The sequence below is a fragment of the Gavia stellata genome, chromosome 36 (genome assembly GCF_030936135.1).
Source record: "Gavia stellata isolate bGavSte3 chromosome 36, bGavSte3.hap2, whole genome shotgun sequence".
Lineage (NCBI taxonomy): Eukaryota > Metazoa > Chordata > Aves > Gaviiformes > Gaviidae > Gavia > Gavia stellata.
In genome coordinates, this window is record NC_082629.1 from 41986 (window position 1) to 151568 (window position 109583).

At 59.6% G+C, this 109583-nt stretch overlaps 6 protein-coding genes across 10 annotated transcripts in view; 4 read left to right on the forward strand and 2 right to left on the reverse strand.

Moving 5' to 3' along the window:
- The window catches only part of PFDN5 (prefoldin subunit 5), a 2695-nt gene extending 908 nt beyond the window's left edge, over nt 1-1787 (forward strand). The window contains 6 exon segments of the mRNA XM_059832827.1: nt 293-395; nt 900-935; nt 1120-1193; nt 1315-1348; nt 1351-1419; nt 1511-1787. Of these exon segments, the coding sequence (XP_059688810.1) occupies nt 293-395; nt 900-935; nt 1120-1193; nt 1315-1348; nt 1351-1419; nt 1511-1590 (396 nt within the window). The 3' untranslated portion in view covers nt 1591-1787.
- An 18333-nt stretch (nt 1788-20120) lies between these two features.
- Nucleotides 20121-22794, forward strand: ASB8 (ankyrin repeat and SOCS box containing 8). The gene is made up of 3 exons (XM_059832823.1): nt 20121-20237; nt 21188-21292; nt 21782-22794. The coding sequence occupies exons 1-3, from the start codon at nt 20121-20123 to the stop codon at nt 22412-22414; spliced, it is 855 nt and encodes a 284-aa protein (XP_059688806.1). The 3' UTR covers nt 22415-22794.
- A 1278-nt stretch (nt 22795-24072) lies between these two features.
- PFKM (phosphofructokinase, muscle) lies at nt 24073-30547 on the reverse strand. Of its 5 annotated transcripts, none has more exons than XM_059832918.1 (22): nt 30387-30547; nt 29623-29696; nt 29448-29525; nt 29069-29258; nt 28716-28881; nt 28573-28617; nt 28375-28483; nt 28205-28300; nt 28021-28113; nt 27815-27940; nt 27191-27255; nt 27039-27104; nt 26814-26967; nt 26488-26558; nt 26306-26393; nt 26067-26219; nt 25810-25974; nt 25633-25694; nt 25430-25541; nt 25211-25310; nt 24893-24998; nt 24073-24736 (listed from the first exon to the last, which is right to left on the reverse strand). In XM_059832918.1, the coding sequence occupies exons 1-22, from the start codon at nt 30475-30477 to the stop codon at nt 24589-24591; spliced, it is 2358 nt and encodes a 785-aa protein (XP_059688901.1). In that variant the 5' UTR covers nt 30478-30547; the 3' UTR covers nt 24073-24588. The 5 variants fall into 5 exon arrangements, with proteins under 5 accessions (XP_059688901.1, XP_059688900.1, XP_059688902.1 ...); XM_059832917.1 differs by having other exon boundaries at nt 26814-26960; nt 27041-27104; nt 30387-30481; XM_059832919.1 differs by lacking the exon at nt 28021-28113 and having other exon boundaries at nt 26814-26960; nt 27041-27104.
- Nucleotides 30548-34363: 3816 nt separating this feature from the next.
- SENP1 (SUMO specific peptidase 1) lies at nt 34364-48680 on the forward strand. Its single transcript, XM_059832742.1, has 17 exons — nt 34364-34527; nt 34910-35102; nt 35838-35910; nt 36026-36185; nt 37190-37349; nt 37670-37773; nt 37851-38098; nt 38284-38338; nt 38681-38719; nt 38815-38899; nt 39187-39339; nt 39575-39706; nt 40164-40367; nt 41271-41350; nt 46890-46974; nt 47392-47487; nt 48103-48680. Exons 1-17 carry the CDS (start codon nt 34364-34366, stop codon nt 48163-48165), a joined length of 2094 nt encoding a protein of 697 aa, XP_059688725.1. The 3' UTR covers nt 48166-48680.
- A 12208-nt stretch (nt 48681-60888) lies between these two features.
- COL2A1 (collagen type II alpha 1 chain) lies at nt 60889-80621 on the forward strand. The gene is given in 55 exon segments (XM_059832781.1): nt 60889-60973; nt 63762-63911; nt 63914-63961; nt 64721-64737; nt 65027-65059; nt 65200-65232; nt 65345-65398; nt 65524-65625; nt 65710-65787; nt 66007-66051; nt 66138-66191; nt 66299-66352; nt 66478-66531; nt 66622-66675; nt 66770-66823; nt 67324-67368; nt 67482-67535; nt 67666-67710; nt 67836-67889; nt 67978-68076; nt 68259-68303; nt 69181-69279; nt 70418-70471; nt 70906-71013; nt 71101-71154; nt 71252-71350; nt 72600-72653; nt 72739-72837; nt 72921-72974; nt 73158-73211; nt 73475-73528; nt 73656-73709; nt 73820-73864; nt 74172-74270; nt 74389-74496; nt 74576-74629; nt 74714-74767; nt 74854-74907; nt 75007-75060; nt 75138-75245; nt 75344-75397; nt 75486-75539; nt 76351-76512; nt 76611-76718; nt 77157-77264; nt 77522-77575; nt 77677-77784; nt 78322-78375; nt 78489-78596; nt 78785-78838; nt 79015-79122; nt 79209-79497; nt 79641-79828; nt 80105-80347; nt 80475-80621. Coding segments are annotated over 55 exon segments (4455 nt in total).
- Nucleotides 80622-84268: 3647 nt separating this feature from the next.
- TMEM106C (transmembrane protein 106C) lies at nt 84269-86820 on the reverse strand. The gene is made up of 7 exons (XM_009819363.2): nt 86628-86820; nt 86458-86521; nt 85754-85913; nt 85513-85653; nt 85210-85259; nt 84858-84911; nt 84269-84422 (listed from the first exon to the last, which is right to left on the reverse strand). Exons 1-7 carry the CDS (start codon nt 86818-86820, stop codon nt 84269-84271), a joined length of 816 nt encoding a protein of 271 aa, XP_009817665.2.
- Nucleotides 86821-109583: the final 22763 nt, after the last annotated feature.

The following is a 109583-nucleotide window of genomic DNA, read 5'->3' on the forward strand; positions in this document are numbered from 1 at the left end:
CTGGGAGTGACGTACTGGTCAGACTGGGCCCTGGGAACCCCAGGAGTAGGAACTGGGTGCTCGAGGTGGGAGGGTGACAAGGCCTGGAGCCCGACCGGGCGAGGTGCCCCAGGCCCCCGTGTCACCCCCGTGTGCCACTGCCTTGGGGACACCTCTGGGCTCCGGGTGTGGGGCTGCGGTACTCGCTCTTCGGGGCTGTTCCTGGCTCCCCGCTGCTCCCCCCACCCCAGGGACCCCCTCCCCGCTGACGGGACCCCCCCCTCCCCGCTGACGGGGCCGTGCTCTCTGCCAGGAGGTGGAGTTCCTCTCGTCCTCCATCGCCCAGCTCAAGGTGGTGCAGACCAAGTACGTGGAAGCCAAGGACTGTCTCAACGTCCTCAACAAGAGCAACGAAGGCGAGTGGATCCCCCTGCCCCATCCCAGCTGGGCCTGGGGGGGCCACGCCAAGCCCCCAGAGACCGGTACCCTCCTCCCCTGGCATCGCCGGCGCTCCCGTCCTCCCCGAAAGGCGCTCCCGTCCTCCCCGAAAGGCGCTCCCGTCCTCCCCGAAAGGCGCTCCCGTCCTCCCGAAAGGCGCTCCCGTCCTCACCCGAAAGGCGCTCCCGTCCTCCCCGAAAGGCGCTCCCGTCCTCTCCCGAAAGGCGCTCCCGTCCTCCCCGAAAGGCGCTCCCGTCCTCCCCAGGGTGAGAAGGTACCGAGCCCCGCTCTGAGCGAACCACCCAGCCTCCCCCCATCAGCTCTTTCGCTCCAGGCTCTGGCGCCTGGCAGGGAAGGTTGGGGGGGCACGGGGGGCTGCTGGAGGGGGCCCAGATGTTACGTCACCCCGCCCAGATGTTGAGCTGTGGCCCTGTGGGCTCCCTTACCCGTCTCCGCTTAATTTTATTTTTATTTTTCCACAGGGAAGGACCTGCTGGTGCCACTCACCAGCTCCGTATCCTTTCCTGCTCCTTGCAGCCCCCCCAATTCACTCCCCTTGGGGCTGTTTGTGCCAAACCGGCTCGCCGCCGGCACCATGCGGTGGTGCCGGTACCCGGCACGTCCGGGCTCCATCCCTGGCTTTCCTGCCAGAGCCACGTCACTCTCCCGCTTCCCCGCTTTCCCTGACCCCCCCTCTCCCAGATGTACGTCCCGGGAAGCTCTCGGATGTCGAGCGCGTCCTGATCGATGTCGGAACCGGCTACTACGTGGAGAAGGTGAGGAGCGCACCTGGGGACGCTGTCTGGTCTGGGGGGGCGGCTCGGTGCCTTCCCTGGGAACTGCTCCCCGTGTTTGTGCCGCAGAGGCCCCCCCATATCCCCGCTTCCCTCCCCTCAGACGGCAGACGACGCTCGAGACTTTTTCAAGCGGAAATCGACTTCCTGACCAAACAGATGGAGAAGATCCAGCCGGCGCTGCAGGAGAAACACGCCATGAAGCAGGGTGAGCGCCCGGCTCCCTCCCCGCTCTTTGGGGGGCCCCCCCCAGCACCCCCACCCCACTCACTCCCCAGCCCCCTTCTCTCCCCCCGCAGCCGTGGTGGAAATGATGAGCCAGAAGATCCAGCAGCTCACGGCCCTGGGAGCCGCCCAGGGTGCGACCACCAAGGCGTAGCCTTCGGCCTCACCATCGCCGCTGGGACGGGAGCGGAGGCCGGAGGGAGCCGTGGGGTGCGGTGCAGCCCCCCCACTCCCGCCTCTCCATCCCGGTTCTCCGGTGGCTCTTCCCCCCCTGTCCGGTGGTGCCCGGCAGCGCCAGCCCCCCCCTTTTTGTAGGCAGCACCTCGCTGTCGCAGCGCGGGAATAAACGAGAGACTTTGTGGAAGCGGGGTGCTCTTGGGGTGCTCTGCCAGGTCTGTGGCCACGCCATTCGGAGCAGCCGTATCCCGGGAATCCCGCTGCTCCTGGGAATCTCGCTCCCTTCCTCTCCAACTTTGTGGGGACTCAGCTGGGTGCTCCCCCAAGACAAAATAATCCATGTTCCCCCAAAGAGAAGAACTTTATTCTACAGCCGAGGCCCCATCCAGCCGCGCTCCGCTCCCCGGCACAGGGGCTGCCTGGCGGCGCCCCGGGGCTCTACCCTATACATTGTTCCCCCCCTATATATACATCTATAGGGTCCAGACCCCTATGAGGGGTCACCGAGGTCCAGCCTGTGGCTGCTGGGGGCCACACAAAGCGCAAGGGTGTCCAGTGTGGCCTGGTGTCACCCTGTCCCCCTGCCCCCATCGCAGTCCGTGTGTCCCCTGGCGTCGTGTCACCCCATTCCTGTGTCTACAGCACAGTCCGTGTGTCCCCTGGCGTGGTGTCACCCCATTCCTGTGTCTACAGCACAGTCCGTGTGTCCCTGGCGTGGTGTCACCCCATTCCTGTGTCTACAGCACAGTCTGTGTGTCCCTGGCGTCGTGTCACCCCATTCCTGTGTCTACAGCACAGTCTGTGTGTCCCCTGGCGTGGTGTCACCTCGTCCCTGTGCCCACAGTACAGTCCGTGTCCCCCCAGCTCTATGTCACCCTGTCCCCCTGCCCCCAGCGCAGTCCATGTGTCCCCTGGCGTGGTGTCACCTCATTCCCATGCCTGCAGCGCAGTCCATATGTCCCCTGGTGTGGTGTCACCCTGTCCCCCTGCCCGCAGCACAGTCTGTGTGTCCCCTGGCATGGTGTCACCTCGTCCCCCTGCCCACAGCGCAGTCTGTGCGTCCCCCAGCTCGCCGTCACCTTGTTCCTCTGCCCGCAGCACAGTCCCTGTGTCCCCCCGCTCTGTCACCTTGTCCCTGGCCCATAGCACAGTCTGTGTGTCCCCCAGCTCTCTGTCACATCCCCCTGCCTGCAGCGCAGTCCGTGTGTCCCCTGGCGTGGTGTCACCCTGTCCCCCAGCCCAGTCTGTGTGTCCCCTGGCGTGGTGTCACCTTGTCCCTGTGCCTGCAGTACAGTCTGTGTGTCCCCTGGTTTGGTGTCACCTTTGTTCCTGTGCCCACAGTACAGTCCGTGTACCCCCCAGCTCTATGTCACCCTGTCCCCCTGCCCGCAGCGCAGGTCCATGTGTCCCCTGGAGTGGTGTCCACCTCATTCCCATGCCTGCAGTGCAGTCTGTGTGTCCCCTGGTGTGGTGTCACCCTGTCCCCCTGCCCCCAGCCCAGTCTGTGTGTCCCCTGACGTGGTGTCACTTTGTCCCCCCTGCCTGCAGCACAGTCCGTGTGTCCCCCAGCTCCGTGTCACCTCCTTCCCCTGCCCACAGCGCAGTCTGTGTGTCCCCCAGCTCGCCGTCACCTCGTTCCTCTGCCCACAGCGCAGTCCGTTGTGTCCCCTAGCTCTGTGTCACCTTGTCCCCTTGCCCGCAGCGCAGTCCGTGCGTCCCCCCCCGGCTCTCAGCGGACGAAGAGGGGCTTGTGGACGCGCTTGTGGCGGTTGAGCGTGGCGCTCTTGGCGAAGCTCTCCCCGCACTCCACGCAGATGTAGGGCTCGTGGCCGTGCGCCTGCGCCCGGTGACGCTCCAGCTCGGCCCCGTCGCGGCAGCTCTGCCCGCACTCGGGGCAGGGCGAGGGTTGGCCGCGGGGCGGCGTGAACCCGCTGATGCTTCAGCAGGTTGGTGCTCTGGGCGAAGCCGCGGCCGCACTGCCCGCCAGCGATGGGGCCGGGCGCCCGAGTGGGTGCGTTGGTGCTTGATGAGGTTCTTGCTCTGGGTGAAGCTCTTGCCGCACTGCCCGCAGGTGTAGGGCTTCTCCCCGGTGTGGATGCGCTGGTGTTGGATGAGGTTGGAGCTCCAGCTGAAGCTCTTGCCGCAGTCCCCGCAGCGATTACGGCTTCTCCCCGGTGTGCGTCCGCCGGTGCTGAACCAGGTGCGAGTTTTGGCTGAAGCTCTTGCCGCACTCCCCGCAGGTGCTGGGCCGTTCCCCGGTGTGAGTCCGCTGGTGCCGCAGCAGCTTCGACCAGTGGCTGAAGCTCTTCCCGCACTCGTTGCAGATAAAGGGGCGCTGACGGCCCCCCCGGTGCCGTCCCCCCACCGCCTTCCCCTTCCTCCTCCTCCTCGCCGTAGCCCCCCGCCGATGTCGCGGCGCCGGAGCTGGGCTGCCCGCCTCGTTTCTTGGTTTTGGGGGCCAGGGGGCTGTGGGGGATGACGGTCTGGATGATCTCGTGGGGCAGGACCTCGTCCTCGCAGTCGCTCACGATGCCATCGTCGGCTGCGGCGGGGGGAGAGAGAGGCTGGGGACGGGACGGGCACCCCCCTTGGGGACAGGCACCCCCCTGGGGACAGGGCCCCCCCTCCCCAGCGCCACCTTCGCCCCCTCCTCACCGATGTAGACCCTCCGGACCATGTCCCCCTCATCCGAGTCGTGCAGCTCCACCACGCAGGGCTCCTCCTGCTCCATGGGGGCGGCCGGCGGACGGACCCCGGGGTCCTGTGGGGCAGTGGGGAGCCCTGAGCTCCCCCAACCTGAGACGGGGACCCCTCCCCGCCCCGCAGCTCCCCCAAACCCATCCTGAATTCCTCCCGCCAGCTCCACAGTTTGCCAATTTGCATCTCGTTTCCTGTTGCGCCATAGCCCATTCCTGCATGCCGGGAGCGCTGTGGGTATCTGTGGGCGCTGCTGGGGGGGCCGGGTCCCTTTGTGCCCCCCAGGTCCTTCGTGCTGCCCCAAAATCCCCTTATGTCACCCCAAAATCCCTTTGTGCAACCCCCAAATCCCCTTGTGACACCCCAAATCCCTCTGTGCCGCCCCAAACCTCCTTGTGCTGCCCCAAAACACCTTTGTGCCACCCAAAAATCCCTCTGTGCCACCCCAAATCCCTCTGTGCTGCCCCAAAATCCCTCTGTGACACCCCAAATCCCTCTGTGCCACCCCAAACCTCCTTGTGCTGCCCCAAAACCCCTTTGTGCCACCCAAAATCCCTCTGTGACACCCCAAATCCCTCTGTGCCCGCCCCAAAATCCCTCTGTGCCACCCCAACCTCCTTGTGCCGCCCCAAAACCCCCTTGTGCTGCCCAAATCCCCTTGTGCCACCCCAAAATACCTCTGTATTGCCCAAACCCCTCTTGTGCAGCCCCAAAATCCCTCTGTGCCCCCCCAAATCCCCTTGTACCACCCCTAAATCCCTCTGTGCCCCCCCAAATCCCCTTGTGCCACCCTAAATCCCTCTGTGCCCCCCCAAATCCCCTTGTGCCACCCCAAAATCCCTCTGTGCCCCCCCCAAATCCCCTTGTACACCCCTAAATCCCCTTGTGCCCCCCCAAATCACTCAGTGCCCCCCCAAATCCCTTGTGCCACCCCTAAATCCCTCTGTGCCCCCCCAAATCCCCTTGTGCCACCCCTAAATCTCTCTGTGCCCCCCCAATCCCCTTGTGCCACCCCCAAATCCCTCTGCGCCCCCCCAAATCCCCTTGTGCCACCCCCCAAAGTCCCTCTGTGCCCCCCCAAATCCTCTGCGCCCCCCAGTCCCTCTGCGCCCCTGTCCCCCCACATTACCTGGGGTGTCGGGGGGTCCCGCTGCTGCTCCGCACTCGGCCCCACGGCTCTGCCCCGGCGTCGGCCCCCCGAGATCTGGGGGGGGCACACGGACACGGGTGGTTACAGCCCCGCAGCTTGGGGGGGGGGGGGGGGGGGGGGCCACTTGTCCCATAGATCTGCCCCCCCCCAGGACTGGGGGGGCTGCAAACCCCCCCCGGGGCGCCCTCCCGGCTGACCCCCCCCCGGCCCCCCTCGGGGGTCCTGCAGCACCGGTGGGGCGGGGGGGGGGGATGGATCCGTCCCGGGGGGGTCCCTAAACCTCCCGGTGGGCCCGGGGGGGGGGTTGGGGGGGGGACACGTCCCGGCGGTGGGGGGGGGGTTGGGGGGGGGGCGCAGGGTCCCCCGAGCATCCCCGGGAGCGGGAGGGGCGGCCCGGTGTCGTGTCCCGTCCCCCCCCCCGCGCTCACCGGCCCCGGCGCGGCGGTGCCTCCGCCGCTTCCGCCGCCCGCCCGAACAGAGGGGGCGGCTCCGCGCGGGCCCGGCCCCGGGGGGGGGGGGAGAGCGGGGGGGGCCGGGCCGAGGGGACCCCCGCGGCATTGGCGGAGCCGCCCCCCGGCTGCGGTGCCCGGAGCCCCCCCCAGGGTGCCTGTACCCCCCCCCCCGGGGGTGCCCGGTGCACCCCAAAAATGCCTGCACCCCCCCCCAAGGTGCCTCTACCCCCCCCGGGGTGCCCGCTGCACCCCAAAAATGCCCGCACACCCCCCCCAAGGTGCGTGTACCCCCCCCCGGGGTGCCCGGTGCACCCCAAAAATGCCTGCACCCCCCCCAAGGTGCCTGTACCCCCCCCCCTGTACCCCCCCCTCCTGGGGTGCCCGGTGCACCCCAAAAATGCCCGCACCCCCCTCAGGGTGCCCGCTGCGCCCCAAGGTGCCTGTACCCCCCCTGGGGTGTCTTGTGGGGCACCCCAAAAATGCCCACATCCCCCATCAGGGTGTGTGTACCCCCCCCCGGGTGCCCGGTGCACCCCAAAATGCTCGCACCCCCCCCCAGGTGCCCAGTGCACCCCTAAGGTGCCTGTACCCCCCCCCCGGGGTGCCCGCTGCACCCCAAAAATGCCCGCACTCCCCCCAAGGTGCGTGTACCCCCCCCCGGGGTGCTCGCTGCACCCCAAAAATGCCCGCACCCCCCCCCCCAGGGTGCCCGCTGCGCCCCAAGGTGCCGCTACCACCCCCCCCGGGGTGTCTTGTGGGGCACCCCAAAATTACCTGCATCCCCCCCCAGGTGACCAGTGCACCCCTAAGGTGCCTGTACCCCCCACTCCTGGGGTGCCTGGTGCACCCCAAAAATGTCTGCATCCCCCAGGGTGCTCGCTACGCCCCAAGGTGCCTGTACCCCCCCACTCCTGGGGCGCCTGGTGCACCCCAAAAATGCCCACATCCCCCCCAGGGTGCCCGTTGCACCCCAAGCTGCTGCTACCACCCCCCCGGGGTGCCCGGTGCACCCCAAAAATACCTGCATCCCTCCCAGGATGCCCGCTGCACCCCAAGGTGCCTGTACCCCCCTCCTGGGGTGTCTTATGTAGCACCCCAAAAATGCCTGCATCCCCCTCCCAGCGTGCCACCTGCACCCCAAAAATGTCTGCAACCCCCCTCAGGGTGCCCATTGCACCCCAAGGTGGCTGTACCCCCCTCCTGGGGTGTCTTGTGCACCCCAAAAGTGACTGCATCCTCCTCCCCAGGGTACCTTGTGCACCCCAAAAGTATCTTCACCCCCCCCCAGATGCCCACTGCACCCCAATGGTGCCTGTACCCCCCCTCCCGGGGGGCCTCGTGCACCCCAGAAGTGCCTGAATCCCCATCCAGGGTTCCTGCTGCACCCCAAATGTGGTTGTACCCCTCTCCTGGAGTGCCCAGTGCACCCCAAAAGTGTCTTCATCCCCCCCCGGATGCCCACTGCACCCCAAAAGTGCCTATACTCCCCTCCCGAGGTGCCCCATTGGTGCCTGTACCCCTCCAAAGATGCCCGGTGCACCCCGAAAGAACCTGCACCCCTCCCCAGGATGCCCAGTGCACCCCAGAGGTGCCTGTACCCCCCTCTCGGGGTCCCCCAGCAGTGCCTGTACCACCCCAAAGATGCTTAGTGCACCCCAAAGTTGCCTACATCCCCCCCAGGGTGTCCTGTGCACCCCAAAGTTGCCCACAGTCCCCTCTTGGGGTGCCTACTGCATCTGAAAATGCCCACACCCCTGCAGGAAGCCCGGTGCACCCCAAAAATACCTACACCCCCACCCAGCATGCCCAGTGCACCCCAAAGGTGCCCACAGTCCCCCTCCCTGGGTGCCCCATTGGTGCCCGGTGCACCCCAAAGCCACCTGCACCCTCCTGCCACGGAGAGCAGTGCACCCCAAAGGTGCCCATGAGCCCCTCAAATGCCTGGTGCACCCCAAAGGGCCACACCACACCCCCCCAAAAGCTGTCCAGTGCACCCCCCCAGTTTCTCAGTGCCCCCCCAAAGGTACCCAGTGCATCCCCCAGAGCTGTCCAGTGCACCCCCCAGGTTGCCCAGTGCACCCCAAAGCCACCCAGTGCACCCCCCAGGTTGCCCAGTGCACCCTAAATGTGCCCAGTGCACCCCAAAGCTGCCCAGTGCACCCCCCAGGTTGCCCAGTGCACCCCAAAGCCACCCAGTGCACCCCCCAGGTTGCCCAGTGCACCCTAAAGGTGACCAGTGCACCCCAAAGCCGCCCAGTGCACCCCCCAGGTTGCCCAGTGCACCCCAAAGCCACACAGTGCACCCCAAAGCCGCCCAGTGCACCCCCCAGGTTGCCCAGTGCACCCTAAATGTGCCCAGTGCACCCCAAAGCTGCCCAGTGCACCCCCCAGGTTGCCCAGTGCACCCCAAAGCCACCCAGTGCACCCCCCAGGTTGCCCAGTGCACCCTAAAGGTGACCAGTGCACCCCAAAGCCACCCAGTGCACCCCCCAGGTTGCCCAGTGTACCCTAAATGTGCCCAGTGCACCCCAAAGCCGCCCAGTGCACCCCCCAGGTTGCCCAGTGCACCCTAAATGTGCCCAGTGCACCCCAAAGCCGCCCAGTGCACCCCCCAGGTTGCCCAGTGCACCCCAAAGCCACCCAGTGCACCCCAAAGCCGCCCAGTGCACCCCCCAGGTTGCCCAGTGCACCCCAAATCTGCCCAGTGAACCCCCCCATTGCCTGGGCCCCCCCAAAGGTGCTCAATGCACCCCCAAAGCTGCCCAGTGCCCCCCCAGTGACCCTGCCTCACCCCCCCACCCCAGGAGCTCGGGGCACGCAGAGCCCAAATGCCCCCCCCGGGGTGTCGGGGGGTGCCGGGTCCTCTCCCGGGGACCCCCACACACACTCGAGACCCCCACCTCTGCCTGCCAGGACTTGGGGCCCTGCTCAGGGGTTTTTGGGGGGCCCTGGGGCCCTTTGGGGTCTCAATGGGCTGAAAACGCTGAATTTCCAGCCCTGTGCCACCCCCGCACCCCATGGGGGGGGGAAACTGAGGCACAGCACAGCGATTCCCCCAGCCACCCCCCGGGTCCTTTGACCCTAAACTGGACCCCCCCAAAAAACTGGGGGGGGGGCACACAAGAAAGAGGGGCCGGAGCCGCTTCCAACACAAACTGCCTCGTGTCGGGGGACAAACGCGGCCGGGGGGGGCCGAGCCGAGCCCCCCACCCGCGTCTTCGGGGGGGAAAGGGGTCTCGCAGCATCGCCCCGGCGGGGGGGCATGGGTGTTGCAAGGCCCCAACCCCCCCACCTTTGCCCCCCCACACCCCATCCCCTCTCCCTGCCTCAGTTTCCCCCCCCACACCCCATTTATTTTCGGGGGGGGGACACACGACTGCGGCGCTGGGGCCGCGAGGCACAAAGAAAAGCCGAAACACCGGGACCCCCCCCCATCCACCGCCGCTCCCCGGGCCCCCCGCCAACGGCTCCCCCCGACCCAAGACTGGGGGGTATCCCATTATTTTTAGGGGGGTCCCCCCCACTCTCCTGCCCCCCCCCAGCCAACCCCAAGGACAGCAGCTCATCCATGCCCCCCCCCTCTCGCCCCAACGCCGCCGGCCTGCGGACTCACCTCTCCGAGGCCGAAGGATGGGGTCTGGGAAAGGGATGGCGAAGGGTTTTGGGGGGGTCCCTGGTGAGGGGTTTGGGGGTGCAAGGGCTGGAGCTGGACCCCAGGCGCGAGGCTGGCGTTCGGGGGGAGGCCGGGAACAGGAAGGTCCCAGCGTCATCCCATTCCCCCGGCCCTGCTGCCGCCTCGCCGCGAGCCGGATGCTTTTTTCCGCTCGGCGAACAAAAATGGGGGCGAAACCTTGGAAGGAAGGAAGAGGGGGGTCCCCAACTATGACACCCCCAAATCCCACAGCCAAGCGATGGGTCCCAGTGGGGAGGATGGGGCGGAGGTGGGGGGGCTCAGTCCCTCCGGTGACGCGGAATCGTGGATTCGTGGTGTTGGGTTTTTTTTCCCCGCTCCGCTTGGACAATGTTCCCGGGCAGGAGGATTTTGGGAGGGGGGGGTGTCACTAGGTTGTTTTTTTGGGGGACAGGGGGGGAACCGAGCAGCCAGAGCCCCCCTAACCCCCCCCACCCGCTTTGTGTAACCGCTCCGGCTCCAACCCGGCGCTTTTCCCCCCCTCCCGGCAAAAAAAAATGGTTGGAAATTATGCAACGAGGCCGGCGCCTTCGTTCGCGGGATCACACCCAGCTCGGCCCCGGGCGTCGTGTTTTGGGGTGCCTTCAGCACCCCCTTCTGCACCCCCCCCCCCGCCCCACTCCACCGAGCCCCCGCAGCCCCCCGGGAGGGTCTGGGGGTGCGAAGGTGGGGAGCGATGGGTCCCCATCCCCGTCCCCACCCCGGGGAGGTTGGGTGGCGCGTGCGGGCGCGTGGCGGCAGCCGGCGTGGGAGCCGTCCCCGCGGGGCACCTGGCGCTGCGGCACCCGGCTCCGCTCCAGCCCCGACCGGGAGGATGGGAAAAACCTTTCCATGGCGGCGTTGGCGTCACCGGGATTGTGCCACCATCACCACCGCCATCACCGTCGTCTTGTCCCCTGGGGGTGACGCCACCGGGGGTGTCCCCGAAAACAGGCGGTGGGGACGATGCTCAGCAAGCGCCGCTGCTCGGGGATCTTTTATTGATCTCGGCCGCAGACCCGCGCGCCCCCACCCTGCACCCCACGCCCCTGCCCTCCCTGGCTTTTGGGGTGCTCGGGGTGCAGATGCCGAACCCCGGCTCCGCTGCGGGAGCATCCAGCCCCGTTCCCGGTCGCCGCAGTCCCCGGCCCTCACCGGGGTGATGCCGGTCCCCCTTGGTGGGGATGCACCCCGAAAGTCACCCCCATCCCCTGCATCCCCGTCCCCATCCCCGCGTCCCCGTCACGCGGCGTGAAGCTTCTGATGCCGACGGAGCTGGGACTTGTGGCGAAAGCCGTCCCCGCACTCCCCGCAGATGTAGGGCTTCTCGTCGGTGTGGGTGCGGCGGTGGCGGATGAGGTTGGAGCTGACGCTGAAGCGTTTCCCGCACTCGCCGCAGCTGTAGGGTTTCTCGCCGGTGTGGGTCCGCTGGTGCTGGATGAGGGCCGAGCTCTCGCTGAAACGTTTGCCGCAAGCGCCGCAGGCGTAGGGCTTCTCGCCGGTATGGATCCGTTGGTGGGTGACCAGGTTGGAGTTTTGGCTGAAGCCTTTGCCGCAGGCGCCGCAGGTGTAGGGCTTCTCCCCGGTGTGGGTGATCTGGTGACGCGCCAGGTCCGAGCTGCGGCTGAAACCCTTCCCGCACTCGCTGCAGATAGTGGGGCGCAGGCGACCCCCCCGCAGCCCCAGCAGCTCCTTCAGTGGTCCCAGGCCCCCCGGGCGTCCCGATGTTTTGGCCGGTCGACGTGCCGGCGCTTTCCGTCGCGGCCTCGTCGGGCGGCCGGGCGGCTCGCTGCCGGAGGCCGGCGGGCTGGGGTGGGCTGCGGGGAGAGGAGAGCTGGGCACCGGCGGGACGGCGTGGGGACGGGTGGCACCGAGGGCGTGGGATGGGCGCAGGGCTGCGTCCCCTCCGTGCCTTCCCTGTCCCATCGGCACCTTCTCCATCCCCTCTGGCCCTTCGCCAGCCCTTTTCCACCTTCTCCATCCCTCTTCCAGCTTCTCCATCGTCTCTTCCCCTTCCCAGCCCCTCTTCCCCTTCTCCATCCCTTTTCCACCTTCTCCATCCCCTCTGGCCTTCCCCAGCCCTTTTCCACCTTCTCCAGCCCTCTTCCAGCTTCTCCATCGTCTCTTCCCCTTCCCAGCCCCTCTTCCCTTCTCCATCCCTTTTCCACCTTCTCCATCGTCTCTGGCCCTTCCCAGCCCTTTTCCACCTTCTCCATCCCTTTTCCACCTTCTCCATCCCCTCTGGCCCTTCACCAGCCCTTTTCCACCTTCTCCATCCCTCTTCCAGCTTCTCCATCGTCTCTTCCCTTCCCAGCCCCTCTTCCCCTTCTCCATCCCTTTTCCACCTTCTCCATCCCCTCTGGCCCTTCCCCAGCCCTTTTCCACCTTCTCCAGCCCTTTTCCACCTTCTCCACTGTCTCTTCCCCTTCCCCAGCCCCTCTTCTCCTTCTCCATCCCTCTTCCACCTTCTCCATCATCTCTTCCCCTTCCCAGCCCCTCTTCCCCTTCTCCATCCCTTTTCCACCTTCTCCATCCCCTCTGGCCCTTTGCCAGCCCTTTTCCACCTTCTCCATCCCTCTTCCAGCTTCTCCATCGTCTCTTCCCCTTCCCAGCCCCTCTCCCCTTCTCCATCCCTTTTCCACCTTCTCCATCCTCATTGTCCCCTCTGCCCCCTCTCCCTCCCCGCCGCCCCTTCTCCATCCCTTTTCCAACTTCTCCATCCTCTCTGTCCCTTCCCTATCCCCGCTCCCCCCTCTCCATCCCTTTTCCACCTTTTCCCCGTCCCCTCTCCGGTTTGGGGACACCAGTGACACCCCTGTCCCCGCTCCCAAGCCCGGGTTTAACTCCCGGCTCAGTCCCTTCCGTGTGTCCCCACCAACCCGCCCTGTCCCACCCCGAGGACAAGTGTCCGGGCTCGGGGTGCAGGAGGAGGGTCACGCACCGGGCAGGGACAGGCGGACGGATGGCACCACCGAGGGGGACTCGGAACCCCAATTCCCTCTGCAAACCATGGCTGGAGTTGGGGTGCCAGGAAACCCCACGGCGCGGGAGCGGGGCACCCCCGCACCCTGGGATCGGGGCACCCCCATGGTGTGGGATCAGAGCATCTCCATGCCATGGGATCGGGATATCCCTGCACCCCAGAACTGGGGCATCCCTGCACCCCGAGATCAGAGCATCTCCATGCCATGGGATCGGGATATCCCTGCGCCCCAGAACTGGGACATCCCTGCACCCCGAGATCAGAGCATCTCCATGCCATGGGATTGGGATATCCCTCCACCCCAGAATTGGGCATCCCTGCACCCCGAGATCAGAGCATCTCCATGCATGGGATCGGGATATCCCTCCACCCCAGAACTGGGGCATCCCTGCACCCCGAGATCAGAGCATCTCCATGCCATGGGATCGGGATATCCCTGCGCCCCAGAATTGGGGCATCCCTGCACCCCGAGATCAGAGCATCTCCATGCCATGGGATCGGGATATCCCTGCGCCCCAGAACTGGGGCATCCCTGCACCCCGAGATCAGAGCATCTCCATGCCATGGGACCGGGATATCCCTGCGCCCCAGAATTGGGGCATCCCTGCACCCCGAGATCAGAGCATCTCCATGCCATGGGATCGGGATGTCCCTGCGCCCCAGAATTGGGGCATCCCTGCACCCCGAGATCAGAGCATCTCCATGCCATGGGATCGGGATATCCCTCCACCCCAGAATTGGGGCATCCCTGCACCCCGAGATCAGAGCATCTCCATGCCATGGGACCGGGATATCCCTCCACCCCAGAACTGGGGCATCCCTGCACCCCGAGATCAGAGCATCTCCATGCCATGGGATCGGGATATCCCTCCACCCCAGAAATGGGGCATCCCTGCACCCCGAGATCAGAGCATCTCCATGCCATGGGACCGGGATATCCCTGCGCCCCAGAACTGGGGCATCCCTGCACCCCGAGATCAGAGCATCTCCATGCCATGGGATCGGGATATCCCTCCACCCCAGAATTGGGGCATCCCTGCACCCCGAGATCAGAGCATCTCCATGCCATGGGATCGGGATATCCCTGCACCCCGAGATCAGAGCATCTCCATGCCATGGGATCGGGATGTCCCTGCGCCCCAGAATTGGGGCATCCCTGCACCCCAAGATCAGAGCATCTCCATGCCATGGGATCGGGATATCCCTGCACCCCCGAGATCAGAGCATCTCCATGCCATGGGATTGGGATATCCCTGCACCCCCAAATCAGGGCATTCCCGTGCCATGGGATCGGGACATCCCTGCACCCCCAAATCAGGGCATTCCCATGTTGTGTGACCAGGATGTCCCTGCACCCCCACATCGGGGTATCCCAATGGCCCAGGAATGGGATTGGGATATACCTGTGCCACAGACGTGGGACATTCCCGAACCCCCAGACTGGGGCATCCCCACACTGTGCAATTGGGACATCCCTGCACCCCAGGATCAGGGCACCCCCATACCCTGGGATCGGAGTACCCCCATGCCATGGGAACGGGACACCCCTACACCCCAGGACTGGAGTACCCCTGTGCTGTGGGACTGTGGTACCCCCACACCCTGGGATTGGGGTACCCCTGTGCCATGGGAACGGGACATCCCTACACCCCAGGACTGGGGTACCCCTGTGCTGTGGGACTGTGGTACCCCCACACCCTAGGATTGGGGTACCCCCGTGCCATGACATCAAGACATCCCTACACCCCAGGATCGGGGTACCCCCATACCCTGGGATCGGGGTACCCCTGTGCCATGGCAACAAGACATCCCTACATCCCAGGACTGGGGTACCCCTGTGCTGTGGGACTGTGGTACCCCCACACCCTGGGATCGGGGTACCCCCGTGCCATGGGAACGGGACATCCCTACACTCCAGGACTGGGGTACCCCCACACCCTGGGATTGGGGTATCCCCGTGCCATGGGAACGGGACACCCCCACATCCCTGGAGCACCCCCACACCCTGGGATCGGGGTACCCCCATACCATGGGAATGGGGCACCCACACCCTCCGGGATCAGGGTCCCACCACCCCCCAGGACTGGGGGATCCCCATGCCGTGGGGTCGGGACAGATCCACGGGGGACCCCCAAAAAGGACTCACCACCCCTCTCCCCGTGACGTCGCGGGGACACCCCGCGTTGGGGACACCCCAGGTTGCGGGGACACCCCGCGTTGGGGACACCCCGCACTGGGGACACCCCGGGTCGTGGGGACACCCCGCGTTGGGGACACCCCGCGTTGGGGACACCCTGGGTTGCGGGGACACCCCGCATTGGGGACACCCCGGGTCGCGGGGACACCCCGCGTTGGGGACACCCCGCGTTGGGGACACCCCGGGTCGCGGGGACACCCCGCGTTGGGGACACCCCGCGTTGGGGACACCCCGGGTCGCGGGGACACCCCGCGTTGGGGACACCCCGCGTTGGGGACACCCCGGGTCGCGGGGACACCCCGCGTTGGGGACACCCCGCGTTGGGGACACCCCGGGTCGCGGGGACACCCCGCGTTGGGGACACCCCGCGTTGGGGACACGCCGGCCGAGCCAGGTGCCGTTTTGGGGGGGCTCACCTGCGGAGGTCCCCTCCGGCAGCGCGGTGTCCCGGGGGTCCCGGGGGTCCCCGGCGGACGCTTCCCCCTCTGTGTCCATCGCTGCCGTCCCAGCACACTCAGACGGGGGGACCCTGCCCGGGGCGGGGGGGGGGAGAGCAGTTAGAGTTGGGGTGACACGGGTGCACCCCAAAAGCGGTCCCGGCTGCACCCCAAGGGGGGGGTCCCGCACCCCTCCGTGCCTCAGTTTCCCCTCCTGATGCTGGGGGAGGCACCAAGGCCATGGGGTGGGGGGGGGCTGAAGCATCCCCATCCCGACAGCACCCCCCATCACGGAGGGCCCCCCCCCCATCACGGAGGGCCCCCCCCCCCCCACGGAGGGCCCCCCCCGAAGGTTGTGGGGGGACTACGCTCCCCCCGCCCCCGCCCCGAGCACCGCCGCCATCTCGGGGGGCACCGGGAGGGGGAAAAGGGCGGGGGGGGGCCCTGTCCGCCCTCCTTTTTTTTGTTTTTTTTGGGGGGGGGGCCCGGCACGACTCACCGCTGCGGCCGAGCGGGCCGGGGGGGGCCCGGGGGGCGGTGTGGGGCGGTGTGGGGCGGTGTGGGGCGGGCCGGGGCGGGGAGGCCGCGAGCGGAAGGGCCCACCCGCATGGCGGCCCCGGGCGGCTGCCGGATGGCGCAGCGCTGTGCTGGGGGGGGGCTTCGGGGGACCCCCCCCCGGGCCCAGCCGGGCCCCCCCACCCCACCCCGCCACGGGGACCCCCCCACGGGGGGGTACGGCCACGGGGGGGCGGGGGGGGGGGGGCGCCATCACGGGCCTGGGCCCGGCGGAGGGATGGGGGGGTTGGGGTGTCCCCCCCACCGGTTTTGGGGGGTACTGGGGGGGCCCTCGGGGTTTGCAGTTGGGGGGGGTGTCTTTTGCCCCCCCCACCCACCCGGTGCCAGATGTTGGCAGCTGGGGGGGGGAAAGGGGGGGATGTGGCTCCCCCCGCGCCCCCCAAAACACCCAGCTGGGTGCTTGGAGGTGGGGGGGGGCAGGACAGAATGGGGGGGGGGCGTCAGTGCCCCCCCCCAGCACCCCAATTCAACCAGATGTTGGCAGCTGGGGGGGACAAGGGGGGGACGTGGCTCCCCCCGCGCCCCCCAAAAACACCCAGCTGGGTGCTCACAGCTGAGGGGGGGGGACAGGACAGAATGGGGGGGGCGTCAGTGCCCCCCCCCAGCACCCCAATTCAACCAGATGTTGGCAGCTGGGGGGGACAAGAGGGGGGATGCAGCTCCCCCCGTCCCCCAAAACACCCAGCTGGGTGCTTGGAGCTGGGGGGGGGCAGGACAGAATGGGGGGGCTGTCAGTGCCCCCCCCAGTACCCCAATTCAACCAGATGTTGGCAGCTGGGGGGGGACAAGGGGGGGGATGCAGCTCCCCCCGCGCCCCCCAAAACACCCAGGTGGGTGCTCGGAGCTGGGGGGGGGACACAGAACAGAATGGGGGGGGTGTCAGTGCCCCCCCCAGCACCCCAATTCAACTAGATGTTGGCAGCTGGGGGGGACAAGGGGGGGACGTGGCTCCCCCCGCGCCCCCCAAAACACCCAGCTGGGTGCTCGGAGGTGGGGGGGGACAGGACAGAAGGGGGGGGGCGTCAGTGCCCCCCCCCAGCTCCCCAATTCAACCAGATGTTGGCAGCTGGGGGGGAGCGTTGGGCTGAGAGCCGGGGTCCTCCAGCCCCCTCAAAGCTTCCCCCCAGATGTTTGCAGCTGGATGGAGCCACCGGGGGGGGGGGCAGGAGGAAGGTGGGGGCACCCAGCACCCCCCACACTCTATCGGGGACCCCCCCCCGGGCAGGGGGGACCCCAGCTCCCACCCGCTCCCCGCTCGGCTCCGGGGATTTAATCCTTCCCGGCCCGAGCGAGGGGCAGCTGTTGGAAGCGGGTGGCTGTACTGGGAGTCACTGGTTTGAACTGGGAGGGGGGTGAGCCGAGCGAGGGGCAGCTGTTGGAAGCGGGTGGCTGTACTGGGAGTCACTGGTTTGAACTGGGAGGGGGGTGAGCCGAGCGAGGGGCAGCTGTTGGAAGCGGGTGGCTGTACTGGGAGTCACTGGTTTGAACTGGGAGGGGGGTGAGCCGAGCGAGGGGCAGCTGTCGGAAGTGGGTGGCTGTACTGGGAGTCACTGGTTTGACTGGTGTGTCCCCCCCGCCGGGGGCAGGTTTGGGGGTACAAGTCTCCGTGTCACCTGGCTGGGCTGTCACCATGTCAGGGTGCTGGGTCACACCCCTCCGAGCTCGGCTGTCACCCGTCGGGCTGTCGGGTCACCCTCAGGCTGGGCTGCCACCGTGTTGGGGCGTTGGGTCACCCCCTGAGCTTGGCTGTCACCGTGTCGGGTGCTGGGTCACCCCCAAGCCTGGCTGTCACCCGCCTGGCTGCTGGGTCACCCCTGGGCTGGACTGTCACCCTTTCAGGGTGTTGGGTCACCCTCAAGCCTGGCTGTCACCATGTCGGGTGCTGGGTCACCCCCTGAGCTTGGCTGTCACCCGCCAGGCTGATGGGTCACCCCCATGCTGGGCTGTCACCCTTTCAGGGTGTTGGGTCACCCCCAAGCCTGGCTGTCACCCGCCTGGCTGCTGGGTCACCCATGGGCTGGACTGTCACCCTTTCAGGGTGTTGGGTCACCCTTCAAGCCTGGCTGTCACCGTGTTGGGGTGTTGGGTCACCCCTGGACTGGGCTGTCACCATGTCTGGGTGCTGGGTCACCCCCCGAGCTTGGCTGTCACCATGTCTGGGTGCTGGGTCACCCCCCGAGCTTGGCTGTCACCGTGTCGGGTGCTGGGTCACCCCCTGAGCTTGGCTGTCACCCACCAGGCTGCTGGGTCACCCCTGGGCTGGACTGTCACCCTTTCAGGGTGTTGGGTCACCCTCAAGCCTGGCTGTCACCGTGTTGGGGTGTTGGGTCACCCCCCGAGCTTGGCTGTCACCATGTCTGGGTGCTGGGTCACCCCCCGAGCTTGGCTGTCACCATGTCAGGGTGCTGGGTCACCCCCGGGCTGGGTTGTCACCCATCAGGCTGCCGAGCCAGCCCGTGTGACAGGTGACAGCCTGTTCGGGTGACTGAGGCAGGAGTCGTCACACCCGGGCACAGACCTGTCCCCAGCTCAGCCACTGTCCGACTGTCCCCAACAGGCGGACAAACACCCCAGCACTGTCCCCGTGGAGATGCCCCGGTGTGACACAGCACAGGGACAGCCCAGTGTCACCTGCACAGGGACAGCTCAGTGTCACCCTGTGTAGGTACGCCCTGGTGTCACCCAGTGACACCCCAGTGTCACCCTCCCAGCGACACCCCAGTGTCACCCAGTGTAGGGACACCCCAGTGTCACCCTCACAGGGGCACCCCAGCGTCACCCAGTGTAGGGACACCTGAGTGTCACCCTCCCAGCGACACCCCAGTGTCACCCAGTGTAGGGACACCCCAGTGTCACCCTCTCAGTGACACCCCAGCATCACCCAGTGTAGGGACACCCCAGTGTCACCCTGTGTAGGTACGCCCTGGTGTCACCCAGTGACACCCCAGTGTCACCCTCACAGGGACACCCCAGTGTCACCCAGTGTAGGGACACTTGAGTGTCACCCTCCCAGTGACACCTCAGTGTCACCCAGTGTAGGGACACCCCAGTGTCACCCAGTGTAGGGACACCTGAGTGTCACCCTCCCAGCGACACCCCAGTGTCACCCAGTGTAGAGACACCCCAGCGTCACCCTCACAGGGACACCCCAGCGTCAGCCAGTGTAGGGACACTTGAGTGTCACCCTCCCAGTGACACCTCAGTGTCACCCAGTGTAGGGACACCCCAGTGTCACCCTCCCAGTGACACCCCAGCGTCACCCAGTGTAGGGACACCCCAGTGTCACCCTCCCAGTGACACCCCAGCATCACCCAGTGTAGGGACACCCCAGTGTCACCCAGGGACACCCCAGTGTCACGACACCCCAGCGTCACCCAGTGTAGGGACACCCCAGTGTCACCCAGCACCAGCTGTCACCCTCACAGGGACACCCCAGTGTCACCCAGTAACACCCCAGTGTCGGGACACCCCAGTGTCACCCAGTGACACCCCAGCGTCACCCTCACAGGGACACCCCAGTGTCACCCAGTGTAGGGACACCCCAGTGTCACCCAGGGACACCCCAGTGTCACGACACCCCAGCGTCACCCAGTGTAGGGACACCCCAGTGTCACCCAGCACCAGCTGTCACCCTCACAGGGACACCCCAGTGTCACCCAGTAACACCCCAGCGTCACCCAGTGTAGGGACACCCCAGTGTCACCCAGCACCAGCTGTCACCCTGGGGTGGCACTTGCGGGCCTGGGCCCAGGGCGCTCTGGCGGTGCACCAGGCCCCGTTGCCATGGCGACGCCGCAGCCGGGGGTTCCCACGGTCGCCCCAGCGCTGCCAGTTGGGGCCACCGGAACCCAGCGTGTGCGCAGGGAGAGGGCAGATTGGTGGAGAGCCGGGAGAGGGGCGGGGCTTTCGGGTGGGAGCGGCTGGCGATTGGAGGAGAGCAAAGACGGGGGGCGGAAGAGCAGGGAGGAGGCGGGGCCTCGAGGGACGCAGGGAGTCGGATTGGCGGAGAGGTGGGAGGGGAAGTGGGCGTGGCCACTCACTGCGCATGCGCCGCTGCGTCTACCAGCCACTTCCGGGTCGCTGCCGTTTCCGCCTCCCGCTGGGCCTGGAGCGGCCGCGCTGGGACCGCGCGGACCCCCGGGACCCCTCGGGATCCCCCCCCCCCCCCGCCCCGGGACTCACCCCGGGATCCCCGGCTCCTCCCCGCGGCGCTCGGTGCGGCCCGGGCAGCTCTTCCCGCCCCCGCCCCTCCCCGCCGCAGCGGGGGGGCCCGGCGGGGCCTGGCGCCGGGGGCTCGGCGGGGCCGCCCGGGGCATGCGGAGGCGGCGGCCGGCCGGCCCGCACTATGTGGTACATCATGCAGAGCATCCAGAGCAAGTACTCGCTGTCGGAGCGGCTCATCCGCACCATCGCCGCCATCCGCTCCTTCCCGCGGGACAACGTGGAGGATCTCATCGGCAGGGTGAGCCGCCCCCCGGGGCCCCGCCGGGCCCGGCCCGGCCCTGGGGCGCTGCGGAGCCCTCGTGAAGGAAACGGAGGGTTTGTAGGGGAGGGGGCCGAGGTGGGGCACCCCTTCCGTGAGGTAACGGGGTGCCCCGGTGCTGCGGGAGGGTTTTCGCCCCCGTTTCGCAGCCGGAGAGGCGGGCCGGGCTGTGGGCTTCGCTCCCCGTTGCTTTAACGCCCGTTGGGGTGAGGTTCACGCGGCTGGGCCCGTCCTTGGCCCCGCGCAGGGCGGGTCTGGGGGCTTCGCCTCAGCCCGGGTCACTCCTACGGGCAGCGGAGAGGCCTGGCTAAGCCTGGCTGATCCGGGCAGCTGCTGGGCTATCTCGGGTGGCGAGGGCTCCGCCGAGCGCCTTCAGCCTCCTCGGAGACGCTCTCCCGGTTCATCCCGGGGCTGTGTCCCACCAGAGGATGCTCCCAGGGCAGCTCGGGCCGTGCCGGTGGCTTTTGAACGGCTGCCGGTTTATTTACTGGAGGCAGAGCGCCCCGCTTGCCTTTCCAAATCTCCACACCCTGTGCGCTGCCAGCCTCGCTCCAGCCATTCCTCGTGATCCTGCCGGAGCAGAGAGCCGGTGTGCGGGCAGCGAACCTCTGCACGGGTTGTGCCAGACCCCTGCGGCACCCAGGTTTCTTCAGGCATCGTTTAGTGACGATGAATTAATTAAAATCAAGGTTGGGAGCAGGGACACAGACTGGTGAGCACTTCTGCCCGGCGGGAAGCTCTGTGCAACCGCGGCGCTCGGCTTGAAAACAAACCCCAGGGCTTGCGCGGGAGCGTTAGGGCGGATATCTATTAATAAACCTTTTCTAACGATGTAAATCAAGGCGCATCAGCTGCTTGCTTGGGGGTGGAAAAGGGCCAAGAACGGGTGGGTTTGCTAATCCCGGCTGTGGTTTCCTGTCTTCTCGCAGGGTGCGGATGTGAACTGCATGCACGGCACCCTGAAACCGCTGCACTGCGCCTGTATGGTGGCTGACGCCGACTGCGTCGAGCTGCTGCTGCAGAAGGGAGCGGAGGTAAAGGCTTTTAAAGAAAAAAAACCACGTTAAAAATGCAAAGGTCCCTTTGAAAAAGGGCCGGGAAGTCAGGAGGCGGCAGCGGGTGCTGGTCAACAGCTGAGATTTGAGCTGATGGTTTTAAGTGGTGCTGGTTTTGTGCCCCCTCTTAGGGCAAATTGGGCCCAGGTGAAGGTTTATCGTCCCAGTAGGGAGGGAAATGTTGGTGCCCAAGACGTCGGGGGTGCCCGCTCATCCGGGGCGGGAGGATCATTTTGCGGTGGAAGCCTGAAGGGAGAATTGAAACCTATATATTGCCTGATTTTTGGCACTTCCTTCTGGCCGCTGGCGGGTGGTACCCTCCACTCCCTGCCTCCTTTTCCCATCCGCTAAATTTGGGATGTGGGAACGGTTTCGTGCAGCGCCAGTGGAGCTTACCCTGACGCCAGCAGGAGCTGGGGTACCTCGGTGGCCCCCAAATCCTTTCTCTTCCCTCCCCTTCTCCTGCAGGTCAACGCCCTGGATGGCTACAACCGAACAGCCCTTCACTACGCAGCGGAAAAGGACGAAACCTGCGTGGAAATCCTCCTGGAGTACGGGGCCAACCCCAACGCGCTGGACGGCAACAAGGACACCCCGCTCCACTGGGCCGCCTTCAAGAACAACGCCGAGTGCGTGCGGTCGCTGCTGGAGAACGGGGCCCTGGTGAACGCCCGCGACTACAACAACGACACGCCGCTCAGCTGGGCAGCCATGAAGGGTAATCTGGAGAGCGTCAGCATCCTGCTCGACTTCGGGGCAGAGGTCCGGGTGGTTAATTTGAAAGGCCAAACCCCTATCTCGCGGTTGGTGGCGTTGCTGGTTCGGGGATTGGGTACAGAGCGCGAGGATTCTTGCTTCGATCTTCTCCATCGAGCTATCGGACATTTTGAGCTGAGAAAAAACGGCAGCATGCCCTGGGAGGTGACCAGGGATCAGCAGCTCTGTGAAAAGCTTACCCTGCTCTGCTCGGCCCCCGGTACCCTACAGACGCTGTCACGTTACGCCGTACGCCGCAGCCTGGGCGTGCGGTTCCTGCCGGAGGCGGTGAAGCAGCTGCCGTTGCCCACCTGCCTGAAGGAGTACGTGTTGCTCCTCAGCTAAGCAAAAGACGAGGCGCCGGGGCTCTTCCGCACCGGTGTTCGGCTCCCTTCGTCACTGCTTCCTCACAGCAGCGCCGGGGATGAGGTTTGGGACTCGCCGGGTGCCGGATTCCCCTCCCCGGTTGCCGTCCCGGTTTTCATCCTGCTCCGCTCTTCCGCCTGAGCCGGCGTAGGGCAGCGGGGATTCACCGGTGCCGTTCGCAGACGGCTCCATCTTGTCTCTCTGCCCACAGCGCCTGCTCGGTGGCTCCTCCCACGCGCTCTCCCCTTGATTTCAGCCTCGTGAGATGAACGATCCCCCTTTAATGGCAAATTATACCCCAGCTGTTGGATTAACCTGGGTTTTTCTCTTTTTTTTGCATTGGGGCAGACCTTGGGGAAAGGAAGGCTTTCTGGGTGTGGGCAGAACAGGGAAACCCTCCTTCTTTGAAGGACTTAAGGCAGGAAATCGAAAGAAGGTGTTGTCGGACCCGGAGAAGTCCTGTGGGACGCGTCGGCTGGATGTCTGGTGGAAAAACCCACCCTAAGCACGCGTAGTGAGGCTGTGCGTTGTGTAACGGTGTGGGCTGGCACTCTCGCTCAGCGCTAACACCCTCATGCAGCCTCGGCTGCCCCAGCACAACACACCGCAGACGGCGCAGAGCTTGTGTGTCCGCAGCTCCCGGTGCTTCGGGCAGACGTGGGGCATCCCTTCAACACGTGGAATTGTATTTTTCCCTTCTATCTATATTTTATAAGATGTGTCAGCGCTGTAGAGAGGAAGAGGGTGGGAGCACCTCAAAAGCCAACAATTTGTGGGGCTGCAATTCCTGCGAGCGGAGGAAACATTTCCCTCCCTCTCCGGAGTAGGTCCGCTCAGAGGGCGGGATGCTCCGTGCCCCAGAGCAGAGGGTTTCCCTCCCATCTGCCATGCGATAACCCACCCGAGCTCTTCCTTTGCTTTGGTTTTGCACCGTCAACTCACCGTTTTGTCGCTGATTTTATTTATGTGTGTGTATATACAGATTTTAGGAGGCGGCGTGAGGACATCTTGGCAGTGGGGCACCGGGTAGGACCCCAGTGGGCAGCACCCACTCTCTGTTCGGCACGGCTCGCTCCCGGCAGCGTCCCTGCACGCACCGTCGTGTATTCACGGAAATAAACGGCTCGCCGTGCGCTGGAAGGTGCGTGTGTGTTGCACGCTTGCAGCTGGGGTCAGCAAGGGAGCGCAGGGGGTCGGCCCCGCTCTTTTGGGGTCCTCCCTGAACAGGGAAGGTGCGTCAGGGTGGGGTTTGGGGGTGCTGCTGATGGTGGTTTCGTTCCCGTGCTTGTTTTTGGCACCGCGTACGGTGTCTGTCACACCTCAGAACCGTAACGTCACCCCATCTGCGGTGGCACCTCGTTAAACCCCCACGCTGATGAGTTCTGCGTGGGTTTTGCCTCCGACCGCAGCCTGCCCCCGCTGATCCCCCTCGCTGCTCCCAGCCCACCCTTCACACCCGCTCCTCCGCGCTTGTCTGGGGGTTTTTTGGGATCTTGACGATGCACCGAGCTGCATCATCCTCCGTGTGCGTATTCCTGACCCGGGGATCCCGGGAGAGCTGCCCCGTGCTCTCCAAGGTGAAGTCAGGCGGGTAAACTTTGATAATTGCTTTATGGGAGAAACTTGGGGGAGAAAAATCAGATTATCTGTTTTATTCTTCCCTGTTGTGCTGGGAAACGAAGCTGTCGGGTCTGGGGGTGCGTGCGGGGCTGTGAGAGCCGCGTTCGCCTTCCCCAGGGGGTGAGCGCCGGAGGGCTGGAGAACAATTCGTGTTTGCCACCACGAGTGAGTGATGAGTTTATTGAAGCATCTTAATTCTGAATTTTTAACGCTAAAGTGGTGCCCTAGGGACTCTACCCGGACCGCTTGCTCTCAGCTCGTCGCAACGTCCTGCTGCAACACCTGGGGAACAGCTTTTCTGTTTAAAAAGCCCATAAAATACCTAAACCAACACAAAATTTACCCCGAGAAAACCTGCTGCTTCGGGAAAAACGCTCTTTTGCTGAGGCAGTGGATGCCCTCGGGGCGTGGAGGTGCTGCCTGGCTTCCCTGGAGGGGTGTGAGCTACAACGGGGAGCGCTTCTCTCGGAGGTTCCCTGGAGCGACACAGGGACACGCTCCGGGGCGGAGGAAGCCACGCCGGCGCTCGCCTCTTAGATGTTGGACTCGAGTGAGATCCTCTTGCGTGTGATGTGCTCCAGGTGGGCTTTCTCTGAGGTGTCCAGCTCGATGTTGTACTTGGCCAGGATTTTTAGGATGGGGCGAAGCTTCAGCCACCACTGCTCCTTGGGGATGCGGTGCCTGGGTGAGAGAGAGAGAGAGAGAGGGAAGGCGTGATGGTCCCGGATGGAAACAACGCTGCATCGCCTGGGGAAGCATTCCCAGCCTGTTGTATTTATCCTTCCTGTGGCTGGGGCACGGTCTCAGGGGTGGGGTGGAGGAAAAGGGGGCACCTACTCGAAGTCCGTCTGCTCCTTGAGCTCGGTGATGGGCTGGAAGACGAGGCTGCGCTTGCGCATGCCCAGCAGACAAGCCGAGTCGGCCGTGTTGGCAAAGATACGACCTGTCAGGGGAGGCGGGGAGCGGGCTCAGGGTTTTGGACTCTCCCAGAGGAGCACGCACCCCTGAGCACCCCCCAAAATCTGCAGGGGAGCCCTTTGCACTGAGATACCGGAGCACAGGTGCACATTGGGAAAGAGCCAGGGGTTTGCTTTTGGCAATCCCCCTGTCACAGCTGTGGGGACTTTGGAAACAAGGCAGAGAACCGGCACCCACCGTGTCGGGAGCACTCCTTGATCTTCCCGGTGATCCACGCCACTGCCTTGGCCCCCATTTTGGTGCCGAAGTTCCTGTCGAAGGGGGTCGGGGTGCCGCCCTGTGCCAGAAAAGCCGCCAGATGAATGGAGGCGGGGGTAAAGCCCCGGGCGAGGGGCTCCCAACCCGCAGCCCCTTCCCTGGGGGGGGCACCTTCCCGCTGCCCGGGGGGGTCTGTACCTGCTGCATGTGCCCCAGCACGTTTTTCCGGCAGTCGAAGATGCCCTTCCCCTCCTCCGAGTAGAGGTTGTAGATGAAGTCGGTGGTGTAGTTCTCGTTGCACCGCTCGTTCCTGCGCCAGGGGAGGGAGATGGGCTCGTGGGGGGCGGCACGAGTGCGGCAGGTCTCAGTCGCGTCCCCCCCATCCCACCCTGGGGACAGACCTGAGCACCAGCCCCCTCTTCACCGTCGTCTTCATCTTCTCAGTTAAATGCTCCACGTTGACCTATGTGGAGCGCGAAACGGGTGTTGGGGGGCTTGGAAGTGGGAATAAACACAGCCCCGGGGCTGCGGCGATGCCCCGAGTGGGGGGACACGGGGTATGGGAGGGTGTCCCCAACCTGCAGGTCGTGGATGTTGAAGTGTTCCTCATAGATGTAGGCGGCATCGGCGCCGCCCGCCAGCCCCGCCATGGTGGCCAAGTAGCCGCAGAAGCCTCCCATGGTCTCGATGATGAAGACGCGGCGCTTGGTCCCGGCCGCCGACTGCTTGATGCGGTCGCAGGTCTGCGGAGGTGGAAGAATTGGGGTGGAAAAAAAGGGATTTAGGTTAAGGGGTGGTGTTGTCGTTAAACGGGGAGGGGGGTGCGGGGCCGCACCGTGGTGATGGTGTTGAGCGCGGTGTCGGCGCCGATGCTGAAATCGGAGCCGGGGACGTTGTTGGAGACGGTGGCGGGGATGATGCAGAGCGGGATGCAGAGCTCCTCGTACTTGGCCCTCCCCTCCATCAGCTCCAGGCTGCCCGTGAAAGCCTGCGGGCAGCGAGGCAGGGGGTGTCGGCGCGGGCACGGCGCCGGCAGCTGCCCCCCCTCCCCGCCACCACCACTTCCCCGCTCACCTCGAAGCCACCGATGATGATCAGCCCGTGGATGCCGAAGTTGCTGATGTTGGCGCTGATCTCCTCAAAGTATTTCTTGGGCAAGGTCCTGGGGAGGGTGAAACCTCCCTGGCTGAGCCCGCCCGGGGTGGGGGGCTCGACCTGGGAACCCCCCCTGGGGATGCCGCCGGGAGGAGCGTTACCTCTTTGTCCCCAGTTTGGATCCTCCCAGCCCTGTCCAGCCGCCGACCCTGTCCCAGCTGATCTCTTCCACCTGGGGGGAAACAGCAGGTTAGGGGGGGACAGGAGAAGGATTTTGGGGGGCACCGGCCTCACTGTGACCATATTGGATCTATATTGGGGTAACCCGCTGCCCCCCGGGCTGGGGGATGACAACAGGATGAACTGGGGTGAGGAAGGGGGTCGAGCATCCCCATCCCAGGGGCTCCCCCTTCCCCACGGGGTCGTGGCTGCCGCTTTTCGGGGCCGTACCCCACCCTGTGCACCCCCTTTTCCCCAGGGATCGCACCTTCCCGTAGGCGAGCCCTTCGAAGCCATCGTGCACCGCCAACATCTGGTGCCCGTGGATGAGGCCGATCCGCACGGTCGACCTGACAGCCGCGTTCATGCCGGCGGCCGGGGCACCGACGTTGAGCACGGCCAGCGTGTAGCCGCTCTGTGGGGACGAAGGAGCCGGCGTTGGGGTGGTTGTGGGGTTCGGGGGGGGTCCCCGTCACCCCCTCCCTGCTGCCATACCTTGGTGGAGGGGGGACGGATGTGTGCCAGCAGCTTGTACACGTTCCAGTTGTTTTGGAAACTCCTGCAAAGGGGGGGAAGGCGAATGTGGGAGCCCCGGGGGTGCCCGGAGCCCCGGGTCCCCACCGGCGACGGGGTGCGGACGCTCACCGGCCCCGTAGCTTCAGGGCGTCATCGAAGCGCCCCTCGTTCATTGCCGTCGTCACGTCTTTGGTCTGCGGGGAGCAAAGACGGGTGCATTGCAAAGACGGATGGGTTTACACCACGCCGACCGGCTTTGCACCGCGCCTGCGTGGCTTTGCACCGTGCCGGCCGGGTTTGCATCACACGCAGCCGGGCTTGCATCACGCCGCGTGACTTTGCATCGCACTGGATGGGTTTGCATCGCACCGGATGGGGTTGCAACCGCGCTGGCCGGGTTTGCGCGGCACCGCGTGGGTTTGCACAGTGCCGACCTGGTTTGCATGGCACCGTGTGGGTTTGCACCGCACCCGGCTGGGTTTGCATTGCACTGGGTGCGTTTGCACCGCGCTGGCTGGGTTTGCTCCGCATGGGATGTGTTTGCGCTGCACCGGCTGGGCTTGCATCGCGCCGTATGAGTTTGCATCGCACCCAGCCGGGCTTGCATCACGCCGCGTGACTTTGCATCGCAGTGGATGGGTTTGCATCGTGCCGCACGCACGGCTTCGCGCCGTACCGGCCGGGTTTCCATCACACCCCTCGGCGGGGAGCCTGGGGGGTGCTTCTGGGGGTCCTGTCCCCCCCTCTACTCACCACCTGGACGCACTCCATAAGGGGCAGGCGCACGGCTTGGTTGCCCGAGAGGCTGACAACGCAGGCGGGGGTGTCGGGGGTCCCCTCCAGCAGAGCCATGACGGCTTCAACACCCATCCGGCTGCCCTGCGGGGACAGGGACGGGGACGTTACCCCCACCCCGGACCCCCTCTCTCCCGGAGCCGGCGCGGGAGGGAGCTGCCTACCAGGACACGGTCGAAGGCGGAGGGTGTCCCGCCACGCTGGACGTGGCCCAGGATGGTGACCCGAGTGTCGTATCCCAAACGCTTCACCACCAGCTGCAAGACAGGGATGCGCCTGGATCCGGCCCCACAGCGGGGCCGGGAAAGGGCTGGGGAAAAAAAAAAGGGGGTCCCCCTCCCCGCTCACGGTTTTGATGTCGTCGGAGGTGATGGCCTTGCCGTGCTTGTCGATGGCGCCCTCGGCCACGATGATGATGTTCAGCCTTGAGCCGCCCAGGCGGGTCTGGTGTGGGGGGGAGCCGAGGGGTGACGACGGGGACGGGATGGGGACGAGGCGCCCGCCGGAGCCCGTCCTACCTCCGTCAGCCTCCGGCACAAGTGATCTTCCCAGTCGTCCTCGGGAGGGGACTCGGGGATGAAGACCCAGTCGGCGCCGCAGGCCAGGGCGGTGATGAGCGCCAGGTAGCTGGAATCGGGTGAAAAAGGGGCCGTTTAGGGTTTTTTCCGAACGTTCTTTATTGGGAGCCAGACCCAGGTGGCAGCTTGGGGACGTACCCGCAGTGGCGACCCATCACTTCCAGCACGAAGGTCCGCTGGTGGCTGCGGGAGACACGAGTTTCACCCCACGACAAACCCGAGTGGAGCCCGGACACCTGGGTCCCCCCCGGCGTGGGGGACACGGGGGGCGTCCCCGTCACCTCTGGGCCGTGGTGGCGATGGCGTCCACGATCTCCATGATACGGTGCAGCGCCGAGTCGGTGCCGATGGTCATGTCGGTGCCGCAGAAGTCGTTGTCGATGGAGCCCACCATGCCCACGATGTTCAGGTGACTCGACTTCTTCGCCTCCTCCACCGTGATCCCCCCTGCCGCAGGGTGGGACACCCCCTTTTTCCCTCTGTGTCCTCCCCAAAACATCCCCACGGGGCCAAACACCGGCACAAACCCCCTCGATTTTGGTGCAGACCCCCTGATTTTGGTAAAAACCCCCTTTTTTCTTTTCATCCCGCAGATGAAATTTGGGGGGGTCCCTTGCGGGGGACACACACGTACCCACTTTCACCAGCTCGGCCAAGAGGCTGCTCCACTCGGCCCGGAAGGTGTCGGCGCCGGTGAGGCTGCCGTCGCCACCGATGACGCAGAGGTTGGTGATGCCGCGTTTCACCAGGTTACGGGCGGCTTTCAGGCGTCCCTCGCGCGTCCGAAAATCCTGGCAGCGGGCGCTGCCGATGACCGTGCCCCCCTGCGGGACCCCCACGTGGGTGTTGGGTCCCCCCCCAGCACCCCCATGTCCGTCTGTCCGTCTCCCCACCCCATCCCGGCTCCGGTTTCGGGTTATTTTCAGGTTTGACCCCGGCGCTGCGGCGTAGGGTTACACCATATCCCCCCCGCCATCGATGCACCGAGCTGGCCGGGCTCAGCCGCTGCTCACCAGCTGCAGCATCATGGAGACGCTCTCCCACGTGGCCTCCTTGATGTTGTCCCCACCGTCCACCAGCCCCTGGTAGCCCTGGAAGGGGGGGGACACACACAATCTGGTATTGAAACGACCCCCCCAAGGTTTTGGGGAGCAGGGAATATTGGGGGGGGGGGGTGTCAGCACCGACCTCATGCACGAAGTAGACCTTGGCGCCGGTGTAGATGCCCACCCGCACCACGGCACGGACGGCCGCGTTCATGCCTGGGGGAGGAGGAAAGTGTCACCCTGGGGACCCCCCCAGGGACCCCCTAAAGCCATCGTTTCCCCCCACCTTGCACAGCGCCGGGGTTGACCCCCCCAGACACACCCCCCCCCCCCCCGCCTCTCCGGCACGGATCCGGCCCCGCAGCTGCCCGGGTTATTTTTGCCCCGTTGACATTTAGCGGCGGTGCGTCCCGCCGCGTGACACCGGGTGACAAGCGCGGTGGCGGCCGGGGGGGAAGCCGGGCAGAGACCATAATGGGCTGGATAAGCCCCCCCCCCCCAAACTGGGGTACCCCCCATCCCTGGGGCCACCTGGCTGGAGGACAAGCTTTGGGCTGAATCCCTGCGGTTTTGGGCAACCTCAGTGCTTCGCCGGTGTTGGCTTCGTGCTGGAGCGCTGCTGTCATCCCTTTAAGCCCCCCCCCCAAATTTTGGCATGGGGTACATGCACCCAGAGCCCCCCTTCTCCGCACCCCAAAACTCCCCTTAACTCTGCCCCACGGCTTCCTCACCCCACCGCCCGCCCAAGGTCACCCCCAAAACCGCCACCCGGAGAAAACCACTCGAGCAACTCAACCGCCTGCAGGATCCGGCCACCAAAGTCCCATTTTCACCCCATTTCTCCCCAAAACGGGGCTCGACCCTCAGGCAGCCACCGGCTTTCGGGGTCACCGGGGTGTCCCTTACCCTGGGCGTCCCCCCCGGAGGTGAGGACGGCGATGGCTTTGCCGGCGCCCAGGCTCTCGCTGTGCCTGTGTCCCAGCGGCGTCTGCGCCATCTTCTTGGCTGGAAAAAGAGGAAAATTGGGCAAAAAAGGGTGGGAAGGGCGGCGAGGTCCCCCCCGTCCCGCTGGCACCCGCAGACTGGCACCCGCCGCCCCGCCAGCCCCTAAATGGGGCCCCCGGAGGGAGGGACGGCCCCGCTGGCAGCGGGGGGGTGTCCCCTCCCTGGCACGGTGGGGACATGGGGGGGCACAGTCCTGCGGGTACTGGTCTGCCCTCCTTACTGGTGCCACTCTGTCCTCCTTACTGGTGCCAGTCTGTCTTCCTTACTGGTGCCACTCTGTCCTCCTTACTGGTGCCAGTCTGCCCTCCTTACTGGTGCCGGTCTGTCTTCCTTACTGGTACTAGTCTGCCCTCCTTACTGGTGCCGGTCTGTCTTCCTTACTGGTACTAGTCTGCCCTCCTTACTGGTGCCAGTCTGTCCTCCTTACTGGTGCCGGTCTGTCTTCCTTACTGGTACTAGTCTGCCCTCCTTACTGGTGCCAGTCTGCCCTCCTTACTGGTGCCGGTCTGTCTTCCTTACTGGTACTAGTCTGCCCTCCTTACTGGTGCCAGTCTGTCCTCCTTACTGGTACTAGTCTGCCCTCCTTACTGGTGCCGGTCTGTCCTCCTTACTGGTGCCAGTCTGTCCTCCTTACTGGTGCCGGTCTGTCTTCCTTACTGGTACTAGTCTGCCCTCCTTACTGGTGCCAGTCTGCCCTCCTTACTGGTGCCAGTCTGCCCTCCTTACTGGTGCCGGTCTGTCTTCCTTACTGGTACTAGTCTGCCCTCCTTACTGGTGCCGGTCTGTCCTCCTTACTGGTGCCAGTCTGTCCTCCTTACTGGTGCCGGTCTGTCCTCCTTACTGGTGCCGGTCTGTCTTCCTTACTGGTACTAGTCTGCCCTCCTTACTGGTGCCAGTCTGTCCTCCTTACTGGTACTAGTCTGCCCTCCTTACTGGTGCCGGTCTGTCCTCCTTACTGGTGCCAGTCTGTCCTCCTTACTGGTGCCGGTCTGTCTTCCTTACTGGTACTAGTCTGCCCTCCTTACTGGTGCCAGTCTGCCCTCCTTACTGGTGCCAGTCTGTCCTCCTTACTGGTGCCGGTCTGTCTTCCTTACTGGTACTAGTCTGTCCTCCTTACTGGTGCCAGTCTGCCCTCCTTACTGGTGCCAGTCTGTTCTTACTGGTGCCAGTCTGTCTTCCTTACTGGTACTAGTCTGTCTTCCTTACTGGTGCCAGTCTGTTCTCCTTACTGGTTCTAGTCTGCCCTCCTTACTGGTGCCAGTCTGCCCTCCTTACTGGTGCCGGTCTGTCTTCCTTACTGGTACTAGTCTGTCCTCCTTACTGGTGCCAGTCTGCCCTCCTTACTGGTACTAGTCTGTCCTCCTTACTGGTGCCAGTCTGTTCTTACTGGTGCCAGTCTGTCTTCCTTACTGGTTCTCGTCTGTCTTCCTTACTGGTGCCAGTCTGTTCTCCTTACTGGTTCTAGTCTGCCCTCCTTACTGGTGCCAGTCTGTCCTCCTTACTGGTGCCGGTCTGTTCTCCTTACTGGTTCTCGTCTGTCTTCCTTACTGGTTCCAGTCTGTCCTCCTTACTGGTTCTAGTCTGCCCTCTTACTGGTGCTGGTCTGTATTCCTTACTGGTACTAGTCTGCTCTCCTTACTGGTGCCAGTCTGTCCTTCTTACTGGTTCCAGTTTGTCCTTCTTACTGGTTCCAGTCTATATTCCCTGCTGGTAACAGTTGTTATTCCCTGCCGTTACTGGTCTACCCTCCTTACTGGTGCCAGTCTGCCCTCCTTACTGGTACCAGTCTGTATTCCCTGCTGATGCCAGTGTGTCTTTTGTACTGGTACCAGTCTGCCCTCCTTACTGGCTCCAGTCTACCCTCCTTGCTGGCACCAGTCTGTATTCCTTACTGGTACCAGTTTGTCCTTCTTACTGGTGCCAGTCTGCCCTCCTTACTGGTTCCAGTCTGCATTCCCTGCTGATGCCAGTGTGTCTTCTTTACTGGTACCAGTCTGCCCTCCTTACTGGTACCAGTCTGCCCTCCCTGCTGGTGCCAGCGGGCACTGACCTGGCGGGTGCCCCCCCCTCGGGGCGGGGGGGAGGAAGGTGAGGAAGAGGAGGATGGCGGCGAGGGAGAGCGCGGCCGAGACGAGGAGCCGGGAGGCCTCGGGGGAGAGCTCGGGGACGGCCACCATCGCCCGCCCGCCGCTGTCACCGGAGCTGCTGTCACCCGAGCGGCTGCAAAGGGATCGGCCGTAACGGGATCGGCTGTAATGGGATCGGCTGTAACAGGATCAGCTGTAACGGGATCGGTTGTAGGGATCGGCTGTAATGGGATCAGCTGCAACAGGATCGGCTGCAAAGGGATCGGCTGTAACGGGATCAGCTGTAACGGGATCCACTGTAACAGGATCAGCTGTAACGGGATCGGTTGTAGGGATCGTCTGCAAAGGGATCGGCTGCAACAGGATCAGCTGTAATGGGATCGGCTGTAATGGGATCGGCTGTAACGGGATCGGCTGCAGAGGGATCGGCTGTAATGGGATCCGCTGTAACGGGATCCGCTGTAATGGGATCGGCTGTAACGGGATCGGCTGCAAAGGGATCGGCTGCAAAGGGATCGGCTGTAATGGGATCAGCTGCAAAGGGATCGGCTGTAACGGGATTGGCTGTAACGGGATCAGCTGCAACGGGATCGGCTGCGATGGGATTGGCTGCGATGGGATTGGCTGTAGAAATCGGCTGTAGGGATCAGCTGCAACGCGATCGGCTGTAGGGATCAGCTGTAACGGGATCAGCTGTAACGGGATCGGCTGCAATGGGATCGGCTGTAGGAATCGGCTGTAGGGATCAACTGTAACAGGATTGGCTGCAACAGGATCGGCTGTAATGGGATCGGCCATAGGAATTGGCTATAGGGATCAGCTGTAATGGGATCGGCTGTAGGGATCAGCTATAACGAGATCGACTGCCCCATGGGGAGACACTGCCCCATAGGGGAACACCACATAGTGTGACACAGCCCCACAGCATGAGCCCCCCATAGGGTGACACACTAGAGGTGATACTACCCCGTAGGGTGCCCCCCTCCTCGTAAGGTGGCACCCTATAGGGTGACAGTGACCCACAGCGTCCCCCCACTATAGGGTGACACCCCCCCCATGGGGTGATCCCCTCCCCATAGGGTGACACCCTATAGGGTGACACCCCCCATAGGGCGATCCCCTCCCCACAGGGTGACACCCTATAGGGTGACACCCCCCATAGGGGTCGTCCTCCCCCCGGGGTGACACCTTATAGGGTGACCCCCCCCAAAGGGTGATCCCCTCTCCACAGGGGGATCCCCTATAGGGTGACCCCCCCCAAAGGTTGATCCTCTCCCCACAGGGGGACCCCTATAGGGTGGCACCCCCATAGGGCGATCCCCTCCCCACAGCATCCCCCCACTATAGGGTGACCCCCCCCCAAAGGGTGATCCCCTCTCCACAGGGGGACCCCCTATAGGGTGACACCCCCATAGGGCGATCCCCTCCCCACAGCGTCCCCCCACTATAGGGTGACACCCCCATAGGGTGATCCCCTCCCCACAGCGTCCCCCCACTATAGGGTGACACCCCCATAGGGTGACACCCCCCCCAAAGGGTGATCCTCTCCCCACAGGGGGACCCCTATAGGGTGACCCCCCCCCAAAGGGTGATCCTCTCCCCCCAGGAGGACCCCCTATAGGGTGACACCCCCATAGGGCGATCCCCTCCCCCCAGGGGGACCCCTATAGGGTGACACCCCCATAGGGCGATCCCCTCCCCACAGGCCACCCCCCCCCCCCAGGCTGACACCCACGGGGCCGCCGCGCCGCCAGGCGGCTCCCTCCGCCCCCCTCCACCCGCACACAGCGCATGCGCCTCTCCCGCCTCCCCCGGCCCCCGCCGCCGCCTGTCTCTGGCGTCACTTCCGCCGGCGCCGCGCCCGGCGTCGAGTTCCGCTTCCGTCCGCCTCGTTGCCGGCAGTCGCCACCGAGCCCGGGAAAGGCGCGCGCGCCCTCGCGACGCTTCCGCTTCCGGTAGGGCAGCCGGGCCGGTAGGGCCGGGCCGGGGGGCAGCGGCGGCGGCGGCGGCGGGAGCGGCGGCGGTAGGCCTCAGCCTCGGCCTTGCCCCGGCCGGCGGCTCCGGGGCGGTGTAGCCGGTCCCCGGCGGGGCGCAGCGTGTGCGCGGCAGCGGTACCGCCTCGGGGGTAAACGCTGGGAGCCTCGGCCGGTACCGCCAGCCTCGCCCTCCGCCCGGCGGGAGCCCCCGCGCCGCCGCCAGCGCGTCTCGGGCGCTGACCGGTGGGGTCCTGCCCTTCCCTGACGGTTTTTTTTCTCCTTATCTTCGTTTTTAGAAGGAAAACCGGAGCTGCCCTCTCCCGCCCACTGCTCCCCGAGCCGGTCCGGCCCCTCGGGATAGAGAAGACTGCTCCGCCGCTTCCCCTCTGCGGGAGGGGGCTGACGGGGGCTCTTCTTCCTCAGATGCGGCCGCGGAGCCCATGAGGATGGAGGCCCGGGACGCGGCGCGGGCCAACCACGGCTCCGTCTTCAAGGCCTTTCCGCTGCCCTCGCGAGCCGGCCTGCGGGATCCGCTCTCCCAGCCCGACAGCAAGGTGCGGAGGCCGGCTGATCCTCGCCGGCGGTCCCCGGCGTGGCTGCAGCGGGCGAGCGAGCTCCCCCGCCCCGGTCGCTGTCTGGTTTTTGGGGCTGGTGGTTTCTTTTGGTCCCTTTTCCCCTTCCTGTGCGTATCCCCGTGGGTCGGAGGCGCCCGTGGGCAGGGTCTCTCTGCGCAGCATCCCCCAAGCCTTGAATTCCAAACCTACCGGGTGCTTTTGACAGCCCCATCTCAGTAACACCCAACGCTTCTGCAATGCGAGAGCCCCGCTTGCGCTGGTGGTTACCGACGAGCTTGTAAAAGCGAAATCACGCGTGGAGTCTGATGGTAAACCCACGCGCGGGCGCGCTCGGCGTACGGCCTCGGAAAGCGCGGGTGCGTATCTTGACGCTGCAGTCGTGTCTCGAGGAGTCGGCAGCGCAGCAGTGAAGCTGATGTTTTGCCCTGTAATAAGATGAAAGCAGCGTTTGTTTATTTCTTTCCTCGTTAAAGCTGCCGTCGCACCCGGCAGCGCGGATTTTAGGAGGGGACGGGAGAGCCAGTGACACTGGCTGCGTTGTCAGACCCGTACTGGCGTGTTATTGCTCCAGTCTGCTTCAGTAATTGCTAATTTATAACGATGTGACTGGGGAGGAGCTGTAACTTTTCACGTACCCCCATAGTTTTATCGCTTCTGGGGTTTAAGATTGAGCTGCGTGTTCTTCTAATAAAAAGCTGTGATCTTCTCACACAGTTTTTACCCAACAAGATCAGCGGTTTCGCTTGCCCCGCTGGAAACGCATCCTGCGCTCTCAATTACAGCCCAGGTAAGATGTGGTTTTCTGCCCTGGAATGTCATTTTTTTGGCTCTTCCCTTCCCCCACCAGCTTGGAGAGGAAGATGTGGCTTTTTATTGACCGCTGCCATGTTTCTTCCCCGCAGAAGTCCCCTGCCCTGACAGCTACCGGGCGGTGGGGGAGCCTCGAGCCTTTGGATGCAGCGCCAACGGGCAGTGGAGGGGCTTGGTTCCCCCTCTGGGCTCCGTGCCGCAGAAGCCGAGGGTGAGCCGAGGCTCTTACCTCGAAGCACGCAAAAACCCCAGGTGCGTAAAGCTCCCCTCCACATTTAACCTTCCCCGCAGAGTCCTGTGGGAGCTTTGTGTGGGGATTTTACCCACACAAACCATCCGTATCAATACAGAGCAAATTCAGGGTGAAAATCATTGCGTGGGTTGAGGTTGGCCGGGGTCCATAGGCGCCTTTCGGTGTTTCTAAACCTCCCTGTGGCAAAGATGCTTTGTAAAGGGGGTGAGCGTTGGTTTTGAGAGGGCACAGCGTGGCGTAACCTGCCTCTTACAAAAGCTAGTGGTTAACAGATCGGTTTTGAGTGTATCGGGAGTGCTGCGATGAGAACGGGAGCATCCTTACCCCACTGGAAAATTGGGGGAGAAAGAGTACGTCGTCGTTTTGTGATGAAAATGTGCTGGTTGGTGCATGTCGTGCTGGGTGCAGGGGCTATTTTTGCAGCTGGTATAAACTTGTGTTGCTTCAGACCTTTCCAGACCGGGTAAAGTCTTTATTGCTCCTGAAAATCCCCGCAGTGGCCAACGTTTGTTTGCAAATAGGGAAAATTAATTTCAACGGGAGAAACGCCACATCGACCCGTGTATTTTTTTCGTGGGCTGTTAGGTGAGCCTGAGCGTGAGAGTGGGGAGTAGCAAGGCGAGGGAGGGCGTCTGCTGTTACGGAGAAATAAAAATGCCGAGAGCGGTGTCTCCGGGCGAGGTTCAGCCATTTTGTGGTGCATGGATGGAAGCGGGAGCTGGTGGATCTGGCGGGAAGGTCTGGCCAGGGCTTTCCAGGCCGTGGCTCCTCGGCCTCGCAGTGCCACCTGGTGGCATCTGTTTTGGCCGCACAGGCCTCAGGAACGGTTTCAGAGCCAGCCTTCAGCTTTGAGATGGTTCTTAAAACGCAAATAAAATACGAATTTCTCATCGCAATTGGGTAGTCTCGTTCTTGGCTGGGTTTGGAGATGGGGGAGAACGAAGTTACGGACTAAAACGAGCACAGAATCAAATAGAAGTGGGTTTTTTTTCTCTCTTTGCAGTGGGACATCCAATAGTTTTGTAGGGAAATCAAACCACCATTGCCATGCATCAGCTTTTCCCATCAAACCCGCTCAGAGTCCTTCCTGGAGCGGTCCCTGTCGCCGCAGCCTGCTTAGCCCAAAGAAAACGCCCCGGCGGTTCATCAGCACGGCGGAAGAGGTAAAGGAAAGGCTGGGAGACTGTTTAGCGGGTGGATTTTTCTGAGGAGATCTTTCCTGGGCGCCGTGAGGCGCTTGAGATGGCTCTAACCGACTGTCTCGTGCTGGATTCGCTCCTTCTGCTGGGCAGAAGCTGGCTTCAGCTCTGCTCGCGTTCACTCTTCAACTGCGGTTGGTCTGATCAAGGCTGATGGTTGAACTCGAGACCCCTTGGATGTGCTTGCACCCATAAAATCTCTATTTCTGTGTGTATCTGCTCACTATTTGTGGTGTCTTTGTTGAAATCACGTTAGCTAGACGTATCTGGTTGTTTCCCTGCAGACTGTTCGAGAGGAAGAGCGAGAGATCTACAGGCAGTTGCTTCAGATGGTCACAGGAAAGCAATTTTCCACGTCCAAGCCCTCTTCGCTATTCCCCTTCCATCTGTGAGTATGTAAAATGCTCTTCCCCAACCGAGAGCGCCACATGTATCCACTGGGAACTTACTTTCTGTCGTTCCTAGGTCCAGGTGTTCAAATTCCAGCAAAACCCTAGTGAAAGAAACTCCCAGCAAGAACTCAAAGCTGTTTGAAGCTCACAGCGTTGCACCAGCCAGTTCAGCAACCAGCGTCCTCAGAGCACAGGAGCAGCCGTCACACAAACCGTCGCTCTACTCTGCCCCCAGCTATCCCTCCAATATCTTTGAGTCCAGTAACTCCACAGCCCACCATCAGCAAGAAAACCTACCAGCATCTAATACGCAGTCTGAAGGTAAAAAAACCCCAACCGAATGAAAAACAAACCCAAACCAAAACCCCAAAACCTGGCAGTCGACTTAAATGTGTGTGGCAAACGTGCTTTTTCACTCCCTGTCTGTATTTGGATTCTTGTAGCAGTTGTGGAAGCGGGTAGTAATTGTGAGGATAACAACATTCCGTAAACTGTGTTCTATCTAGGGTCGGACTCTGTCATTTTGCTCAAGGTAAAGGATTCCAGAACCCCAGCACCAAGGTAAGAGGCTGTAAAATGGTATCTGGAGAGAGGGGTGGCTTGCAATAGCTTTTTTCTTTTTCATTCCACGAAGAGGTGAGAATGCAGAGTAAAAGGTGACCGGTGGCTTTCTGAATGTCTCGTGAAGAGAGAGCGGTTTGCTGTAGTTACAGGAACTTGAGTGTGATGCATTAAACCTCTTGAGACCTGGCTGCAAATCGCTGGCAGATCTGTCTGTAGCTCTTACTATCGCTCTAGCGGTAGGGCTGTTCTCAGATAATACTTACAAATCGCTTTTCAGGCAATTACTTACTCTCCATGTAAAGACCACCACTTACACCTCTCCTTTCTCCCCCTTTCTAGCCTCCCGTTCTTCCAGGCAGAACTCTGGATCAAAGAACTGTAAGTACCTGGGTTTTTTGCTCTTTTTTTCCTATCGTGAGTGTTCACGTGTAGAAATAAACACTGATTTGTTCACGTAAACTGTTGCTTTTCAGAACCAGCGTCTACGATTCACGAGCTCGGGAGAGGTGGCGGCAAATTGAAGAGCAGAAAGCACTGGCCTTACAGCTGCAAAGCCAGGTAACAGAGAGCAGTTACTGAAAGAACAGTCTCTGCAAGTCCAAATGTTAAACCATAGAATAGAAAGCAAATTGGAAACGGAAAAACGACAAAAATAGACTCCTTTGGGGTCTGGTGTCTTCCCTTTCCCGTGGCAGGGCTCTTGGTAGCATCACGGCCAGGATAAATGCTCCCCCTCCATGCCCCTTTCTGCATCTCCTGGAACAACTGGCCCCACGTAGCTCCCTCGCAAGCCCCGGAGAGGTGACACCCTTGGACGCTACCTAATCCGAAGGTCTCTCCTTCAGCGGTTGCAGGAACAGGAACACTCGGTGCAGGATCTGGTGGATTTAAATCTTCGAGTACCCCTTGAGAAGGAGATCCCTGTCACGGTGGGCCCGGAAGAGAAAGAGGATGCTAAGTCAGCTGACGGCGAAGAGGAGTTCCCTGAAATCACCGAGGTAAATCTGCTTGGATCTAGTGTACGCAGATGCTGGCGTGCGTAAAAGATCTAAATATGAATGTGATTTCCTGAAATCTATGCGTAGGGACAGATGGCTGTTACCTTTTGCCGTGTCCATTTTGTAGCGAGTTTATCCTTTGAGGAGCAAAGAATAAACCTGGGTTTGAATCCAGCCTTTGTGACGGGAGTAGCAGGAACTCTCCCTTCCAATGCTGTCTGTGTCCTCCCTGTAGGAAATGGAAAAGGAAATAAAGAACGTTTTCCGAGGTGGGAACCAGGACGAGGTCCTCAGTGAAGCTTTTCGGTTAACGATCACTCGGAAAGACATTCAGACCCTCAATAATCTGAACTGGCTGAACGATGAGGTGAGGAGTCTACCTTGGGCTGTTAAGGCATTTTTCTTTAGCAATTTAAAGTAGGTTGAAGTGAACAAACGTGTCTGCTTTCTTGCTGAAAGAAATCAGAGTGAGAATAGTAGTTTTGGGCTGTGCTTCACACTCTGGAACAGTTAATCTGTGGAGAAACCCCTGTGTAGAGCAGGCACTTGAAGAAAGAATAATACTGGGAGGAGTGGGACTGACCGTGGACATGATCAGGGGGAAAAAAGAAGTAAGTCTGAAATATAGAAGGCTGCATTCCTAAAGCTTTCTGGATTTTTGAAGGTTTTAAGGCTGTTGAGCTGTTGCGAATCCCCCGGGGACAGGTCTTCAGAGGGACAGGTGGAGGCAAAACCAATTTATCACCTATTTTTGCAGAGGGGCAGAGCACTTTATGCAGAAGTGTCAACACTCTAACGTGTCCTGGATGCTTTTTCTTCCCCAGATAATTAATTTCTACATGAATTTGCTGATGGAGCGGAGCAAAGAGAAGGGTTTGCCGGCAGTTCATGCGTTCAATACTTTCTTCTTTACCAAATTAAAAACGGCGGGGTACCAAGCCGTGAAACGGTGGACTAAAAAAGTGGATATCTTTTCTGTGGATCTCCTCTTGGTGCCTATTCATCTGGGAGTGCATTGGTGCCTAGCAGTGAGTGCTTTAGTTATTCGCAGTAGAGCATAGCTGGAGCAGGTCGTCCTATAAACCCACCTGGCTAAGGCTAAAATGTCATGGCTTTTGAGTGATGCAGTTGTCAGGTGTTTGCGTGAGGGGGAAATTTTGTGTTTGTGGCTCAAATCGAAGCCTGGAGTGAGTAAAAAGATAGCTGCAACTTTTTGGTGTGTTTCTAGTCTTTAAAGAAAAAAGGCAGACAGCTGTGAAGGTCACGGTAGGCTAGTTTATTCTCCGGAGAAAGATCTCGTTTCCCCGTTCCCACAAACTCACCTTTAGAGACATTGCCATGGGATCGCTTTAGAGAGATTTAGACGACAGATACCGCACAGCTTTCTCTACCTCCTGCCCCCAATTTGTTCCATCCCTTCTCTTGGCTGCTGGCACCCGTGCAGTAAGAGATCGCACGTGGCTTTTAAGCCTACGTCAACCTCCTTCGTTCAAACCCCCTCGGAGGGTTCTTAAGCTGCCCGGAAAGGCGGTGCTCGCACGGGTGGGCGGTGGTGTGGAAACAGGGCATGGGGCCCCGAAAAAACACCTGGGGGACTTGTTTCATGAACTGCACAGTATGTACACGTCAAGTGGAGCAAAGCCTCTGTAAACCTATCTGTCTGCGGCTTTAACAATAAGGATAACAGAGTGCTCTTGTGTTTTAGTGGGGTGCTCTGAGGAGAGCCTGTTTTAGAGATTGAAGTGGTTAAATAACACAGCAGCAAGGGGGGATTTTGGGGAGGGCTGTGCCGAGGATGGTAGAGGTCCTCTGAAATTCTTCTCTGCTGTGAAACGGTCTAAATTTACTTCTTTCTAGCGGCAGAGCCCGTGTCCTGGCAAAGAGATGAGCGACTTGCGTTGTGCGTTATTAATGAATCTCTCTTTGTGTAGGTTGTAGACTTCAGGAAAAAAACCATCACCTATTACGACTCCATGGGTGGAATAAACAGCGAAGCCTGCAGGATACTGTTGTGAGTAACACTTATTTGAGTTGTGCCTGTTTGAAAATCAGACGGCTTCTTGTCTCGCTCTGGAAGCGACAACCTTTCCGTGGGGACAGTCCCTTTCTGGGTCCTGAAAGGAAGATTTAGAGGAACGTCCTGGTTTTCACGCTTCGTGTTTCACCACGCATTGCTGACGCGGTCAGCAGTTACAAAGCTGGTCTGCGAGAGAGTCCTGTGCCGATGCCCTGCCTTCTTCACCTCTTCCCAAAAGATCTGCCAGTGAGGCTGGTGTTACCTTTGTGGGTATAGACAGGTTTCAGACCCGTTCTGTTAAGGACGTCAGGCTTTACCAGTCTTGCAGAGTCTTCTTGGGCATCATCTTTAAGAGGAAAATGGCTTCTCGGACCCTGAGGGGTAGGGTCCTTCCCTTGTCCTGCAGCTGCTTGAAGGAATGGCATCTCCTTCCTCCAGGTGGGAGCTTTTCCTGCCTGTGGCCAAGATCAGCTCAGTAGCTCGGCCCTTTATTTCGAGGAGATTCTGGAGAGCCCAATGGTAGATGTAGGGTGCGGGAGCGTCTCTTGGATCAGGCTGTGGATAAAGGTTTGCATGGCTCTCGTCCGTACTGAGTTCCACAGGGTGTTACACGCTGTGCCATGCCTCCAAACTGGGGCTGGGTGAGAGTTGTTCTTCCTTGGGTTCAAACCGCAGAGGAGGTCTTGGGTTTCGCATCCTGAGCGATGCTCCAGGAGGGAGCGGAGCTGGCTGCCTGCTCTCCGAGCTCTTGTAGAAGAGAGGTGCTTACATGTCAAATCCAGGGCTCTTTTCCCATATTTGGAAGCTGCTCCTGAATGGAGTGCGATTAAAAAATGAGCTACTGTCTGGGTGGGGGTGAAAAACCCCCTCTTTTCGAAGGTCCCTAGTCACGTAGGGCCGTCAGGCTTGATACAAATCAGATTGCAAAGTGATTTACGAAACACAGTCGCCAACTCCTCTGTCGCTCCGACGTTGACCCTGGGTCGGCCGTCGGTTCTGTTTCTCGTCTCAGCTTCGCTCCGACGCTGACTTGGGAACCTGATCCTGAGTCTTCTGGCATGAGGTTGAGTATGTCGGCGGAGGTGTCACTCATTCAGTCAAGGAATGTGAATAATGATAAAGAGAGACAGCAGGCAAATGCCATTTCCAGTCCGTTTAGCACTTTCCTTTTCCAGTTCAGGTGCTTTGCAGTCTGCACGCACCGGGTTCGTTTAAATAACCGTAAAAATAGCTGTTTCCCTTTTCCACGCTGTTCTGTACTGTTGGTCTAAAGGGAGGAGAGGGAAAGGAGAAGTATAAAATCTTTGGGTATGGCTCAGGGCAGCATCTCTTAGCTTCGCAGTGTGACTTCTGCCTCTGCCTTCAGGAAGGGTGCAAGCAGAGCTGGCCTGCCTCGGGGCAGGGATGGTCTGGGTGAAATCAGTTCCTTTCAGCCTGAATTTCTTTGATTCCAAGGAAAAAGGCACAGACATCTGGTGAAATGAAGCACCTGGGAGGTGAGAGGGGGACCCAGGAGTCCTGCCCAAGCTTCGTTTAGGGGTCTGGGATGAGGAAGCAGGTCCCCAAACAGGTAGGAGAGAGTACCAGAGGATACAAGATGTTTCGGCCACTCAGGGTGAGTGGTAGAGAGCCGGGATTTCAGGTCACTGTTGCCCTGGACGTAATTGTTTTCCCTCTGTTTCCTTTTAGGAGGCTTTTATTGGTTGAATGCAGTGGGAGGATCACACCGGGAAGAAGGGACGGAGGTCCTATTCATGGTTAGTGACCCTTTCATGCTTTCAATCTTTAGAGCTTCCTAAAGGTGGTGAGTGTCGTACCATTAGCCAGACTTTACAGAGGAGGGAAACTGAGGCACAGGGAAGGTAACTGATTAAATACAGGGGCACTGGCCAGGCTAAGAGTGAGTAGGGACCACAGACGTTCGTGGTTTGGTGGCTGCCATTGCTTTGTTTCAGCATCTGGGCTTTCACACAACTTGGGTGTGAGACCTGGAGAGGGTTTTAAGGAAGCTGCCTCTGTTTTTTTGGGGGGTTTCTCCTTGGGAAACACGGTGCTCGCTATCTCAGCTCTGCTGGAAGGGTCTGTGTTTTGGAGCTGACATAAACCAACCTGCTAAAATTACTTAAAAACTTGATTCTAGTGTACCAAGGCTGGAGGAAGGCTTAGGGGATAGCTAGGGCGCACAAAACGACTCATGCCTGTGAAATCTTCTTATCTCCTGCTAGCAGCGGCGCTTGAAATGCTTACCTTTACGTGCCCTTTACTTCAGGGCTTTCAGACATTTAGCAGTATGCTGTGGAGTTGATTTCAACAATTCCCTGAGGCACCTGGTCAGGTTTCTGTGTGTGTATAAGCACTGTAGAGGGCAAAAATCCGCTTCCAGATTGAGGAAAATGAGGTTAAAGGCCTGCAATATTTGATGGGGCATTTCAGGCATGTTGGGTTTTGATTTGGCGTGTAATTACGCTTAAAAATTCTGTGTCAAGCTTTTTCTCCTTGAGGTCCTGACAAAGTTCATCAATTAAGTTCTACCTCCTAAAGTTGTCTTACGATTTGAAGTCAGGCATTTTCTTCCAGTCTCCTCCTAAAAGGTGGTTCGGGCTGTTATCAAGGCAGGACCGGTGCTGTATTTCTTACACAACGTGTCTGATGTTCGCTGATCTCCGTGTGCAGGCTAGATTGCTGGAGGCTGCTTTTAGGAAACCGCACAGGTGATGGCCACAGTTAACGCGAACTGCGCGTAGTGGGTTATTTCCTCGCTCTTCTAGGAAACAACTCAAAATTTCCTGGCTGCTGTGTGTGTGTCGGCATTGGAGCTGTGGCTTGCGGTCGTTGCAGATAAAACTGGACGTGCAGAAGCCACCTGATCGCTTTATTCGCTGAGGCTCTAGCGCTGTTTAAACTTCACCGGTTTCTTCCTTGTCTGCCAGACGAGTCTCGCGCTCGCATCCTCTTTCCGCCCCCGCTCCGTATGTGCAGGCCTGGTCCACGTGGAGACGTTGCTTGGAGGCTCGTCCCGGTTCCTCGTGTGATGCGTCCTTTTATTTATCAGCTTCACTCCCCGTCTCTAACGTGCAGAACACAGCGGGCCACGTGCTGCTGCTCTTTTTTTAGCTGAGGATTCAAGTGGGTTCTGTAGTAGGCAGTAATTGCCAGGATATATATATATATTTTTTTTGCAGTTGAAATGAGGCCGTTTAATTAATGTTTTCACCATGTTTGTATTGTGGTGCAGATAGTCTGCTCCCTTCCTCCAGCCACTGTGCTGGAGGCTCAGCTCACCCTCATTTTGAACTCGTTGCAAGGCGTTTCTTCTCCATCCATTAGGTTTTTATTTGGAGATGAGATACGGAGACTTCTCATGCTCAGCGAAAGGGGTTTTTTTTCTGAGATTTACCCCCTGCTGATCTTGTCTTGTCCAAACTGCAGCTGAGTCAAAGCAGCCAAGCAGAGAGCTTCCCAAGAGCAATTACAGCAGTCGCTGGCAGCCGGCAGACCCTGTGCTGGGGAACTGGGCTGGGAGCGTGCGTCCAGCTAATGAAGGCTGATAGAAAATGCTTGTCTGGACCTGATCTGGTCTCGGGGGACTGCCAGGAGGGAGACTCTCCTCCTTGACACTCTTGCATCCAGCAAAACCTATTTCTGGCTATTTTCTAAAGACACAATCACTAGGAAGGGGCTGGCTTCGTGTTCAGAGGCTGCTGGGTGGTTCTGCTGCCACTTTGAGTACTTTGTTCAGTGGTCCCTTGGTGTTTCAGGGACTCTTCAGTCCAGGAGAGTTTTTCTTTGAGTAGTTCTTTGGAGTTATGATAGGGAAAATTCCCCGACTGGCACCAAAGCAGCAAGTTCGACCCTACATCTTTCGGGCTTGTCTGTGGGTTGCATCACCCGCTTCTCCCACCGTGTTTCGGCGTTTACTAACAGCAAGATGCGATTTAGCCAAGTCTTTGCGGATCAGATTTCCAAAAGATGGCACATCTCCCCGTGTTGGCGGCCAAACCCGCCTCCCTCTCCGTGCCAGATGCTCTCTTGACCCTTCCATTTGAGCCAGCGGCATCTAATCCCTTGTTTTTTCCTTTCCAAACTTTCTGATCGCAGCCGCGACAGTAAGAAGGCTCCTCGGGCTGTTTTGAGGAGATGTCAAACATGAAGGAGATGGTTTCTGTAGATCTTCCCAGTCCTTTTAGTAACCAAGATGAACAGAGGGTGTCTGCAAAGCTGAATGTCACTTACTGATGCTGGCAGCCAACAGAGAGGGGCTTCTTTAGGGCTGTTAAGAATGTCTTGGGCCCATTGCCTCGTCTCCTTGGGCTCCCTCTAGTCCATCTTTATGTCTGCGTCCTTCCTGAGCTCCCCTTTCCGTACTTCCCAGTGAAGGGAATGGTTCAAGGTGTTCATGTCCGCAAAGGAAAACGCGTGGCATTTGCTTGGGCGTGCTTTGGGCATGGTCTTGGTAGAGTTTCTAAACTTTTTCAAGGAGGCAGGGGGAAAAAAAAACCGCCACTTTTCTGTTCTTCCAGTGATACAATTTAGGCCAAACTGGTGGAAGCCTTTTTGGGCAGAGGAGACGGGCCAGTACCCGTGAGCTTTCCTTGCTCTCCAGTTCTAGGAACTGGAATGGGACTGGCTCTGCGGCTCTTCTCCCTCTGCGGAAGGCTTGTGAAAGGTATTTGACATCCCACCCCTGCCACGGCTGGCTCCTTCTCCCACTTGGGCTCCCCATTTTGACTCCATCCCTGTAAAAGCATCGTGGAGAGGACAGCGGTGTGGCTTTTCCCAGGGCTGCCTCCCATCCATCCCCAAGCCTTGGACCTTATTTGAGAAAATCAGGGTCATCTCCTCTAGTTTGCCTCTTGCTATCTGTCTTCTGCTGTGGTAAGAAGAAATCAAATCAAGACTGGAAGGGAAACCTGGGAGAAGAGCTCCAGGAGAACATCTGCCAGTGACCTGAACCCACCACCAGCCCAGAGAGGAGCTTTGTGGTGTTTGGTTTTTTTTTGACGCTTTACACACAGGGTGATTGTTCCGGAGCTGCTGGGATGCTGTTAAGGTTGTGGGAAATTTGCTCCTGTCTGTCTTTACGCTAAGTAAGATCCTCACACGATAAGAGGCACCAGTTCACAGCACGCCGTCAGAGCGCAGCTCTCCGCTCTCCCCTCGAGTATAACGCTCCGCTTGCAGGAGCCGGTTGAGGCAGCCCCGTGGCTGCTGAGCTTTTCTCTGCCGTGATTCACTCTCCGATGAATTAGATGTGTTCTCGCTGGTTTATTTGTGGTTTTGACTCTCTGCTTGGCAGGTACTTTTTTTGGATGAGTTTGTAAGTTCTGCTTGGTCCTTCTTTTGACTGCCTCAAAGCCCGGGTCTATAGAGCCCTTTTTAAAATGGCCAATACTGAGACGAAAATATTGGACTTCCATTTTGCATTAATTCTGCAAACACGGCAGAGGACATCTTAGGTAAACTGACATACAGTGTACTGGCTGGTTTCCCCCGTTCCTCTAAGTAAGCTTTCTTTGTTCTCTTATTCCTACAGGCAATACTTAAAACAGGAAAGTCTTGACAAGAAAAGGAAAGAGTTCGACACTAATGGCTGGTCGTTGCTGAGTAAGAAGAGTCAGGTAGGTTTGGGCAATCAGAGGTTTGGAGAAGGGGTCTCTCTTGGTCCTTGCTCTCGGTCTTGACCCAAAAGCACCTTTCCTGGCTGCTTTTCCCGACGGATGCGTTCTTGTGGTAACTGTAGGGGGTGAAGAAATCCCAGAGCTTCAGTGGCAGGCTGCTTTGCTGCAGATTCCCATCCAGCCCTACGTGGAAGTACGGGGGCTTTCCTGAGCCAGGGCTGCCCCAGTGCCACCTCGATTCCCACTGCCCACCCTCTTGTCTTCACCTCCCCTTACTCGCGCTGGTGTTCGCCTATCCGTGCAGACCTACCTCGTTTGAGAGAGGTCCTTCGCTTGGAGCTCCTCATCCTTGGAAGCGAGCGCGTGGGGACTGGCTCCTCTGGAAATGACACTTGTGTTTGTGTCCTTCCGTTAAAGGAGATCCCGCAGCAGATGAACGGCAGCGACTGCGGGATGTTTGCCTGCAAATACGCCGACTGCATTACCAAAGACAAGCCCATCAACTTCACTCAGGTAAACCCCACCCTGGCGTGCTCCTCGTGCTCGGGGAGAGACGGGCACATGGCACTTCTTCGTGCACGTTCTGATTTTTTCCAAATGCCCTTTGCCTCTTTCTCTGTGGGTTTAAAGTGCCCCCAGCCCGCGTGGGGATTGTACTGCTGCTCCTTGCAGTAGAGCTGACACAAGGCACTGCGGCAGTTCTTTACGCCGTGCAAAATTGTTCCTCTAAAGCCATCCTCCGGTCTTCTGTTGTACTCAAATCCGTGGGGCACGTCACAGATACAGCTGCGGAAAGCTCACAAACCTGTAACGGGACCCGGTTACAGTGGTCACAAAAGTGGGGCGTTGTAGCCCAAATCCCAGGGAGTTTCAGTGTTACTTAACGTTGTCAGCCTCCACGGAATATCCCACGCGTGAATATTTAACTTCTAATTATTAGAGGATATCATCAGAGCTACGTTATTACCTGTCCTGTTTTCAATAATGGCAAAGTAGATTTTCCCCCAAGAAAGGCACCGCTTAAAAAGCCGCACCCAGGAGAGCGGCTGCTCGATAAACGAGCAGACAAGTGAAAGACACGCTGATGTACATTTTCTTTCTCTTCTCTCTCTTTCCCCCCACCCAAAGCAACACATGCCCTATTTCCGAAAGCGGATGGCCTGGGAAATCCTTCATCGCAAGCTGTTATGATGACGTTGTGCCGAAAGCCGCTTCCTTGCGAGATTGTATCAGAAGTGCCCAGATTTGCCCTGCTCAGCAGCCTGAGCCGCGGCAGGCGCGGACCTGCCCGGGGCTTCAGTCAAAGACACAGCAAACGGACTCTGTATCATATTTTTGATAAAACACCATTCACGGACCAATGCGCAATAGAAATGTTCAGAAGCACACTTGCCTTTTTTTTTCTGTTGTTCTTTCTTTTTTTTTGTATTTCAAGACCTATTTTTACAAGCGATTTTCAGGTGCTGAGACTTGAGGGGGCAGCTTCGGACGTTCAAGGAACTTTTTATTTTTCTGCTTGTTGCAGCTCTCGCTGCCGGCTTTGCTGAGCTGATGGCCTGACTCTGGCGGGGGGAGGCTGGATTTCGGAGGAGGGGAAAGCACTTCGATGGCTCTGGATGCTCTGCGCGCTGGGAGAGCTCTAAGTCGGGTGGGCAAAAACCTATTTGGGGGTGGATGTAGGGAGGTTTGCTCGTAGAGGAACATTTTTTGATGTGTCCTCTACTCCTGCATTATCTCCCCTCTGTCCTCAAAGTCAGCATTTTCTCACCCATCACAAACTCTGCCCCTTATCACCTATCCTAAGATGATAACCTGGCACCCGCGGCTCTCGGGACAGCCTGGCTGTGGGCTTCGGAGAGCCGGGCAGGGGGCTGGAGGCACGTCGGGTGTCCCTTGAGGGTGACAGGCAGGAGGTTGGGGATCTCCGAAAGTAACTTGTTTGTTGAATGCCGCTTTTGCAGAGTCGTTTTTCTGCCCGAGGAATTGGTCTCTCAGTTCTTTAGCATCAACTGTTTACGGAAATTCAGGTACAAAACTGTAGAGTAAAGCCGATGCGCCGTTGAATTGTTTTGTATATATTTCCAAACGTTTTTCCGGAGTGACAATGAACAAAGTCTGCGTGTGCGTTGGGTTTGGGTTTTTGTTTCCCCCCCCTTGCCCTGGCTTTGCCTCCTCGCAGGAGCTGAGGCCGCGGCTTCTTGCCACCTTTGTCCTTGCGCGGAGGGCCCCAGCTGAGCGGAATGAATCGCTCCTCTCTCTCCGTGATATTTTGCACATGTTTTGCCTGGGGATAAAGGCTGACGCAAGGTCAAAGGTTGCGTTGAAGGCAAGGCGCCGTCGTCAAGTCGAGAAGTGCTTCCAAAGGTATCTCCGAGTACATTCAGCGTGCGACTCCCGGGAGCCTTCAGGACGAGCTGCGTCCCCATCAGTCACGGGGGGAGCAGTAAAATATTCAGAAGCACTTAAACTGTTCCAAAAATGGGAGTTTTGGGGGATGCCCCGATGCTTCTGAACACTTTACCCCGAGCGCCTCGCTCCTCTGGGCTCCCTGCTCGGTCCTGGACGGGGCTGTGCTGATGCTTTCAGCTGTTTTAATTTATTCTCAAGTGCGATGTGGGAGGAAGCGGCGAGTGTTTGACAAGCTTCCCAAGCCGCTGAACCTGCTTCTTTTCTCTCGTGTACATAAGCTTTTTAAGTATAAGTAAAGAATGAAATAATGTCCACTTTTGTATTTTTGTCTCCAGATAGGGAGGGATATTTTATACATTTTTCTCTACCTGTAAGCAGTAGTTTTGTACAAAATTTCTCCCTTTCACCCCTTGCTCCCGCCAGGTTGTGTTCTTTGTAGGCTGGTTTGTACCCCTTCCCTCTCCCCTCCGTGTGTTTTATACCAAGTTCATTTACTACCTTTTTCTATCTTTTACTGCAAGTAAAAACCTGAGGAAAAAAAAAAAAGTAACGTATCTTTTCTCTTTTTGTGCGCCTGTCGTGATTCCCGGTTAAATAAAAGGAGCTGTGAGCTGCATCCCTGCACCAGGAGCCGGAGCGTCGCTGTCAGGGAGCAGCCCTTGCTCGGGGAAGGTTATTCTGCGTAATTCACCCTCTCGTTAAAATAAATCGCTCTCGGCAGGCTCGGGCGCTCGCCATACGGAGGTCTTTTAGCCCAATTTGATGGAGGAAGGAGCCAGAGCTGCTGCGAGCTGGAGTTAAAAGGCCTTTGCAGTCGCGCCCTGGGTGTTATCGCCTTTGATTTTGCTGCTTTCTGGAGCTGGAGGTGGTGAGTTGGGAATAGGGATCCTGTCCCAGTAACCTGCTTCAGGGCTTCGTCCCTTCCCACCCCTGGGAAGGAGCTTCCAGCCCCCGCCGCCCCGCTCGGAACAGTACTTCGGGGCTGAAAGAGCCCCTTACAATGTCCCAGGAACAAAATCAACAAGTCCCTTGTTTTCCTTGGCTCCCTGCTCCTAAAAAAGCCAGGGAGAAAATGGCCCCGTCAAAGGCGGCTTGTGCCTCGCCGCTGCCGGTACCCCGAAGAGACTCACACCCCCTCCCCGGCCGCGCGGCTCCCAGCCCTCTGCGGCCACCAAAAATGCATTCAGCATTTATTCCTGCCCTTCTTTCTGGCTTATTAATAGAATAAATCACATTGCCCAGCCTGCCTGGCCGTCCCAGTCTGGGGATTTTCAGGTCATATTGACTTTTTCCTCCTTCCTGTATCCTTATTCCTAGACATGAGCAAGGTTTTTGCCCGAGATTTCCAAAGAGCCAGTTATTAGCGTCTCTGACATTCCTCACAAACACACACGTGGCTTCTGTAAATACCCACGTCGCTGTCTCCCACCCCAGGGCTCAATGCTCCATTCATCTGCTCCCGAAAGCTGTGCCTAGAAGTCAGGAATTACCTGCCCTGCTCTATGTGCTAACGAGCTTTTATAGCTCGGATGCCTCCAGAAGCCCTTATGGTGTGATTTGCATCTTCCCCGGGTCTCCTTCTCCCCCCCGAGGAGGGGGTTTGCTGGGGGCTTCTCGCAAAATCTTGCGGGTATCGGGGTGGATGCGAGGAGCAGCGCTGCGGGACGGAGAGCCGGTGCTTCTCCGGATGCCGCTGCTCGCTGCCGGGGTGTTGGGGAGCGATGCTCCCTGATCCGCCTCCGTGCGAGAGAGCGTGGTCGCGCCTCTGCGAACGCACCGGCCAAAAAACTTCGCAGGTTATTGCCGAGAAGAACGGGGTTTGTTTCTTCTTTGGAGAAGGCCCCGGTGACCCTTCTCCATCCTTCCACCCTAAGCATCCTTCTGGGTTCCCAAAAAGAGGAAAACAGAGTTGCACCTGCTGAAAATTCACGGTTGTCCCTTTTTCCCAGCTCCCCTCCGCAGCCGGGCTTGGCGGGACGGCCCCGGCCCCCGCGCCGGCCCCGCTGGTTTCCGCAGCAGGTTCCAGCGTTGCCAGTGCCGAGCGGCTCCAATATTGACCCGGACCGGGTGGATTCAAAGAGGGAATGAGCCCGTTGCCAAGAGATGGTTGGGGTCATCTCCATACGATGCCTCGATGGAGAACTTCTGCCTTCCTGCTCCATTTGGTGCATGAATAGATGATCTCCGGCTCTCGGTGTAGAGCGAAGATGGGCCAGGACCTTCTCTTGGGCCATTGGGCCACCTCTCTCTGGGCTTCCTAGCCTAATCCTGGGCTTCCTAGCCCAATCCTTGCCTTCCTGGGTGGAGGAGCTTCTCTCCGTGGAGGATGGCTCCCCGAGCCGTGGGGTTCCACCCAACCGCTGGTGGGGATGGAGGAGGTCCGGCTTTTAGAGCCGAAGCGGAGCTGGTCTTGTTTCTGTTGTGTTTTTCACCGTGGGTGAAGCATCCAGGCAAAGGCTGAGCTCCGGCTGCGGCGCTCTTGGGGTCGGCCGAGCCCCAAATCCCTTGGGCAAAGGGCAGGACCCAGACCGGAGGTCCTGGCACCAGGAGGTCCCTCGCGGGGACGGTTGGGTGACACCATCCAAAGGCCGTGCCGGGAGCAGCTCGGTGTCCGTATCCATGCCTGAGGGACCGGGGAGGAGGCACGGCCGGAGTCTTGATGCCCAAGCGTGGACGGTGCGTGCCGTGCATCCCAGCGGTCATCCCATCCCCAGGAGCAGCAAGCCACCCCAGTCATCCCACCACAACCCATCGCCCCGAATCCCATCGGCAAAGCGCATCCCCCGGCACCGAGCCCACCCGGGCGCAGAAGGTGACACGGTGACAAGCGTCGGTCCATCTCCCACCCCCTCGACGCCGAATCCATCACGGCTGCTATGAAAAAAAAAAAAAAGGAAGGGGGAAAAAAAAAAAAAAAGCCCTTTGGGGACAAAAATGCCCTTTGTGGGCTGCAGCGAGCGGCCGCGTGTTGCGATTGGCATCCGCATTGTTGGGTAAACTTTGTCCAGCCCGGCCGCCTCGCTGCCGGCGCTCCGGCGAAATAATTAGGCGAGCGCCTATAAAGCCGAGTCCCAGATTTACGGCCGTACGCAGACACAGACGCCCTTGTGCCGAGGTGGATTGAGGGGGGGGGGTGTCTCTGCGCCGTGGCCCTTTGTACCCCGAAACTGGGGGTAGGTGCCCCAAAATGTGGGGCAGACGCCCCAGGGGTGCATCAGAGCAGAACCCCGAAAGTGGCTGGGGAGGAGTTTCCATCTGAGCTGTGGGTGTTTTTGGGGTCTCCCCCCCCCCCGCCTCCACCCCAATTTGGGGTGCTCAAGGTTTTTTTTTTTGGGGGGGCTCCGCTTTGGGTCCAATTCTTGGCATTTAGGAACCTGGCGGGGGGTGAATCCCGACATTCCTCTTGTCCCCCCATCTTTTATTTCTTGGGGCACTGGGTTTGCTTCAGGGGAAGATTTGGGATACCCCCCCTCATCCCCAGCAGCCTGGCACCCCCAAATCCCCCCCCCCCACCGCAGCTGGGGACCACACAGCTCAGAGCCGGGTGGGATGCAGGATTCGGTCCGGCCAACGACGCCGGCTCAGCCCGGGGGACCCCCACCCCGCTGCGAGTGGGGCCGAGGCGTGACTCAGTTTCCCCTCTTGCCCCCCAGCTGCCAACAGCTGGGGAGGGGGTGACTTTTTAGATGTCACTGTGTGTGTCCCCCCCCAAATACCACCGCTGTGCAATTTTTCGTCCCCAAACCGGACATGTTGGGGGGGGGGGGAGGCTGCACACTCCACGACACTCCTGATTGTAATTTCTCCTAACGACGGGCCCTGCCCAGCCCCGGCCCCCCGCCGCCCCGCCAGGGTCCCCCCACAAATCCCCCCCACACCCCGCTAATCTCTCCGTCCCCGGCGCCTCATTAGGCCTCGCGACCCCGCTGCTTTTTTTCCGCTCCCTTTCCAAAAAAAAAAAAAACACCCCAAAAACACCCCCAAAACCCCCCAAACCCCCCCTCTGCGGCCCCATCCCGCCCCGAGCCCGGTCTCCGTTCAAGCCGCGGGACCCTCGAGCCGGCCCCCGTAAGAGACGTCGCTTTTAGGGATTTTTTTTTTTTTCTCTCTCTTTTTTTTCTGATTTATTTAATTTATTTTTTTTTGCCCTTTTTTTTTTTTCCGGTATCCTCCGGCCGGGGACACAGAGGGCGGCTTTGTGCCGGCTGGAGGACGCCGCGGGGCAGCGCTTGGGGCCCTGGCTCCCTGCCACCCCAAATAGGTGGCTTTTTTTTTTGGGGGGGGGACACGACACCCCCAGAATCAAAGGAAGCTGCACCCCTCACTATTCCCCCCCATCCCTTGCTCCGGCGGGGAAAAAAAGGGGGCGAAACCCCCTCCTGTGCGTTGCGGTTAGGAGCTGGAGTGGTTTTGGGGGGTCCCCGATTCCGGAGGTGGGGGCTGTACCCCGACAGCGCTCAGCCCTGCCTGGATTTGGGGTGTCTTTTGGGGTCACCTTTTTGGGTTTGGGATGGATGCTTTGGGGTTTGGGGTGGATAAAGTGGGGGGGGGGGCGTTGCAGCAGGGCTTTGGGGTGCTCTGAGCAGCCCTGGGGGGTCCCCAGGAGATGGAGGTTGAGGACACGTCACCCGCCCCAGCCGGTGACCCCATATCTCAGCCAGCCCCCCCAAACCAGCCCCCTCACTGCCTGTAGGGATACAGCATCACCCACCGACACGGGGAGGGGTTCGGGTGGGCAATTCGGGGGGGGCGATGGGCTCAACGAGGGGTTGGACCCCCCAGGGCCGGATCCGGCGGCGCGGGAGATAACCGGGGCCGGAATCGGGGTTTCTATTTCTGGCGGTTTATTTAACCTCAAGCGGGTGGCGGCGGCGGCCGGGAGGTATTTATAGCTCCCGAAACACCCACCGTTCCCCTCCGGGGCCGGATTCTGCCCCCATGGCCGCCACCGCTGTTGGGTTCTGCCTTCGGTGACCCTGAACCCCCAAAATTTGGGGGGTCGCCTTCATTCTGCCTTTTTTAGGGCGCTTGGCCCCGGGGTCGGGGAACAGGGTCGGGGACAGGTAGGGACGGCGGTGGCAGAGCATCCCCAGCATGATGTGATGGGGCAGTTGGTGATATCCCCAAAAAAACACCCCCCCCCCCTTTTTATTTGCACCCCAGTAACGGCGCATCGAGGCCGCATCCATCATTAGACTAATAAAAAAATAGCACTTTTTGCATCACCTGTCCCAAACTTTGGGGGTTTGGCCCCAAAACCGAGGGGCAGCGGCCGTTCCCGTGCCGGGACGGTTTTATCCGGCCCCGCCGACCCCCCGCCACACCTCGAAACCTCCCCCCCGGCCCCGCAAACGTCGCCGGCCTCTTTCCAGCCCTCATTAATTTGGGATAATCGCGGCTCTCATTAGCGGGGGCGCGCGCCTGCCAGTGCCCCCCGCGCCCCCCCCCTTGCCCTGGCACTGGCACCCGCAGCTTTGTGCCCTCTTTTTTTTTTTGGGGGGGGGGAGAAACCACCCCTACCCCCCCCCAGCCCAGGAAGTGTTCTGGGGGCTCTCGGTACCCCAATATTGGGGTTTTTCCAAGCCCCGAAGCTGATTTTGCTGCGGGGATTCTCTGATGTCTTGTATAAGGGTTGTGCCTGGGGGGGGCGGATTGCTTCTACCCCCCTTTTTTGGGGGGGGCTTCTCCAAACATTTTTTTTTTTGGCGGGGGGGGCTGTTGCCTTTTGAAAGGGAGAGCTGAATGGCTGCGTTTGGGGCAAAACCCCCGTGTTTGGGGCAAAACTCCCCATTTTGAGGGTGCAGCTTCCCCCTAGGCGGAACACGCCGGACCCCCCCCCAGCCCTGCCCCAGATGTGGGGCACAACAAAAACCCCCAAATCCCCACCATCGCCCTCCAAACCCCCCGCCCTTATGAGGCAGCTCCGAGCCGGAGGCTCAAAGGGGCCCTTTGTGCGGCTCTACCTTCCCCAAAGAGTCGCCTTTTCATCCCAACCTCCGCGAGGAGGAGGAGGAGGAGGAGGAGGAGGAGGAAGAGGCCGGGTTCGGGGGGCCTGAACGAGGGTGAATTATTTGACATCATCTCACAAAAATGCCGGCGTCTTCCTCCCCCAGGGCCCCCTGCCCACCTTTCCATGGGGGGCCGGGGGCAGAAGAACCCCTTGGGGGGTGGGGGGGGGGGTTCAGTGGACAAAGGGGACTGTGTGTGATACCCCCCCCAAAAAAAAATGGGGGGAAAAAGGGTTTTTTATTGGAGCGTCGAGTGAATCCGGATCAGCTGGGGTGGATTCGCAGCCGGAGAAGGGATTTGGGGGGGGGGGAAAGGGGGTGAATTGGGGATCGCAGAGGGGGTTTGGGGGGTGTTTATGGCGTCCAAAGGTGGCTGAGAGCTTGAGGGGGGTGGGGGTGTCACACCATCCAGTCCTGGGTGTCCCCAAACCCTTTTTGGGGCAAATTCATCCAAAATAGGGCCGCTGGTGGGATGCTGGGTGGTGTTGTGTCCCCCCCACCCGACACCCACCGGGAGCTCAAACCCCATTTTGAGGGAACTGAGCACACCCAACCCCCCACCCCCACCCCCTCATGATATTAAAAATATAAAATTAAATAGAAACAAGTGAGGAGGAGGAAAAAAATTGTCCTTTTTCTGGTCACGCAGCCGCAGCCGGGGGACAAAGCTCCTTTCTGCTCCCCGTTCCCATGCCGGCCAGGGGAAATATTTGGGGGAAGATCTGAGGTTAATGGGAGGTGCCAGCATCGAAAAATGGCATTTTTTTATCCCCCCCCCCCCCGTCTTTACTGAAAAACGCTCTTTTTAAAGAAAAAAATAAGGGGGGGGTGTCATCTCTGCCTGCCCCGTAAAGCAAACAGCCGAGCGGGTGTCAGGGTCGGCGGGCGAGGAAGTCCCTCTGTTTTGAGGCTATTTTTATGGGATTGAGGGTATTTTGGGAGTTCTCCAAAAAGTGGGGAGAAATGGGGTTGAAATGGGGCTGAAATGGGGTAAAACGGGGGCGAAATGGGGCAAAACGGACCCCGGCGGCTGAATTTCCCCGTCCGCGCCCCGGGGTGGTTTTGAGCCCCAAGTTCTTGTTGGAAAATTAAAAGCAAAATTGGGTTCTGTTTTTTTTTTTTTGGGGGGGGGGGGAAGCAGCTCTTTGGGGGGTTCCAAGTGGGGTGGGGGGTTTTTGGGGTGGGTTTGGGGGTTTTTGGGTAAAATGCTTCGTGTGGGGTGGGGGAGAGGAGAATGAGGCTTCGTTCACCTGGGAAGAGTTTGGTCCCAAATCCAAGGGACGCCGGTGGATTGGGGACGGATGGTGCTCCTGGGGGGTGGCATCAGGGTGGGGACACTCACCCAGGTTGGTGGCATCAGGGTAGGGACAGTGCCCATGGCTGGTGGCATCATGGTGGGGACACTTGTCCTGGATGGTGGCATCAGGTAGGGACAGTCCCCTTAGCTGGTGGCATCAAGGTGGGGACAATCCCCCTGGATAGGGAGAGTGGATGGGGACAATGTCCTGGCTGGTGGCATCAGGGAAGGGACAGTCCCCATGGCTGGTGGCATCATGGTGGGGACACTTGTCCTGGATGGTGGCATCAGGTACGGACAGTCCCCTTAGCTGGTGACATCAAGGTGGGGACATTTGCCCTTGCTGGTGGCATCAAGGTGGGGACAATCCCCCTGGATAGAGAGAGTGGATGGGGACAATGTCCTGGCTGGTGGCATCAGGGTAGGGACAGTCCCCATGGCTGGTGGCATCAAGGCAGGGTGGTGGCATCAGGCTGGGAAGAACGTCCTGGCTGGTGGTGACAGTGTCCCCAGCACCCACCGTCAAGGTGGGGACGTTCACCCAGGCGCGTGGCATCAGGGTGGGGACAAACCCCAGGGTGGGGACATCCCTTTTGGGTACCAGCATCAGGGCAGGGACATCCCCACCTGACGGCATCCCGGGCCTTGCGGTGGCGATGCCGGTGGCGATGCCGGTGGCGATGGTGACGACGGTGACGACGGTGACGGTGGTGACGGTGGTGACGGTGGCGCAGGGCTCCCGGGGCGGGCAGAGTTAAGGTCGGGCGCTCTCATTCCTTCCACTCCCGCCACGACGAATTCCTGAGCTGACTTGGATGTTTCCTGCGATTCCCTGATCTGATCGCCTTTCCAGAGCCCGAAACTGGGGAAAACCGGGAAAGCGCCCGGGGACGGCATTCGGAAAAGTGGGGGACAAAACGCAAAAGGATATGGGGTGGTGGGGTTTTTTTTTTTGGGGGGGTGTCAGGGCGATGCGATGCCATTTGGGTTAAAAAAGTCCCAATTTTGGGCCACCTGCCCCGGCTGGGCGATGCCTCGACGCCCGCCCGTGCCGGGAGATCCGGCGGCTGCCGTGACGGTGGGAACCACGCGGAGCCCCGGCCCCTTTGGGCACTTTTTTTTGGTGGGGGGTGTGTGTGAAGGAGACCCCTGAGGAATGTGTCATGTCCCCCCTGTGCCCCTCACACGGAGTCGGGGTGCGGGGAGGGGCTGATCCATCCATCGCCCTCCTCCGCCGGCTCTGCCGCGCCGGGAGTTGCCGGTGACGGTGGTGGCTCCCCAAAAAGCGGGGAGGGGGCCGGGGGGGGACACACAGCCATCGCGTTATTTACTCCCAGCCCCATTTTCCAGTGGAAAGCGTTGGCCGGAGCCAGGTCCTGGCCCCGCTCCCGGGTGTGATCCCCAGCCAGAGCCGCCCGCCGCCAAGGGCCGAGAACGGGCTCCTCCACCTGCTCGGCGGTGGGACCCCCCCAATGTCCCCCCCGGACCCCCCCCCCCAACATGCAGCTTGCTCCCCTTTACCAACTGGGGAAACTGAGGCACGCGGAGGGGGTCTCACGGAGCAGAGCAGGAGCACACCCCGCAGATAACGGGGGGGTCACCCATCGCCTGCGGCGCATTTTGGGGTGCAGAGGTGGAAGTGGGGTGCAGAGCAGGTTTGGGGGGGGGTCTGGTTTGCTCACTGCCGGAGGGGGGGTTCAGCCGGAGCTGTCGCCGTCCCAGCGAGAGCCCAGGGAGTTATTTTTGGCCGAGTTTGCCCGTGCCCCGCGGCAGCGCCGGTAACACACGGGCTTTGTCCGCAGAGGCCTCCCGGGAGGCTCTGGGGCAGTGGGGGGGCTCTGGGGGGGCTGGGGGGGGGCTCTGGGGGGGAATGGGGAGGATCTGGGGGGGTCAGCTGCAGCAGAGATGCCCCATGGCTGCAAAAGTGAGGGGCTCACCAACGGCCGCGTGCCGACCCATGGCCATCCCAGGTCCATCCTGCCCTGTCCGTCCATCCGTCCGTCCATCCATCCACCCATCCATCCATCCATCCATCTCCATCCCTCCCCATCCCACCCCTTCCCAACCAGGAGACCAGGAGCAGCACCCACCACCCCGTGCCCACCCCCAGCCCCGAGGCAGGATAGAATCCCCCCCCCCCCCAGCATTGCCCCCCCAAATCTGTGAACCCCAACATCAAACCCACCCCCCAAAGCCCCCCCCCCTTTATTTTCACAGGGTATTTGTGAGCAGCGGGTGGAAGGGGGGTGAGCGGGGACCCCCCCCTTGTTGGGGACCCCCTTTTTGGGGACCCCCCCCCTTTTCAGCTGCCGGGTGGGGGGCGCGGGGGGGGTCCAGGAGGACCTGGGCTCGGCAGCCTGGGGCTGCTGGGGGGGAGCCCCAAAGCCCTTTTAAACGCGGGGGGCAGGCCCCCACCATCACCTGACTGCACCCAGCACCCTCCCCATTTGGGGGGGTGGCCCAGGGGTGGGATGGGGGGGGGGGTGTTCCCCCCCCCCGCATTTGCACCAGACCCCAGATGTCACCGGCCGGGGGAGGCCCTTCACCCATCCCCAGGCCCCCCCCCCGGCATGGGGGCCAGGCAGAGCTGTGGGGTGCGCACGTGGCGGGGGGGCCAAGCCCCCCGCTTTGGAGCTTGGCCTTGGGCTGGGAAATGTGTGTGACACCCCCCCCCCCCAAAGCCTCCACTGTGCCCCCCCCCCAACTGCTACCTCGGGGTGCAGGGACCCCCCCCCATCCTCCCAAACCCCTTCCCTGGGGGGGGGGGGGGGGGGGGGGGGGGAAGCCTGGGGGAGAGGGCTTGAAGGGGTCAGGCGGGGTCCTGCCCCCCCCTTTTTTTTTTTTGGGGGGGTGATGGTCCTGGGCCCAATCCAGGCAGAGGAATGGGGGGTCTACACTGAGCTGGGGGGGGGGGGCTGTGTCCCCCCTTGAACCCCCTCTTTCTGCTATGAATCAAGCAGAAATGGGGGGCAAAAGGACTTGGTAAAGGACTTGGGGGGGGGTCGGGGCAGAGATGGGGGGGCTGCGGGGGGGGGGGGAAGCTGGGTAGGGGCTGGAGCCGGGACTGGGGGGGACAGAATGGGGAGGGGGATATGGGCAGGGACTGGGGGGGGGGGCAGATCCCCCGAGGGGCTTGGCACCCCGGGGGTGTGTATGGGGGGGGGTTCAGCCTCTCCAGGACCCCCGGGATGGGGGGGGCTCAGTCTCCCCTGCGACCCCCCGGGATGGGGGGGCTCTCAGCTCCCCGGGTCCCCCGGGATGGAGGGGAGAGTCTCAGCCCCCCCGGGACCCCCCGGATGTGAAGGAATTGTGGGGGGTGTGTGTGTGGGTGTGTGTGTGTGGGGTGCCTCAGCCCCCTGAGACCCCCCGGGATGGGATGAGATGGGGGGGGTGTGTGTGTGTGTCTCAGTCTTCCCGGGCCCCCCGGGATGGAAGTGAGGGATCTCACCCCCCCGGGATGTGATGGGGGGGTGTCTCAGTCTTCCCGGGCCCCCCGGGATGGGGTGAGATGGGGGGGGGGTCTCAGTCTTCCCGGGACCCCCGGGATGGGGTGAGATGGGGGGGGGGTCTCAGTCTTCCCGGGCCCCCCGGGATGGAAGTGGGGGGTCTCGCCCCCCCCCCCGGGATGGGGTGAGATGGGAGGGGGGTGTCTCAGTATTCCCGTGCCCCCCGGGTTGGAAGCGGGGGGGTCTCACTCACCCCCCCCGGGATGTGATGGGGGGTACCTCACCCCCCCCGGTATGTGATGGGGGGTACCTCACCCCCCCCGGTATGTGATGGGGGGGGTCTCACCCCCCCCCCCGGTATGTGATGGGGGGTACCTCACCCCCCCCGGTATGTGATGGGGGGGGTCTCACCCCCCCCCGGTATGTGATGGGGGGTACCTCACCCCCCCCCAGTATGTGATGGGGGGTACCTCACCCCCCCCGGTATGTGATGGGGGGTACCTCACCCCCCCGGGATGTGATGGGGGGGGGGGGGCGCTCTTTGGGGCGGGGGGGCACAGAGCCCCGTCCCCCCCGTCCCTCCCTCCCGCTCCCTCCCTCCCTGGCCGCCGGTGCCGTCCCGGAGGAGGGCCGGGGGGGCCGTCCCGGCTCGGGTTACACGGCCCGGGGGGCCGCGCCGGGACATATACGCGGCTGCGGGGCGGTGCGGGCACTGCTCGGCCCGACGCACGGTGAGGGGCGCCGCCGCCTCGCCATGCCCGGCCGCCGCCCGCTCCGCCTCGCCGCCGCCCTCGCCATCCTCCTCCTCGCCGCCGTCGCCGCGCAGGACCGAGACCTCCGTGAGTACCGACCGTCCCGTCCCGACCCACGAGCGGAGCGGGGGGGGCGGCGGGAGACACGGGGGAGAGCGTGGGATAAGGGGGGGGACAGTGTGGGACAAGGGGGACAGTGTGGGACAAGGGGACAGTGTGGGATAAGGGGGGGGACAGTGTGGGATAAGGGGGGGACAGTGTGGGACAAGGGGGGGGACAGTGTGGGATAAGGGGGGGACAGTGTGGGACACGGGGACAGTGTGGGATAAGGGGGGGACAGTGTGGGACAAGGGGGACAGTGTGGGATAAGGGGGGGGACAGTGTGGGACAAGGGGACAGTGTGGGATAAGGGGGGGGACAGTGTGGGATAAGGGGGGACAGTGTGGGACACGGGGGACAGTGTGGGATAAGGGGGGGACAGTGTGGGACACGGGGGACAGTGTGGGATAAGGGGGGACAGTGTGGACAAGGGGGACAGTGTGGGATAAGGGGGGGGACAGTGTGGGATAAGGGGGGGACAGTGTGGGACACGGGGGACAGTGTGGGATACAGTAGGGGACAGTGTGGGACACGGGGGACAGTGTGGGATAAGGGGGGGACAGCGTGGGTTAAGGGGGACAGTGTGGGATACAGTAGGGGACAGTGTGGGACACGGGGGACAGTGTGGGATAAGGGGGGGACAGCGTGGGTTAAGGGGGAGAGCGTGGGATAAGGGGGGGACAGCGTGGGATAAGGGGGGGACAGTGTGGATACAGTAGGGGACAGTGTGGGACACGGGGGACAGTGTGGGATAAGGGGGGGACAGCGTGGGTTAAGGGGGACAGTGTGGGATACAGTAGGGACAGTGTGGGACACGGGGACAGCGTGGGATAAGGGGGGACAGTGTGGGACACGGGGGACAGCGTGGGATAAGGGGGGACAGCGTGGGATAAGGGGGGGACAGTGTGGGACATGGGGGACAGCTGTGGGATAAGGGGGGACAGCGTGGGATAAGGGGGGGACAGTGTGGGACACGGGGGGGACAGTGTGGAATACGGTGGAGGGACGAGGACAGTGTGGACACGGGGGGGCAGCGTGGGATACAGGGGGGGACAGCGTGGGATACGGGGGGGCAGTGTGGGACACAGGGGACAGCGTGGGATACACGGGGGGGGACAGCGTGAGATACGGGGGGGGACAGCGTGGCACAGAGGGGGAGAGTGTGGGAAGGATGGGGAAGGTTTAAGGATAGTGGGGGGGACAGCCTGGGATGGAGGGGGGGGGACACTGGGGGACAGCGTGGACAGGGTGGGACAGCACAAGGAAAGTGGGGGACGGTGTGGGGACACTGGGGGACAGCCTGGGTATAGAGGGGGATAGTGTGGGATGGATGGGGAAAGTTTAAGGATGGTGGGGGGACAGTCTGGATGGGGGGACACTAGGGGACAGCGTGGGACAGGGAGGGGCAGTGTGGGACAACACAAGGAGAGTGGGTGACAGCGCAGGGACACTGGGGGACAGTGTGGGATAGAGGGGGGATAGGGTGGGATGGATGGGGAAAGTTTAAGGATAGTGGGGGGGGGGACAGTCTGGGATGGAGGGGGACAATGTGGGACACTGGGGACAGCATGGCCTAGAGGGGGACAGTGTGGGACACTGGGGAACAGCACAGGGAGAGTGGGGGGGCAATGTGGGGACACTGGGGACAGTGTGGGACAGTGTGGGACAGATGGGAAAAGTTTAAGGGTAGTGGGGGACAACTTGGGATGGAGGGGACAGCCTGGACAGAGGGGGACAAGTTAAGGGCAGTGGGGGACAGCCTGGGATGGGAGGGGGGGGGACAGCGTTAGGACCATGGGCTACAGGTGGGACAGTGGGGTGCAGCGTGGGGACAGCAGGTTGCAGTGCGGGGACTGCGGGGGACAGCCTGGTGTGGCAGGAGGTGGGCTGGGCAGGGGGCACGGCAGGGACACTGGGGTACTGCTGGGGGACAGTGGGGGACAGCCCGGGGACATGGGGAGCAGCCTGGGACAGCAGGATCCAGCCTGGGACGTTGGGGACACAGGGTGCAGCTGGGGACAGGGGGTCCAGCCTGGGGACACTGAGGTCCAGCGCTGGGGGGTGCTGGGACACATCCCAGGGACCCTGGGGACTGGCCTGGGGGACACCAGGGAACATCCCAGGGGACCTTGGGGACAGCAGGGCATCTCCTGGGGACCCTGGGTCACATTCTGGGGACCCTGGGGCCACCTCCTGGGGGCCACCGTAGCACATCCCAGGGACACCAGGACACCTCCTGGGGACCCTGGGGTGCAGCCTGGGGACACCGGGTCACTCCTGGGGACCCTGGGGCACCTCCTGGGGACACCAGGACAGGTCACAGGGACCCTGGGACACCTCTGGGGGACCTGGGGGTGCAGCCTGAGGACACCAGCCCCCCTGCCCTGGAGACCCTGGGGACACTGGAGACGCTGCCCATGTCCCACCGGAGGTGGAGGGGTTGCGGGGACACACTGAGTGTCCCCAAGATAGGGGGACACCCAGTGCCATCGGGGTCCTGGGAAGCAGAGGGGGGGGCACCCCGCTTCAGGCTGGAAACCCTTTGCCGAGCCACCACCCCGCTGCTCCGGGACCCCCTAAGGTCCTAAGGGGGTTTGGGCAGGGGACACCCCATAACTGATGGAGTGACAGTGCCACCACCTCCATTATGGGTGACCGTTGTCCCCTGCCACCCTCAAGCCCCCCACCCTGGGAGAGGGGGGGTGATGCCATCCCCATCTCCCCACCATATCACCCCCCCGGCTCCTCTCCGGCTCCCCGTAACTTCTCCCCGCAGCCGAAGCAGGCAGCTGCCTGCAGGACGGGCAGACGTATAGCGATAAGGACGTATGGAAGCCGGAGCCGTGCCGTATCTGCGTGTGCGACACGGGGACCGTCCTCTGCGACGAAATCATCTGCGAGGAACTGCGGGATTGTCCCAGTCCCGAAATCCCTTCGGAGAGTGCTGCCCCATATGTCCCACTGACCAACCCAGCGGTTGTAATTTATTTATTCTCCTCCTTTCGTTAATAAATAAATTACCCGGCCATGGATGGGCTTGAGTTGGGGGGGGGGGGGGAACATCCATGGGGACCCCAGGGAAAAGGCAACTTGCCCCCCCCCAGGAGGGTAAAACAAAAAAAACCCCAAAACCATCCCAGGGTGGGGGCAAAAAAAAAAAATCCCTTTTTTTTTTACCCCAAATGGCAGCTGGTGTCAAAGCCTGGAGGGTTTTGGGGTGTTTTTTATAAAATTCCTCGGAAATGGATGGGTTTGGGGTGCAGGGGGGGGGATGCTGGGGTGGGACCACCACCATGGACCCCCCCACTCCGAGCACCCCAGCAAAAGGGACAGACAAATGGGGTTTCCATCCCCCAAACTGTGATAATTCACCCGGAATGATGGAAAAGTGCCACCCCCGCCCACCCCCACCGGGAAGGGCCGTGACCCCAATTCCCTGAACCCCAAACCCCCAAAGTTGCCTTTTTTAACCTGATAAAGGGTTGAGCGCCCACCCAGCTGCCCCCCCCCCCAAACCGCATGCTGAACCCCGCTTCGCCCCCCCCGCCTTGCCACCCCGCCGCCTCGCTTCGGGGGAGCCCCCGCGCTCCTGTGCCCCCCGGTTTGGCCCCACAGCCCCCCAGGAGCATCATCACCCCCCCCTCGGGCTGAGGACGGAGGCGCGTCATGTGTGTGTCCCCCCCCCCAAACTCGTCCCCCCTCTAATTTCTCTTTATTTCTTTATTTTTCCAACAGGGCAACCTGGCCCCAAGGTGAGGCTGGTGTGTGTGTGCCCCCCCCCCCGGTCCCAATTTCCTGGGGTTTTCCCCCAAAATGGGGGGGGGCTCAAGGCAGACCCCCATGGTATCTGCTTGGGGCAAGCAGCTTGGGGGGTGTCACCTCCCAGGGGTGTTTGTCACCTCCCAAAGGGGTTTGTCACCTCCTGGGTGGGGGTGTGTTACCTTTTTGGGGGGGGGGTGTCACCTTGGGGGGGGGGGAGAGAAATTTGGGGGGGGTCTGGGGGTGCCCCCCCCTTGGCTCACCCCATGCTTCGCCTTGCAGGGACAGAAGGGTGAACCCGGTGACATTAAAGATGTAAGTGCCCCAGGTGTTGGGGGGGGTGCGCTGGGGGACCCCCAAAATGGGGGGCCCTGCCATTGCGGGGATGATCTGGGGGGGGTCCCCACCTGCACCCATCTCACCCCCACCCTTGTGTTCCCCCCCCACTTCCACAGGTCGTAGGACCCCGAGGGCCTCCGGGACCGCAGGTGGGAGCGCGTTTCTCCGGGCGCATTGCTGGAATATTTGTGGGAGGGGGTTGGGGGGATGTGGGGGGGACGCGGGGGGGAGACCTGACCCCCCCCCCCCCTCCTCTCGCAGGGCCCGGCAGGCGAGCAGGGACAACGAGGGGACCGTGGCGAGAAGGGGGAGAAGGTGAGATCGTACCCCCCACCCCCAGCAAACACACACCACCCCCCCCCCGCAGCGCTGGTGGGGTGCTGCAGAGAACTGTCACGCTCGCCGCATGGATGACCCCCCCTTTTTCTCCCTTCCCGCAGGGTGCTCCCGGACCCCGGGGTAGGGATGGAGAACCCGGCACACCTGGAAATCCCGGCCCCCCCGGCCCCCCCGGCCCTCCCGGCCCCCCCGGCCTTGGTGGAGTGAGTATTGGGGTTTTTTTTTTTTTGGGGTGAAACGAGGGGGTTTTGGGGCTGCCGGCGTGCTCAGCCCCCTTCCCCTCGCAGAACTTCGCGGCTCAGATGGCGGGCGGCTTCGACGAGAAGGCTGGAGGCGCGCAGATGGGCGTCATGCAGGGACCCATGGTAAGGGACCCCCACCCCGCGACAGGGACTCCCTCCCACCCCCCCCCCCAACCCCAGGGGGACGTGGCGGTGGGTCCCACCCTGGGACACGAGGGACCCCCCGTCACCGACGGTGGGGACTGTCCCCATCCGGGGGCAAACCCCCCCGGTTTGGCAGGTGATGGGGGGGCGGCCACCTCGCCCCCCCCCCCCCCATGACACTGCTGTCTCTCCCTGCAGGGCCCCATGGGACCCCGCGGCCCCCCCGGACCTTCGGGTGCTCCTGTAAGTAACCCCCCCCTCCCCGCCAGGCTCGGGGGTCTCTGGGTGGGCACCCCACCACCCCGCTGATGCCACCATCTCCTTTCCAGGGTCCCCAAGGATTTCAAGGCAACCCCGGCGAGCCCGGCGAGCCCGGTGCTGCTGTGAGTGTCCCCCCCTGTCCCCCCCCCCCCCCCAGCTTCCCTCCCCCGGCTTGGGGAGATGCCACCCACCAGCTCCCACTCACCTGCGGCCTCTCTGTCCCCTTTAGGGTCCGATGGGTCCCCGGGGACCACCGGGACCTCCTGGGAAACCCGGCGATGATGTGAGTCCTCTGGCACCATCCGGCAAACCCCGGCTGAGAACGGGCAGCTCATTGCAGCAGTGGCCCCAGCCAGAGGCCAAAGGGTGATTTTATTCCCCCCCCCCACCAATCTCATTTCCCCGCAGGGTGAGACAGGAAAACCCGGCAAATCCGGTGAGCGCGGCCCCCCCGGCCCCCAGGTAAGGCAGCGCCGGGTTGGACCCGGCCCCCCCAGGACAGAGCCCCCCCTGTGTCCCTCCTTCGCCCCCAACCCGCTTTCTCTCCCGCAGGGTGCTCGTGGTTTCCCCGGGACACCCGGTCTCCCCGGAGTGAAAGGCCACCGGGTAAGTGTGTGTGTCCCCTCCCTGCACCCCCAGTGTCCCCATCACCAGGTGGCACAGAGGGTGACCCCCCCCCCCCCGATCTCTCTGTCCCCAGGGCTACCCCGGCTTGGATGGTGCCAAGGGAGAGGCAGGGGCTCCTGGAGCCAAGGTAAGTGTTGGGCGACCATCCCCATGGCATCGGGGCTGGCGGGGTGACCATCCCTGTGGCATCAGGGCTGGCGGGGTGACCATCCCCGTGGCGTCGGGGCTGGTGGGGTGACCATCCCCATGGCATCGGGGCTGGCGGGGTGACCATCCCCGTGGCGTCGGGGCTGGTGGGGTGACCATCCCCATGGCATCGGGGCTGGCGGGGTGACCATCCCCGTGGCGTTGTGGCTGGTGGGGTGACCATCCCCATGGCATCGGGGCTGGCAGGGTGACCATCCCTGTGGCATCAGGGCTGGTGGGGTGACCATCCCTGTGGCGTCGGGGCTGGTGGGGTGACCATCCCCATGGCATCGGGGCTGGCGGGGTGACCATCCCTGTGGCATCAGGGCTGGTGGGGTGACCATCCCTGTGGTGTCAGGGCTGGCGGGGTGACCATCCCCGTGGCGTCGGGGCTGGCGGGGTGCTGCACGCCGGGCTCACCCTCTCTGCCCTTCCCCACAGGGCGAATCCGGCTCACCTGGCGAGAACGGCTCCCCCGGCCCCATGGTGAGTCTTTGGGTTGGGAAAGGGGGAAACTGAGGCACAGGGGGGTGCTGTTGCCCCCCCCACCCCCGGGCTGGGCAGCACAGAGCCCGACCCACCGCTGTGTCCCCCCCCAGGGTCCCCGCGGGCTGCCCGGAGAGAGAGGACGTCCCGGCCCCTCCGGCGCTGCGGTGAGTGTGACACCGCCTGGGTCCCCGCTGGCACCCCGGTGGCACACCGGTGGCAGGGGGCTGCCGGCGGGAGGGGGTCCCCCGTCCCCCTGCCGTGCCCCCCGTGACTCCCACCGCCGTCTCCCCCCAGGGTGCTCGTGGCAATGATGGTCTCCCCGGCCCAGCTGGACCCCCTGTAAGTAAAGGGCTGCTTGGACCCTTCTCGGGCTGCCGGACCCCCTGTCACCCCATGGGGGACAGCGGGGTCCCCTGGGACCCCCCCAAAGCCCGGGTGGACCCTCACGCTCTTCTCGCCCCCAGGGACCCGTCGGCCCAGCCGGAGCCCCCGGCTTCCCGGGAGCCCCCGGCTCAAAGGTAAGGGGGAAGGGGCTGCTCCCAGTGGGGGAAACTGAGGCACGGTGCCGGCTGCCCCCCTCCCTCACCCCGTCTTTCCTCCCTCCAGGGTGAAGCAGGTCCCACCGGCGCACGAGGTCCCGAGGGTGCCCAGGGCCCCCGCGGTGAATCTGGCACCCCCGGCTCTCCCGGCCCTGCCGGCGCCCCCGTAAGTGCCGTCACTCGCTGTGTCCCCCCCCCGCAGTGGCCTGTCCCCGCGTGTCCCCTGGCCTGGGAGCCATGGGGACGGGGCTGATCCTGCGAGCGGGGGGGGAGGCGTCGTCCTCTGCTTGGCAGTGGGGAAACTGAGGCACGGGGAGCAAAGTCAGCCTCAGCGGTGTCTTCTTTTAGGGTAACCCAGGGACTGATGGCATCCCCGGCGCAAAGGGCTCAGCGGTGAGTATGGCTGGGGACGGGGACAGGGACGTGGTGTGTGTCCCCATTGGGGGGGCCGGGGCTCGGGAGGGGTCAGGAGGGCTGCCGAGGGCTGAGCTGGGATGTGGGGACGCGTGGGGACCCTGGGGATCATGGGGGACACGGGGATGCGGGAGGATGCTGGAGGATCGGAGGATGCGGGATGCTGGAGGACGTGGGATGCTGGGAGATACTGGGGGACGCTGCGGGACACGGGATACTGGGGGACATGGGGACGCTGGGGGACATGGGGATGCGGAGGGATGCGGGGATGCTGGGGGACACTGGGGATGCTGGGGGACATGGGATGCTGGGGGACATGGGGACGCCGGGGGACATGGGGACGCTGGGGAATGCGGAGGGATGTGGGGATGCTGGGGGACACTGGGGATGCTGGGGGACATGGGATGCTGGGGGACATGGGGACGCCGGGGGACATGGGGACGCTGGGGAATGCGGAGGGATGCAGGGATGCTGGGGGACACTGGGGATGCTGGGCGATGGGGGATGCTGGGGGACATGGGGACGCCGGGGGACGCGGGGATGCGGAGGGATGCGGGGATGCTGGGGGACACTGGGGACACTGGGCGATGGGGGATGCAGGTGGGACACCGCGGGGATTTTGGGGGACACTCAGGGACATGGGGTCGCGGGGGACACTGTGGGACACGAGATGCTGGGGGACACGAGGATGCTGGCAGATGCGGGACGCTGGGGGACACAGGGGACACCGGCGACGCTGGGGGAGGTGGGAGGACACCGGGGATGTGGGGACGTTGGGGGACACCGGGGACGTGGGGACGTTGGGGGACACGGGGCCGTGCCGTGTCCCCCCCACAATGGCGGCTGGCTCCTGCAGGGCGCCCCGGGCATCGCCGGCGCTCCAGGCTTCCCCGGCCCCCGCGGCCCACCCGGACCCCAGGGTGCCACCGGCCCGCTGGGACCCAAGGGACAGACGGTAAGAGCCCCCCAAGAGCCCCCCGAGATGGGGACCACGGCCCTGGCCCCGCCCACTGCCAACACACCCCGCCCACTGCCAGCTGATCCCACCCACTCTGTAACATGCTCCGCCCATTCTGCCACAGGCCACGCCCCCGTTCCCCAACCCCTTTCGGGTCCCCTTCCCAGTCGCCCTCGGGTCACTCCCAGGTCACCCGCTCCTGGTCCCCAAAGGGGCCACCGGGGATGGGGACGGGATGGGGACGGGGATGGGGACAGGATGGGATGGAGATGGGATCGGGTGAGGATGGGGACGGGATGGGATGGAGATGGGATCGGGTGAGGATGGGGACGGGATGGGGATGGGGACAGGATGGGATGGAGATGGGATCGGGTGAGGATGGGGACGGGATGGGGACGGGGACAGGATGGGATGGAGATGGGATCAGGTGAGGATGGGGACGGGATGGGGACAGGGACAGGATGGGATGGAGATGGGATCAGGTGAGGATGGGGACGGGATGGGGACAGGGACAGCATGGGATGGAGATGGGATCAAGTGAGGATGGGAATGGGATGGGGACGGGGAAAGGTAAGAGGAGGGGGATGGAGATGGGGATGAGGAAAGGGATGGGGACAAGGATGACAATGGGGACAGGCGTGGGGACAAGGGTAGGGTTGGGGCTGGGGTCAGGAATGAGGACAGGAGTGGGGGAGAGGAAAAGGATGGGGACAGCGATGGGGATGGAGATGGGGATGGGGATGGAGATGGGGACAGGGATGGGGATGGAGATGGGGACAAGACTGGGGGACAGGGATGAGGATGGGCACAGGAAAGGAGACAGGGATGGGGACAGGGATGGGGTGGGGACAAAGATGAGGGTGGGCTTGGGGACAAGGATTGGAGCAGGAATGGGGGACGGGAATGAAGATGGGGACAGGAAAGGGGATGGAGAGAGGGATGGGGACAGGGATGCAGATGGGAGTGAAGGTGAGGACAAGGCTGTGTTGGGGACAGGGACGGGGACAGGGGTGAGGACGGGGACAAGCAAGAAGACGGACACAGGGACGGGGCCATGGCCTGGAGAGGGGCCTGGGGACAGGGACAGCCGTGGGGATGCTGCGACCCCATCTCCCACCGCCCTCTCTCTCCCCAGGGAGAACCCGGCATCGCGGGCTTCAAAGGCGAACAGGGACCGAAGGGTGAGACGGTGAGTCCGGGGCGGGGGGACCACATCCAGCACCCCCCCACCTCAGCTGGGGGTCCGTCCCGCGGCCCCTCGCTCCCCGTCCGGGGCCGGAGTGTCTGGTCGGCGTCTAACGAACCTCTTCCCCTAACGAGGCCCCTCGAGGGGCAGCGTCCCCCCTCCCGTGGGGGAACAATAGGCGCTGTGTTCGCCCCCCCCTCCGCCGGGGACATTCCCCCCTCGCTTCATTAACCAGCCTCAATGCGCGGGGCCGGATCCCCGCCGCGGTGGCCGCCGAGCCCCGGCGCCAACGGGACACGTGGCACAGCGAGGGGCTCCTGCCCGGCACCCCTGGGGTCTGTGATTTATTGGGGGGGGGGAAGAAATGTAGGCAGGGCCCCCCTGGTGCACCGGGGGGAGGAAGGCTCCTCGTGACCTCTTTTTCTCCTCTTCCTCAGGGACCCGCAGGACCCCAAGGTGCCCCTGGGCCGGCTGGTGAGGAAGGCAAGAGAGGAGCTCGTGGTGAACCCGGTGCTGCCGGCCCCGTGGGACCACCTGGAGAGAGGGTGCGTGGCCCCCCCACACCCCCCCAGCGAGGTGCTGCCCCCCCAAACCTCACCCCCTGACTTCACTCCCCTCCTCTTCCTCTATAGGGTGCTCCTGGCAATCGTGGCTTCCCCGGGCAGGACGGGCTGGCTGGACCCAAGGTGGGACGTCGGGGTCATGGGTGGGGGGGTGTCCAGGGGGGTGACCACCCCCTGAACCCCCAAACTCACCCCTTCTCCCCCCTCCCACCCCGCACAGGGTGCTCCGGGTGAGCGAGGCCCCGCCGGCCTCGCGGGTCCCAAGGGTGCCACCGGCGACCCCGGGCGCCCTGGAGAGCCCGGACTGCCCGGAGCCAGGGTAAGAGCCGGGGGGTCGGATCCTGCACCCTCGCAGGGGGCAGAGCGGGATGGGGGGGGGTGCCTGGGGTGGGGGGGGCGGTGTGGTCCCCGCTGTGCCGGGGCGGCTCAGCCGGGGCAGCACCATGCGGGGACAGTGGTGACGCTGGTGGGGCCTGCTGGGGTCAGCGAGGAGGCTCTTTGGGGTCAGTTCAGGTGCTTTTGGGGTCAATAAGGTGCTTTTGGGGTCAGTTCAGGTGCTTTTGGGGTCAATAAGGTGCTTCAGGGGTCAATAAGGTGCTTTTGGGGCTGGTTTCGGTGCTTCTGGGGTCAATAAGGTGCTTTTGGGGCTGGTTTCGGTGCTTTTGGGGTCAATAAGGTGCTTCTGGGGTCAATAAGGTGCTTTTGGGACTGGTTCAGGTGCTTTTGGGGTCAATAAGGTGCTTCGGGGGTCAATAAGGTGCTTTTGGGGCTGGTTTCGGTGCTTTTGGGGTCAATAAGGTGCTTTTGGGGCTGGTTTAGGTGCTTCTGGGGTCAATAAGGTGCTTCTGGGGTCAATAAGGTGCTTTTGGGGCTGGTTCAGATGCCTTTTGGGTCAATAAGGTGCTTTTGGGGTCAATAAGGTGCTTTTGGGGCTGGTTCAGGTGCTTTTGGGATCAATAAGATGCTTCTGGGGTCAATAAGGTGCTTTTGGGGCTGGTTTCGGTGCATTTGGGGTCAATAAGGTACTTTTGGGGTTAGCCAAGATGCTCTTCGGCATTCAGATGCTCTTTGGGGTTGGTTCAGTTGCTCTTTGGTGCTAATTAAGGAATTCTTTGGGGTTAGTTAGGATGCTCTTGGCTAATTAAGATGCTCTTTGGGGTTATTGAGGATGCAGCTGAGGTCAATGAAGATGCAATTTGGGGTTAGCAAAGATGCTCCTTGGGGTTAAGATGCTCTTTGGGGGTTAAGATGCTTTCTGGGGGTTAGTGAAGATGCTCTTTGGGGTTAGCAAAGATGCTTCTTGGTGCTAATTAAGATGCTCTTTGGTGCTAATTAAGATGCTCTTTGGGGTTAGCAAAGGTGCTCTTTGGGGTTTAAGATGCTTTTTGGGGTTAGGATGCTCTTTGGGGCCAGCCACCATGCTCCTGGGGTTAGGCAGACCCCTGTGCCCCCTACGTGAGCCCCAGGCCCAGAGCAGCGGCTGGAAGCCGGGCAGAACGGGGTGCCCGGTGTCCCCCCGCCTCGGTGCTGGCTGCCGCAGCCCCCCCAATTCCTTCCCTCTGCCGCAGGGTCTCACCGGCCGCCCAGGCGACGCTGGTCCTCAAGGCAAAGTTGGCCCAACCGTAAGTGATGCTCCGCAGGGGGGTCGGTGCAGGGTGGGGGGACCGGGATCCGGCGAGGTCCCTGCTGACATCCCCCTCTCCTCAGGGTGCTCCCGGCGAGGACGGCCGCCCTGGCCCCCCCGGCCCGCAGGGTGCTCGCGGCCAGCCCGGCGTGATGGGTTTCCCTGGTCCCAAAGGTGCTAATGTGAGTATTGACCGATTTCTACCCAAAACGGGGCTGCAGCCCGGGCGCGGAGTCCATCACCGTCACCTCTCTCCTCCCTCTAGGGCGAGCCTGGAAAAGCCGGTGAGAAAGGACTCCCCGGTGCCCCGGGGCTGCGGGTGAGTTGTTTTCCCTCCCTCGCTCCCCCCCCCAAAAACACATCTGGGGGTTGCTCCAGCATCGCGGTTCCCTGAGACATGTGCAGTCTCCGGGTGGGGAAACTGAGGCACGGGGGCCGGGAGGGCGGAGCGGGGTCTGCAGCATTGCGCCTGGAGCTCAGCGATGGTTTTTCTCCTCCGTAGGGTCTTCCTGGCAAGGACGGTGAGACGGGAGCTGCCGGCCCCCCAGGACCTGCCGTGAGTGTCACAGCTTTGTCCACCCAGACCCAAAACCTGCTTGAAATGGGGGGGGTCTGAGGGTTGTAGCCCCCCCCAGATCTGGGCAAAGGACCACCTCGGGTCTGCCGGGGATGGAGCCTCTGCGCTCCCCGGCCCTCGTGGTGTTGGGGCGTGGGGATTTAGGGATCCCCCCGTGATTCTGACTCTGCCCAAAATTTTGGGGTGGGTGAAGCCCGAACCCCGGGAGGTTTCGGGGTCCTTCACCGCCGTCCTTCCCGCAGGGTCCTGCAGGCGAGAGGGGAGAGCAAGGAGCCCCCGGTCCCTCCGGCTTCCAGGTGAGCACATGGAAGAGGGGGGGGTTTGGGGTGCCAGGGTTGGGGTGATGCTTGTGGGTGACCCCGAGCCCCCCATCCCCGGGGGTCTCGCTGCCGCCGTGCTCACACCACTGCTTTCCCCTCCCAGGGGCTGCCCGGGCCACCAGGTCCCCCCGGAGAGAGCGGCAAACCCGGAGATCAGGTGAGGCCCCGTTTTTCCCTCCTCCCAGTCATTCCTCAGTTGCAAAGGGGGGGTCAGGACCCCTGGCAGCCCCCGGGACTGACCCCTGACTCTTCTTCCCCCTGCCGCAGGGTGTTCCCGGAGAAGCTGGTGCCCCTGGTCTTGTTGGTCCCAGAGTAAGTATCACTTGTCCTCCCGGCTAAGGGGACAGGATGCCTCTCTGTGTCCCATGGGGGGTTTTGGGGGGCTCGAGGGGGTTGGTGGAGCCTGGCCATCCCCATCCAGGGCCATCGGCTCCCCTGGTTCTGGTGGCTCAGCCTCTGCTGCAGCCCGTCCCCTCTCCTCCCAATACATCCCAGTCCCTTTGGGGCAGTGCAGGATGGATGCTCTGCCCACCGTACTTGGGGGCATCCACGCAAAGGACGGTGTGACCCTCACCGTGGCCTCGTGGCCTCTTCCTGACGCTGTCCCCCTCCACCCCAGGGCGAACGCGGGTTCCCCGGTGAACGTGGCTCTCCCGGCGCACAAGGACTGCAAGGTCCCCGTGGGCTCCCTGGCACACCAGGCACCGACGGACCCAAGGTGGGTGACAAGGCGGGGACAGGGCTTGGTGGCTCAGTGCCACCAGTGGAGCTGTGACACTGGGGGTCTGCACATGGGGGATTGGCACCCCAATAACTGCACCTTTGCTCTGCTTTAGGGTGCAACTGGACCAGCCGGCCCCAACGGCGCCCAGGGTCCCCCGGGGCTGCAGGGAATGCCTGGTGAGAGAGGAGCAGCCGGCATCGCTGGTCCCAAGGGAGACCGGGTAAGTGATGGGTGCTGGAGGTGTCCTGAGCAGTGTCAGGTCTCAGCTCGGCTCATGCCTCCTCTGTCTCGCTCCGCAGGGAGACGTCGGAGAGAAGGGCCCCGAGGGAGCCCCCGGAAAGGACGGCGCACGCGTAAGTGGGACGGGGACACGGTGGGAGCAGGGCTGGTGAGGGATGCTCGTGGTGGCTTTGTCCTCATCTGTCTCTCCTCCGTAGGGTTTGACAGGTCCCATCGGTCCCCCCGGCCCCGCTGGCCCCAATGGCGAGAAGGTGAGAGCCCGGGCAGCCCCTTGACCGCTCCCGATCGAGGGAGATGCCATCCACCCCCCCTCAACTCTCCATCCTTTCTTTTCCAGGGTGAATCCGGCCCTCCTGGTCCATCCGGCGCTGCCGGTGCCCGCGGTGCCCCCGTAAGTGCCATTCCCCCACAGCCTCGCGGGTGCTGGCAGTGCCTCCGCTGGCCTCTATCCCGCTGTCCCCCCCTTTTAACCCCCATCTCTCCACCACAGGGCGAGCGCGGTGAGCCCGGTGCCCCCGGTCCCGCCGGATTTGCTGGTCCCCCGGTGAGTATTTGGCCTCGTTCCCCCCGGCACGCGTCCAGCATCGGCTCAACCCGCTCATGGCGGCTGCTTCCCCACAGGGCGCCGACGGGCAACCCGGTGCCAAAGGCGAACAAGGAGAACCCGGGCAGAAGGGTGATGCCGGCGCTCCCGGTCCCCAAGGTCCCTCTGGCGCACCTGGCCCGCAGGTAAGTACAGCCAGGGCACCCCGAAACAGGGGGCGAACCCCGCGGGGGTCCGTATCCCCGGCAGGCGCATTTCTAACCCGTTTTCCTCCTCTTCCCAGGGTCCGACTGGTGTAACGGGTCCCAAAGGAGCCCGCGGTGCTCAAGGTCCCCCTGTGAGTATGGGGGGGTTGGCTGCGGGAGGGGGTGGCTGGGGGGAGCGCAGTGCAGCGCCTGAGACGCCTTTCTCCTCTCCTTGCTCAGGGAGCCACCGGATTCCCCGGCGCTGCCGGCCGCGTGGGACCACCTGGCCCTAATGTGAGTCCGGGGCCAGCCGGGATCACTTGGGGGCAGCCGGGTTCACTTGGGAGCAGCCAGGATGGCTTAGGAGCAGCCGGGATCTCTCAAGGGCAGCTGGGATTAATCCAGGGCAGCCGGGATCTCTCGGGAGCAGCCGGATCTCTTGAGGGCAGCTAGGATTGATCCAGGGCAGCCAGGAATGCTTGGGAGCAGCTGGGATCTCTCGAGGGCAGCTAGGATTGATCCAGGGCAGCCAGGATCTCTCGGGAGCAGCTGGGATCTCTCGAGGGCAGCTGGGATTGATCCAGGGCAGCCAGGATCTCTCAGGAGCAGCTGGGATCTCTCGAGGGCAGCTAGGATTGATCCAGGGCAGCCAGGATCTCTCGGGAGCAGCCGGGATCTCTCGGGAGCAGCCAGGATCTCTCGAGGGCAGCCGGGATCTCTCGGGAGCAGCTGGGATCTCTCGAGGGCAGCTAGGATTGATCCAGGGCAGCCAGGAATGCTTGGGAGCAGCTGGGATCTCTCGAGGGCAGCTAGGATTGATCCAGGGCAGCCAGGAATGCTTGGGAGCAGCCGGGAATGCTCACCCCTGGGTTTGGGGGCTCAGGAGATGCTGCTTGCTCCATGCCGGGGGCCAGGCAGCGGAGGGTCCCTGAGCTAAACAGCCCCCGGTCAACACAGGGCAGCCCATCGGCCCATAAAAAGGGTTTTTTTCTGAGGGTCTTCAAGCGCAGGAGCCGACCCGGAGCCCCGAGCGGTGCCAGGATGAGGGCGATGAAGGTGGAAAAGTCACCTCTCTTTGCACTAACCCTGTCTTCTCCCCTCGCAGGGTAACCCAGGCCCCCCCGGCCCCCCTGGCTCTGCTGGCAAAGATGGTCCCAAGGGTGCTCGTGGCGATGCCGGTCCCCCGGGCCGTGCCGGTGACCCCGGTCTCCAAGGCCCTGCTGGTCCCCCGGGCGAGAAAGGCGAACCTGGCGAGGACGGCCCCGCGGTACGTTTTGCGGGGGGGGTGGGCACCTCCCTCCATGATCATTCAGTGCTGCACCACCACCCCGCCGGGTCTGATCCCCCTCCTCTGCCTCCCCACAGGGTCCTGATGGTCCCCCCGGTCCCCAAGGTTTGGCTGGACAGCGCGGCATCGTCGGTCTTCCCGGACAACGCGGTGAGAGAGGCTTCCCTGGGCTGCCGGGGCCATCGGTGAGTCGTTACCGCCCGGGCTCAGCCCCTTCCACCCGTCCCATGCCCGGCGGTGGCATCATCCCTGCTGGTAGCTGTCGAAGGGGCCAAGCTTGACTTTCCTGACCTCAGCACCGTGAATTGGGGTGCTTTGAAGCCTGCGTGGCAGCTCAGAGGTTGCTGAAGCCCTGGGGGGACTGCAACGAGCCGGTCACGGGGCCACCAGCACCCTCGGGTGCAGGTCAAGCACCCCAGGGACCCCAATCCGGGGTGCGGTTTGGGGGTTTACAAAGCTACCAGGAGCCGCCGGTGGCATCGGGGCTGGGCAATAACTGATGCTTATTTGGGTAGAGGGGTCTGGCAGCCTTAAAATGAAGCGAGAGCTGGGTGAAGGGCTGTGCCGGGGTGTCTCCCACTCAAATGTGTTGTATCATCACTTTTTTCCCCTCCTTCATTTAGGGTGAACCTGGAAAACAAGGAGCACCCGGCTCTGCCGGTGACCGAGGCCCCCCTGGCCCCGTGGGTCCCCCTGGTCTGACGGGTCCCGCCGGCGAACCTGGGCGTGAGGTAGGCAGCACCCTGGCATGCGGGGAGGGGGCGAAGCGGGACGGTGCCTCCGTCCGTGCCAGGCTCAGGATCATCCCAGTGTAATCCCAATGGCGGCGCTGGACATAGCTGATCCCGCAGTCAGAGTGTCCTACACCATAACTCAGCTCCTGGCAATCGCCGGCACCTTTTCACCAGCAGTTTTTGCTTTAAAAGGGGAGTTTTTACATGTCCTGCTCTGTCCCAGGGTCAAGACTTAATTTCTCTTCTCCTCCCAGGGTAACCCTGGCTCCGACGGACCCCCGGGCAGAGACGGCGCAGCCGGCGTGAAGGTGAGCTTGCCCGCACGCTTCCCCCAGTGCTCACTATCTACGTGCCTTCTTACCCCAGCTGAACATCCCGCGGGTCTGACCATCCCCTTGTCTCTGCGCAGGGCGATCGTGGCGAGACCGGTCCCGTGGGTGCCCCCGGTGCTCCCGGTGCCCCTGGCGCTCCCGGCCCAGTCGGTCCCACCGGCAAACAAGGAGACAGAGGCGAGACGGTGAGTGCCGGCGCGTTGGAGAAGCAAACGGCTCGTTGGGTTTGAGGTCTCGTTATGGATGATGGGAACCACCCCGAGCACAGATAAACGAAGAAATAGCAGTGGTCCCCGGGAGCAATTAGCTACTTGGAGTAATTGGGAGAGCCAGGCGGGTGCTGTTGGCGGCTGTTGCTAATCCAGCGGTGCGCCAAGTGCCGTTAGCGACTCCGAGCATCTTCCCGAGGATTCACGAGCACCAAGAGCCCAGTTCGGGCTCTGCCTACACACAAGCACTGCCCGGGGAGCTGTAAGCACTGGGAGGCTTAACCAGGGAAAATCTGCCAGGGTATTTATTTGCAAGGATCGTTACCCGACATGGATGCTCTGGCTGAGAGTATTTAAAGATGCCGTTTGGCGCTGGCAGCTGCCAGTTCCTGGTGCTGCGAGCAGGGCGGCTCACAGGCAGCGGGGCCGGTTCGGACACCCCTGAAGGCACAGGGCACCCCTCAGCATCCCGTGCTCCTGGCCCTTTTCGACTCCCCTCTTTTCTCTCCCCAGGGTGCACAAGGTCCCATGGGTCCCTCTGGTCCTGCTGGCGCTCGAGGCATGCCGGTGAGTGCTGCCGGGGCCGTCGGTGCATCCCACGTGCGATGCACGGCGTCCTGGGGTGCATTGGGCAGGGGTCTGCCACCCTGAGCCTGACACGTCCCCTTCTCCCCTTCCAGGGTCCCCAAGGACCTCGTGGTGACAAGGGTGAGACAGGAGAGGCTGGAGAGAGAGGGCTGAAGGGCCACCGTGGCTTCACCGGGCTGCAGGGTCTTCCCGGACCACCCGTAAGTGTCGTTTTTGGGACCCCAGCGCTAAGCCCCCCCCATATCTTGCCGCGGAGCTGGATGCGGATCCTTCGAGGTGGCTGCGGCCACGGAGGAAGCCTTGAGCCCGTGCAAAGGCTTTGCTAGGGCTGAGCATCCCTCGATGCTGGACGTGGAGCTGTAACCATCCACCCTCGCTTCCTCCTCAGGGTCCTTCTGGAGACCAAGGTGCTGCTGGTCCCGCAGGTCCCTCCGGTCCCAGGGTAAGTCCTGCCCGTGGCGTTTGGGAGATGAGAGGAAAAGGAGGCACCTCTGTCCACGAGCCCCCCCAGATTGCCTGCCTCACTCGCTGACGGCAGGAGCTAACGGCTCCCCAGCACCTTCCCTGCCCTGGGGTCTTGCAACAACCTGACCCCCCCTCTTCGGGGCTCTCTCCTAGGGTCCCCCTGGCCCCGTCGGCCCCTCTGGCAAAGACGGCTCCAACGGCATGCCCGGCCCCATCGGTCCCCCCGGCCCCCGCGGACGAAGTGGCGAACCAGGTCCTGCGGTGAGTAAAACCGCCGGCGGTGGCAGTGAAGGGAGGGTGCAGCTCGCAGAGCAGCCCATCAGGATTGCATCTTCTTCCTCCCATAGGGTCCTCCCGGAAACCCAGGTCCCCCCGGTCCTCCTGGCCCCCCAGGCACTGGCATCGACATGTCAGCTTTCGCTGGCCTGGGTCAAGTGGAGAAGGGTCCCGACCCCATCCGCTACATGCGGGCGGATGAGGCCGCCGGCAGCCTGCGGCAGCACGATGTCGAGGTGGACGCCACACTCAAGTCCCTCAACAACCAGATCGAGAGCATCCGCAGCCCCGAGGGCTCCAAGAAGAACCCAGCCAGGACCTGCCGCGACATCAAGCTTTGCCATCCCGAGTGGAAGAGCGGTAAGAGCCTCCATCCCTGCCTCCTCCCCTCCTGTCCCTCTCTCCCAGACTCTTGCACCCAGGAGGACAGTGAGGTCCGCGATATTTTTTGCTCTGACCTCCAAAACCTCATGTTCACACACCGTTTGTCCTCCCCACTGCAGGAGACTACTGGATCGACCCGAACCAAGGCTGCACCTTGGACGCCATCAAAGTTTTCTGCAACATGGAGACAGGCGAGACCTGCGTCTACCCCACCCCCAGCAGCATCCCCAAGAAGAACTGGTGGACCAGCAAGACCAAAGACAAGAAGCACGTCTGGTTCGCAGAGACCATCAACGGCGGCTTCCACGTAAGTGTGCCCCTGGGCTGGTGCTGCACACCGGGAGCGGGAGGGGCGGTTGAGCAGGGGAAGGCGTTGGGTGTCCGGCTGGAGGGGTGGGATGTCCTTCCTTGGGGTTATGTTGATGGATGTTCTACAAGGGACTGGCTGTTGGACTTGGGTGAGTTGGGCTTTGATTTTTGCAGCCATCTGGGAATATAAAATAAGGAAGTCCCCTCAAAAGGTGGCTGAAAAGAGGGTTGTTGTGACCTCCACAGGCTTTAATGTCTCGCCTCTTCCCTCCAGTTTAGCTACGGCGATGAAGACCTGGCTCCCAACACTGCCAACATCCAGATGACCTTCCTCCGCCTCCTGTCCACCGAAGGCTCCCAGAATGTCACTTACCACTGCAAGAACAGCATCGCCTACATGGATGAGGAGACAGGCAACCTGAAGAAAGCCATCCTCATCCAGGGATCCAACGACGTGGAGATCAGAGCCGAGGGCAACAGCAGGTTCACATACAGCGTCCTGGAGGACGGTTGCACGGTAAGTCCATGGGCACCTGCGAGAGAAAGATGTAGACGATGAGTTGGGGTTCAACCCGTGAGGTTGCTGTTGGTTTGGAGGGCTCAAGAGCATCTAATAACGTCCTTCCTCCTTGTTTTCTCCCCAGAAACACACTGGCAAATGGGGCAAGACAGTCATTGAGTACAGATCGCAGAAGACCTCGCGCCTGCCCATTGTAGATATTGCACCTATGGACATTGGTGGAGCCGATCAGGAGTTTGGCGTGGATATTGGCCCAGTCTGCTTCTTGTAAAAAGAATTGTTTTATTTGTGTGTTTGTTTGTTGTTGTTGTTTGTTGTATTTTTTTTTTTAAATCCAGCCCAATACCATAAAAGAAAACTAAAAACAAACCCCCAAACCCACCCCGAAGGACCCGAGTACTTTCCAATTGCTCGTACGACTTCTGCACTGAATGGCTGCAACGACCCCTCGATTCACGCCCTTCCATCGGGGACCACCGCCTCTTTCCAACGCCGTCTGGGCAGGCTGCGAAATAAAAAACACCCCACGGTCTTATTTATTTATTCTCTTCCTGTAAGACCTATTTTTTAGGTCAGGTGGAGGTGGGAATCTAACTGGCAGGTACGATGGCCCTTCCCTGCAAAAGGGATCTCGCAAATCCAGGTATCACGAATCCCCTCCCGCCCCCTTCCCTCCCCGCTGTGTATCACCAGCAGGAGTGCTAATGTATAATACGACAAAAAAAAAATAATGGTGCTATTCTTGTAAAACAAGTCTGTATTTTTTAACATCAGTTGATATAAAAAAAAAAAAAAACTTTTGGTGGAAAGTACAAGTCGATCTGGGCTTTGTTTTTGTCGCTCTCCGGAGGTGTTTGCTGCGGTCTAACTCCTTTTTCCCCATTTCTCAGCCGTGATAAAGGAAGGTTTTAGGTCAAATCTCCAACTTTTCTGGGTTGAGGCTACCTCACACTAAGGGGAAAAAAAAAAAACCAAACAAAAACCCCAAAACCAAATAACCCCCCCAAAAAAGCCAAAAAAAAAAGGGAGGGGAAAACCATTTTAAGTGAAAAATCTTGAAACACCAGGAGCCAAGACAGCAGCCGTGAGGTTTCTGTTGAGGGATCGCTTGTCCCATTGCACCCCTAAACAGAACCGGGGTGAGTCGAGGCAAGCGCTCGGGACACCAGTCAAAGGAAACCAGTAAAACCAGTGGGGAGGGGGCCGCTGAGACCAATCTTCATGTAAATCAGTATGGCCACGGCCAGGGGGTGCCCTCTAACCCTCCTCCCCAGCCTCACCACGGAATTTGTCATGTTTTGCACATGTAAAAATAGAATTTCAGGATATATTTTGCAATACTGAAGGCAATAGAGTTCGCAGCCATCGCGTGCACAGGCGGACGTCTTGTAAAGCAGCTGCGCCTTTATGGTTTCATAAAAAGTTACATATGTAAATTCTTCTCTTAAACAGGCTTACTAATTAGAGAAAAAGCCTCAGTAGTTCAATTTTTATAATTTCTTTTTACTGTCTTAAAGAAAAGTAGCTCACTGACCCCACAAGAGTTACAAACATGCTTGAGCTTTACATGCAGGATGTAACGGGCAGCTGTTGACGGGGGGTTTTAGGAGTTTCATGACAGCGCTTTTGTTAAAACCTCAGCTTTTTGCATCTGCTGATAGCATGGGCACTACAGTTTTTCATTAAGAGAAATTACTACTTTAAAGGATTAAAAAAACCCAACCACCTTTTAAAAATGCTACTTTGGGGCCCTCATCTCAATTTTAAACACTCACAGCTGGCAACGCAGCAGCAACCGCTCTGGCTAAAGCACCTGAGGCAGCCTCCATGGGGCTGGGATCTTTAAAAAACATTGGCAGAAGAAATTCATTAAAAAGGATTGGAGGATTAGGAAGGATTTTCAAAATAAAACGCCCTTTAAAAGGCCAAGTGCTTTGCCACACGACCCGCAGGGCACCCCTAACTATTAGTGCTCTGGCTCACCGCTGCCGGCTGTCACACAACTAATTTGGGGCAAAGCCCTTCTCCTGTTCAGCCAAGCAGCAGGTTTAGGGTTCCTGCTGCCAGCACCCCACGAGCCCCCCCAAAATCCCCCAGTTAAAAGCAACCCCCCCACAGCAGGCTGCTTTTAAGACCTGGCCCTGAGGAGCAGGAGAGCACGGGTTATCTCTGGGGCTGCAGGTAAAGGCAACGACACAGCCAGGCTACCGCGAGGGAGGAAGCTCAGGAAAACAAGACAGATCAAGAGCAAAGTTCGCAATTTCCTCCTCTTCCTTAAAAAAAGAAAGTTCAACTCATCATAAATGGGGGGGATTTACGAAAGTAGTGTGAGAAGCTCGTGATTGAGATCACCAGGGACCGTGCAGCGTGACAGCCAGTGAAGCTGGGTCAGTGACTTCGGTCACCGGTCCCAAGTCCCCCCAATGGGAATGGAGGTGCTTCACTGTTCCCCAGCTGAGCTTCTTGGCCCCCATTCCATCCCCCGCCAAAAAAAAAAAAATCACCAGCAAGAGAACAGGCAAAAGATGACATGATGCTGGTCACAAGGCAGAGCACTAACTCTAGGACAAAGTTTCATTTCTCCAGGAGAGAGACAGAGTTTTTCTTCAAAGAAAGGACACTGCACAGTAACACACCACTCAGCTTTAATGAGTAGAATTCTGTTCTAGAAAGCCCGCTAGGCAGAAATATCACTTAAAAAAAGCTAGGTGTGTTTTTATTTCACAGGCGCACAAAATAAAGTATCCTTCATTGAAAATTGCCATGATCCATTTCCCTTGCAGCCTCTACCTACGCTTTGTTTCCACACACAGACCTGCACACAACCTCGCATCCCAGGGGCAGCCAGAGAAAGGGGCAGGCAGAGAGGCAACGAGGGCAGCTGTAGCAACCAAGTTCCAGAAAAATGACAAAGGGCAGCAGCAGAATGAAATCCTCCACGCTGCAAACAGTGTAAGTCCGCAGCAAGACCTGCGGCAGGCTGAGCTTTCACATTTATTTGCTTTAAGAACGCAGTTGACATCCGTCAGGAAGGGCCGGCTCCTGGGAGGTAAGCCTTTGAAACACCAAACTCCCACAAAATCAGTTTAAATCCACACTTGTTTGCGGCAGGCACAAGTACAAAGCAACACTGAGCTACGAGTTCCCTGGTTTCAAACCCCAGAGACCCCGCAGCTGCCAAACGCGGGGAGAGGAAGATTCAGAGCCGTGCGTGGAGGAGGAAGGTCTAATTCACACAGACCCTTTGCGCGTCCCCAGCGGTGCCGCACTTACGAGGCTGTCTTCATTAAGAACTGCGGTGTTTTGGTATCAGGTTGCTGTAAGTGGCCTCAGCTGCCAGCAAACAAAATCTGTACAATAGAGAAAGCGTGTTTCAAAGGTTTCCATTCCTTTGCCTCCTTCTAGTGCAAGTTACAGAGGCGGAAGCCTTATCTGTGCGTTCCTCACAAAGGACTATCCCTTTTTAATCAAGACCTGCTTTGAAACAAGCCAGTGACACGCTGCCACTGAACAAAAGTGGAATAAATTAATTGCACAGAACTAATTAGTTTACCCTGAAAGGACCCGACATAGTGCTAAGCTTCAAACAGCTGCAAAAATAAACTCTAAATCTTTAAAGTCCAGTTTCCCTATGAAAAACTAGTTCTTCAGAACCAAAGAGGAAGGCAGGCCCAGCAGGACCCGGATTTTGGGAAGAGACCTGTGTGCTTGCATGCGAGCAACACCCCAAGCGGGTTTTGTGGTCAGGCCAGCAGTGCAGCCCAGCTGCACGTGGAAGAGCGCGAAAGGGACCCAGAGCTTTCAAACATCTCCCACTAAAGTCACTCGCGGTCCCTCTGCTTCCATTTGAAAATTCCTGGTCCCTTTTAGAAATCTATCCGTACAACCATCCGTCCACAGAAAGCATCAGCTGCATCCTCAGGGCTTGATCTTGGCTGCGCCTCGTGTCGAGGGGAACGGCAGAGGCAGGGGTTCCGGGGCAGCCGTGTAGTTGGTACTACAATCCACGTAGTGGTAGGTTTCCAAAGCGCTCTGCGTCACGTGGCCGATGTATGAGAGCTTCACCGATGTCCTGGGAGGGGGGGGGCGGGGGGGGGAAGAGTACTTTAGTGGGGACAGGACCTGCGCCAGCAATTCCGCTATCAAAATTAAAAAAAAACCAGCAAGTTTTACACTCATCACATAACTCCTCTTCCCCCTTGAAAGCTGCAGAGCCTCTCAGATTTTTGGTCACGATCGCTCACTGCAGCGGGCATGGATATGCAGAGCTAGCGAGTGCGGCCCTTGGAGCACACCACCCCTCACGTGAAAGCTCGGCATGGAGCTAATCTGGTGTCTTCTCCTCTCTATCTTACATTTCACCCAGCTGTGGCAACTGGCCTGGATTAAAAGCTGACACAGTGAACCAGGCTGGGGTGCTTGCCAAGCGGGATTTTCTTCGTGTACCCTAGATTTGCTGTGGCAGCAATTCCCTTTTGAGTCAGGAGCCGAGCGGAGAACCACCTACCTCATGAAGATCACTATGTTATGTACCTTCACCTTGGGAAACGTGCAAAAGAAACTGGAAGAGACCAAAACAAAGAAACAGGTCAGCACAGGCTAAGCAGGGTTGCAGAGACGCTTGCGTTTCTCGGTATCTTCTGATGATGTTTTCCCCTTTGGTGCTAAGTCAACTCGAGACACAGTCCAAAAACCATGTCACAACATACCGACAAAGTGGCCTTTCAAGTCATTTCCAGCAAACAGTTACTTTCCAGGATGTTAACAGAAAACAAGTCATTTCCAGAGCAAATTCTAATTAAAGCAGCTTACACCCGCCCTCTTCCCCAGCTGTATACAGAGAGTAAGTAAATCCTTACTACACATAGGAAAAGGGTCCACCCAGCTCTGCCTTCACAGTGAAATTCACCTGTAAAAGATAAAAGAAAAATACATTCACATGCAGCTTGAGTACTTGTTTAAATCCACCCCTTTTAGAGTCTTTCCTACCTTCTGCTGCCTTTTGGCTGGTGTGCATAAAGCACAGGCTACTCTAGCCATGAGACTATTTTACCAAGCAAAGCTTTAAGGTATAGACACACCACCATCAAGTTAACTCGCAGTGGTGCACAGGTTTCATACTTGATTTGGTGATGCTTATAAGTGCAATAAAAGATGAATACCAGTTTGTCACTCAGTGGCTGGATGCTGGAGACGTTGGTGATCTGCTGGGTTCCCACCACGGTGTTCATGTACTGCACCTGACTGGTCAGGCTGGTCACCGTCACCGAGTAGAAGTTGGAGTTCCTGATCCGTAAGGTGGCCTGGATGGAGAGAGGGGGGGAGACGTGAGTAGCAGTGACCTTCCTGGCAGCTCAGCACAGAATTTATTCCCTCAGGAACACAGATGCGCAAAAACTTTACCGTGATGGCAAGAATGACAACCGAGTTCTTCTTGTCGAACCAAATCTGAACCACTTTAATACCATCGTCATCTACCAGGACAGAGTGTGGGAACAGGAAGAAAACCACCAGCCCAGATATCAGCAGGCAGAGCAGCACCGACAGCAGGACATACAGCTTCCTGGAAGAGGCAGGGAAGGGGTCACCTCCTTTGCCCTAGAACAGCATCTGCAGCTGCAAGAGACCTTGTATCTGAAACTCAAGCTAGGCAGCAAACAACACGTATTTGTTCTTCCCTGGAAGAGACATGGAAGTGCTGCTCTAACGTTTTCGGTATCTGAAATTGCTCAAAACCATCACCCTTTAAACAGTTTATTTTTTGGTAATGAGTAACCAAAGAATCATTTTTGCCCCCATAGTGTTTTCACAATACAGTATTTTTGCTGTTGGTAAGGCAGTTTCTTTCTAAAAGCTTCAGTAAAGGGCGCGGGGATGAAGCGTGTGAGTAGGATCATTGTTTCCACGTTCACCCCACAGTGGGATTTCACAGGAAGTATTTAAAGTTACACTTTAAACTGTATTTGTTGGCATACTTGGATGAAAACAAACCGTTAGATGAAGGAGAGGCTGCAGACTGAGTGAAGTGTTTAGTTGCGGCAGTAAGCGACAAAAGAGCTCTGTTTGCTCTTCGAAAAGATGTTACTACTCTCTTACTACATGCTTACGTTCTCTGTGGACGAAGCCGTTGGTCACTGTAGGGTATCAGAGCCACCAACTCATTCACCTGCTCTGGAAAGCAAAAGCAATGTGTTAACCGGTTCCATATACATGCAAGGTCGCTCGTGCAAATAAGCAACGTTTTCTTTTTGTACTTAAGCCTGAGAGGAGCAGTCACCTGTGGGAATGCAGCCAGTGCCTTGGCAAGTGGGACAGGTGATGCTGTCCTGACCCGTGAATTCAACGTACGGAAACTTGGCAATGTCTTCCACACGGTCTCGGCTATCAAGTAAGTCATCATCATTATCCTCAGCCTTATTCCTCTGCCTGGAGGCAGCGTTATTAACAGAGAGGGAAAGCACAGAACCCATTGCAGCTGCTGGGGAGAAGCCACATAACCTATGACAGAGGCAGCAAGAGCAGTCCTGGTTATTAAATGGGTTTTCAACCTGCTTCTGGCCAACAAGGAAACCCTACCCTGAACCACAGGCATGAAGGGAACAGCCTTCCTCCTCAGAGACCCATCAACAACAGCCCTTAGAGAAACACCCCCACACAGGGACACCCTCCTGAGGGGTCCAGCACCCACCACATAGAGCCTCCCCCCTCAGGGATGACTCCCCCAGCACCCTACAAAAAGAGGTACCCTACTTAGGGACACCTCAACAGAGGCTCACCTCCAGCCAGCCCCTCAGAAGAGAGACACCCCCCCTAGAACCCAACAACCTCCACAGAGACAAGACCTACACCGCTCAGGACCCCCAAATAAGAGACATACCACCCCTCAACCTCCACCACCCCTCAACCTCCACCACCCCTCAACCTCCACCACCCCTCCCAAATGAAGACTCCCCCCCAAACGACCCCACCGGGACCTGCCCCCCAACGGAACGCCCCCTCAGGGACACCCCCCAGCCAGGGGACACCCCCAAAGGCCCCCCCATAGCCCGCGGCCCAGCACAGCCCCTCAGACCCGCCACCGCAGCCTCACCTCCACCCGCGCAGCCGCCGTCGCTATGACAACGCCGCGAGGCGGCGGTAGGCGGAGCCCAGCGTTCGCTCCACCCCTCCGCCCCCGCCGCCGGCGCAGGCGCAGAGCGCGCAGGGCGGGATGAAGAGGGCGGGTTTCCGCAGAGCCCGCCCCCTTGCTAACGCCCCGCCCAGTACACGCCCGGGCGGGGCGTTTCGTCACGGCGGCACCGCCCCACCCGCGAGGGGGAATGGGCGGGGCTTTGGGGCACCGCCTCACAGTGACGAAAAACCCCGCCTGGGCGTGCCTCTCCCTCAGTGCGCATGCGCCGGACTGCAGCGGGGCGATGCCCACGACCACACCCCTATGGCGCGTCTGAGGGGCGTGTCCGGCGGTGCGCATGCGCTGAAGCTACGCGGGGGGTCTCCGCGGACGGGGCGGGGGCTGAGTAAACTGCGGTGGGCGTGTCCTCGTGCGCATGCGCACTACGGGATTGGCCCCTCCCTACCCGCGCATGCGCACACACGGGACTGGGCGCCGGAGCAGAGCGCGCATGCGCGGCGGGCGGAACCAGTGTGGGCTTGACAGGGCCTGTATGGAACCTTGCCAGACCAGTATGAGGGTACCCGACCCAATATGGAACCTTCACGCACCAGTATGAGGGCCTCCGTCCCAATATGGACCCGCCCCCACCAGTGTGAGGGCACCTGATCTAGTATGGAACCCCGACACCCCAGTGTGAAGACCCCCATCCCAGTATGACCACTTCCACGCCACTATGAGGGCCCCCATCCCAGTATGGAGCCCCACCATACCACTATGAGGGCCCCCATCCCAGTATGGAGCTCTACCATACCAATATGAGGGCCCCCATCCCAGTATGGAGCTCTACCATACCACTATGAGGGCCCCCATCCCAGTATGGAGCTCTACCATACCACTATGAGGGTCCCCATCCCAGTATGGAGCTCTACCATACCACTATGAGGGCCCCCATCCCAGTATGGAGCCCCACCACCACCACTATGAGGGCCCCCATCCCAGTATGGAGCCCCACCATACCACTATGAGGGCCCCCATCCCAGTATGGAGCTCTACCACCACCACTATGAGGGCCCCCATCCCAGTATGGAGCTCTACCATACCACTATGAGGACCCCCATCCCAGTATGGAGCTCTACCATACCACTATGAGGGCCCCCATCCCAGTATGGAGCTCTACCATACCAATATGAGGGTCCCCATCCCAGTATGGAGCTCTACCATACCACTATGAGGGCCCTCGTCCCAGTATGGAGCTCTACCACACCACTATGAGGGCCCCCATCCCAGTATGGAGCTCTACCATACCACTATGAGGGCCCCCATCCCAGTATGGAGCCCCACCACCACCACTATGAGGGCCCCCATCCCAGTATGGAGCCCCACCATACCACTATGAGGGCCCCCATCCCAGTATGGAGCTCTACCACACCACTATGAGGGCCCCCATCCCAGTATGGAGCCCTCCCACCACCACTATGAGGGCCCCCGTCCCAGTACGGAGCTTTCCCATACCAGTATGCAGGCTTGCGTGCGCCTGTGCAAGCTCATGCGATGCCGTGCTTGTTTGTGCAAGGCCGTGTGCACTCGTGCATGCTGGTGCAAGGCTCTGTGTGCTTGTGCACGCTCGTGCAAGCTCATGCGAGGCCACGTGTGCTTGTGCACACTCATACGAGGCCGCGCATGCTTGAGCGAGCTCGTGTGTGCTTGTGCAAGGCCATGTACTCTCGTGCGTGCTTGTGCAAGCTCATGCGAGGCCGTCCATGCCCGTGTGAGGCCATGCAAGGCTGTGCGTGTTTGTGCACGCTCGTGCAAGCTGCATGTGCTCGTGTCAGGCCGTGCGTATTGTGCGTGCTCGTGCAAGGTCACGCGTGCTTGTGTGTGCTTGTGCAAGGCTGTGCGTGCTCATGCAAGCTCGTGTGAGGCCACGCGTGCTTGTGCGAGGCTATGCAGGGCCACGCATGTTTGTGCATGCTCGTGCGAGCTCGTGTGAAGCCGTGCAAGGCTGTATGTGCTTGTGCATGTTTCTACGACACCGTGCGAGGCCGTGTGTGCTCGTGCGAGCTTGCGCAGGGCTGTGCACGCTTGTGCAAAGCCACGTGTACTTGTGCGAGGCCGTGCATGCTTGTGGACGCTCACGTGTGCTTGTGCGAGGTGGCACAGCAATATGAGGCTGTGTGTGCTGGTACGAGGCTGCTCAAGACCACGTGTGCTCGTGCCAAACATGCGAGGCCGTGCACACCTGTGCGAGGCCGTGCAAGCCCGGCGCGCTCCCTCCTTTGCCGCAGTCTCACCAGACGTCACCTCATTCTCCCCCGTCGCAGCCTGGGGGTGTCAGTCCGGGGGTCCTCAGCACCCTGATCCTGAGCTCTGCACCCCGGGGACGCCCCCGCCATGAGAAAAAACTACGGAAAAAGCCCAGTTCCCCCAAAAAACAGCCCTGCGGGATCTCTGCCTGTGTGTCGGCAGCGCCGGGCGCCCAATCGTTGCCCCGTCTCCTTTATTATCCCCTCCCCAACTCTCCTGATGTTTTTATTTCATTTTTTCCCCCAGTTTTACAGCTCAAAGGCCCTGGTGCAGCAGCCGGTTCAGCCCAGCATCGCCCCCAGCACCCTACAACCCCGCCCCGATGTGACGCAGCATCTCAGGTGTTTCTAAACAGCTAAATTTTGGGGAAAAAATAGTCCAACCAGCTCTTCCCTCCCACCACTCCCAGTCCCAACAGCTCGAGGACAGGAGCAAGCAAAAACGCCTCATTTGGGTTGACATTTATTTAATAAACTCGCTCCTGTGCAAACGCTGGTGGATTTCTTTTCCGCCGCAATAAACGTGAAAGCTTAGTGGAAAACTGAATTCCTTCCCCTCATAATCGCCCAAACCATCAAAATAAAGTTTACAGCAAAATTAAATATTCCCACTGGCCTCACGTGCTCCGGAGGCTGCGTCTCCCGCACACCGCAGCCGTCGGAGCTGCTCTCCCGTGCGTCGCCGATGGAAACTTTATGGATCATTTATTCTCTCCTTCCCAGGAGCAAAATGCCAGGGAGAGGGAGGCTTCCCGGCTCACCTTCCCCCCCCGCACCGTGCTAATTGCCACCTCCTAATTGCCTAATTGCGGGCTGTGCATTTCCCATCGCCCCCGAGATGGTTGTTGCACGCCTGAGGAAGGTGCTGGGTGCAGTATCGACCCATGCGGATGGACATCTGCATGGACAGATGCTGCAAACGGCACGCTGAGAAGGGATGGGGAAGGGGAAACCAGCACCGAGCCCCCCGGGGACGGGCTGCGGGGTGAGCTCAACCCTATATTAGACAGCAGAGAATCCCAGGGGGAAGGGGAGAAGCTGCCCCCAAAGACAACAGTGCAAAACCCCACAGCAGCCCCTCTTCAGCCCCTCTTGCCATGTTGTGTCCCGGGCTTAATCGCTTTTCTTCCCCTTTTAAACCCATTCTCACCCCAAAGCCAGCGGGGATGGGCGGAAAAGGGGGGGACGAGCCGCAACCCACCCGGCGCATCTCCACGCTGGAGGGATTTTGCAACCGCTTCCTGAGAAACCTTTGCTCACCGGGGGATGGAGCAAGCGCGTGAGTCACCCCCCCGGGAGAGCCAGCTCCGTCCCCGCGCCCGGCGGGGAGCGGGATGGGGCATCGCTGCACCCCGGGGAGCTGCCGCCGTGGCGGAGCCCCTTTGGTGAAGCCCCTTTGGTGAAGCCATCAGCTGCGGAGTGGTTTCCAATCCAATTGTGTTGGCGCTTTTTGCCCTTGTCCGTGTGTCCGTCAGGGTTATTTGGGGAGGTGACGTGACTTGGCTGTGCCCATGGCTGGGGAGGGCTTCGATTCCTCCCACTCAACATCCCACCCCGCCCGTTGAACCATCATCATCCTCCCCCAGCCCTGCCGATCCCCAGCCGAGATCCACGGAGCCGAGCGTCCCCTTTTCCCAGGTTGGAGCAGCAAAAAGACGCTGGTTCATGGTCAAAGCTCTTGGTCGCCGTTCCCACCCCACGCATCGTGCAAGAATTAAATCCTCCTGCATCTCTGTGCGTCCCCTGGCCCCGGCGTGGGAGGGATTTTGCAGCCCACGTGCACGAGGATGTGCAAGTCATGGGGATGCGATGGTGAGCAGAGCGGCCCCAGGATCTGGCCCCGATTCCCTCAGGCGAGGCGGATCGAGGTGGGGAAAAGCAGCAGGAGAGCTGCTGGAAAACATCTCTAACCACCACAGGTCACGATAGAGGGAGCAAATTAAACCTCTCATCAGCTGCAAGCCTTCCCCATAGCTTGGGGCACAAACCCAGCCGCGGCTGCGGGAAAAGGTGGGTTTGGCGGCAGAGCAATTTTTTATGGAGTTGAGGAGCACGTCGCACCGGTCCAGGCAAGGCGAGGTCAGTGGGGCATCCACTGCGCCAAGGCTTGGGACATATTTTAACATTTAAACGGCTGCGATGGTGAAAAGCAACAGTGGTGGGATGGGTATGTGCAGCCTCTCCCGTGCAAAATCACCCCAGCCCCATCCGCAGCCCACTCCCCGCCCTCCCGAAAAAATTCTGCGCCACTAAATCGTCTCTAATGAACTCCCATTTTTTCCCAGACGTTGTTTTCTGTCGTTGGCCTCATTAAAACAATTTGAAAACAGTTAGCGAAACGCTTTCCCCACGCAAATTAGAGGTGTTGAACTCGGTGATTGCAGCTGAGGGGCGGTGATTGCCGTCTGCCTCGCTCGTGTGCGTCGGGGGCTCATTTTCTCTGGGGATTTTGGGTTTAGGGGACACTTAATAAACCCTGGGAGCATCACGCAGGGGCTTTCTCAAAGTATTTCTTGCTGTTTTATTCAGTTATTGCTGATGGCCGCACGCCGGATGGGTTTTTGAGGATGGAAAGGGAAAAACTGCCAAACACCCCGAGTTTTTCAGACTGGGGGTGTAACGTGCCCGGGCGATGGAGCAGCTTTGGGTTGGGGCTGCGACACTCACCGAACCGGCTCAGCCCAAACCCCCGCGCTCCGAGTTTGACTCACGTCACTGGTAATGGAATTTTGGGTGGTCAAGGTCAGTACTTGTGACCCGGCTGGTTGCGTTGTCCCACATACCACCCGGTCCCGCAGGAGCAGCCGAACCCAGGTGTCCTGCGGGCCCTCGGCCTCCAGACCTGGGAGGGCTTCGCGCAGGCTCGTTTCACGCTCGGGACGTCAAGCCCTGGGCTCTGCGCATGCCAAGGGTGGCTGTGGGGCCGACCGGAGCAGCCTGGAGGCTGCAAACAGCCATGACTCTGCCGGGAACCTGCCCACCCTCTCGGTCGTACACGTCTCCAGCACTTGGAGCTGCGCCGAGGCCCTCGCAGATGCTGTTGTCTCTAGTCCGGAGGCAGAGGATGAATCAGCTCTCCCTCTGCCCTTAATCTGATCTAAGCAATAGAAAAATAGGAGCACTCTTTCAAGGCTGTAATCAGACTCAGGTTTTGCAGTGTGCAGTGGCAGGTCTCTTGGGTGTCCTCCCAAAAACGGGAGAGGAGGGAGACGAGCCCAGCAAGTACTGCAGCTGCATAAGCCAGAGGGAGTTTGTACGCCGGGTGATACATGCAGCGAGCGCTCCGAGTACACAGTGGCTTGTTACTTAGAAATCTGTAAGGGAAGCAGCCTCTGAACCACCGCCAGCTCTGGGGACGGAGCTCTGCAACCCCTGGACTTCCAGGAGACACCAAAGCGAAGGTGAAATGTAGTGAGAACACTCAAACGTGCTCAGAACCCGATGCTACAGGGAGACAGTTTGCCTGGGAGTGCTGGGGGGGGCACTATTGTATTGGTGGTGTTTGCCCTGTCCCAGTAAGGGACTGACCACAGGCCAGGAGGAAATCGGTAAGCTGCCTGAGCCCACTGGGCTTTCTGGAGGGGTTATGCCCCCAAAAGTGCCAGGCAGCAGCACCCCAAAAGCCCCCAGCAGCATCCCTGAAGCCCCTGGCAGAGCACAGGGCTCCTCACAAGCCACGGGAGCGGGGCAGCAAGGGCAGAGGCTGCGCCGAAGGCGGGGACCGGGCTGGACAGCGAGGTTGCGGCGGTTGGGGTCCCCAAGCCCGGCAGCCCCGGGGGAGCCCCCCGCGGTGCAGGCGAACACGTGCAATCTCCCGCCAGCCCTCGCCACGCCCCTAGTGGGCGGGGATTCGGGCAGCACAAACCTTATACGGTGCTGGTAGGCGGTGCCGGCGAGGGCTCGCCCCCGCGGGGGCGGTGCCGAGGCGGTGCCGTGCTGGCATTGGCAGGGAGGGGAAGGGCGTGTCCTGAAGGAGGCGTGGCCCCGACGAGGGGCGGGGCGCGGAGCCAGCCGGTTCCCGTCAAAAGGCGGCTCCGGGGGGGTGGAGGGGGCGCCGGTTCTCGGAGCGCAGGTACCGGGGTGCGGGTTGGGGGGGTCCCCTGGGGACGCCGTTTCTGAGGGAAACCCCTACTCGCTACCCACTGTGGGCTGGGTCTCGGGGGTGGCAGTGGCTCTGGTGGTCGCCGGGACACGGGTGGTGCCGACCGGGGGGGTGCTGTGGCACAGGTGTGGTGGTGGGGAAGTCCTCGGTGCTCCCGTGGACCGGGGGACACGGGCGTGGGGGGACACCGCTGCCCCCCATGGACCGGGGGACACGGGTGTGGGTCACCCCTGGGGACCCTCTACCTTCTCCCTGACAGTTGGAGGGTCCTGTGGGGCTATTGGGGGGTGCACTGGGTCCCCCCATTGATTTGGGGGTCTTGTGTGGGTCTTGGGGCTCCCTTGGTGCCCTGTGTGCTCCCTGGTTTGGGGTCCTGCGTGGGCATGGGGTTCCCTGTGTTCCCCATCCTGGTTTGGGGATCCTATCTATGTTTGCCCACCCCCCAAGTTGGGTGTCCATGTGTATCCCCTCAGCTGGGGGCTCTCAGGGCTGTTAAGGGCTTCCCCTGTCAAAACTGGGGTCCCCTTAGGGTTTGGGGTGGTCCCTGTCCCTCTCTGTGAGTTGTGGGGGTGGCTCCTGGTTTTGGGGTTGTCAAGGTGTCCCCCCCCAGTGCTGCCCAGTCTCAGCTCTGTCCACCCCTTGCTGGACCTGGAGATGAGAGTTCAGCTCGGAGCTATGGGGTGTCCTGGGGGGTGAAGGTGTCTGTGTTGGGGGTGCTTTCTGTCCCCCCCTCAATTCTGGCTGACTTAACCCTTTCTGGGCTGGTTGGTGATTCCCCCTGGGGTCAGCATGAGGATGGGGAGAAGCTCTGGACCCAGTCATGTACCCCATGTTGGTATGAACCCCCCTTTCCACTCTGCAGCCCTCAGCCCCTTCCTGAGCTTCACCCTTCATCCCCCATCATGGGAAGTCACCCCTGTCCCCTCTCCCCATGTCCCATCCCTGTGTGTCCCTCTCTGGGGCTCCCCAAACCCTTTCTGGGGGGCTGTGAAGCTGGTGATTTACCTGGGTGCTGTTGGGGTGCTTAACTGGCTTTTTAGGGTTTCCAGCTTAATTTTTATCAACAGGCTGGTCTCTGACTCAGATAAGTGCCTGATTAATGATCAGCTTTAAAATACATCTTAAACTTAATCTCCTGGTTAAGTATTTTTTTGAAGCAGGGGGAGAGATTTCCAATACCAGGCTGAGACCCCAGCATGGCAGTAATCGCACTTGTTTGTCATTCCCCAGTGACTTTTCGTCTGTCTCTGAGCGATCCCGTTGGCCGTGTCGGATGTGACTGCCAGGATCTTTCAGCTGCAAGTTCCCAGCGTGAAGAAAACGAAGGTACCGGGGATCTTCCTGCACCTCCTACATGAGGAAGGGGGGTTTCTTGCTCTCTAGACCAAGCAGGGTGCCCCAGGCTAGGAATGAGCACCCCAAGGGACTTGGGGGGTTGCGGGTGGCTGGCGTAGGGCAGGTAGAGGTGCCTGTTCTCTGGGCTGAGCTGCTCCTTCCTCTTTTTCCCCCCCTTATTTGAGCCTGGGCCTGGAGCCTTCAGCATTAAAATTTCTTCAGAAACTGGTTTTCATGAGAAGCCAGCCCTGGCTTTGCAGTGTCTGTGGCGTGCTCTCCTCCCACACGAGCCGGGCAGTGACTCATCTTCCTCAGAGGACTCTGTTAAGGGAGCACCGGTGATCCTGGGGCAACGTGTATCCCTTCTTGAAGGGAGACAGACATCTGCTCAGCATCCCACTCCAGTCTGTGGAGCCTGTCGGTGCTTCCTCTGTGTCTGCTGGAGAGCAAGAGCGAGCTGGGCTGCTTTGGGTTAGTGCTCTGAGTAGGGAGGAATATTAACCTGTCTGCTTTTGGGGGAGGAAGTTAAGGCTGTAATTACTCATTTGAATAAAACCTCTTCTGCCTTCTCCAAAGCAGCCGGCTAAAACTGAGTCAAATCAGATTGGGTTGGTAGCTGTCGGCTGCGCTGTGACTTCCGCATGGACCTTGTGAAAACGTGCTTAACTGAGAACTAGGGCAAAAAAAAAATGCCAGGCTGAGGGTGGGTGGCTCTGGGAGCCACGTCTTAGCATTGCATAGCTTGGACAGCCATTCCTTTGGCATCACGTACCCTGAGGAGCGAGGAAGAAGAGTGAGGAAGGCCCGTCAGGTGCAGGAGGCGTTAGCAGATGTCTGCCTGAGATCATGCTTGTCTGTAAACAGATCAGGTGTAAGATCTTGCAACGGGATTTTGAATAACAAAGGCATGAAGCACAAAACTAGGTTTTTCATCAGGCAGGAATTTGCCTCGGGTCAGTTTTTCACTTATGTTTGTTTCCCCAATCCCAATGTACTTAAGACAAAATAACTGGATAATCTAACCTCTTTTTCCATTTAATAGCTAACTGTGGAGAAGCGGCTGTCTCTCTCTCTGTGGCTAGAGGTGCACTCGGGAATAATTTTTAACCTGCTGTTGTTGAGCCAAAGCAAAGTCAGTATGGCCCAAACTTCTTGTGGCTTGTGAAGGGGAAATGCTGAAGTGTCACGTCACTGGGAGAGGGATAATCGGAGTTAAAGGCAGTTTTAAGTGGGTCTGTCTCTCCCATGCGATGTCTGAATGTGGAGGCGAGAGGGTGGAAGCTGTCAGCCAAGCTGTGGCACATCTTTCTCTACCTGTGCAAGGGAGTGTGAGTCCGTGGCAGCACATAAGCTACGAGAGGAAGGGGACGTGCATCTGGGGTGCAGGGTAAGGTCTGGTCGCTCTGGCGTGAACCTCCTCGGTCCAATTATGGCCACAGACAAAGGCAATCAGCTGATGCTGCGGCTGGAGAAGAGATGCACGGCCGCAGCGGGCGTGGGGGCTGTTTTGTGGGTGGGCATTGGACACTGCTGCAGGGGACTTTCCTAAACCCGTGTTGTGTGGGAGGAATTAAATCCCACTTCTGTGGTAGGAGGTGTTATGTATGTGGTCCTGTTTTGGAATTGTCTTGTGGTCAGTGGGTTTTACGTGGTACCCTTCCTTATTTGAATATGATGCAGATGGCAAGTGAATAAATGCAGGTGACATCTAAATAACGCTATCACGTTGGTGGAGATGTGTCTAGGTGCTGGGCATTGTCCCATCCTGCAGGACTGGCCTCTCCCAGAGCTGGGTGCAGCAGCCCTGGGTGGAGACCTGTCTGCATCACGGTTCCTCCTCACTGCCGGAGATGCTGGGAACCTGTGATCCGGACGGTGTCTGCCCCAGCTCCTGCAGAAGTGGCTCTGCTTGCCGCCAACTCTTTCCTAACCATAGCTACAAGGCGGGTGGTTCCCCCTTTGGGTAACCTCCTGGTTATGTCTCTTGGGTAAGAGGTGGCAGCGGAGCGATTCGGCGCTCTGCTCTCTGGGGCTTGCATAACTCGTGTGAAACGGCTCACACTCACCATGCATCACCGAGGCAGAAAGATTGGGGGGCAAAACAACCGCCACGTTTTCAGGCAGCGGGTGAAAGTTGTTGCGACAGACGGCTGCTTGTCTCGCAGCCCACGGAGGGCGGGCGCAGAGCATCTGGTTTCTGTTGATGGTTTTCTTCCCCCTCACGCGAGAGCGTATTTTGGGAGACCCGGAGGTGACAGCTTCTGCATTGCAGTTTTCCAGATACCCTCTTTGTTGTCCCCTCCAGTGCGATGGCAAACACGGGGTGCTTGTCCCTGCATGTGGGCACCCCTGCTATCTGCAACACCCTGTGGTGGGGGTGAGAGGCAGTGGCATTAATTTAGAACATTTTGCAAAGGTGGGGATTAAAATATAACCCAAAATGAGGGAAATGCAAATGGAACTGCTTCTTAAAATAAATATATTGATGTATGATTTACTGCTGAGTGTTAATGCAGCGATTGTGGAAAGCATCCCTCTGATTTGGGCTGTTTGTGTTAAATTTTGTCTCTGAAGTTGTACCCACTGTGGAGGAGGACAACTGAAGAACCAGGTGAAAATGGAGTTGGAGTAGCTGATCATTGTAGGTCCCTTCCAGTTGAACTGTTCTACTCTAAAAATGAAAAATACCCTTTTGAACAAGACCTGTGTTCCAGTGTTTGGCTGACAGCCCATGAGGACAGCTTGGGCCCCTGGGCTTGGCAGAGGGACGGATGGTTAAACCAGGGTGTGAGGAACATAAATGACACGGGGAGCAAAAGTCCAGGGAGATAAGGAAGGTCTGAGACTCTCAAAGGCTTTAAGATGGAGCTTCTCAGCAGTCACCTGAAGAAGCAGATGTGATGGCTGAGGAATGGGTCTCCTCTTACAGTTGAGACACCTCGGTGTGACTTCAGCTGAAGGACCAATGTGACAGGGTAGTCACTGGTGCCACTCTCGCCTGCTTCCACCTTCATTTTGTTTGCTGAATCAGCTGCAACCCGAGTACAATTTTCTTATCTGTGGTGTTTAACGGCAGTATCTGTGTAAGCCTCATGTGTAAGTGACTTTTGGCTACTAATAAATGGAAACAGGGTGTAAAAGTGATGAAAAACAGTACCTGGAACCTTTATCTGTTTATCTAAAAGCAGTTTCCTCATTGCTAGGAATACATGCTGTCTGCCCAAGGTGTCGGGACCTGCTGACGTGACTTCTGAGCTCTCAATTTTCCCAGTCAGTGGGACACTGGTGAGTGACTCTCCTGTCTTAAGTCCTGTGCGTGTTCAGTTTTCCACCAAAAACCTCTGGGAACTGTGGTGTGCTGGATGAGGTGAGTTAGGTTAAAGGGTATTCCTAACACATGATGCCTTTCTACTCTCTATCTTAAAGTCTGTGCCTTTTCCGAAGGGTTTGCACACCAAAAGCCTGCGCTTTCCTTTGCTACAGACCTTTCTGTCCCAACCGCTGCAAGCTGGATGCCCGGCTCGCGTAGGTGCTATTTTAATTTCTCAATGCCAGGCTGCAACGCACAACACCTCCTGCTTTATTAGTGCTCCCACTCCTCCAACTTGCTTGGGCAAGAAGCCTCCCACAATCGGCTGGTGCGATGGGCGAGGCGATCGGTGGTGGGGGGAGCGATGAATCCCTTGCCTGTTGGGCAGGCTGGTGTCCTGTGCCATCTGTCACCCGCTGCCAGGTGAGGGATGGGGCTTTGGGAGCTGTGTGTCACATCAAGTCTGTAAAGGCTTCACTTCTCTCCCTTTCTGCAGGGATGTGGATAGTGCTGACATGGAGGGTTCCTTATAAATAGGCACTCACAGCTCCATAAATACACCTGTTTAACAGAACGCAGATAAGATACAAGTGTGGTCTATATTTAGATTTGCTTAGTTTTGTGGAACATGCAGTGTCCTTGATCAGACCTGCAAGTGTTGGCTCACCTTTGTGCCTGCAGAGGGATGGTGAGTACCGGCTGCCATGTGTAGAGCTTAAACGCGATGCCCTGGGAAACATGGTCTGAGACACACTTCTCTTTCATCGATCCTCATCTCCACAGCCCTTGTGCCCTCTTAGACAGGACGCTTTTTAGCTTGGTGCTGTTTTCACCAGGTAAAGACATTTTTATTTCCGTAGCCTGGCTTACACTGAATGTGGAGATGGTGCTGACTAGTTCCCAATCCTGAACTTAACTCTATTCTGGGGACTATTCCCTAAGGGGGAGAGCCCTTCTCAACCCAGCAGTCCCGGCATGTTGCTTTCCTCTACCCTTTTGTCCTGGCATCTGGGTGCAGGCAGCTCTCGTACCTGTCTGTGCCTGACAACTGGAGTTTCAAGTTGTGCTCTTGCTGGCACGCTTGAAGGAGAGGCGATTGTTTTCTGAGCGTCTCTGCTTCGTGCTCAGACATTCGAGTAATCCTGTGGTCTGGTCAGTGTTGGACAGAGGAGAAACCTGTTTTTCTGTGCTCTGGCTGCTGCCCTGGGTGGCCTCCCACACTGTCCTCCTTGTTGATGCTGCACATCACTGGGAGAGGGTGCAAAAACTAGGGTGGTTGGGCTGCCTGATGCTCTTGAAATATAAACCATCACTCACCATAGCAGGGTAGGAGACCCTATGTCTGTACCAGGACCATTGCATGTGCACAAGGCTACTGCACTGCAAGAAACACTTCCTTCTGTTTATTTTACTTGTCATGGATGATAGAATTTCAATCCAGTGAAGTATGTTGTGGCAAAATGTCTGTGACCATGGCTGTGTGATCTTAGCTACAAAAACTTAGCTGGGAAAAGGGTGAGGTGGGATCTGAGGTGATGCACCGACAACACTGGATGCCGAAATACATGGGTAATGTGTAGACCTACTCAAAGGAGGGGTGATGCTTAATTTTTGGCAGGTCGGGGCAGTGCTTAGCAGACTGCTCTGCTCACAGACACTGCAGTTGGAAGCACAGAAAATGTAACTTCTGTTTCTTTCTGCAGCCCAGACATACCTGGTCAGAGTGCTTTCTGCTCCAGGGTGAGTTGAACTGAAAATGGCTGATGGGGGGGGGGGAATGGGATTGCTACAGCTCATCTCTGGGAAGGAGAAAAGCAGAATTACCTACAGATTTCTTAGCAGAGGGGAACAATTTTAACCCTGCTCACCCACTCACTTCCTTAAGTAGCAGTAAAATTGCTGGAGAAGGAACTGCCTGTTGAGGGCAGGGCATGACTCTGCCTTGGCGTCACGTGCCATGGCTGTGCTTAGCTCTGAATTTACCCGTCGGCTCATCCAGACAGGCAAGAGAAGCAGAGACCTGGGAGCCAGCTCCTTCTAGTCACGCTCCTGGGCACCCACTGCAGGTAAACGGCCGTCCTGGTCTGGGAGAGCAGCCTGGCTGGCTGGGGAGGACCAGGAGCTCAGCAGAGCTTGGCTTGTGGGTCTGATTCCTTCCTTAGGGTCCCTGATCTGCAGCAATAGGCTGTAATTCTGACCAAAACATCACTTCAAGGAAAAATAGTAATTAATGCAAAGGTTTAATGGTCACTGGGTTTGTTTTATCTTTCATCTTCTTGGTGAGAGAATATGGGGATGTCCTCTTTGTTTTATCTGATTTCTGGTTTTCTTCTTGCTCTCTTTTTTCCCCCTTCTGGCTTGGTGCTTTTGTCTCTTTTAACCTGTGGTTGCTGTGTTTCTAGTTGTCCTTTAATTGGCTGATAGAGATCTGCCAAGAAATCATTGCTCCACTCATGGCTCTTAAGGTAACTGAAGTTTGGGAATGCTTGAGAGAGTGAATGGGCTGGACTTCAGCATGATGAAAGGTGGGGGACAAGGAAGCAAAGAATTAATATAAGTAATGAACAAGAAGACATAGCTATGACAAGCTGAGCTTCAGGAGCTTGTGTGCAAGGCAGAGATCCTTTCTGAGGAGCTGGTGGGAGTTAGTCTGGTCCTGGGAATGTTCACTTGTAGCTCTTACCCTCTTGTATCTGCATGCATGCAAATATTCCTGGCTGTGGGGTTGCCTCAGAGATGACATGACTCAGGTTTTTTTTGCTCCCATAAATGGGAAATATCCCACTGTGATGCCCCAGCCTTGCTCTTCAGTGCAAGCAGGTCCAGGGATACACTTATTTTTTTTGGTTCCATCTTAGCCAAAAGCTGGCAGCTCCCATGGTCATATTGTAACATCCTGCTTGAACGCAGCGATGAGGCTTTCAGTCCTGTTAATGCTGTATATTGGGAGCTAATTTTTTTCTCCTTAATAATAAGACTCTTGTAATGCCACTTACTGTCTGCTGAAATGCCCAGTTCCTGGGAAATGTGCTCAGTGGTGAAGCTGGATCTCTGAAACGAGTGAAGAAGCCTGCTGTGTTTATCTAGGTCTTGTAACAAGGGCTGGTCAAGGCTTGTGCTTCTCTGGTGTTGATTTAGGGTGACTAATCCATCACAAATCAACTATTCTGTCACTTGCTGCTTCTCTGAATGCGGCTTTCTCCATGTCAGTGTCTTTCCCCACCCTAATAAATGAAGAGTCTTACAACTATTTAGGAGATAATGCAGCTGGGTAGAAAATCTGTAATTGGAGCAGCTTAACAAGCCTAGATAGATGCAAGGGGCTTTAAAAGTTATTTGTCCTCTTTCTGAGAGGGTTTTGCTTGCCACAGGGTAGCTCTGTGAGTATATAGCTGAGTGTTTAGGACATCTTGCAGGAAAACATCTAACAGGATCTGCTTCCAGCACAGGTTGACCAAAGCTGCCAGGTCTCTACCTCTGGGAATGACCTCAGATGTTGTCCTCTATCTCCTGGAATCTTAGTAAATTAGTTTATTATTTCAAAGGCCACTGGAGCAGATCGGCAGCCTCAGAAGGGCCCTATCTTTTCCACATACGTTACGACTTTGTGAATCCCAAGACCTTGAATTCTGGACTCTTCCTGCAGAGCTCTGGGTCGGTGCCTTGCAAAGAGGAGCTGTTCTTCTGTAGCCTAGTCTTGATATCTGAGTGCCACTGGAGTGGCTTGCCTGGTTTAATGCACTTATTTCGAGCAAGTCTGGGAGTGTCTGTGTTGTAATATCTACCTGGTTGTATGGATTTAGTTGTGGCATTAAAAGGGAGCTCGTGTGGCTCTCCCAGCCCTCCCACCCTTGCCTGAAACCATCCAGGAGTTGCTTCTGCTGAAGAGTGGATGTTCAGCTCCTGGCACTTGCTTTCCAAGTCAGGGGATGAAGGTTCAAATTCTCCTCTTCAGCCAAGCTTCAGTTCCTCTCTGAAATCTGCATGTCTTCAGCAGATCATTATTTCTATGCAGACTGTAGTAGTATTCTGCAGCTTAATCAGCTGAAGTTTTTCCTCTGTCACTAGCAAAAAAACCCCATATATGCTTGATATGATAAATGAGATTTTCGGTATTAAAGTTGTTGGGTTGTCCCTGGGGGTTGTGTATTCTTAGTGCAATTTCTCTCTCTGGTGGAGACTGATAGAGCGATTTGCATTCTTAGCAAGAACCTGTTTGCATATATTACGAAATAAGGGAGAAGCTTTTAAGGAGTGTGGTATTTGCCACATGCAGGGACAGCTCCTTTCTGTTGGCCTTTCCTGAATTCTCTGGAATATGAGAGAAAGGATTCCTTGGCTGCTCTTATCCTGGAATTAGTAATTGGGAAACAAAGGCAGAGACAAAGCACACAAGCAATTTGGAGTGAGAGGAGGGGATGATCAAAATCTAGGAAGGGTTCAGGTGACACTAAGTGTCATGGGGAAGCATCTGTGGAAATAATTGCCATTCTGAATTTGTTCGAGCAGAATATTCCCTTTGACCTGTCCTTGCTGTGCCCTGCAATTAGCTGGGTGCAAATTGGTGGTGTTACTTGGAGGCACAACGGTACAGGCAGAGCAACAGTGATATCAGCATGGAAATCATGTTGACTAAGCTAAAGGCAGAGTTTCCATTGGAAACATTAGCTTGGAGAAATAACTCTTCTAGATAAGAAGTGAAAATGTGGAAGAAGGCAATAGCTATTACGTGCTACTCCTGTCTGTAGCTAAAATTACAAGCCGAAGGGGTAGGAAAGGCAGAGACATCTGCTGCTGATAATTTGTGAATGGGTTAGGGTTACAGCACCTTAATGTCAAATACTGCACAGTGCAGCTGGAGTAGATTTAATTTAGGAGCCGGTTCTGCAGTTGGAAATGCTTCATGCTCGGCCAGCTCTGTGATCCTGCTGGATTGCCATCCAGGAGCCCAGGGTAAGCAAGTGCCTGATCGGGCGATGCTGCTTCTGCATCCTCTGGCTGAGGACACAGACCCTGCACGTGGAGGTTGTCATCTTTAAATTTCCATAAAACCATAGCGGGCAAAATAAGTGCCGGCTGCAGTGCCGCAGGGAGAGAGGCTGTGCTGGTAAACATGTGTTTGTTCACCGCATCCATCTGAAAAGCAAACAAAGCTCTGCTGCTTACAGCGCGGCAGAAACAGCCCTGCAGTGGCCTCAGTTTGTCATGAGGTGCCTTTGGTAGCTCCAGACTTTGATTTTTTTTTTCTTTTCTCTGACTTTTTTTGGTTGATAGCTTCCCATAGCTACCTTTATTCTGCAGCTCTTGAATGCCTTCGGACAGTCAAACAGGATGTCTCGCAGTCGAGGATCAGGCTGAGCATGACTTCTCCACTTCCCCAGCCTGCAGTAAATCATAAAAAAACAGCCAACAAAACTTCTTAGTGGGACTAACTCTTTTCTGTACTTTGTCCCTCCTTTTTCTCCTGAGCTAATGAATACTTGGGGCAGGGATGATGCTGGCTGGTAGCTGGCCTGCCTTAAGCAGCGTCTCCCAGAGAAGCAAGCAGGGAGCCTCCTCTTGCCGCTCCGTAAGCAGACCTGCCGTAGCTTTGCAGGGACGGGAGCTCGGGGCGTCTCAGGAAGAGGCCGGTTGGACGTGCCCGAGGTGCAGGTTCTTCCCCTGAATCAGGGCAGAACGCCTTGCAGGCTGCTTCGGTGAGTCAGAGGGGAAGTTGGATGGGGCTGAATCCTTCCCGTGAACTGGCACTTGTGCATCTATTTCCCTGGTAACTTCCAAGCTGAATGATCCTCTTCCAGCGTCCACTTCAGCCCCTCAATCACAAGAGTGAGGTAAAACTGGGTTTCCACGCTGGTGCCAAGCCAGCTGCAGTGCAATCGGCATTGCATGCTTTGATCCGCAGTGGGAAGGAGCCTGTAGTGACTGCTTGGCTGATGTGCAAGTGTGAACATGCCACACGTGTCTGCTGTGTCTACAGACCAGTTCTGACAAACGGGAGCGTTTAGGGGCAAACATGCACAGACCAAACCCCTCAGCTGCAGCGGTGTTGACCATCTCCACCTCTGCGGTTGTTGCAGTGCCCTTGGGCGTAACGACGCAGGTACTCTGGAAAAAGCTGTAGTGACTGAAACTCATCACATGAACCTGTCTGTCACTCAGACTGCCTCTTTCCTTGGCTCTCCATCTCAGCAGAGCTGCTTGCTGGGATTGCAGCCTGGTGTAGGCTGCTACTGGGAAGGTTTTAGGCTAACCCAGCTGTGCCCGAGAGCTGAAAAGTTCTTATGTCAAGCCTTGCATCAGCTAAACTGATGAGGTGTTGTATCTTCGGCTGCTGGGCTAGGTCTGGAAGAAGGTCTGCATGTGTTTTTGGAGCATGCAGTGAAGTGGTGGGGATGGTAAGTTGGGAAAACCTGGTGTCTTGCAGGTTTTTCTAGGAGAATAAGAGTCAAATGGCTCAGTGCTGTTCTGGGTGCAGTGTAACCGGATTGGCAGTAATCAAGGGGCCATGTTTTAGGTAGTGCAGACAGGCAGTGGTACCAGAATTTTAAATTCTGGTTGTTAATACAGCACTATACTAGCACATAAGCTGCTATTGTGATAATCCAGTTTAACATCTTACAGCTGTCTTTTTCCTTAAACAAATCATAAACACATGCAGCAGCTTCTGAGTGAAAGAAAACCAACACAACTTCCATTGCGTGGATCCAGTGCGTGTTGTTTTTTGTCATCTTACCCAAGCTTTCTGGCCCACGAGGCGTGGGTTCGGCGACCGCCGTCGCTTCTTGTTCATGACTAACATCCTCCTGTGGCACTGCTCAGGAAATGAGGCGCTCTGCAGCTTGCTCGCTGCAGGCACGGTGGTCTCCCCACTCCAGGAGATGCCTATTTTTTTTTTTTAGCTTGCCATTCAAGCCTAATGCATTGGGATATGGTTTTTGCTCTTCATGGTTTGCAGACTCGGAGGCATGGTCCCAGGCAGTGCTGCTTGCTTTGACGAAAGCCTGTGGAGCAAATGCAGTGTCTGCGGGCAGGGGATCCTTGCCGGGAGGAGAGGCATCCCTTGCAAAGCACCTGCCTGCGCGGTTAGCTCTTTTCCCCGCTATATATGCGGGTCGGGCAGGGAGGTGGTGGTCTGTGGTGGTGCCCTCTGTTTGAGGCACAGGGGATGTCAATCAAATGATTAAATACAACTTGTTTGAAGTGCCAGCTCCTCAGAGGATGGAGTGAACAAGAATATTGCCATGTTTATGTGATAGAGGTAACAGGATCTGTGGAGGAGCCTGAATACTATGGTTGGCCTCATCCAACACGTGGGACCTTTCTCTTCCAGGTCTGAACTTGGCTTTGTGAGGGCTGGGCGCTCGGAAGCTGCTGTGCTTATTCCCCTCCCCGACTTCTGCTCCCTCCTTTCCCGTTCCTGGGGTGTGCTGCCCTAGCACTGGTGCATTTGATCTGCCCTGCTGTTTGCTTTATCGGTTGGCAAACTTTCACCCTTCCCTCCTTATTTTCCTGGTTTTATCTCTGGAGCAGCTAGAGCTGCTGTGAATCACCTCTCCCCCACGATCAGGGGACCTTCTATTTAAGAAGCATCTCTTGGGGATGGGACGGTCAGCCCCCATGGTTCGGGTGCTGAACAGGGGAGAGGGTGGGGAGGGATGAAGCTGGGAGAGGTGTCTCCTGCTTTCCTGTTCCACCTGAAAGCAGGCGTGATTTTCCACAACAGGGGAAATAGAATTGTTTAGCCTATTCCTGGAAACCAGCCCTGGTCTGGCTGGACAGAGCCCTGCGATGTGCTAATGGTAAGGGGTGCCAGCTGCCCTGAACCCCCCCAGGGGACTGTGGTGCTGCTGGACTCTGGCTCTGGGGTCACCAGTGCTCCCCAGTTTGGGCCAGCTCAGACCTGCAGAGGGAAAAGAGCGGTTGCTGTTCCTGCACCAGCTGAAACTGGAGGAGGCAGTGGGGTTGGGAATGTCCAGTCTGTAGGAATGGGTTTTGGTCTGATGGGGTGACTTTGACTCTTTGTCCAAGAAAACTAAAATTCCTACTGATCTAGCTGATAAATATTTATCCTTAAATAAGTATGTGACACTTCCAGGGCTGCGTCGCACCATGTCAGGTTGTAAATCATTGCTCAATGCTTTCTTTGAAAACCAAGTCCACGAGAGCAATGCTTTGCTGAAACTGTTCTCCTATCTAAAAGCTGGTTTTGATTCATTTTACCCTGAGATGTTTTGGGGCTCAATCTCTAAACAAATCAGTGTCGCAGGTGTGAAATGTTAAAATGCAGCAGCTCCTTTACTCCATGTGATATTACAAGTAATTGAGGACCTTGCTTGTTCGTGATTAGTGATCATGGGCATTGGGAGCTGCTTTAATCTAGAGAGGGGGTTTCAAACAAGGAGGAAGAGCCTCGGATCATGATGTCTTTACTGAAAGGACTGCTCAGGAAGCCCAAAAGTCTGATGGAGCCCATGGCAACCTGTGACTCAATGCTGGAGGATGCTCCACCCTTCCCAGTGCGTGTTTCTTTCCAGTTCCCATGCCACAGTGCTCGCAGGTCCTTCACCAGCATTGAAACTTGCTGCGTTTCGGGATGGCTCTTGCCTCTTACGCTGCATTTGCCCCTCAGGGCAGGGACAGGGGTCTGTGGGTGCTCCTGCGATGCTGCAACTGAGCACTCCTCTCTGTTATTACTCTCATCGGCAGCCTATGGCCTCTGCTCCAGGTGGGGTGTGCCAGGCTTGCTCAGCCCAGTTGGCAGACAGTCTTGAGACCTGGCTCTGTGTCTGCAAGCTCTTGCATCGAGTTGGTCCAGAGAGGATGCGTGCTTGGATGAGGCTTATCAGTTGGGAATGAGGGCAGAGCCAGGTTGATGCCAAACAGCCCCTTCCCGTCTTTATGCAGCCAGCCCAGACGGCATCAATAGGTACCGGCTCGTGCCGAAAAGCCGCAATACAGGGAAGATGCGAAAAGGGAAGCTCTGCCAGCCCGTGTCAAAGTTGTGGCTGCATGAAAAGTTGCTTTCATTTATTTGTTGAAGGAGAGTTTGAGAAAGGACGCATGACTCATATAAAAATCCCATATTAAAGCAATCCAGCTGCCACTAATGCAGTGCTGGTGGGGTCTCCCTCAGCTTGCAGATCCAGATGGGCTGCTGCAGCAAGTGCTCTGTCTAATTTTTGTGGCTTAAATGACAAAGCATTGTGCCAGTGAGGAGTCAGGTTGGAGGTATTTTTGATGTGGTGCCTGAGCTGTAATCTGGAAATCTGTTTACTTCATTCCTTCCAGTCAGGGGAATGGCACTTAGAAATATTTTCTGCTTTTACCTGCACATGTAAGGATTTGTTGCCTCATTGCAATGTGAGATCCTATAAAGATCCTTGGCTAATGGGGTAGGAGAGCTTGTAAATGGCCAGCTGTTTTTCCTTCTGCCTCTCCACGCTAGTGAAGCTGCTGAGGGTTTGCACTGCAATGCCCGTCCCGGCCAGCCCTTGTTCCTGCCATACACCGGCTCCCTTGGCCCCTTTCCCAGTCATTGAACACGTTTCTCCTGCGCTTCCTATCCAGGGTTGATGCAATTTGTGCCTGGACTCCAGCCCCTGGCTCCTGTCTTGCAGCAGGTGAGAGGAATCACGTCTGCCATCCTTAGACCTGCCTTGCACATGTGTTTGCTTGAGGACTCGTTGCTGCGCCTTTGGATGCGGGAGGCTGGATGTGTTTTGCAGCCCATGCACAGGGTTGCATGCTCTGCAGCTCCTGCGTGCCTGCAGGCTCTCCCGGTGCTGCTCTGACACCTTGGGAGAGCAATCATCCTTCTCAAAAGAGTCAGGAAGGTCAATATCACAGAATCACTAAGGTTGGAAAAGACCTGTAAGATCATCAAGTCCAACCATAAACCATATCAAGTCCACCATATCGCTGGGGTAATGAGCCTGGAAACCCAAACCTGGGTATTTGGGGACTGGCCTGCGCAACCCCTCTCCTCCCTTCCAGTTTCCCAGATTGTGGATGCGATGGCAAAGATGCCCTGTGATGCTGGAGGTGCGGGCTCAGAGTGCGGCCCCAGGGGACTGGCGAGAGCCCCGCTGGGCTGAGAGCAGACCTGGCCTTGCTCTGTCAACACTTTTTTTTTGGTTTTGGTGCCAGGGACATGGCTGCTCAGATGTCTGCTCCTAACCACGTTACTGGGGAGCGCTGGTGGCTGTAATAGAGTTCAGCGTGTCCCCGGGCTTGCTCACTCCCATACCACAAAGCGTTTAGGGCACCCATAAGTGCCTGATTCCTCACAAGGAATGAGCTTAGCATCTTCTTCCTTAAAGAGGTATTTCTTTAAGTCTCTCTGACCTTCTTGAAAAGAATATTTGTAGCTCCTTTGCTTGTCACACAGCTGGACCCTCTTCCGAATGCTTCATTGCAGTGACATGTTTACAGACTGGGAGTGTCTGGACTCTCCAGGGCAGGAATTGTCACGCTTACATGTTGCCTGGCATGGAGGAGCCTCCAGCCTTGGTCTGGGGGCGTTAGCAAAGGCTCCAGGAGGGTTTTACATCTAATCAAATTAACGGAGGAAGGGGTGGCATGAGCTGACTTGCATCAGGTAATAAATAGCTGGCAGTTTCATGACACTGCCAGGCTTGCCAGATCTCCTTGCCCAGCTCCTGGGAGGTTGTAGCCACTCTGGGTCTTGCAAAAAAAAAAAAACCACCCCAAGTTCTAACCTAGAAATGGAGGTGAGCGGTGGCAAGAGGGATCCAACCATGAGGCAGCACAGGGAGCTTCACCTGCTACATCCATCCACACTCAACATGTAGAGCCACCATCCACACTTGGGCTGGTGCTGGGCTTGTGTGGGAGCAGTGCTTCGTCTTCCCAGGAGGCTGTCAATCTGCTGTCTAATAAATCTCATGGAAAGCAGCTAAATAACAGGGCTCCCTGGAGCTACAGAAGGAAATTATTTAATTGTCTTTTTAATAAAAAAGGGGTTGCTCACGTGCCGCAGCTAGATATTATGAATAGGCTGATTTGTACTGGAAAAAGCTTTTTAAAATGCAAGTATGTTGCCAGAGGCT

Coding starts and splice junctions, on each gene's coding strand:
- ASB8 (XM_059832823.1), top strand. CDS start 20,121: ATGTGGTACATCATGCAGAGCATCCAGAGCAAGTACTCGCTGTCGGAG. Junction 20,238..21,187: donor TGGAGGATCTCATCGGCAGG/GTGAGCCGCCCC, acceptor GTCTTCTCGCAG/GGTGCGGATGTGAACTGCAT. Junction 21,293..21,781: donor TGCTGCAGAAGGGAGCGGAG/GTAAAGGCTTTT, acceptor CTTCTCCTGCAG/GTCAACGCCCTGGATGGCTA.
- PFKM (XM_059832918.1), bottom strand. CDS start 30,477: ATGGCGCAGACGCCGCTGGGACACAGGCACAGCGAGAGCCTGGGCGCC. Junction 25,695..25,809: donor TCAACATCCACGACCTGCAG/GTTGGGGACACC, acceptor CGCTCCACATAG/GTCAACGTGGAGCATTTAAC. Junction 25,311..25,429: donor TGCTGGGGCACATGCAGCAG/GTACAGACCCCC, acceptor TTTCTGGCACAG/GGCGGCACCCCGACCCCCTT.
- SENP1 (XM_059832742.1), top strand. CDS start 34,364: ATGCGCCTCTCCCGCCTCCCCCGGCCCCCGCCGCCGCCTGTCTCTGGC. Junction 37,350..37,669: donor TCATCAGCACGGCGGAAGAG/GTAAAGGAAAGG, acceptor GTTTCCCTGCAG/ACTGTTCGAGAGGAAGAGCG. Junction 46,975..47,391: donor TGCTGAGTAAGAAGAGTCAG/GTAGGTTTGGGC, acceptor CTTCCGTTAAAG/GAGATCCCGCAGCAGATGAA.
- TMEM106C (XM_009819363.2), bottom strand. CDS start 86,820: ATGGGTTCTGTGCTTTCCCTCTCTGTTAATAACGCTGCCTCCAGGCAG. Junction 85,260..85,512: donor AGCCACTGAGTGACAAACTG/GTATTCATCTTT, acceptor TATCTTTTACAG/GTGAATTTCACTGTGAAGGC. Junction 84,423..84,857: donor AACATAGTGATCTTCATGAG/GTAGGTGGTTCT, acceptor CCCCCCTCCCAG/GACATCGGTGAAGCTCTCAT.